The sequence below is a fragment of the Colletes latitarsis genome, unplaced genomic scaffold, assembly GCF_051014445.1.
Source record: "Colletes latitarsis isolate SP2378_abdomen unplaced genomic scaffold, iyColLati1 scaffold0007, whole genome shotgun sequence".
Lineage (NCBI taxonomy): Eukaryota > Metazoa > Arthropoda > Insecta > Hymenoptera > Colletidae > Colletes > Colletes latitarsis.
In genome coordinates, this window is record NW_027488367.1 from 24645105 (window position 1) to 24789283 (window position 144179).

Genomic DNA, 144179 nt, shown 5'->3' on the forward strand with positions numbered 1-144179 from the left:
TCGATCAATATTTTAGAGAATAATTCATGTTAGGTCTAGGTTAGGTCTGGCATTTGCTCTCATCAGGCTCATTCTTTCGCATATTTCTCATACTTGACGGCTAGATCCTGGGCTTTCTCTGGATTGCATCACGTAGTGATGAAGTACAACACTGAAACAATCAATTAAACCTGGTTTCCATCAATATTTTAGAGGACAGCGCATGTTAGGTCCAGGTTAGGCCTGGGATTTGCTCTCATCAGGGTCATACTTTCGCAGTTTTAACATACATGTTGACCTGATCGAGAGTTTTTTCTGCTTTGGATCACGTAGTAAAGTGGTACCACACTGAAACAGTCCATTAAACCTGGTTTGGATCAATATTTTTGAGGATAACGCATGTTAGGTCTAGGTTAGGCCGGGGAATTTCACTCATCAGGCTCATACTTTCGCATATTTCTCATACTTCATGGCTAGATCCTGGGCTGTTTCTGGATTGTATCACATAGTAATGTGGTACCACGCTGAAACAGTCGATTAAACCTGGTTTCGATCAATATTTTAGAGGATAACTCAAGTTAGGTCTAGGTTAGGCCTGGGATTTGCCCTCATCAGGGTCATACTTTCGCGTTTTTCACATACTTGTTGAACTGATCCTGGGCTTTTTCTGGTTTGGATCACGTAGTAATGTGGGACCACATTGAAACAGTCAATTAAACCTGGTTTCGATCAATATTTTAGAGAATAATTCATGTTAGGTCTAGGTTAGGTCTGGGATTTGCTCTCATCAGGCTCATTCTTTCGCATATTTCTCATACTTGATGGCTAGATGCTGGGCTTTTTCTGGATTGCATCACGTAGTAATGAAGTACCACGCTGAAACAGTCGATTAAACCTGGTTTCGATCAATATTTTAGAGGATAACGCAAGTTAAGTCTGGGATAGGTCTGGGATTTGACCTCATCAGACTCATACTTTCGCGTTTTTCACATACTTGTTGAACAGATCCTGGCTTTTTTCTGGATTGGGTCACGTAGTAGTGTGGTACCACACTGAAACAGTAGATTAAACCTGGTTTCGATCAATATTTTTGAAGATAACGCATGTTAGGTCTAGGTTAGGCCGGGGATTTTCACTCATCAGACTCATACTTTCGCATTCTTCACATACTTGTTGAGCGGATCCTGGGTTTTTACCGGTTTGGATCACGTAGTAGTGTGGTACCACACTGACACATTCAATTAAACCTGGTCTTGATAAATATTTTAGAGGATAACGCATGTTAGGTCTGGGTTAGGTCTAGGATTTGCCGTCATCAGGCTCATACTTTCGCATATTTCTCATACTTCATGGCTGGATCCTGGGCTATTTCTGGATTGGATCACGTAGTAATGTGGTACCACACTGAAACAGTCAATTAAACCTGGTTTTGATGAATATTTTAGAGAATAATTCATGTTAGGTCTAGGTTAGGTCAGGGATTTGCTCTCATCAGGCTCATTCTTTCGCATATTTCTCATACTAGATGGCTAGATCCTGGGCTTTTTCTGGATTGCATCACGTAGTAATGAAGTACAACACTGAAACACTCAATTAAACCTGGTTTCGATCAATATTATTGAGGATAACGCACGTTAGGTCTAGGGTGGCCTGGGATTTTCACTCATCAGACTCATACTTTCGCATTCTTCACATATTTGTTGAACGGATCTTGGGTTTTTTCTGGTGTGGATCACGTAGTAATGTGGTACCACACTGAAACAATCAATTAAACCTGATCTTGATAAATATTTTACAGGATAACGCATGTTAGGTCTGTGTTAGGTCTAGGATTTGCCCTCATCAGGCTCATACTTTCGCATATTTCTCATACTTGACGGCTAGATCCTGGGCTTTTTCTGGATTGCATCAGGTAGTAATGAAGTACAACACTGAAACAGTCAACTAAACCTGGTTTCGATCAATATTTTAGAGAATAATTCATGTTAGGTCTAGGTTAGGTCTGGGATTTGCTCTCATCAGGCACATTCTTTCGCATATTTCTCATACTTGACGGCTAGATCCTGGGCTTTCTCTGGATTGCATCACGTAGTGATGAAGTACAACACTGAAACAATCAATTAAACCTGGTTTCCATCAATATTTTAGAGGACAGCGCATGTTAGGTCCAGGTTAGGCCTGGGATCTGCTCTCATCAGGGTCATACTTTCGCAGTTTTAACATACATGTTGACCTGATCGAGAGTTTTTTCTGCTTTGGATCACGTAGTAAAGTGGTACCACACTGAAACAGTCCATTAAACCTGGTTTGGATCAATATTTTTGAGGATAACGCATGTTAGGTCTAGGTTAGGCCGGGGAATTTCACTCATCAGGCTCATACTTTCGCATATTTCTCATACTTCATGGCTAGATCCTGGGCTGTTTCTGGATTGTATCACATAGTAATGTGGTACCACGCTGAAACAGTCGATTAAACCTGGTTTCGATCAATATTTTAGAGGATAACTCAAGTTAGGTCTAGGTTAGGCCTGGGATTTGCCCTCATCAGGGTCATACTTTCGCGTTTTTCACATACTTGTTGAACTGATCCTGGGCTTTTTCTGGTTTGGATCACGTAGTAATGTGGGACCACATTGAAACAGTCAATTAAACCTGGTTTCGATCAATATTTTAGAGAATAATTCATGTTAGGTCTAGGTTAGGTCTGGGATTTGCTCTCATCAGGCTCATTCTTTCGCATATTTCTCATACTTGATGGCTAGATGCTGGGCTTTTTCTGGATTGCATCACGTAGTAATGAAGTACCACGCTGAAACAGTCGATTAAACCTGGTTTCGATCAATATTTTAGAGGATAACGCAAGTTAAGTCTGGGATAGGTCTGGGATTTGACCTCATCAGACTCATACTTTCGCGTTTTTCACATACTTGTTGAACAGATCCTGGCTTTTTTCTGGATTGGGTCACGTAGTAGTGTGGTACCACACTGAAACAGTAGATTAAACCTGGTTTCGATCAATATTTTAGAGGATAACGCAAGTTAGGTCTAGGTTAGGCCTGGGATTTGCCCTCATCAGGGTCATACTTTCACATTTTTAACATACATGTTGACCTGATCGAGGGTTTTTTCTGCTTTGGATCACGTAGTAAAGTGGTACCACACTGAAACAGTCCATTTAACCTGGTTTGGATCAATATTTTAGAGGATAACGCATGTTAGGTCTAGGTTAGCCCTGGGATTTTCACTCATCAGACTCATACTTTCGCAATCCTCACATACTTGTTGAACGGATCCTGGGTTTCTTCTGGTTTCGTTCACGTAGTAATGTGGTACCACACTGAAACATTCAATTAAACCTGATCTTGATAAATATTTGAGAGGATAACGCATGTTAGGTCTGGGATATGTCTGGGATTTGCCCTCATCAGACTCATACTTTCGCACACTACACATACTCGTTGAACAGATCCTGGGTTTTTTCTGGTTTGGATCACGTAGTAATGTGGTACCACACTGAAACAGTCGATTAAACCAGGTTTCGATCAATATTATTGAGGATAACGCACGTTAGGTCTAGGGTGGCCTGGGATTCGCCCTCATCAGACTCATACTTTCGCGTTTTTCACATACTTGTTGAACTGATCCTGGGCTTTTTCTGGTTTGGATCACGTAGTAATGTGGTACCACACTGAAACAGTCAATTAAGCCTGGTTTCGATCAATATTTTAGAGAATAATTCATGTTAGGTTTAGGTTAGGTCTGGGATTTGCTCTCATCAGGCTCATACTTTCGCACACTTCACATACTCGTTTGACAGATCCTGGGTTATTTTCTGGTTTGGATCACGTAGTAATGTGGGACCACATTGAAACAGTCAATTAAACCTGGTTTCGATCAATATTTTAGAGAATAATTCATGTTAGGTCTAGGTTAGGTCTGGGATTTGCTCTCATCAGGCTCATTCTTTCGCATATTTCTCATACTTGATGGCTAGATGCTGGGCTTTTTCTGGATTGCATCACGTAGTAATGAAGTACAACACTGAAACAGTCAATTAAACCTGGTTTCCATCAATATCTTAGAGGACAACGCAAGTTAGGTCTGGGATAGGTCTGGGATTTGCCCTCATCAGGCTCATACTTTCCGCGTTTTTCACATGCTTGTTGAACAGATCCTGGGTTTTTTCTGGTTTGGATCACGTAGTAGTGTGGGACCACACTGAAACAATCAATTAAACCTGGTCTTGATAAATATTTTAGAGGATAACGCATGTTAGGTCTGTGATAGGTCTGGGATTTGCCCTCATCAGACTCATACTTTCGCACACTTCACATACTCGTTGAACAGATCCTGGGTTATTTTCTGGTTTGGATCACGTAGTAGTGTGGTACCACACTGAAACAGTCCATTAAACCTGGTTTGGGTCAATATTTTAGAGCATAACGCATGTTAGGTCTAGGTTAGGTCTGGGATTTTCACTCATCAGACTCATACTTTCGCATTCTTCACATACTTGTTGAACGGATCCTGGGTTTTTCTGGTTTGGATCACGTAGTAATGTGTGTCCACACTGAAACAATCAATTAAACCTGGCCTTGATAAATATTTTAGAGGATAACGCATGTTAGGTTTGGATTAGGTCTAGGATTTGCGCTCATCAGGCTCATACTTTCGCATATCTCTCATACTTCATGGCTAGATCGTGGGTTGTTTCTGGATTGTATCACATAGTAATGTGGTACCACGCTGAAACAGTCGATTAAACCTGGTTTCGATCAATATTTTAGAGGATAACGCAAGTTAAGTCTGGGATAGGTGTGGGATTTGACCTCATCAGACTCATACTTTCGCGTTTTTCACATACTTGTTGAACAGATCCTGGCTTTTTTCTGGATTGGGTCACGTAGTAGTGTGGTACCACACTGAAACAGTAGATTAAACCTGGTTTCGATCAATATTTTTGAAGATAACGCATGTTAGGTCTAGGTTAGGCCGGGGATTTTCACTCATCAGACTCATACTTTCGCATTCTTCACATACTTGTTGAGCGGATCCTGGGTTTTTACCGGTTTGGATCACGTAGTAGTGTGGTACCACACTGACACATTCAATTAAACCTGGTCTTGATAAATATTTTAGAGGATAACGCATGTTAGGTCTGGGTTAGGTCTAGGATTTGCCGTCATCAGGCTCATACTTTCGCATATTTCTCATACTTCATGGCTGGATCCTGGGCTATTTCTGGATTGGATCACGTAGTAATGTGGTACCACACTGAAACAGTCAATTAAACCTGGTTTTGATGAATATTTTAGAGAGTAATTCATGTTAGGTCTAGGTTAGGTCAGGGATTTGCTCTCATCAGGCTCATTCTTTCGCATATTTCTCATACTAGATGGCTAGATCCTGGGCTTTTTCTGGATTGCATCACGTAGTAATGAAGTACAACACTGAAACACTCAATTAAACCTGGTTTCGATCAATATTATTGAGGATAACGCACGTTAGGTCTAGGGTGGCCTGGGATTTTCACTCATCAGACTCATACTTTCGCATTCTTCACATATTTGTTGAACGGATCTTGGGTTTTTTCTGGTGTGGATCACGTAGTAATGTGGTACCACACTGAAACAATCAATTAAACCTGATCTTGATAAATATTTTACAGGATAACGCATGTTAGGTCTGTATTAGGTCTAGGATTTGCCCTCATCAGGCTCATACTTTCGCATATTTCTCATACTTGACGGCTAGATCCTGGGCTTTTTCTGGATTGCATCAGGTAGTAATGAAGTACAACACTGAAACAGTCAACTAAACCTGGTTTCGATCAATATTTTAGAGAATAATTCATGTTAGGTCTAGGTTAGGTCTGGGATTTGCTCTCATCAGGCTCATTCTTTCGCATATTTCTCATACTTGACGGCTACATCCTGGGCTTTCTCTGGATTGCATCACGTAGGGATGAAGTACAACACTGAAACAATCAATTAAACCTGGTTTCCATCAATATTTTAGAGGACAGCGCATGTTAGGTCCAGGTTAGGCCTGGGATTTGCTCTCATCAGGGTCATACTTTCGCAGTTTTAACATACATGTTGACCTGATCGAGAGTTTTTTCTGCTTTGGATCACGTAGTAAAGTGGTACCACACTGAAACAGTCCATTAAACCTGGTTTGGATCAATATTTTTGAGGATAACGCATGTTAGGTCTAGGTTAGGCCGGGGAATTTCACTCATCAGGCTCATACTTTCGCATATTTCTCATACTTCATGGCTAGATCCTGGGCTGTTTCTGGATTGTATCACATAGTACTGTGGTACCACGCTGAAACAGTCGATTAAACCTGGTTTCGATCAATATTTTAGAGGATAACGCAAGTTAGGTCTAGGTTAGGCCTGGGATTTGCCCTCATCAGGGTCATACTTTCGCGTTTTTCACATACTTGTTGAACTGATCCTGGGCTTTTTCTGGTTTGGATCACGTAGTAATGTGGGACCACATTGAAACAGTCAATTAAACCAGGTTTCGATCAATATTTTAGAGAATAATTCATGTTAGGTCTAGGTTAGGTCTGGGATTTGCTCTCATCAGGCTCATTCTTTCGCATATTTCTCATACTTGATGGCTAGATGCTGGGCTTTTTCTGGATTGCATCACGTAGTAATGAAGTACCACGCTGAAACAGTCGATTAAACCTGGTTTCGATCAATATTTTAGAGGATAACGCAAGTTAAGTCTGGCATAGGTCTGGGATTTGACCTCATCAGACTCATACTTTCGCATTCTTCACATATTTGTTGAACGGATCTTGGGTTTTTTCTGGCGTGGATCACGTAGTAATGTGGTACCACACTGAAACAATCAATTAAACCTGATCTTGATAAATATTTTACAGGATAACGCATGTTAGGTCTGTGTTAGGTCTAGGATTTGCCCTCATCAGGCTCATACTTTCGCATATTTCTCATACTTGACGGCTAGATCCTGGGCTTTTTCTGGATTGCATCAGGTAGTAATGAAGTACAACACTGAAACAGTCAACTAAACCTGGTTTCGATCAATATTTTAGAGAATAATTCATGTTAGGTCTAGGTTAGGTCTGGGATTTGCTCTCATCAGGCTCATTCTTTCGCATATTTCTCATACTTGACGGCTAGATCCTGGGCTTTCTCTGGATTGCATCACGTAGTGATGAAGTACAACACTGAAACAATCAATTAAACCTGGTTTCCATCAATATTTTAGAGGACAGCGCATGTTAGGTCCAGGTTAGGCCTGGGATTTGCTCTCATCAGGGTTATACTTTCGCAGTTTTAACATACATGTTGACCTGATCGAGAGTTTTTTCTGCTTTGGATCACGTAGTAAAGTGGTACCACACTGAAACAGTCCATTAAACCTGGTTTGGATCAATATTTTTGAGGATAACGCATGTTAGGTCTAGGTTAGGCCGGGGACTTTCACTCATCAGGCTCATACTTTCGCATATTTCTCATACTTCATGGCTAGATCCAGGGCTGTTTCTGGATTGTATCACATAGTAATGTGGTACCACGCTGAAACAGTCGATAAAACCTGGTTCCGATCAATATTTTAGAGGATAACTCAAGTTAGGTCTAGGTTAGGCCTGGGATTTGTCCTCATCAGGGTCATACTTTCGCGTTTTTCACATACTTGTTGAACTGATCGTGGGCTTTTTCTGGTTTGGATCACGTAGTAATGTGGGACCACATTGAAACAGTCAATTAAACCTGGTTTCGATCAATATTTTAGAGAATAATTCATGTTAGGTCTAGGTTAGGTCTGGGATTTGCTCTCATCAGGCTCATTCTTTCGCATATTTCTCATACTTGATGGCTAGATGCTGGGCTTTTTCTGGATTGCATCACGTAGTAATGAAGTACCACGCTGAAACAGTCGATTAGACCTGGTTTCGATCAATATTTTAGAGGATAACGCAAGTTAAGTCTGGGATAGGTCTGGGATTTGACCTCATCAGACTCATAGTTTCGCATTCTTCACATATTTGTTGAACGGATCTTGGGTTTTTTCTGGTGTGGATCACGTAGTAATGTGGTACCACACTGAAACAATCAATTAAACCTGATCTTGATAAATATTTTAGAGGATAACGCATGTTAGGTCTAGGATTGGTCTGGGATTTGACCTCATCAGACTCACACTTTCGCACACTTCACATACTCGTTGAACAGATCCTGGGTATTTTCTGGTTTGGATCACGTAGTGATGTGGTACCACACTGAAACAGTCGATTAAACCTGGTTGCGATCATTATTTTAGAGGATAACGCATGTTAGTTCTAGGTTAGCCCTGGGATTTTCACTCATCACACTCATACTTTCGCATATTTCTCATACTTCATGGCTAGATCCTGGGCTGTTTCTGGATTATATCACGTAGTAATTTGGTACCACGCTGAAACAGTCAATTAAACCAGGTTTCGATTAATATTTTTGAGGATAACGCATGTTAGGTCTTGGTTAGTTTTGGGATTTTCACTCATCAGACTCATACTTTCGCATTCTTCACATACTTGTTGAACGGATCATGGGTTTTTTCTGGTTTGGATCACGTAGTAATGTGGGACCACACTGAAACAATCAATTAAACCTGGTCTTGATAAATATTTTAGAGGATAACGCATGTTAGGTCTGTGATAGGTCTAGGATTTGCCCTCATCAGCCTCATACTTTCGCATATTTCTCATACTTCATGGCTAGATCCTGGGCTATTTCTGGATTGGATCACGTAGTAATGTGGTACCACACTGAAACAGTCAACTAAACCTGGTCTTGATAAATATTTTAGAGGATAACGCATGTTAGGTCTGGGTAAGGTCTAGGATTTGCCCTCGTCAGGCTCATACTTTCGCATATTTCTCATACTTCATGGCTAGATCCTGGGCAATTTCTGCATTAGATCACGTAGTAATGTGGTACCACTCTGAAACAGTCAATTAAACTTGGTTTCCATCAAGATCTTAAAGGACAACGCAAGTTAGGTCTGGGATAGGTCTTGGATTTGCCCTCATCAGGCTCATACTTTCACGTTTTTCACATACTTGTTGAACGGATCATGGGTTTTTTCTGGTTTGGATCACGTAGTAGTATGGTACCACATTGAAACAGTCAATTAAACCTGGTTTCGATCAATATTTTAGAGAATAATTCATGTTAGGTCTAGGTTAGGTCTGGGATTTGCTCTCATCAGGCTCATTCTTTCGCATATTTCTCATACTTGATGGCTAGATGCTGGGCTTTTTCTGGATTGCATCACGTAGTAATGAAGTACCACACTGAAACAGTCGATTAAACCTGGTTGCGATCATTATTTTAGAGGATAACGCATGTTAGTTCTAGGTTAGCCCTGGGATTTTCACTCATCACACTCATACTTTCGCATATTTCTCATACTTCATGGCTAGATCCAGGGCTGTTTCTGGATTGTATCACATAGTAATGTGGTACCACTCTGAAACAGTCGAATAAACCAGGTTTCGATCAATATTTTTGAGGATAACGCATGTTAGGTCTAGGTTAGGCCTGGGATTTTCACTCATCAGACTCATACTTTCGCATTCTTCACATACCTGTTGAACGGATCCTGGGTTTTTTCTGGTTTGGATCACGTAGTAATGTGGGTCCACACTGAAACAATCAACTAAACCTGGTCTTGATAAATATTTCAGAGGATAACGCATGTTAGGTCTGGGATAGGTCTGGGATTTGCCCTCATCAGACTCATACTTTCGCACACTTCACATACTCGTTGAACAGATCCTCGGTTTTTACTGGTTTGGATCACATAGTAATGTGGTACCACACTGAAACAGTCGATTAAACCAGGTTTCGATCAATATTTTTGAGGATAACGCATGTTAGGTCTAGGTTAGGCCTGGGATTTTCACTCACCAGACTCATTCTTTCGCATTCCTCACATACTTGTTGAACGGATCCTGGGTTTTTTCTGGTTTGTATCACGTAGTAATGTGGTACCACACTGAAACAGTCCATTAAACCTGGTTTGGATCAATATTTAAGAGGATAACGCATGTTAGGTCTAGGTTAGCCCTGGGATTTTCACCCATCAGACTCATACTTTCGCATTCTTCTTATACTTGTTGAACGGATCCTGGGTTTTTTCTGGTGTGTATCACGTAGTAATGTGGTACCACACTGAAACAGTCCATTAAACCTGGTTTCGATCAATATTTTAGAGGATAACGCATGTTAGGTCTGTTATAGGTCTGGGATTTGCCCTCATCAGACTCATACTTTCGCACACTTCACATACTCGTTGAACAGATCCTCGGTTTTTACTGGTTTGGATCACATAGTAATGTGGTACCACACTGAAACAGTCGACTAAACCAGGTTTCGATCAATATTTTTGAGGATAACGCATGTTAGGTCTAGGTTAGGCCTGGGATTTTCACTCATCAGACTCATACTTTCGCATTCCTCACATACTTGTTGAACTGATCCTGGGTTTTTTCTGGTTTGGATCACGTAGTAATGTGGTTCCACACTGAAACAGTCGGTTAAACCTGGTTTCGATCAATATTTTAGAGGATAACGCAAGTTAGGTCTGGGATAGGTCTGGGATATGCCCTCATCAGACTCATACCTACGCACACTTCACATACTCGTTGAACAGATCCTGGGTTATTTTCTGGTTTGGATCACATAGTAGTGTGGTACCACACTGAAACAGTCGATTAAACCAGGTTTCGATCAATATTTTTGAGGATAACGCATGTTAGGTCTAGGTTAGGCCTGGGATTTTCACTCATCAGACTCATACTTTCGCATTCTTCACATACTTGTTGAACGGACCCTGGGTTTTTTCTGGTTTGGATCACGTAGTAATGTGGGTCCACACTGAAACAATCAATTAAACCTGGTCTTGATAAATATTTTAGAGGATAACGCATGTTAGGTCTGGGATAGGTCTGGGATTTGCCCTCATCAGACTCATACCTACGCACACTTCACATACTCGTTGAACAGATCCTGGGTTATTTTCTGGTTTGGATCACATAGTAATGTGGTACCAAACTGAAACAGTCGATTAAACCAGGTTTCGATCAATATTTTTGAGGATAGCGCATGTTAGGTCTAGGTTAGGCCTGGGATTTTCACTCATCAGACTCATACATTCGCATTCCTCACTTACTTGTTGATCGGATCCTGGGTTTTTTCTGGTTTGTATCACGTAGTAATGTGGTACCACACAGAAACAGTCCATTAAACCTGGTTTGGATCAATATTTTAGAGGATAACGCAAGTTAAGTCTGGGATTGGTCTGGGATTTGACCTCATCAGACTCATACTTTCGCACACTTCACATACTCGTTGAACAGATCCTGGGTTATTTTCTGGTTTGGATCACATAGTAATGTGGTACCACACTGAAACAGTCGATTAAACCAGGTTTCGATCAATATTTTTGAGGATAACGCATGTTAGGTCTAGGTTAGGCCTGGGATTTTCACTCATCAGACTCATACTTTCGCATTCTTCACATACTTGTTGAACGGATCCTGGGTTTTTTCTGGTTTGGATCACGTAGTAATGTGGTTCCACACTGAAACAGTCGGTTAAACCTGGTTTCGATCAATATTTTAGAGGATAACGCAAGATTGGTCTGGGATAGGTCTGGGATTTGCCCTCATCAGACTCATACCTACGCACACTTCACATACTCGTTGAACAGATCCTGGGTTATTTTCTGGTTTGGATCACATAGTAATGTGGTACCACACTGAAACAGTCGATTAAACCAGGTTTCGATCAATATTTTCCAGGATAACGCATGTTAGGTCTAGGTTAGGCCTGGGATTTTCACCCATCAGACTCATACTTTCGCATTCATCACATACTCGTTGAACAGATCCTGGGTTATTTTCTGGTTTGGATCACATAGTAATGTGGTACCAAACTGAAACAGTCGATTAAACCAGGTTTCGATCAATATTTTAGAGGAAAACGCATGTTAGGTCTAGGTTAGCCCTGGGATTTTCACTCATCAGACTCATACTTTCGCATTCTTCTTATACTTGTTGAACTGATCCTGGGTTTTTTCTGGGTTGGATCACGTAGTAATGTGGTACCACACTGAAACAGTCGATTAAACCTGGTTTCGATCAATATTTTAGAGGATAACGCAAGTTAAGTCTGGGATTGGTCTGGGATTTGACCTCATCAGACTCATACTTTCGCACACTTCACATACTCGTTGAACAGATCCTGGGTTATTTTCTGGTTTGGATCACATAGTAATGTGGTACCACACTGAAACAGTCGATTAAACCAGGTTTCGATCAATATTTTTGAGGATAACGCATGTTAGGTCTGGGATAGGTCTGGGATTTGCCCTCATCAGACTCATACCTACGCACACTTCACATACTCGTTGAACAGATCCTGGGTTATTTTCTGGTTTGGATCACATAGTAATGTGGTACCACACTGAAACAGTCGATTAAACCAGGTTTCGATCAATATTTTCCAGGATAACGCATGCTAGGTCTAGGTTAGGCCTGGGATTTTCACTCATCAGACTCATACATTCGCATTCCTCACATACTTGTTAAACGGATCCTGGGTTTTTACTGGTTTGGATCACGTAGTAATGTGGTACCACACTGAAACAGTCGATTAAACCTGGTTTCGATCAATATTTTAGAGAATAATTCATGTTAGGTCCAGGTTAGGTCTGGGATTTGCTCTCATCAGGCTCATTCTTTCGCATATTTCCCATACTTGATGGCTAGATCCTGGGCTGTTTCTGGATTGTATGACGTAGTAATGTGGTACCACGCTGAAACAGCGAATTAAACCTGGTTTCGATCAATATTTTAGAGGATAACGCAAGTTAGGTCTAGGTTAGGCCTGGGATTTGCCCTCATCAGGGTCATACTTTCGCAGTTTTAACATACATGTTGACCTGATCGAGGGTTTTTTCTGCTTTGGATCACGTAGTAAAGTGGTACCACACTGAAACATTCAATTAAACCTGGTCTTGATAAATATTTTAGAGGATAACGCAAGTTAGGTTTGGGTTAGGTCTAGGATTTGCCCTCATCAGGCTCACAGTTTCGCGTTTTTCACATACTTGTCGAACAGATCCTGGGTTTTTTGTGGTTTGGATCACGTAGTAATGTGGTACCACACTGAAACAGTCGATTAAACCTGGTTTCGATCAATATTTTAGAGGATAACGCAAGTTAAGTCAGGGATTGGTCTGGGATTTGACCTCATCAGACTCATACATTCGCACACTTCGCATACTCGTTGAACAGATCCTGGGTTATTTTCTGGTTTGGATCACATAGTAATGTGGCACCACACTGAAACAGTCGATTAAACCAGGTTTCGATCAATATTTTTGAGGAAAACGCATGTTAGATCTAGGTTAGGCCTGGGATTTTCACTCATCAGACTCATACTTTCGCATTCTTCACATACTTGTTGAACAGATCCTGGGTTATTTTCTGGTTTGGATCACATAGTAATGTGGTACCACACTGAAACAGTCGATTAAACCAGGTTTCGATCAATATTTTTCAGGATAACGCATGTTAGGTCTAGGTTAGGCCTGGGATTTTCACCCATCAGACTCATACTTTCGCACACTTCACATACTCGTTGAACAGATCCTGGGTTATTTTCTGGTTTGGATCACGTAGTATTGTGGGTCCACACTGAAACAATCAATTAAACCTGGTCTTGATAAATATTTTAGAGGATAACGCATGTTAGGTCTGGGATAGGTATGGGATTTGCCCTCATCAGACTCATACTTTCGCACACTTCACATACTCGTTCAACAGATCCCGGGTTATTTTCTGGTTTGGATCACATAGTAATGTGGTACCACACTGAAACAGTCGATTAAACCAGGTTTCGATCAATATTTTTGAGGATAACGCATGTTAGGTCTAGGTCAGGCCTGGGATTTTCACTCATCAGACTCATACTTTCGCACACTTCACATACTTGTTGAACAGATCCTGGGTTTTTTCTGGTTTGGATCCCGTAGTAGTGTGGTACCACACTGAAACAGTCCATTAAACCTGGTTTCGCTCAATATTTTAGAGGATAACGCACGTTAGGTCTAGGTCAGGCCTGATTTTGTCACTCATCAGACTCATACTTTCGCATTCTTCACATACTTGTTGAACGGATCCTGGGTTTTTTCTGGTTTGGATCACGTAGTAATGTGGGTCCACACTGAAACAATCAACTAAACCTGGTCTTGATAAATATTTCAGAGGATAACGCATGTTAGGTCTGGGATAGGTCTGGGATTTGCCCTCATCAGACTCATACTTTCGCACACTTCACATACTCGTTGAACAGATCCTCGGTTTTTACTGGTTTGGATCACATAGTAATGTGGTACCACACTGAAACAGTCGATTAAACCAGGTTTCGATCAATATTTTTGAGGATCACGCATGTTAGGTCTAGGTTAGGCCTGGGATTTTCACTCACCAGACTCATACTGTCGCATTCCTCACATACTTGTTGAACGGATCCTGGGTTTTTTCTGGTTTGTATCAGGTAGTAATGTGGTACCACACTGAAACAGTCCATTAAACCTGGTTTGGATCAATATTTTAGAGGATAACGCATGTTAGGTCTAGGTTAGCCCTGGGATTTTCACCCATCAGACTCATACTTTCGCATTCTTCTTATACTTGTTGAACGGATCCTGGGTTTTTTCTGGTTTGTATCACGTAGTAATGTGGTACCACACTGAAACAGTCCATTAAACCTGGTTTCGATCAATATTTTAGAGGATAACGCATGTTAGGTCTGTTATAGGTCTGGGATTTGCCCTCATCAGACTCATACTTTCGCACACTTCACATACTCGTTGAACAGATCCTCGGTTTTTTACTGGTTTGGATCACATAGTAATGTGGTACGACACTGAAACAGTCGACTAAACCAGGTTTCGATCAATATTTTTGAGGATAACGCATGTTAGGTCTAGGTTAGGCCTGGGATTTTCACTCATCAGACTCATACTTTCGCATTCCTCACATACTTGTTGAACTGATCCTGGGTTTTTTCTGGTTTGGATCACGTAGTAATGTGGTTCCACACTGAAACAGTCGGTTAAACCAGGTTTCGATCAATATTTTTGAGGATAACGCATGTTAGGTCTAGGTTAGGCCTGGGATTTTCACTCATCAGACTCATACTTTCGCATTCTTCACATACTTGTTGAACGGACCCTGGGTTTTTTCTGGTTTGGATCACGTAGTAATGTGGGTCCACACTGAAGCAATCAATTAAACCTGGTCTTGATAAATATTTTAGAGGATAACGCATGTTAGGTCTGGGATAGGTCTGGGATTTGCCCTCATCAGACTCATACCTACGCACACTTCACATACTCGTTGAACAGATCCTGGGTTATTTTCTGGTTTGGATCACATAGTAATGTGGTACCAAACTGAAACAGTCGATTAAACCAGGTTTCGATCAATATTTTTGAGGATAGCGCATGTTAGGTCTAGGTTAGGCCTGGGATTTTCACTCATCAGACTCATACATTCGCATTCCTCACTTACTTGTTGATCGGATCCTGGGTTTTTTCTGGTTTGTATCACGTAGTAATGTGGTACCACACAGAAACAGTCCATTAAACCTGGTTTGGATCAATATTTTAGAGGATAACGCATGTTAGGTCTAGGTTAGCCCTGGGATTTTCACTCATCAGACTCATACTTTCGCATTCTTCTTATACTTGTTGAACTGATCCTGGGTTTTTTCTGGTTTGGATCACGTAGTAATGTGGTACCACACTGAAACAGTCGATTAAACCTGGTTTCGATCAATATCTTAGAGGATAACGCAAGTTAAGTCTGGGATTGGTCTGGGATTTGACCTCATCAGACTCATACTTTCGCACACTTCACATACTCGTTGAACAGATCCTGGGTTATTTTCTGGTTTGGATCACATAGTAATGTGGTACCACACTGAAACAGTCGATTAAACCAGGTTTCGATCAATATTTTTGAGGATAACGCATGTTAGGTCTAGGTTAGGCCTGGGATTTTCACTCATCAGACTCATACTTTCGCATTCTTCACATACTTGTTGAACGGATCCTGGGTTTTTTCTGGTTTGGATCACGTAGTAATGTGGGTCCACACTGAAACAATCAATTAAACCTGGTCTTGATAAATATTTTAGAGGATAACGCATGTTAGGTCTGTTATAGGTCTGGGATTTGCCCTCATCAGACTCATACTTTCGCACACTTCACATACTCGTTGAACAGATCCTGGGTTATTTTCTGTTTTGGATCACATAGTAATGTGGTACCACACTGAAACAGTCGATTAAACCAGGTTTCGATCAATATTTTTCAGGATAACGCATGTTAGGTCTAGGTTAGGCCTGGGATTTTCACTCATCAGACTCATACTTTCGCATTCTTCACATACTTGTAGAACGGATCCTGGGTTTTTACTGGTTTGGATCACGTAGTAATGTGGTACCACACTGAAACATTCAATTAAACCTGGTTTCGATCAATATTTTAGAGGATAACGCAAGTTAGGTCTGGGATAGGTCCGGGATTTGCCCTCATCAGGCTCATACTTTCGCGTTTTTCACATACTTGTCGAACAGATCCTGGGTTTTTTCTGGTTTGGGTCACGTAGTAGTGTGATACTACACTGAAACAGTCGACTAAACCAGGCTTCGATCAATATTTATGAGGATAACGCATGTTAGGTCTAGGTTAGGCCTGGGATTTTCACTCATCAGACTCATACTTTCGCATTCTTCACATACTTGTTGAACGGATCCTGGGTTTTTTCTGGTTTGGATCACGTAGTAATGTGGTTCCACACTGAAACAGTCGGTTAAACCTGGTTTCGATCAATATTTTCCAGGATAACGCATGTTAGGTCTAGGTTAGGCCTGGGATTTTCACCCATCAGACTCATACTTTCGCATTCTTCACATACTCGTTGAACAGATCCTGCGTTATTTTCTGGTTTGGATCACATAGTAATGTGGTACCAAACTGAAACAGTCGATTAAACCAGGTTTCGATCAATATTTTAGAGGATAACGCATGTTAGGTCTAGGTTAGCCCTGGGATTTTCACTCATCAGACTCATACTTTCGCATTCTTCTTATACTTGTTGAACTGATCCTGGGTTTTTTCTGGTTTGGATCACGTAGTAATGTGGTACCACACTGAAACAGTCGATTAAACCTGGTTTCGATCAATATTTTAGAGGATAACGCAAGTTAAGTCTGGGATTGGTCTGGGATTTGACCTCATCAGACTCATACTTTCGCACACTTCACATACTCGTTGAACAGATCCTGGGTTATTTTCTGGTTTGGATCACATAGTAATGTGGTACCACACTGAAACAGTCGATTAAACCAGGTTTCGATCAATATTTTTGAGGATAACGCATGTTAGGTCTGGGATAGGTCTGGGATTTGCCCTCATCAGACTCATACCTACGCACACTTCACATACTCGTTGAACAGATCCTGGGTTATTTTCTGGTTTGGATCACATAGTAATGTGGTACCACACTGAAACAGTCGATTAAACCAGGTTTCGATCAATATTTTCCAGGATAACGCATGCTGGGTCTAGGTTAGGCCTGGGATTTTCACTCATCAGACTCATACATTCGCATTCCTCACATACTTGTTAAACGGATCCTGGGTTTTTACTGGTTTGGATCACGTAGTAATGTGGTACCACACTGAAACAGTCGATTAAACCTGGTTTCGATCAATATTTTAGAGAATAATTCATGTTAGGTCCAGGTTAGGTCTGGGATTTGCTCTCATCAGGCTCATTCTTTCGCATATTTCCCATACTTGATGGCTAGATCCTGGGCTGTTTCTGGATTGTATGACGTAGTAATGTGGTACCACGCTGAAACAGCGAATTAAACCTCGTTTCGATCAATATTTTAGAGGATAACGCAAGTTAGGTCTAGGTTAGGCCTGGGATTTGCCCTCATCAGGGTCATACTTTCGCAGTTTTAACATACATGTTGACCTGATCGAGGGTTTTTTCTGCTTTGGATCACGTAGTAAAGTGGTACCACACTGAAACATTCAATTAAACCTGGTCTTGATAAATATTTTAGAGGATAACGCATGTTAGGTTTGGGTTAGGTCTAGGATTTGCCCTCATCAGGCTCACAGTTTCGCGTTTTTCACATACTTGTCGAACAGATCCTGGGTTTTTTGTGGTTTGGATCACGTAGTAATGTGGTACCACACTGAAACAGTCGATTAAACCTGGTTTCGATCAATATTTTAGAGGATAACGCAAGTTAAGTCAGGGATTGGTCTGGGATTTGACCTCATCAGACTCATACATTCGCACACTTCACATACTCGTTGAACAGATCCTGGGTTATTTTCTGGTTTGGATCACATAGTAATGTGGCACCACACTGAAACAGTCGATTAAACCAGGTTTCGATCAATATTTTTGAGGAAAACGCATGTTAGATCTAGGTTAGGCCTGGGATTTTCACTCATCAGACTCATACTTTCGCATTCTTCACATACTTGTTGAACAGATCCTGGGTTATTTTCTGGTTTGGATCACATAGTAATGTGGTACCACACTGAAACAGTCGATTAAACCAGGTTTCGATCAATATTTTTCAGGATAACGCATGTTAGGTCTAGGTTAGGCCTGGGATTTTCACCCATCAGACTCATACTTTCGCACACTTCACATACTCGTTGAACAGATCCTGGGTTATTTTCTGGTTTGGATCACGTAGTATTGTGGGTCCACACTGAAACAATCAATTAAACCTGGTCTTGATAAATATTTTAGAGGATAACGCATGTTAGGTCTGGGATAGGTATGGGATTTGCCCTCATCAGACTCATACTTTCGCACACTTCACATACTCGTTCAACAGATCCCGGGTTATTTTCTGGTTTGGATCACATAGTAATGTGGTACCACACTGAAACAGTCGATTAAACCAGGTTTCGATCAATATTTTTGAGGATAACGCATGTTAGGTCTAGGTCAGGCCTGGGATTTTCACTCATCAGACTCATACTTTCGCACACTTCACATACTTGTTGAACAGATCCTGGGTTATTTTCTGGTTTGGATCACATAGTAATGTGGTACCACACTAAAACAGTCGATTAAACCAGGTTTCGATCAATATTTTTCAGGATAACGCATGTTAGGTCTAGGTTAGGCCTGGGATTTTCACCCATCAGACTCATACTTTCGCACACTTCACATACTCGTTGAACAGATCCTGGGTTATTTTCTGGTTTGGATCACATAGTAATGTGGTACCACACTGAAACAGTCGATTAAACCAGGTTTCGATCAATATTTTTGAGGAAAACGCATGATAGATCTAGGTTAGGCCTGGGATTTTCACTCATCAGACTCATACTTTCGCATTCTTCACATACTTGTTAAACTGAAACTGGGTTTTTTTCTGGTTTGGATCACGTAGTAATGTGGTTCCACACTGAAACAGTCGGTTAAACCTGGTTTCGATCAATATTTTAGTGGATAACGCAAGTTAGGTCTGGGATTGGTCTGGGATTTGACCTCATCAGACTCATACTTTCGCACACTTCACATACTCGTTGAACAGATCCTGGGTTATTTTCTGGTTTGGATCACATAGTAATGTGGCACCACACTGAAACAGTCGATTAAACCAGGTTTCGATCAATATTTTTGAGGATAACGCATGTTAGGTCTAGGTTAGGCCTGGGATTTTCACACATCAGACTCATACTTTCGCATTCTTCACATACTTGTTGAACGGATCCTGTGTTTTGTCTGGCTTGTATCACGTAGTAATGTGGTACCACACTGAAACAGTCCATTAAACCTGGTTTGGATCAATATTTTAGAGGATAACGCATGTTAGGTCTAGGTTAGCCCTGGGATTTTCAATCATCAGACTCATACTTTCGCATTCTTCTTATACTTGTAGAACTGATCCTGGGTTTTTTCTGGTTTGGATCACGTAGTAATGTGGTACCACACTGAAACAGTCGATTAAACCTGGTTTCGATCAATATTTTAGAGGATAACGCAAGTTAAGTCTGGGATTGGTATGGGATTTGACCTCATCAGACTCATACTTTCGCACACTTCACATACTCGTTGAACAGATCCTGGGTTATTTTCTGGTTTGGATCACATAGTAATGTGGTACCACACTGAAACAGTCGATTAAACCAGGTTTCGATCAATATTTTCCAGGATAACGCATGTTAGGTCTAGGTTAGGCCTGGGATTTTCACCCATCAGACTCATACTTTCGCATTCTTCACATACTCGTTGAACAGATCCTGGGTTATTTTCTGGTTTGGATCACATAGTAATGTGGTACCAAACTGAAACAGTCGATTAAACCAGGTTTCGATCAATATTTTAGAGGATAACGCATGTTAGGTCTAGGTTAGCCCTGGGATTTTCACTCATCAGACTCATACTTTCGCATTCTTCTTATACTTGTTGAACTGATCCTGGGTTTTTTCTGGTTTGGATCACGTAGTAATGTGGTACCACACTGAAACAGTCGATTAAACCTGGTTTCGATCAATATTTTAGAGGATAACGCAAGTTAAGTCTGGGATTGGTCTGGGATTTGACCTCATCAGACTCATACTTTCGCACACTTCACATACTCGTTGAACAGATCCTGGGTTATTTTCTGGTTTGGATCACATAGTAATGTGGTACCACACTGAAACAGTCGATTAAACCAGGTTTCGATCAATATTTTTGAGGATAACGCATGTTAGGTCTGGGATAGGTCTGGGATTTGCCCTCATCAGACTCATACCTACGCACACTTCACATACTCGTTGAACAGATCCTGGGTTATTTTCTGGTTTGGATCACATAGTAATGTGGTACCACACTGAAACAGTCGATTAAACCAGGTTTCGATCAATATTTTCCAGGATAACGCATGCTGGGTCTAGGTTAGGCCTGGGATTTTCACTCATCAGACTCATACATTCGCATTCCTCACATACTTGTTAAACGGATCCTGGGTTTTTACTGGTTTGGATCACGTAGTAATGTGGTACCACACTGAAACAGTCGATTAAACCTGGTTTCGATCAATATTTTAGAGGATAACGCAAGTTAGGTCTAGGTTAGGCCTGGGATTTGCCCTCATCAGGGTCATACTTTCGCAGTTTTAACATACATGTTGACCTGATCGAGGGTTTTTTCTGCTTTGGATCACGTAGTAAAGTGGTACCACACTGAAACATTCAATTAAACCTGGTCTTGATAAATATTTTAGAGGATAACGCATGTTAGGTTTGGGTTAGGTCTAGGATTTGCCCTCATCAGGCTCACAGTTTCGCGTTTTTCACATACTTGTCGAACAGATCCTGGGTTTTTTGTGGTTTGGATCACGTAGTAATGTGGTACCACACTGAAACAGTCGATTAAACCAGGTTTCGATCAATATTTTTGAGGAAAACACATGTTAGATCTAGGTTAGGCCTGGGATTTTCACTCATCAGACTCATACTTTCGCATTCTTCACATACTTGTTGAACAGATCCTGTGTTATTTTCTGGTTTGGATCACATAGTAATGTGGTACCACACTGAAACAGTCGATTAAACCAGGTTTCGATCAATATTTTTCAGGATAACGCATGTTAGGTCTAGGTTAGGCCTGGGATTTTCACCCATCAGACTCATACTTTCGCACACTTCACATACTCGTTGAACAGATCCTGGGTTATTTTCTGGTTTGGATCACGTAGTATTGTGGGTCCACACTGAAACAATCAATTAAACCTGGTCTTGATAAATATTTTAGAGGATAACGCATGTTAGGTCTGGGATAGGTATGGGATTTGCCCTCATCAGACTCATACTTTCGCACACTTCACATACTCGTTCAACAGATCCCGGGTTATTTTCCGGTTTGGATCACATAGTAATGTGGTACCACACTGAAACAGTCGATTAAACCAGGTTTCGATCAATATTTTTGAGGATAACGCATGTTAGGTCTAGGTCAGGCCTGGGATTTTCACTCATCAGACTCATACTTTCGCACACTTCACATACTTGTTGAACAGATCCTGGGTTATTTTCTGGTTTGGATCACATAGTAATGTGGTACCACACTGAAACAGTCGATTAAACCAGGTTTCGATCAATATTTTTCAGGATAACGCATGTTAGGTCTAGGTTAGGCCTGGGATTTTCACCCATCAGACTCATACTTTCGCACACTTCACATACTCGTTGAACAGATCCTGGGTTATTTTCTGGGTTGGATCACATAGTAATGTGGTACCACACTGAAACAGTCGATTAAACCAGGTTTCGATCAATATTTTTGAGGAAAACGCATGTTAGATCTAGGTTAGGCCTGGGATTTTCACTCATCAGACTCATACTTTCGCATTCTTCACATACTTGCTAAACTGAAACTGGGTTTTTTTCTGGTTTGGATCACGTAGTAATGTGGTTCCACACTGAAACAGTCGGTTAAACCTGGTTTCGATCAATATTTTAGTGGATAACGCAAGTTAGGTCTGGGATTGGTCTGGGATTTGACCTCATCAGACTCATACTTTCGCACACTTCACATACTCGTTGAACAGATCCTGGGTTATTTTCTGGTTTGGATCACATAGTAATGTGGCACCACACTGAAACAGTCGATTAAACCAGGTTTCGATCAATATTTTTGAGGATAACGCATGTTAGGTCTAGGTTAGGCCTGGGATTTTCACACATCAGACTCATACTTTCGCATTCTTCACATACTTGTTGAACGGATCCTGTGTTTTGTCTGGCTTGTATCACGTAGTAATGTGGTACCACACTGAAACAGTCCATTAAACCTGGTTTGGATCAATATTTTAGAGGATAACGCATGTTAGGTCTAGGTTAGCCCTGGGATTTTCAATCATCAGACTCATACTTTCGCATTCTTCTTATACTTGTAGAACTGATCCTGGGTTTTTTCTGGTTTGGATCACGTAGTAATGTGGTACCACACTGAAACAGTCGATTAAACCTGGTTTCGATCAATATTTTAGAGGATAACGCAAGTTAAGTCTGGGATTGGTCTGGGATTTGACCTCATCAGACTCATACTTTCGCACACTTCACATACTCGTTGAACAGATCCTGGGTTATTTTCTGGTTTGGATCACATAGTAACGTGGCACCACACTGAAACAGTCGATTAAACCACGCTTCGATCAATATTTTTGAGGATAACGCATGTTAGGTCTAGGTTAGGCCTGGGATTTTCACACATCAGACTCATACTTTCGCATTCTTCACATACTTGTTGAGCGGATCCTGGTTTTTTTCTGGTTTGGATCACGTAGTAATGTGGGACCACACTGAATCAGTCAATTAAACCTGGTTTCGACCAATATTTTAGAGAATAATTCATGTTAGCTCTAGGTTAGGTCTGGGATTTTCTCTCATCAGGCTCATTCTTTCGCATATTTCTCATACTTGATGGCTAGATCCTGGGCTTTTTCTGGATAGGATCACGTAGTAATGAAGTACAACACTGAAACAGTCAATTAAACCTGGTTTCCATCAATATTTTAGAGGACAGCGCATGTTAGGTCTAGGTTAGGCCTGGGATTTGCCCTGATCAGGGTCATACTTTCGCAGTTTTAACATACATGTTGACCTGATCGAGGGTTTTTTCTGCTTTGGATCACGTAGTAAAGTGGTACCACACTGAAACAGTCCATTAAACCTAGTTTGGATCAATTGTTTAGAGGATAACGCATGTTAGGTCTAGGTTAGCCCTGAGATTTTCACTCATCAGACTCATACTTTCGCATTCTTCTCATACTTGTTGAACAGATCCTGGGTTTTTTCTGGTTTGTATCACGTAGAAGTGTGGTACCACACTGAAACAGTCCATTAAACCTGGTTTGGATCAATTGTTTAGAGGATAACGCATGTTAGGTCTAGGTTAGCCCTGGGATTTTCACTCATCAGACTCATACTTTCGCATTCTTCTCATACATGTTGAACTGATCTTGGGGTTTTTCTGGTTTGGATCACGTAGTAATGTGGTACCACACTGAAACAGTCGATTAAACCTGGTTTCGATCAATATCTTAGAGGATAACGCAAGTTAAGTCTGGGATTGGTCTGGGATTTGACCTCATCAGACTCATACTTTCGCACACTTCACATACTCGTTGAACAGTTCCTGGGTTATTTTCTGGTTTGGATCACATAGTAATGTGGTACCACACTGAAACAGTCGATTAAACCAGGTTTCGATCAATATTTTTGAGGATAACGCATGTTAGGTCTAGGTTAGGCCTGGGATTTTCACTCATCAGACTCATACTTTCGCATTCTTCACATACTTGTTGAACGGATCCTGGGTTTTTTCTGGTTTGGATCAGGTAGTAATGTGGTACCACACTGAAACAGTCGATTAAACCTGGTTATGATCAATATTTTAGAGGATAACGCATAGTTAGGTTTGGGATAGGTCTGGGATTTGACCTCATCAGACTCATACTTTCGCACACTTCACATACTCGTTGAACAGATCCTGGGTTATTTTCTGGTTTGGATCACATAGTAATGTGGTACCACACTGAAACAGTCGATTAAACCTGGTTTCGATCAATATTTTAGAGAATAATTCATGTTAGGTCTAGGTTAGGTCTGGGATTTGCTCTCATCAGGCTCGTTCTTTCGCATATTTCTCATACTTGATGGCTAGATCCTGGGCTTTTTCTGGATTGCGTCACGTAGTAATGAAGTACAACACTGAAACAGTCAAGTATACCTGGTTTCCATCAATATCTTAGAGGACAACGCAAGTTAGGTCTGGGATAGGTCAGGGATTTGACCTCATCAGACTCATACTTTCGCACACTTCACATACTCGTTGAAAAGATCCTGGGTTATTTTCTGGTTTGGATCACATAGTAATGTGGTACCACACTGAAACAGTCGATTAAACCTGGTTTCGATCAATATTTTAGAGAATAATTCATGTTAGGTCTAGGTTAGGTCTGGGATTTGCTCTCATCAGGCTCATTCTTTCGCATATTTCTCATACTTGATGGCTAGATCCTGGGCTGTTTCTGGACTGTATGACGTAGTAATGTGGGTCCACACTGAAACAATCAATTAAACCTGGTCTTGATAAATATTTTAGAGGATAACGCATGTTAGGTCTGGGATAGGTCTGGGATTTGCCCTCATCAGACTCATACTTTCGCACACTTCACATACTCGTTGAACAGATCCTGGGTTACTTTCTGGTTTGGATCACATAGTAATGTGGTACCACACTGAAACAGTCGATTAAACCAGGTTTCGATCAATATTTTTGAGGATAACGCATGTTAGGTCTAGGTTAGGCCTGGGATTCTCACTCATCAGACTCATACTTTCGCATTCTTCACATACTTGTTGAACGGATCCTGGGTTTTTTCTGGTTTGCATCAGGTAGTAATGTGGTACCACACTGAAACAGTCGATTAAAACTGGTTATGATCAATATTTTAGAGGATAACGCATAGTTAGGTTTGGGATAGGTCTGGGATTTGACCTCATCAGACTCATACTTTCGCACACTTCACATACTCGTTGAACAGATCCTGGGTTATTTTCTGGTTTGGATCACATAGTAATGTGGTACCACACTGAAGCAGTCGATTAAACCTGGTTTCGATCAATATTTTAGAGAATAATTCATGTTAGGTCTAGGTTAGGTCTGGGATTTGCTCTCATCAGGCTCGTTCTTTCGCATATTTCTCATACTTGATGGCTAGATCCTGGGCTTTTTCTGGATTGCGTCACGTAGTAATGAAGTACAACACTGAAACAGTCAATTAAACCAGGTTTCCATCAATATCTTAGAGGACAACGCAAGTTAGGTCTGGGATAGGTCTGGGATTTGACCTCATCAGACTCATACTTTCGCACACTTCACATACTCGTTGAACAGATCCCGGGTTATTTTCTGGTTTGGATCACATAGTAATGTGGTACCACACTGAAACAGTCAATTAAACCTGGTTTCGATCAATATTTTAGAGAATAATTCATGTTAGGTCTAGGTTAGGTCTGGGATTTGCTCTCATCAGGCTCATTCTTTCGCATATTTCTCATACTTGATGGCTAGATCCTGGGCTGTTTCTGGATTGTATGACGTAGTAATGTGGGTCCACACGAAACAATCAATTAAACCTGGTCTTGATAAATATTTTAGAGGATAACGCATGTTAGGTCTGGGATAGGTCTGGGATTTGCCCTCATCAGACTCATACTTTCGCACACTTCACATACTCGTTGAACGGATCCTGGGTTACTTTCTGGTTTGGATCAGGTAGTAATGTGGTACCACACTGAAGCAGTCGATTAAACCTGGTTTCGATCAATATTTTAGAGAATAATTCATGTTAGGTCTAGGTTAGGTCTGGGATTTGCTCTCATCAGGCTCGTTCTTTCGCATATTTCTCATACTTGATGGCTAGATCCTGGGCTTTTTCTGGTTTGGATCACATAGTAATGTGGTACCACACTGAAACAGTCGATTAAACCAGGTTTCGATCAATATTTTTGAGGACAACGCATGTTAGGTCTAGGTTAGGCCTGGGATTTTCACTCATCAGACTCATACTTTCGCATTCTTCACATACTTGTTGAACTGATACTGGGTTTTTTTCTGGTTTGGATCACGTAGTAATGTGGTTCCACACTGAAACAGTCGGTTAAACCTGGTTTCGATCAATATTTTAGAGAATAATTCATGTTAGGTCTAGGTTAGGTCTGGGATTTGCTCTCATCAGGCTCATTCTTTCGCATATTTCTCATACTTGATGGCTAGATCCTGGGCTGTTTCTGGATTGTATGACGTAGTAATGTGGGTCCACACGAAACAATCAATTAAACCTGGTCTTGATAAATATTTTAGAGGATAACGCATGTTAGGTCTGGGATAGGTCTGGGATTTGCCCTCATCAGACTCATACTTTCGCACACTTCACATACTCGTTGAACGGATCCTGGGTTACTTTCTGGTTTGGATCAGGTAGTAATGTGGTACCACACTGAAGCAGTCGATTAAACCTGGTTTCGATCAATATTTTAGAGAATAATTCATGTTAGGTCTAGGTTAGGTCTGGGATTTGCTCTCATCAGGCTCGTTCTTTCGCATATTTCTCATACTTGATGGCTAGATCCTGGGCTTTTTCTGGTTTGGATCACATAGTAATGTGGTACCACACTGAAACAGTCGATTAAACCAGGTTTCGATCAATATTTTTGAGGACAACGCATGTTAGGTCTAGGTTAGGCCTGGGATTTTCACTCATCAGACTCATACTTTCGCATTCTTCACATACTTGTTGAACTGATACTGGGTTTTTTTCTGGTTTGGATCACGTAGTAATGTGGTTCCACACTGAAACAGTCGGTTAAACCTGGTTTCGATCAATATTTTAGTGGATAACGCAAGTTAGGTCTGGGATTGGTCTGAGATTTGACCTCATCAGACTCATACTTTCGCACACTTCACATACTCGTTGAACAGATCCTGGGTTATTTTCTGGTTTGGATCACATAGTAATGTGGCACCACACTGAAACAGTCGATTAAACCACGTTTCGATCAATATCTTTGAGGATAACGCATGTTAGGTCTAGGTTAGGCCTGGGATTTTCACACATCAGACTCATACTTTCGCATTCTTCACATACTTGTTGAACGGATCCTGTGTTTTGTCTGGCTTGTATCACGTATTAGTGTGGTACCACACTGAAACAGTCCATTAAACCTGGTTTGGATGAATATTTTAGAGGATAACGCATGTAAGGTCTAGGTTAGCCCTGGGATTTCCACTCATCAGACTCATACTTTCGCATTCTTCTCATACTTGTTGAACTGATCCTGGGTTTTTTCTGGTTTGGATCACGTAGTAATGTGGTACCACACTGAAACAGACGATTAAACCTGGTTTCGATCAATATCTTAGAGGATAACGCAAGTTAAGTCTGGGATTGGTCTGGGATTTGACCTCATCAGACTCATACTTTCGCACACTTCACATACTCGTTGAACAGATCCTGGGTTATTTTCTGGTTTGGATCACATAGTAATGTGGCACCACACTGAAACAGTCGATTAAACCACGTTTCGATCAATATTTTTGAGGATAACGCATGTTAGGTCTAGGTTAGGCCTGGGATTTTCACACATCAGACTCATACTTTCGCATTCTTCACATACTTGTTGAACGGATCCTGGGTTTTTTCTGGTTTGGATCACGTAGTAATGTGGGACCACACTGAATCAGTCAATTAAACCTGGTTTCGACCAATATTTTAGAGAATAATTCATGTTAGCTCTAGGTTAGGTCTGGAATTTTCTCTCATCAGGCTCATTCTTTCGCATATTTCTCATACTTGATGGCTAGATCCTGGGCTTTTTCTGGATTGGATCACGTAGTAATGAAGTACAACACTGAAACAGTCAATTAAACCTGGTTTCCATCAATATTTTAGAGGACAGCGCATGTTAGGTCTAGGTTAGGCCTGGGATTTGCACTGATCAGGGTCATACTTTCGCAGTTTTAACATACATGTTGACCTGATCGAGGGTTTTTTCTGCTTTGGATCACGTAGTAAAGTGGTACCACACTGAAACAGTCCATTAAACCTAGTTTGGATCAATTGTTTAGAGGATAACGCATGTTAGGTCTAGGTTAGCCCTGAGATTTTCACTCATCAGACTCATACTTTCGCATTCTTCTCATACTTGTTGAACAGATCCTGGGTTTTTTCTGGTGTGTATCACGTAGAAGTGTGGTACCACACTGAAACAGTCCATTAAACCTGGTTTGGATCAATTGTTTAGAGGATAACGCATGTTAGGTCTAGGTTAGCCCTGGGATTTTCACTCATCAGACTCATACTTTCGCATTCTTCTCATACATGTTGAACTGATCTTGGGGTTTTTCTGGTTTGGATCACGTAGTAATGTGGTACCACACTGAAACAGTCGATTAAACCTGGTTTCGATCAATATTTTTGAGGATAACGCAAGTTAAGTCTGGGATTGGTCTGGGATTTGACCTCATCAGACTCATACTTTCGCACACTTCACATACTCGTTGAACAGTTCCTGGGTTATTTTCTGGTTTGGATCACATAGTAATGTGGTACCACACTGAAACAGTCGATTAAACCAGGTTTCGATCAATATTTTTGAGGATAACGCATGTTAGGTCTAGGTTAGGCCTGGGATTTTCACTCATCAGACTCATACTTTCGCATTCTTCACGTACTTGTAGAACGGATCCTGGGTTTTTTCTGGTTAGGATCACGTAGTAATGTGGGACCACACTGAAACAGTCAATTAAACCTGGTCTTGATAAATATTTTAGAGGATAACGCATGTTAGGTCTGGGTCAGCTCTAGAATTTGCCCTCATCATGCTCATACTTTCGCATCTTTCTCATACATCATGGCTAGATCCTGGGCTATTTCTGCATTGTATCACGTAGTAATGTGGTACCACGCTGAAACAGTCGATTAAACCTGGTTTCGATCAATATTTTAGAGGATAACGCAAGTTAAGTCTGGGATTGGTCTGGGATTTGACCTCATCAGACTCATACTTTCGCACACTTCACATACTTGTTGAACAGATCCTGGGTTTTTTCTGGTTTGTATCACGTAGTAGTGTGGTACCACACTGAAACAGTCCATTAAACCTGGTTTGGATGAATATTTTAGAGGATAACGCATGTAAGGTCTAGGTTAGCCCTGGGATTTCCACTCATCAGACTCATACTTTCGCATTCTTCTCATACTTGTTGAACTGATCCTGGGTTTTTTCTGGTTTGGATCACGTAGTAATGTGGTACCACACTGAAACAGACGATTAAACCTGGTTTCGATCAATATCTTAGAGGATAACGCAAGTTAAGTCTGGGATTGGTCTGGGATTTGACCTCATCAGACTCATACTTTCGCACACTTCACATACTCGTTGAACAGATCCTGGGTTATTTTCTGGTTTGGATCACATAGTAATGTGGTACCACACTGAAACAGTCGAGTAAACCAGGTTTCGATCTATATTTTAGAGGATAACGCATGTTAGGTCTAGGTTAGGCCTGGGATTTGACCTCATCAGACTCATACTTTCGCATTCTTCACATACATGTTGAACGGATCCTGGGTTTTTTCTGGTTTGGATCACGTAGTAATGTGGGACCACACTGAAACAGTCAATTAAACATGGTTTCGATCAATATTTTAGAGGATATCGCAAGTTAGGTCTGGGATAGGTCTGGGATTTTCACTCATCAGACTCATACTTTCGCATTCTTCACATACTTGTTGAACGGATCCTGTGTTTTTTCTGGATTGAATCACGTAGTAATGTGGTAGCACACTGAAACATTCAATGAAACCTGGTCTGGATAAATATTTTAGAGGATAACGCAAGTTAGGTCTGGGATAGGTCTGGGATTAGCCCTCATCAGACTCATACTTTCGCTTTCTTCATACTTGTTGAACGGATCCTGGCCTTTTTCTGGATTGCATCACGTAGTAATGTAGTACCATACTGAAACAGTCAATGAAACCTGGTTTCCATCAATATTTTAGAGGACAACGCAAGTTAGGTCTAGGTAAGGCCTGAGATTTTCACTGATCAGACTCATACATTCGCATTCTTCACATACTTGTTGAACGGATCCTGGCCTTTTTCTGGATTGCATCACGTAGTAATGTAGTACCATACTGAAACAGTCAATGAAACCTGGTTTCCATCAATATTTTAGAGGACAACGCAAGTTAGGTCTAGGTAAGGCCTGAGATTTTCACTGATCAGACTCATACATTCGCATTCTTCACATACTTGTTGAACGGATCCTGGGTTTTTTCTGGTTTGGATCACGTAGTAATGTGGGACCACACTGAAACAATCAATTAAACCCTGTCTTGATAAATATTTTAGAGGATAACGCATGTTAGGTCTGGGATAGGTCTGGGATTAGCCCTCATCAGACTCATACTTTCGCATATTTCTCATACTTCATGGCTAGATCCTGGGCTATTTCTGGATTGGATCACGTAGTAAAGTGGTACCACACTGAAACATTCAATGAAACCTGGTCTGGATATAAATTTTAAAGGATAACGCATGTTAGGTCTGGGATAGGTCTGGGATTAGCCCTCATCAGACTCATACTTTCGCTTTCTTCATACTTGTTGAACGGATCCTGGCCTTTTTCTGGATTGCATCACGTAGTAATGTAGTACCATACTGAAACAGTCAATGAAACCTGGTTTCCATCAATATTTTAGAGGACAACGCAAGTTAGGTCCAGGTAAGGCCTGAGATTTTCACTGATCAGACTCATACATTCGCATTCTTCACATACTCGTTGACGAGATCCTGGGTTTTTTTCTAGTTTGTATCACGTTGTAATGTGGGACCACACTCAAACAATCAATTAAACCTTGTCTTGATAAATATTTTAGAGGATAACGCATGTTAGGTCTGGGATAGGTCTGGGATTAGCCCTCATCAGACTCATACTTTCGCATATTTCTCATACTTCATGGCTAGATCCTGGGCTATTTCTGGATTGGATCACGTAGTAAAGTGGTACCACACTGAAACATTCAATGAAACCTGGTCTGGATATAAATTTTAAAGGATAACGCATGTTAGGTCAAGGTTAGGTCTAAGATTTGCCCTCATCAGGCTCACAGTTTCGCGTTTTTCACATAGTTGTCGAACAGAACCTGGGTTTTATGTGGTTTGGATCACGTAGTAATGTGGTACCACACTGAAACTTCAATTAAACCTGGTCTTGTTAAATATTTTAGAGGATAACGCATGTTAGGTCTGGGATAGGTCTGGGATTAGCCCTCATCAGACTCATACTTCCGCACACTTCACATACTCGTTGACGAGATCCTGGGTTTTTTTCAAGTTTGGATCACGCAGTAATGTGGTACCACACTGAAACAGTCGATTAAACCTGGTTTCGATCAATATTTTTGAGGATAACGCATGTTAGGTCTGGGATAGGTCTGGGATTACCCCTCATCAGACTCATACTTTCGCTTTCTTCATACTTGTTGAACGGATCCTGGCCTTTTTCTGGATTGCATCACGTAGTAATGTAGTACCATACTGAAACAGTCAATGAAACCTGGTTTCCATCAATATTCTAGAGGACAACGCAAGTTAGGTCTAGGTAAGGCCTGAGATTTTCACTGATCAGACCCATACATTCGCATTCTTCACATACTCGTTGACGAGATCCTGGGTTTTTTTCTAGTTTGTATCACGTTGTAATGTGGGACCACACTGAAACAATCAATTAAACCTTGTCTTGATAAATATTTTAGAGGGTAACGCATGTTAGGCTTGGGTTAGGTCTAGGATTTGCACTCAGCAGGCTCATACTTTCGCATATCTCTCATACTTCATGGCTAGATCCTGGGCCGTTTCTGGATTGTATCACGTAGTAATGTGGTACCACGCTGAAACAGTCAATTAAACCTGGTTTCGATCAATATTTTAGAGGATAACGCAAGTTAGGTCTGGGATTGGTCTGGGATTTGACCTCATCAGACTCATACTTTCGCACACTTCACATACTCGTTGAACAGATCCTGGGTTATTTTCTGGTTTGGATCACATAGTAATGTGGTACCACACTGAAACGGTCGATTAAACCAGGTTTCGATCAATATTTAAGAGGATAACGCATGTCAGGTCTAGGTTAGGCCTGGGATTTTCACTCATCAGGCTCATACTTTCGCATTCTTCAGATACTTGTTGAACGGATCCTGGTTTTTTTCTGGTTTGGATCACGTAGTAATGTGGTACCACACTGAAACAGACGATTAAACCTGGTTTCGATCAATATCTTAGAGGATAACGCAAGTTAAGTCTGGGATTGGTCTGGGATTTGACCTCATCAGACTCATACTTTCGCACACTTCACATACTCGTTGAACAGATCCTGGGTTATTTTCTGGTTTGGATCACATAGTAATGTGGTACCACACTGAAACGGTCGATTAAACCAGGTTTCGATCAATATTTAAGAGGATAACGCATGTCAGGTCTAGGTTAGGCCTGGGATTTTCACTCATCAGGCTCATACTTTCGCATTCTTCAGATACTTGTTGAACGGATCCTGGGTTTTTTCTGGTTTGGATCACGTAGTAATGTGGGGCCACACTGAAGCAGTCAATTAAACCTGGTTTCCATCAATATTTTAGAGGACAACGCAAGTTAGGTCTGGGATAGGTCTGGGATTTGCCCTCATCAGGCTCATACTTTCGCGTTTTTCACATACTTGTTGAACAGATCCTGGGTTTTTTCTGGTTTGGATCCCGTAGTAGTGTGGTACCACAATAAAACAGTCAATTAAACCTGGTTTCGATCAATATTTTAGAGGATATCGCAAGTTAGGTCTGGGATAGGCCTGAGATTTGCACTGATCAGACTCATACATTCGCATTTTTCACATACTTGTTGAACGGATCCTGGGTTTTTTCTGGTTTGGATCACGTAGTAATGTGGGACCACACTGAAACAATCAATTAAACCTTGTCTTGATTAATATTTTAGAGGATAACGCATGTTAGGTCTGGGATAGGTCTGGGATTAGCCCTCATCAGACTCATACTTTCGCATATTTCTCATACTTCATGGCTAGATCCTGGGCTATTTCTGGATTGGATCACGTAGTAAAGTGGTACCACACTGAAACATTCAATGAAACCTGGTCTGGATATAAATTTTAAAGGATAACGCATGTTAGGTCAAGGTTAGGTCTAAGATTTGCCCTCATCAGGCTCACAGTTTCGCGTTTTTCACATAGTTGTCGAACAGATCCTGGGTTTTTTGTGGTTTGGATCACGTAGTAATGTGGTACCACACTGAAACATTCAATTAAACCTGGACTTGATAAATATTTTAGGGGATAACGCATGTTAGGTCTGGGATAGGTCTGGGATTAGCCCTCATCAGACTCATACTTTCGCTTTCTTCATACTTGTTGAACGGATCCTGGCCTTTTTCTGGATTGCATCACGTAGTAATGTAGTACCATACTGAAACAGTCAATGAAACCTGGTTTCCATCAATATTTTAGAGGACAACGCAAGTTAGGTCTAGGTAAGGCCTGAGATTTTCACTGATCAGACTCATACATTCGCATTCTTCACATACTTGTTGAACGGATCCTGCGTTTTTTCTGGTTTGGATCACGTAGTAATGTGGGACCACACTGAAACAATCAATTAAACCTTGTCTTGATAAATATTTTAGAGGATAACGCATGTTAGGTCTGGGATAGGTCTGGGATTAGCCCTCATCAGACTCATACTTTCGCATATATCTCATACTTCATGGCTAGATCCTGGGCTATTTCTGGATTGGATCACGTAGTAAAGTGGTACCACACTGAAACATTCAATGAAACCTGGTCTGGATATAAATTTTAAAGGATAACGCATGTTAGGTCAAGGTTAGGTCTAAGATTTGCCCTCATCAGGCTCACAGTTTCGCGTTTTTCACATAGTTGTCGAACAGAACCTGGGTTTTATGTGGTTTGGATCACGTAGTAATGTGGTACCACACTGAAACTTCAATTAAACCTGGTCTTGTTAAATATTTTAGAGGATAACGCATGTTAGGTCTGGGATAGGTCTGGGATTAGCCCTCATCAGACTCATACTTCCGCACACTTCACATACTCGTTGACGAGATCCTGGGTTTTTTTCAAGTTTGGATCACGCAGTAATGTGGTACCACACTGAAACAGTCGATTAAACCTGGTTTCGATCAATATTTTTGAGGATAACGCATGTTAGGTCTGGGATAGGTCTGGGATTAGCCCTCATCAGACTCATACTTTCGCTTTCTTCATACTTGTTGAACGGATCCTGGCCTTTTTCTGGATTGCATCATGTAGTAATGTAGTACCATACTGAAACAGTCAATGAAACCTGGTTTCCATCAATATTCTAGAGGACAACGCAAGTTAGGTCTAGGTAAGGCCTGAGATTTTCACTGATCAGACCCATACATTCGCATTCTTCACATACTCGTTGACGAGATCCTGGGTTTTTTTCTAGTTTGTATCACGTTGTAATGTGGGACCACACTGAAACAATCAATTAAACCTTGTCTTGATAAATATTTTAGAGGGTAACGCATGTTAGGCTTGGGTTAGGTCTAGGATTTGCACTCAGCAGGCTCATACTTTCGCATATCTCTCATACTTCATGGCTAGATCCTGGCCGTTTCTGGATTGTATCACGTAGTAATGTGGTACCACGCTGAAACAGTCAATTAAACCTGGTTTCGATCAATATTTTAGAGGATAACGCAAGTTAGGTCTGGCATAGGTCTGGGATTCGCCCTCATCAGGCTCATACTTTCGCGTTTTTCACATACTTGTTGAACAGATCCTGGGTTTTTGCTGGTTTGTATCACGTAGTAGTGTGGTACCACACTGAAACAGTCCATTAAACCTGGTTTGGATCAATATTTTAGAGGATAACGCATGTTAGGGCTAGGTTAGCCCTGGGATTTTCACTCATTAGACTCATACTTTCGCATTCTTCTCATACTTGTTGAACTGATCCTGGGTTTTTTCTGGTTTGGATCACGTAGTAATGTGGTACCACACTGAAACAGTCGATTAAACCTGGTTTCGATCAATATTTTAGAGGATAACGCATGTTAGGTCTAGGTCAGGCCTGGGATTTTCACTCATCAGACTCATACTTTCGCATTCTTCACATACTTGTTGAACGGATCCTGGGTTTTTTCTGGTTTGGATCACGTTGTAATGTGGGACCACACTGAAACAATCAATTAAACCTAGTCTTGATAAATATTTTAGAGGATAACGCATGTTAGGCTTAGGTTAGGTCTAGGATTTGCACTCAGCAGGCTCATACTTTCGCATATCTCTCATACTTCATGGCTAGATCCTGGGCTGTTTCTGGATTGTATCACGTAGTAATGTGGTACCACGCTGAAACAGTCAATTAAACCTGGTTTCGATCAATATTTTAGAGGATAACGCAAGTTAGGTCTGGCATAGGTCTGGGATTCGCCCTCATCAGGCTCATACTTTCGCGTTTTTCACATACTTGTTGAACAGATCCTGGGTTTTTTCTGGTTTGTATCACGTAGTAGTGTGGTACCACACTGAAACAGTCCATTAAACCTGGTTTGGATCAATATTTTAGAGGATAACGCATGTTAGGGCTAGGTTAGCCCTGGGATTTTCACTCATTAGACTCATACTTTCGCATTCTTCACGTACTTGTTGAACGGATCCTGGGTTTTTTCTGGTTTGGATCACGTTGTAATGTGGGACCACACTGAAACAATCAATTAAACCTAGTCTTGATAAATATTTTAGAGGATAACGCATGTTAGGCTTAGGTTAGGTCTAGGATTTGCACTCAGCAGGCTCATACTTTCGCATATCTCTCATACTTCATGGCTAGATCCTGGGCTGTTTCTGGATTGTATCACGTAGTAATGTGGTACCACGCTGAAACAGTCAATTAAACCTGGTTTCGATCAATATTTTAGAGGATAACGCAAGTTAGGTCTGGCATAGGTCTGGGATTCGCCCTCATCAGGCTCATACTTTCGCGTTTTTCACATACTTGTTGAACAGATCCTGGGTTTTTTCTGGTTCGTATCACGTATTAGTGTGGTACCACACTGAAACAGTCCATTAAACCTGGTTTGGATCAATATTTTAGAGGATAACGCATGTAAGGTCTAGGTTAGCCCTGGGATTTCCACTCATCAGACTCATACTTTCGCATTCTTCTCATACTTGTTGAACTGATCCTGGGTTTTTTCTGGTTTGGATCACGTAGTAATGTGGTACCACACTGAAACAGACGATTAAACCTGGTTTCGATCAATATCTTAGAGGATAACGCAAGTTAAGTCTGGGATTGGTCTGGGATTTGACCTCATCAGACTCATACTTTCGCACACTTCACATACTCGTTGAACAGATCCTGGGTTATTTTCTGGTTTGGATCACATAGTAATGTGGTACCACACTGAAACGGTCGATTAAACCAGGTTTCGATCAATATTTAAGAGGATAACGCATGTCAGGTCTAGGTTAGGCCTGGGATTTTCACTCATCAGGCTCATACTTTCGCATTCTTCAGATACTTGTTGAACGGATCCTGGGTTTTTTCTGGTTTGGATCACGTAGTAATGTGGGGCCACACTGAAGCAGTCAATTAAACCTGGTTTCCATCAATATTTTAGAGGACAACGCAAGTTAGGTCTGGGATAGGTCTGGGATTTGCCCTCATCAGGCTCATACTTTCGCGTTTTTCACATACTTGTTGAACAGATCCTGGGTTTTTTCTGGTTTGGATCCCGTAGTAGTGTGGTACCACAATAAAACAGTCAATTAAACCTGGTTTCGATCAATATTTTAGAGGATATCGCAAGTTAGGTCTGGGATAGGCCTGAGATTTGCACTGATCAGACTCATACATTCGCATTTTTCACATACTTGTTGAACGGATCCTGGGTTTTTTCTGGTTTGGATCACGTAGTAATGTGGGACCACACTGAAACAATCAATTAAACCTTGTCTTGATTAATATTTTAGAGGATAACGCATGTTAGGTCTGGGATAGGTCTGGGATTAGCCCTCATCAGACTCATACTTTCGCATATTTCTCATACTTCATGGCTAGATCCTGGGCTATTTCTGGATTGGATCACGTAGTAAAGTGGTACCACACTGAAACATTCAATGAAACCTGGTCTGGATATAAATTTTAAAGGATAACGCATGTTAGGTCAAGGTTAGGTCTAAGATTTGCCCTCATCAGGCTCACAGTTTCGCGTTTTTCACATAGTTGTCGAACAGAACCTGGGTTTTTTGTGGTTTGGATCACGTAGTAATGTGGTACCACACTGAAACATTCAATTAAACCTGGTCTTGTTAAATATTTTAGAGGATAACGCATGTTAGGTCTGGGATAGGTCTGGGATTAGCCCTCATCAGACTCATACTTTCGCTTTCTTCATACTTGTTGAACGGATCCTGGCCTTTTTCTGTATTGCATCACGTAGTAATGTAGTACCATACTGAAACAGTCAATGAAACCTGGTTTCCATCAATATTATAGAGGACAACGCAAGTTAGGTCTAGGTAAGGCCTGAGATTTTCACTGATCAGACTCATACATTCGCATTCTTCACATACTCGTTGACGAGATCCTGGGTTTTTTTCTAGATTGTATCACGTTGTAATGTGGAACCACACTGAAACAATCAATTAAACCTTGTCTTGATAAATATTTTAGAGGGTAACGCATGTTAGGCTTGGGTTAGGTCTAGGATTTGCACTCAGCAGGCTCATACTTTCGCATATCTCTCATACTTCATGGCTAGATCCTGGGCCGTTTCTGGATTGTATCACGTAGTAATGTGGTACCACGCTGAAACAGTCAATTAAACCTGGTTTCGATCAATATTTTAGAGGATAACGCAAGTTAGGTCTGGCATAGGTCTGGGATTCGCCCTCATCAGGCTCATACTTTCGCGTTTTTCACATACTTGTTGAACAGATCCTGGGTTTTTTCTGGTTTGTATCACGTAGTAGTGTGGTACCACACTGAAACAGTCCATTAAACCTGGTTTGGATCAATATTTTAGAGGATAACGCATGTTAGGGCTAGGTTAGCCCTGGGATTTTCACTCATTAGACTCATACTTTCGCATTCTTCTCATACTTGTTGAACTGATCCTGGGTTTTTTCTGGTTTGGATCTCGTAGTAATGTGGTACCACACTGAAACAGTCGATTAAACCTGGTTTCGATCAATATTTTAGAGGATAACGCATGTTAGGTCTAGGTCAGGCCTGGGATTTTCACTCATCAGACTCATACTTTCGCATTCTTCACATACTTGTTGACCGGATCCTGGGTTTTTTCTGGTTTGGATCACGTTGTAATGTGGGACCACACTGAAACAATCAATTAAACCTAGTCTTGATAAATATTTTAGAGGATAACGCATGTTAGGCTTAGGTTAGGTCTAGGATTTGCACTCAGCAGGCTCATACTTTCGCATATCTCTCATACTTCATGGCTAGATCCTGGGCTGTTTCTGGATTGTATCACGTAGTAATGTGGTACCACGCTGAAACAGTCAATTAAACCTGGTTTCGATCAATATTTTAGAGGATAACGCAAGTTAGGTCTGGCATAGGTCTGGGATTCGCCCTCATCAGGCTCATACTTTCGCGTTTTTCACATACTCGTTGAACAGATCCTGGGTTTTTTCTGGTTTGTATCACGTAGTAGTGTGGTACCACACTGAAACAGTCCATTAAACCTGGTTTGGATCAATATTTTAGAGGATAACGCATGTTAGGGCTAGGTTAGCCCTGGGATTTTCACTCATTAGACTCATACTTTCGCATTCTTCTCATACTTGTTGAACTGATCCTGGGTTTTTTCTGGTTTGGATCACGTAGTAATCTGGTACCACACTGAAACAGTCGATTAAACCTGGTTTCGATCAATATTTTAGAGGATAACGCATGTTAGGTCTAGGTCAGGCCTGGGATTTTCACTCATCAGACTCATACTTTCGCATTCTTCACATACTTGTTGAACGGATCCTGGGTTTTTTCTGGTTTGGATCACGTTGTAATGTGGGACCACACTGAAACAATCAATTAAACCTAGTCTTGATAAATATTTTAGAGGATAACGCATGTTAGGCTTAGGTTAGGTCTAGGATTTGCACTCAGCAGGCTCATACTTTCGCATATCTCTCATACTTCATGGCTAGATCCTGGGCTGTTTCTGGATTGTATCACGTAGTAATGTGGTACCACGCTGAAACAGTCAATTAAACCTGGTTTCGATCAATATCTTAGAGGATAACGCAAGTTAAGTCTGGGATTGGTCTGGGATTTGACCTCATCAGACTCATACTTTCGCACACTTCACATACTCGTTGAACAGATCCTGGGTTATTTTCTGGTTTGGATCACATAGTAATGTGGTACCACACTGAAACAGTCGATTAAACCAGGTTTCGATCAATATTTAAGAGGATAACGCATGTTAGGTCTAGGTTAGGCCTGGGATTTTCACTCATCAGACTCATACTTTCGCATTCTTCAGATACTTGTTGAACGGATCCTGGGTTTTTTCTGGTTTGGATCACGTAGTAATGTGGGGCCACACTGAAGCAGTCAATTAAACCTTGTCTTGATAAATATTTTAGAGGATAACGCATGTTAGGTCTGGGATAGGTCTGGGATTAGCCCTCATCAGACTCATACTTTCGCATATTTCTCATACTTCATGGCTAGATCCTGGGCTATTTCTGGATTGGATCACGTATTAAAGTGGTACCACACTGAAACATTCAATGAAACCTGGTCTGGATATAAATTTTAAAGGATAACGCATGTTAGGTCAAGGTTAGGTCTAAGATTTGCCCTCATCAGGCTCACAGTTTCGCGTTTTTCACATAGTTGTCGAACAGAACCTGGGTTTTTTGTGGTTTGGATCACGTAGTAATGTGGTACCACACTGAAACATTCAATTAAACCTGGTCTTGTTAAATATTTTAGAGGATAACGCATGTTAGGTCTGGGATAGGTCTGGGATTAGCCCTCATCAGACTCATACTTTCGCTTTCTTCATACTTGTTGAACGGATCCTGGCCTTTTTCTGTATTGCATCACGTAGTAATGTAGTACCATACTGAAACAGTCAATGAAACCTGGTTTCCATCAATATTTTAGAGGACAACGCAAGTTAGGTCTAGGTAAGGCCTGAGATTTTCACTGATCAGACTCATACATTCGCATTCTTCACATACTCGTTGACGAGATCCTGGGTTTTTTTCTAGATTGTATCACGTTGTAATGTGGGACCACACTGAAACAATCAATTAAACCTTGTCTTGATAAATATTTTAGAGGGTAACGCATGTTAGGCTTGGGTTAGGTCTAGGATTTGCACTCAGCAGGCTCATACTTTCGCATATCTCTCATACTTCATGGCTAGATCCTGGGCCGTTCCTGGATTGTATCACGTAGTAATGTGGTACCACGCTGAAACAGTCAATTAAACCTGGTTTCGATCAATATTTTAGAGGATAACGCAAGTTAGGTCTGGCATAGGTCTGGGATTCGCCCTCATCAGGCTCATACTTTCGCGTTTTTCACATACTTGTTGAACAGATCCTGGGTTTTTTCTGGTTTGTATCACGTAGTAGTGTGGTACCACACTGAAACAGTCCATTAAACCTGGTTTGGATCGATATTTTAGAGGATAACGCATGTTAGGGCTAGGTTAGCCCTGGGATTTTCACTCATTAGACTCATACTTTCGCATTCTTCTCATACTTGTTGAACTGATCCTGGGTTTTTTCTGGTTTGGATCACGTAGTAATGTGGTACCACACTGAAACAGTCGATTAAACCTGGTTTCGATCAATATTTTAGAGGATAACGCATGTTAGGTCTAGGTCAGGCCTGAGATTTTCACTCATCAGACTCATACTTTCGCATTCTTCACATACTTGTTGAACGGATCCTGGGTTTTTTCTGGTTTGGATCACGTTGTAATGTGGGACCACACTGAAACAATCAATTAAACCTAGTCTTGATAAATATTTTAGAGGATAACGCAAGTTAAGTCTGGGATTGGTCTGGGATTTGACCTCATCAGACTCATACTTTCGCACACTTCACATACTCGTTGAACAGATCCTGGGTTATTTTCTGGTTTGGATCACATAGTAATGTGGTACCACACTGAAACAGTCGATTAAACCAGGTTTCGATCAATATTTAAGAGGATAACGCATGTTAGGTCTAGGTTAGGCCTGGGATTTTCACTCATCAGACTCATACTTTCGCATTCTTCAGATACTTGTTGAACGGATCCTGGGTTTTTTCTGGTTTGGATCACGTAGTAATGTGGGGCCACACTGAAGCAGTCAATTAAACCTGGTTTCCATCAATATTTTAGAGGACAACGCAAGTTAGGTCTGGGATAGGTCTGGGATTTGCCCTCATCAGGCTCATACTTTCGCGTTTTTCACATACTTGTTGAACAGATCCTGGGTTTTTTCTGGTTTGGATTCCGTAGTAGTGTGGTACCACAATAAAACAGTCAATTAAACCTGGTTTCGATCAATATTTTAGAGGATGTCGCAAGTTAGGTCTGGGATAGGCCTGAGATTTTCACTGATCAGACTCATACATTCGCATTCTTCACATACTTGTTGAACGGATCCTGGGTTTTTTCTGGTTTGGATCACGTAGTAATGTGGGACCGCACTGAAACAATCAATTAAACCTTGTCTTGATAAATATTTTAGAGGATAACGCATGTTAGGTCTGGGATAGGTCTGGGATTAGCCCTCATCAAACTCATACTTTCGCATATTTCTCATACTTCATGGCTAGATCCTGGGCTATTTCTGGATTGGATCACGTAGTAAAGTGGTACCACACTGAAACATTCAATGAAACCTGGTCTGGATATAAATTTTAAAGGATAACGCATGTTAGGTCAAGGTTAGGTCTAAGATTTGCCCTCATCAGGCTCACAGTTTCGCGTTTTTCACATAGTTGTCGAACAGAACCTGGGTTTTTTGTGGTTTGGATCACGTATTAATGTGGTACCACACTGAAACATTCAATTAAACCTGGTCTTGTTAAATATTTTAGAGGATAACGCATGTTAGGTCTGGGATAGGTCTTGGATTAGCCCTCATCAGACTCATACTTTCCCTTTCTTCATACTTGTTGAACGGATCCTGGCCTTTTTCTGGATTGCATCACGTAGTAATGTAGTACCATACTGAAACAGTCAATGAAACCTGGTTTCCATCAATATTTTAGAGGACAACGCAAGTTAGGTCTAGGTAAGGCCTGAGATTTTCACTGATCAGACTCATACATTCGCATTCTTCACATACTCGTTGACGAGATCCTGGGTTTTTTTCTAGTTTGTATCACGTTGTAATGTGGGACCACACTGAAACAATCAATTAAACCTTGTCTTGATAAATATTTTAGAGGGTAACGCATGTTAGGCTTGGGTTAGGTCTAGGATTTGCACTCAGCAGGCTCATACTTTCGCATATCTCTCATACTTCACGGCTAGATCCTGGGCCGTTTCTGGATTGTATCACGTAGTAATGTGGTACCACGCTGAAACAGTCAATTAAACCTGGTTTCGATCAATATTTTAGAGGATAACGCAAGTTAGGTCTGGCATAGGTCTGGGATTCGCCCTCATCAGGCTCATACTTTCGCGTTTTTCACATACTTGTTGAACAGATCCTGGGTTTTTTCTGGTTTGTATCACGTAGTAGTGTGGTACCACACTGAAACAGTCCATTAAACCTGGTTTGGATCAATATTTTAGAGGATAACGCATGTTAGGGCTAGGTTAGCCCTGGGATTTTCACTCATTAGACTCATACTTTCGCATTCTTCTCATACTTGTTGAACAGATCCTGGGTTTTTTCTGGTTCGGATCACGTAGTAATGTGGTACCACACTGAAACAGTCGATTAAACCTGGTTTCGATCAATATTTTAAAGGATAACGCATGTTAGGTCTAGGTCAGGCCTGGGATTTTCACTCATCAGACTCATACTTTCGCATTCTTCACATACTTGTTGAACGGATCCTGGGTTTTTTCTGGTTTGGATCACGTTGTAATGTGGGACCACACTGAAACAATCAATTAAACCTAGTCTTGATAAATATTTTAGAGGATAACGCATGTTAGGCTTGGGTTAGGTCTAGGATTTGCACTCAGCAGGCTCATACTTTCGCACACTTCACATACTCGTTGACAAGATCCTGGGTTTTTTTCTGGTTTGGATCACGTAGTAATGTGGTACCACACTGAAACAGTCGATTAAACCTGGTTTCGATCAATATTTTAGAGGACAACGCAAGTTAGGTCTAGGTTAGGCCTGGGATTAGCCCTCATCAGACTCATACTTTCGCACACTTCACATACTCGTTGACAAGATCCTGGGTTTTTTTCTGGTTTGGATCACGTAGTAATGTGGTACCACACTGAAACTGTCGATTAAACCTGGTATCGAACACTATTTTAGAAGACAATGCAAGTTAGGTCTGGGATAGGTCTGGGATTTGCCCTCATCAGGGTCATACTTTCGCAGTTTTAACATACATGTTGACGTGATCGAGGGTTTTTTCTGCTTTGGATCACGTAGTAAAGTGGTACCACATTGAAACAGTCCATTAAACCTTGTTTGGATCAATATTTTTGAGGATAACGCATGTTAGGTCTATGTTAGGCCTGGGATTTTCACTCATCAGACTCATACTTTCGCACACTTCACATACTCGTTGACAAGATCCTGGGTTTTTTTCTGGTTTGGATCACGTAGTAATGTGGTACCACACTGAAACAGTCGATTAAACCTGGTTTCGATCAATATTTTAGAGGACAACGCAAGTTAGGTCTAGGTTAGGCCTGGGATTAGCCCTCATCAGACTCATACTTTCGCAGTTTTAACATGCATGTTGACCTGATCGAGGGTTTTTTCTACTTTGGATCACGTAGTAAAGTGGTACCACACTAAAACAGTCAATTAAACCTGGTTTCGATCAATATTTTAGAGGATAACGAAAGTTATGTCTAGTTTAGGCCTGGGATTTGCCCTCATCAGACCCATACTTTCGCATACTTCACATACTTGTTGAACGGATCCTGGGTTTTTTTCTGGTTTGGATCACGTAGTAATGTGGTACCACACTGAAACAGTCGATTAAACCTGGTTTCGATCAATATTTTTGAGGATAACGCATGTTAGGTCTAGGTTAGGCCGAGGATTTTCACTTATCAGTCTCATACTTTCGCATTCTGCACATACTTGTTGAACGGATCCTGGGTTTTTACTGGTTTGGATCACGTAGTAATGTGGTACCACACTGAAACAATCCATTAAACCCGGTTTCGATCAATATTTTAGAGAATAATTCATGTTAGGTGTAGGTTAGGTCTGGGATTTGCTCTCATCAGGCTCATTCTTTCGCATATTTCTCATACTTGATGTCTAGATCCTGGGCTTTTTCTGGATTGTATCACGTAGTAATGAAGTACAACACTGAAACAGTCAATTAAACCTGGTTTCCATCAATATTTTAGAGGATAACGCATGTTAGGTTTGGGTTAGGTCTAGGATTTGCCCTCATCAGGCTCATACTTTCGCATATTTCTCATACTTCATGGCTAGATCCTGGGCTTTTTCTGGATTGTATCACGTAGTAATGTGGTACCACGCTGAAACAGTCAATTAAACCTGGTTTCGATCAATATTTTAGAGGATAACGCAAGTTAGGTCTGGGATCTAGGCTGGGAGGGTGGTCCTGAGGGGACCCTCCTCCCGCCAGGCGGCGCCGGGTCGGACCGGTTGGGGGTAGGAGTGCCTCCCCCTACCGGTCCGACGCAAGGGGAGGCACCCTCGGCGGTCTGGTGCGGCCATGAACGCCCGGCCGCCGAGGGGTGGAAACGGGGTCGCGGGCGGTTGCGAGTTGGGGCTCGCAGCCGCCACTAAACGCGGCCCCGGGACGGATAGCGGCGGGATGGAGTGGCCCCGTCCCGCCGCTATGAGGCAGTGTGTCTACTGGGGGGACCGATTGTCTACTGGGGGGGCCGATTGTCCCCCCGGGGGATGGGCGCGAAAGCGCGGGCACGGGGAGGATACCGGAAGAATGCTTCGAGCGATTCCCGGTATCCTCCCAAAGCGTGCCGAAGGGTCGCCGTGGGGTTTTTAGTGGGTAGGTCCGGCGCCTGTCGTTGTACGGGCGCGGGGAATCCCACACACCCCTCCCACCTCTCCCCAAGGAGGTGGGAGGGAGTCTTTCGAAGATTTTCCCCACGACAAAAAAAAAAAAAAAAAAAAAAAAAAAAGAGTTAGGTCTGGGATAGGTCTGGGATTCGCCCTCATCAGGCTCATACTTTCGCATATTTCTCATACTTGATGGCTAGATCCTGGGTTTCTTCCGGTTTGGGTCACGTAGTAGTGTGGTACCACACTGAAACAGTCGATTAAACCTGGTTTCGAACAATATTTTTTAGGATAACGCATGTTAGGTCTAGGTTAGGCCGGGGATTTTCACTCATCAGACTCATACTTTCGCATTCTTCTCATACTTGTTGAACGGATCCTGGGTTTTTACTGGTTTGGATCACGTAGTAATGTGGTACCACACTGAAACATTCAATTAAACCTGGTCTTGATAAATATTTTAGAGGATAACGCATGTTAGGTCTGGGATAGGTCTGGGATTTGCACTCATCAGACTCATACTTTCGCACGCCTCACATACTCGTTGAACAGATCCTGGGTTATTTTCTGGTTTGGATCACATAGTAATGTGGTACCACACTGAAACATTCAATTAAACCTGGTCTTGATAAATATTTTAGAGGATAACGCATGTTAGGTCTGGGATAGGTCTGGGATTTGCCCTCATCAGACTCATACTTTCGCAGTTTTAACATACATGTTGACCTGATCGAGGGTTTTTTCTGCTTTGGATTAAGCTGTAAAGTGGTACCACACTGAAACAGTCCATTAAACCTGGTTTGGATCAATATTTTTGAGGATAACGCATGTTAGGTCTAGGTTAGCCCTGGGATTTTCACTCATCAGGCTCATACTTTCGCATTCTTCACATACTTGTTGAACGGATCCTGGGTTTTTTCTGGTTTGGATCACGTAGTAATGTGGGACCACACTGAAACAATCAATTAAACCTGGTGTTGATAAATATTTTAGAGGACAACGTATGTTAGGTCTGGGTTAGGTCTAGGATTTGCCCTCATCAGGCTCATACTTTCGCATATTTCTCATACTTCATGGCTAGATCCTGGGCTATTTCTGGATTGGATCACGTAGTAATGTGGTACTACACTGAAACAGTCAATTAAACCTGGTTTCGATCAATATTATTGAGGATAACGCATGTTAGGTCTAGGTCAGGTCTAGGATTTGCCCTCATCAGGCTCATACTTTCTCATATTTCTCATACTTCATGGCTGGATCCTGGGCTATTTCTGGATTGGATCACGTAGTAATGTGGTACCACACTGAAACAGTCAATTAAACCTGGTTTCGAATAATATTTTAGAGAATAATTCATGTTAGGTCTGGGTTAGGTCTGGGATTTGCTCTCATCAGGCTCATTCTTTCGCATATTTCTCATACTTGATGGCTAGATCCTGGGCTTTTTCTGGATTGCATCACGTAGTAATGAAGTACAACACTGAAACAGTCAATTAAACCTGGTTTCCATCAATATTTTAGAGGACAACGCAAGTTAGGTCTAGGTTAGGCCTGGGATTTGCCCTCATCAGGATCATACTTTTGCAGTTTTAACATACATGTTCACCTGATCGAGGGTTTTTTCTGCTTTGGATCACGTAGTAAAGTGGTACCACACTGAAACTGTCCATTAATCCTGGTTTGCATCAATATTTTAGAGGATAACGCATGTTAGGTATAGGTTAGGCCGAGGATTTTCACTCATCAGTCTCATACTTTCGCATTCTGCACATACTTGTTGAACGGATCCTGGGTTTTTACTGGTTTGGATCACGTAGTAATGTGGTACCACACTGAAACAATCCATTAAACCCGGTTTCGATCAATATTTTAGAGAATATTTCATGTTAGGTGTAGGTTAGGTCTGGGATTTGCTCTCATCAGGCTCATTCTTTCGCATATTTCTCATACTTGATGTCTAGATCCTGGGCTTTTTCTGGATTGTATCACGTAGTAATGAAGTACAACACTGAAACAGTCAATTAAACCTGGTTTCCATCAATATTTTAGAGGATAACGCATGTTAGGTTTGGGTTAGGTCTAGGATTTGCCCTCATCAGGCTCATACTTTCGCATATTTCTCATACTTCATGGCTAGATCCTGGGCTTTTTCTGGATTGTATCACGTAGTAATGTGGTACCACGCTGAAACAGTCAATTAAACCTGGTTTCGATCAATATTTTAGAGGATAACGCAAGTTAGGTCTGGGATCTAGGCTGGGAGGGTGGTCCTGAGGGGACCCTCCTCCCGCCAGGCGGCGCCGGGTCGGACCGGTTGGGGGTAGGAGTGCCTCCCCCTACCGGTCCGACGCAAGGGGAGGCACCCTCGGCGGTCTGGTGCGGCCATGAACGCCCGGCCGCCGAGGGGTGGAAACGGGGTCGCGGGCGGTTGCGAGTTGGGGCTCGCAGCCGCCACTAAACGCGGCCCCGGGACGGATAGCGGCGGGATGGAGTGGCCCCGTCCCGCCGCTATGAGGCAGTGTGTCTACTGGGGGGACCGATTGTCTACTGGGGGGGCCGATTGTCCCCCCGGGGGATGGGCGCGAAAGCGCGGGCACGGGGAGGATACCGGAAGAATGCTTCGAGCGATTCCCGGTATCCTCCCAAAGCGTGCCGAAGGGTCGCCGTGGGGTTTTTAGTGGGTAGGTCCGGCGCCTGTCGTTGTACGGGCGCGGGGAATCCCACACACCCCTCCCACCTCTCCCCAAGGAGGTGGGAGGGAGTCTTTCGAAGATTTTCCCCACGACAAAAAAAAAAAAAAAAAAAAAAAAAAAGAGTTAGGTCTGGGATAGGTCTGGGATTCGCCCTCATCAGGCTCATACTTTCGCATATTTCTCATACTTGATGGCTAGATCCTGGGTTTCTTCCGGTTTGGGTCACGTAGTAGTGTGGTACCACACTGAAACAGTCGATTAAACCTGGTTTCGAACAATATTTTTTAGGATAACGCATGTTAGGTCTAGGTTAGGCCGGGGATTTTCACTCATCAGACTCATACTTTCGCATTCTTCTCATACTTGTTGAACGGATCCTGGGTTTTTACTGGTTTGGATCACGTAGTAATGTGGTACCACACTGAAACATTCAATTAAACCTGGTCTTGATAAATATTTTAGAGGATAACGCATGTTAGGTCTGGGATAGGTCTGGGATTTGCACTCATCAGACTCATACTTTCGCACGCCTCACATACTCGTTGAACAGATCCTGGGTTATTTTCTGGTTTGGATCACATAGTAATGTGGTACCACACTGAAACATTCAATTAAACCTGGTCTTGATAAATATTTTAGAGGATAACGCATGTTAGGTCTGGGATAGGTCTGGGATTTGCCCTCATCAGACTCATACTTTCGCAGTTTTAACATACATGTTGACCTGATCGAGGGTTTTTTCTGCTTTGGATTAAGCTGTAAAGTGGTACCACACTGAAACAGTCCATTAAACCTGGTTTGGATCAATATTTTTGAGGATAACGCATGTTAGGTCTAGGTTAGCCCTGGGATTTTCACTCATCAGGCTCATACTTTCGCATTCTTCACATACTTGTTGAACGGATCCTGGGTTTTTTCTGGTTTGGATCACGTAGTAATGTGGGACCACACTGAAACAATCAATTAAACCTGGTGTTGATAAATATTTTAGAGGACAACGTATGTTAGGTCTGGGTTAGGTCTAGGATTTGCCCTCATCAGGCTCATACTTTCGCATATTTCTCATACTTCATGGCTAGATCCTGGGCTATTTCTGGATTGGATCACGTAGTAATGTGGTACTACACTGAAACAGTCAATTAAACCTGGTTTCGATCAATATTATTGAGGATAACGCATGTTAGGTCTAGGTCAGGTCTAGGATTTGCCCTCATCAGGCTCATACTTTCTCATATTTCTCATACTTCATGGCTGGATCCTGGGCTATTTCTGGATTGGATCACGTAGTAATGTGGTACCTCACTGAAACAGTCAATTAAACCTGGTTTCGAATAATATTTTAGAGAATAATTCATGTTAGGTCTGGGTTAGGTCTGGGATTTGCTCTCATCAGGCTCATTCTTTCGCATATTTCTCATACTTGATGGCTAGATCCTGGGCTTTTTCTGGATTGCATCACGTAGTAATGAAGTACAACACTGAAACAGTCAATTAAACCTGGTTTCCATCAATATTTTAGAGGACAACGCAAGTTAGGTCTAGGTTAGGCCTGGGATTTGCCCTCATCAGGATCATACTTTTGCAGTTTTAACATACATGTTCACCTGATCGAGGGTTTTTTCTGCTTTGGATCACGTAGTAAAGTGGTACCACACTGAAACTGTCCATTAATCCTTGTTTGCATCAATATTTTAGAGGATAACGCATGTTAGGTATAGGTTAGCCCCGAGATTTTCACCCATCAGACTCATACTTTCGCATTCTTCACATGCTTGTTGAACGGATCCTGGGTTTTTTCTGGTTTGGATCACGTAGTAATGTGGGACCACACTGAAACAATCAATTTAACCTGGTCTTGATAAATATTTTAGAGGACAACGTATGTTAGGTCTGGGTTAGGTCTAGGATTTGCCCTCATCAGGCTCATACTTTCGCATATTTCTCATACTTCATGGCTAGATCCTGGGTTTCTTCCGGTTTGGGTCACGTAGTAGTGTGGTACCACACTGAAACAGTCGATTAAACCTGGTTTCGAACAATATTTTTTAGGATAACGCATGTTAGGTCTAGGTTAGGCCGGGGATTTTCACTCATCAGACTCATACTTTCGCACGCCTCACATACTCGTTGAACAGATCCTGGGTTTTTACTGGTTTGGATCACGTAGTAATGTGGTACCACACTGAAACATTCAATTAAACCTGGTCTTGATAAATATTTTAGAGGATAACGCATGTTAGGTCTGGGATAGGTCTGGGATTTGCACTCATCAGACTCATACTTTCGCACGCCTCACATACTCGTTGAACAGATCCTGGGTTATTTTCTGGTTTGGATCACATAGTAATGTGGTACCACACTGAAACATTCAATTAAACCTGGTCTTGATAAATATTTTAGAGGATAACGCATGTTAGGTCTGGGATAGGTCTGGGATTTGCCCTCATCAGACTCATACTTTCGCAGTTTTAACATACATGTTGACCTGATCGAGGGTTTTTTCTGCTTTGGATTACGCTGTAAAGTGGTACCACACTGAAACAGTCCATTAAACCTGGTTTGGATCAATATTTTTGAGGATAACGCATGTTAGGTCTAGGTTAGCCCTGGGATTTTCACTCATCAGGCTCATACTTTCGCATTCTTCACATACTTGTTGAACGGATCCTGGGTTTCTTCTGGTTTGGATCACGTAGTAATGTGGGACCACACTGAAACAATCAATTAAACCTGGTCTTGATAAATATTTTAGAGGACAACGTATGTTAGGTCTGGGTTAGGTCTAGGATTTGCCCTCATCAGGCTCATACTTTCGCATATTTCTCATACTTCATGGCTAGATCCTGGGCTATTTCTGGATTGGATCACGAAGTAATGTGGTACTACACTGAAACAGTCAATTAAACCTGGGTTCGCTCAATATTTTAGAAGATAACGCATGTTAGGCCTAGGTTAGGCCTGGGATTTGCCTTATCAGGGTCATACTTTCGCAGTTTTAACATGCATGTTGACCTGATCGAGTGTTTTTTCTGCTTTGGATCACGTAGTAAAGTGGTACCACAACTAAAACAGTCAATTAAACCTGGTTTCGATCACTATTTTAGAGGATAACGCAAGTTAGGTCTGGGATAGGTCTGGGATTAGCCCTCATCAGACTCATACTTTCGCATATTTCTCATACTTGATGACTAGATCCTGGGCTTTTTCTGGATTGCATCACGTAGTAATGAAGTACAACACTGAAACAGTCAATTAAACCTGGTTTCCATGAATATTTTAGAGGACAACGCATGTTAGGTCTAGGTAAGGCCTGAGATTTTCACTGATCAGACTCATACTTTCGCATTCTTCACATACTCGTTGACGAGATCCTGGGTTTTTTTCTAGTTTGTATCACGTTGTAATGTGGGACCACACTGAAACAATCAATTAAACCTTGTCTTGATGAATATTTTAGAGGGTAACGCATGTTAGGCTTGGGTTAGGTCTAGGATTTGCACTCAGCAGGCTCATACTTTCGCATATCTCTCATACTTCACGGCTAGATCCTGGGCCGTTTCTGGATTGTATCACGTAGTAATGTGGTACCACGCTGAAACAGTCAATTAAACCTGGTTTCGATCAATATTTTAGAGGATAACGCAAGTTAGGTCTGGCATAGGTCTGGGATTCGCCCTCATCAGGCTCATACTTTCGCGTTTTTCACATACTTGTTGAACAGATCCTGGGTTTTTTCTGGTTTGTATCACGTAGTAGTGTGGTACCACACTGAAACAGTCCATTAAACCTGGTTTGGATCAATATTTTAGAGGATAACGCATGTTAGGACTAGGTTAGCCCTGGGATTTTCACTCATTAGACTCATACTTTCGCATTCTTCTCATACTTGTTGAACAGATCCTGGGTTTTTTCTGGTTCGGATCACGTAGTAATGTGGTACCACACTGAAACAGTCGATTAAACCTGGTTTCGATCAATATTTTAAAGGATAACGCATGTTAGGTCTAGGTCAGGCCTGGGATTTTCACTCATCAGACTCATACTTTCGCATTCTTCACATACTTGTTGAACGGATCCTGGGTTGTTTCTGGTTTGGATCACGTTGTAATGTGGGACCACACTGAAACAATCAATTAAACCTAGTCTTGATAAATATTTTAGAGGATAACGCATGTTAGGCTTGGGTTAGGTCTAGGATTTGCACTCAGCAGGCTCATACTTTCGCACACTTCACATACTCGTTGACAAGATCCTGGGTTTTTTTCTGGTTTGGATCACGTAGTAATGTGGTACCACACTGAAACAGTCGATTAAACCTGGTTTCGATCAATATTTTAGAGGACAACGCAAGTTAGGTCTAGGTTAGGCCTGGGATTAGCCCTCATCAGACTCATACTTTCGCACACTTCACATACTCGTTGACAAGATCCTGGGTTTTTTTCTGGTTTGGATCACGTAGTAATGTGGTACCACACTGAAACTGTCGATTAAACCTGGTATCGAACACTATTTTAGAAGACAATGCAAGTTAGGTCTGGGATAGGTCTGGGATTTGCCCTCATCAGGGTCATACTTTCGCAGTTTTAACATACATGTTGACGTGATCGAGGGTTTTTTCTGCTTTGGATCACGTAGTGAAGTGGTACCACATTGAAACAGTCCATTAAACTTTGTTTGGATCAATATTTTTGAGGATAACGCATGTTAGGTCTATGTTAGGCCTGGGATTTTCACTCATCAGACTCATACTTTCGCACACTTCACATACTCGTTGACAAGATCCTGGGTTTTTTTCTGGTTTGGATCACGTAGTAATGTGGTACCACACTGAAACAGTCGATTAAACCTGGTTTCGATCAATATTTTAGAGGACAACGCAAGTTAGGTCTAGGTTAGGCCTGGGATTAGCCCTCATCAGACTCATACTTTCGCAGTTTTAACATGCATGTTGACCTGATCGAGGGTTTTTTCTACTTTGGATCACGTAGTAAAGTGGTACCACACTAAAACAGTCAATTAAACCTGGTTTCGATCAATATTTTAGAGGATAACGAAAGTTATGTCTAGTTTAGGCCTGGGATTTGCCCTCATCAGACCCATACTTTCGCATACTTCACATACTTGTTGAACGGATCCTGGGTTTTTTCTGGTTTGGATCACGTAGTAATGTGGGACCACACTGAAACAATCAATTTAACCTGGTCTTGATAAATATTTTAGAGGACAACGTATGTTAGGTCTGGGTTAGGTCTAGGATTTGCCCTCATCAGGCTCATACTTTCGCATATTTCTCATACTTCATGGCTAGATCCTGGGTTTCTTCCGGTTTGGGTCACGTAGTAGTGTGGTACCACACTGAAACAGTCGATTAAACCTGGTTTCGAACAATATTTTTTAGGATAACGCATGTTAGGTCTAGGTTAGGCCGGGGATTTTCACTCATCAGACTCATACTTTCGCACGCCTCACATACTCGTTGAACAGATCCTGGGTTTTTACTGGTTTGGATCACGTAGTAATGTGGTACCACACTGAAACATTCAATTAAACCTGGTCTTGATAAATATTTTAGAGGATAACGCATGTTAGGTCTGGGATAGGTCTGGGATTTGCCCTCATCAGACTCATACTTTCGCAGTTTTAACATACATGTTGACCTGATCGAGGGTTTTTTCTGCTTTGGATTACGCTGTAAAGTGGTACCACACTGAAACAGTCCATTAAACCTGGTTTGGATCAATATTTTTGAGGATAACGCATGTTAGGTCTAGGTTAGCCCTGGGATTTTCACTCATCAGGCTCATACTTTCGCATTCTTCACATACTTGTTGAACGGATCCTGGGTTTCTTCTGGTTTGGATCACGTAGTAATGTGGGACCACACTGAAACAATCAATTAAACCTGGTCTTGATAAATATTTTAGAGGACAACGTATGTTAGGTCTGGGTTAGGTCTAGGATTTGCCCTCATCAGGCTCATACTTTCGCATATTTCTCATACTTCATGGCTAGATCCTGGGCTATTTCTGGATTGGATCACGTAGTAATGTGGTACTACACTGAAACAGTCAATTAAACCTGGGTTCGCTCAATATTTTAGAAGATAACGCATGTTAGGCCTAGGTTAGGCCTGGGATTTGCCTTATCAGGGTCATACTTTCGCAGTTTTAACATGCATGTTGACCTGATCGAGTGTTTTTTCTGCTTTGGATCACGTAGTAAAGTGGTACCACAACTAAAACAGTCAATTAAACCTGGTTTCGATCACTGTTTTAGAGGATAACGCAAGTTAGGTCTGGGATAGGTCTGGGATTAGCCCTCATCAGACTCATACTTTCGCATATTTCTCATACTTGATGACTAGATCCTGGGCTTTTTCTGGATTGCATCACGTAGTAATGAAGTACAACACTGAAACAGTCAATTAAACCTGGTTTCCATGAATATTTTAGAGGACAACGCATGTTAGGTCTAGGTTAGGCCTGGGATTTGCCCTCATCAGGGTCATACTTTCACAGTTTTAACATACATGTTGACGTGATCGAGGGTTTTTCCTGCTTTGGATCACGTAGTAAAGTGGTACCACATTGAAACAGTCCATTAAACCTTGTTTGGATCAATATTTTTGAGGATAACGCATGTTAGGTCTATGTTAGGCCTGGGATTTTCACTCATCAGGCTCATACTTTCGCATTCTTCACATACTTGTTGAACGGATCCTGGGTTTCTTCTGGTTTGGATCACGTAGTAATGTGGGACCACACTGAAACAATCAATTAAACCTGGTCTTGATAAATATTTTAGAGGACAACGTATGTTAGGTCTGGGTTAGGTCTAGGATTTGCCCTCATCAGGCTCATACTTTCGCATATTTCTCATACTTCATGGCTAGATCCTGGGCTATTTCTGGATTGGATCACGTAGTAATGTGGTACTACACTGAAACAGTCAATTAAACCTGGGTTCGCTCAATATTTTAGAAGATAACGTATGTTAGGCCTAGGTTAGGCCTGGGATTTGCCTTATCAGGGTCATACTTTCGCAGTTTTAACATGCATGTTGACCTGATCGAGTGTTTTTTCTGCTTTGGATCACGTAGTAAAGTGGTACCACAACTAAAACAGTCAATTAAACCTGGTTTCGATCACTATTTTAGAGGATAACGCAAGTTAGGTCTGGGATAGGTCTGGGATTAGCCCTCATCAGACTCATACTTTCGCATATTTCTCATACTTGATGACTAGATCCTGGGCTTTTTCTGGATTGCATCACGTAGTAATGAAGTACAACACTGAAACAGTCAATTAAACCTGGTTTCCATGAATATTTTAGAGGACAACGCATGTTAGGTCTAGGTAAGGCCTGAGATTTTCACTGATCAGACTCATACATTCGCATTCTTCACATACTCGTTGACGAGATCCTGGGTTTTTTTCTAGTTTGTATCACGTTGTAATGTGGGACCACACTGAAACAATCAATTAAACCTTGTCTTGATGAATATTTTAGAGGGTAACGCATGTTAGGCTTGGGTTAGGTCTAGGATTTGCACTCAGCAGGCTCATACTTTCGCATATCTCTCATACTTCACGGCTAGATCCTGGGCCGTTTCTGGATTGTATCACGTAGTAATGTGGTACCACGCTGAAACAGTCAATTAAACCTGGTTTCGATCAATATTTTAGAGGATAACGCAAGTTAGGTCTGGCATAGGTCTGGGATTCGCCCTCATCAGGCTCATACTTTCGCGTTTTTCACATACTTGTTGAACAGATCCTGGGTTTTTTCTGGTTTGTATCACGTAGTAGTGTGGTACCACACTGAAACAGTCCATTAAACCTGGTTTGGATCAATATTTTAGAGGATAACGCATGTTAGGACTAGGTTAGCCCTGGGATTTTCACTCATTAGACTCATACTTTCGCATTCTTCTCATACTTGTTGAACAGATCCTGGGTTTTTTCTGGTTCGGATCACGTAGTAATGTGGTACCACACTGAAACAGTCGATTAAACCTGGTTTCGATCAATATTTTAAAGGATAACGCATGTTAGGTCTAGGTCAGGCCTGGGATTTTCACTCATCAGACTCATACTTTCGCATTCTTCACATACTTGTTGAACGGATCCTGGGTTTTTTCTGGTTTGGATCACGTTGTAATGTGGGACCACACTGAAACAATCAATTAAACCTAGTCTTGATAAATATTTTAGAGGATAACGCATGTTAGGCTTGGGTTAGGTCTAGGATTTGCACTCAGCAGGCTCATACTTTCGCACACTTCACATACTCGTTGACAAGATCCTGGGTTTTTTTCTGGTTTGGATCACGTAGTAATGTGGTACCACACTGAAACAGTCGATTAAACCTGGTTTCGATCAATATTTTAGAGGACAACGCAAGTTAGGTCTAGGTTAGGCCTGGGATTAGCCCTCATCAGACTCATACTTTCGCACACTTCACATACTCGTTGACAAGATCCTGGGTTTTTTTCTGGTTTGGATCACGTAGTAATGTGGTACCACACTGAAACTGTCGATTAAACCTGGTATCGAACACTATTTTAGAAGACAATGCAAGTTAGGTCTGGGATAGGTCTGGGATTTGCCCTCATCAGGGTCATACTTTCGCAGTTTTAACATACATGTTGACGTGATCGAGGGTTTTTTCTGCTTTGGATCACGTAGTGAAGTGGTACCACATTGAAACAGTCCATTAAACTTTGTTTGGATCAATATTTTTGAGGATAACGCATGTTAGGTCTATGTTAGGCCTGGGATTTTCACTCATCAGACTCATACTTTCGCACACTTCACATACTCGTTGACAAGATCCTGGGTTTTTTTCTGGTTTGGATCACGTAGTAATGTGGTACCACACTGAAACAGTCGATTAAACCTGGTTTCGATCAATATTTTAGAGGACAACGCAAGTTAGGTCTAGGTTAGGCCTGGGATTAGCCCTCATCAGACTCATACTTTCGCAGTTTTAACATGCATGTTGACCTGATCGAGGGTTTTTTCTACTTTGGATCACGTAGTAAAGTGGTACCACACTAAAACAGTCAATTAAACCTGGTTTCGATCAATATTTTAGAGGATAACGAAAGTTATGTCTAGTTTAGGCCTGGGATTTGCCCTCATCAGACCCATACTTTCGCATACTTCACATACTTGTTGAACGGATCCTGGGTTTTTTCTGGTTTGGATCACGTAGTAATGTGGGACCACACTGAAACAATCAATTTAACCTGGTCTTGATAAATATTTTAGAGGACAACGTATGTTAGGTCTGGGTTAGGTCTAGGATTTGCCCTCATCAGGCTCATACTTTCGCATATTTCTCATACTTCATGGCTAGATCCTGGGTTTCTTCCGGTTTGGGTCACGTAGTAGTGTGGTACCACACTGAAACAGTCGATTAAACCTGGTTTCGAACAATATTTTTTAGGATAACGCATGTTAGGTCTAGGTTAGGCCGGGGATTTTCACTCATCAGACTCATACTTTCGCACGCCTCACATACTCGTTGAACAGATCCTGGGTTTTTACTGGTTTGGATCACGTAGTAATGTGGTACCACACTGAAACATTCAATTAAACCTGGTCTTGATAAATATTTTAGAGGATAACGCATGTTAGGTCTGGGATAGGTCTGGGATTTGCACTCATCAGACTCATACTTTCGCACGCCTCACATACTCGTTGAACAGATCCTGGGTTATTTTCTGGTTTGGATCACATAGTAATGTGGTACCACACTGAAACATTCAATTAAACCTGGTCTTGATAAATATTTTAGAGGATAACGCATGTTAGGTCTGGGATAGGTCTGGGATTTGCCCTCATCAGACTCATACTTTCGCAGTTTTAACATACATGTTGACCTGATCGAGGGCTTTTTCTGCTTTGGATTACGCTGTAAAGTGGTACCACACTGAAACAGTCCATTAAACCTGGTTTGGATCAATATTTTTGAGGATAACGCATGTTAGGTCTAGGTTAGCCCTGGGATTTTCACTCATCAGGCTCATACTTTCGCATTCTTCACATACTTGTTGAACGGATCCTGGGTTTCTTCTGGTTTGGATCACGTAGTAATGTGGGACCACACTGAAACAATCAATTAAACCTGGTCTTGATAAATATTTTAGAGGACAACGTATGTTAGGTCTGGGTTAGGTCTAGGATTTGCCCTCATCAGGCTCATACTTTCGCATATTTCTCATACTTCATGGCTAGATCCTGGGCTATTTCTGGATTGGATCACGTAGTAATGTGGTACTACACTGAAACAGTCAATTAAACCTGGGTTCGCTCAATATTTTAGAAGATAACGCATGTTAGGCCTAGGTTAGGCCTGGGATTTGCCTTATCAGGGTCATACTTTCGCAGTTTTAACATGCATGTTGACCTGATCGAGTGTTTTTTCTGCTTTGGATCACGTAGTAAAGTGGTACCACAACTAAAACAGTCAATTAAACCTGGTTTCGATCACTGTTTTAGAGGATAACGCAAGTTAGGTCTGGGATAGGTCTGGGATTAGCCCTCATCAGACTCATACTTTCGCATATTTCTCATACTTGATGACTAGATCCTGGGCTTTTTCTGGATTGCATCACGTAGTAATGAAGTACAACACTGAAACAGTCAATTAAACCTGGTTTCCATGAATATTTTAGAGGACAACGCATGTTAGGTCTAGGTTAGGCCTGGGATTTGCCCTCATCAGGGTCATACTTTCACAGTTTTAACATACATGTTGACGTGATCGAGGGTTTTTTCTGCTTTGGATCACGTAGTAAAGTGGTACCACATTGAAACAGTCCATTAAACCTTGTTTGGATCAATATTTTTGAGGATAACGCATGTTAGGTCTATGTTAGGCCTGGGATTTTCACTCATCAGGCTCATACTTTCGCATTCTTCACATACTTGTTGAACGGATCCTGGGTTTCTTCTGGTTTGGATCACGTAGTAATGTGGGACCACACTGAAACAATCAATTAAACCTGGTCTTGATAAATATTTTAGAGGACAACGTATGTTAGGTCTGGGTTAGGTCTAGGATTTGCCCTCATCAGGCTCATACTTTCGCATATTTCTCATACTTCATGGCTAGATCCTGGGCTATTTCTGGATTGGATCACGTAGTAATGTGGTACTACACTGAAACAGTCAATTAAACCTGGGTTCGCTCAATATTTTAGAAGATAACGCATGTTAGGCCTAGGTTAGGCCTGGGATTTGCCTTATCAGGGTCATACTTTCGCAGTTTTAACATGCATGTTGACCTGATCGAGTGTTTTTTCTGCTTTGGATCACGTAGTAAAGTGGTACCACAACTAAAACAGTCAATTAAACCTGGTTTCGATCACTATTTTAGAGGATAACGCAAGTTAGGTCTGGGATAGGTCTGGGATTAGCCCTCATCAGACTCATACTTTCGCATATTTCTCATACTTGATGACTAGATCCTGGGCTTTTTCTGGATTGCATCACGTAGTAATGAAGTACAACACTGAAACAGTCAATTAAACCTGGTTTCCATGAATATTTTAGAGGACAACGCATGTTAGGTCTAGGTTAGGCCTGGGATTTGCCCTCATCAGGGTCATACTTTCGCAGTTTTAACATACATGTTGACGTGATCGAGGGTTTTTTCTGCTTTGGATCACGTAGTAAAGTGGTACCACATTGAAACAGTCCATTAAACCTTGGTTGGATCAATATTTTTGAGGATAACGCATGTTAGGTCTATGTTAGGCCTGGGATTTTCACTCATCAGACTCATACTTTCGCACACTTCACATACTCGTTGACAAGATCCTGGGTTTTTTTCTGGTTTGGATCACGTAGTAATGTGGTACCACACTGAAACTGTCGATTAAACCTGGTATCGAACACTATTTTAGAAGACAATGCAAGTTAGGTCTGGGATAGGTCTGGGATTTGCCCTCATCAGGCTCAAACTTTCGCATTTTTCACATACTTGTTGAACTGATCCTGGTTTTTTCTGGTTTGGATCACGTAGTAGTGTGGTACCACACTGAAACATTCAATTAAACCTGGTCTTGATAAATATTTTAGAGGATAACGCATGTTAGGTTTGGGTTAGGTCTTGGATTTGCCCTCATCAGGCTCATACTTTCGCATATCTCTCATACTTCATGGCTAGACCCTGGGCTGTTTCTGGATTGTATCACGTAGTAATGTGGTACCACGCTGAAACAGTCAATTAAACCTGATTTCGATCAATATTTTAGAGGATAACGCAAGTTAGGTCTGGGATAGGTCTGGGATTCGCCCTCATCAGGCTCATACTTTCGCATATTTCTCATACTTGATGGCTAGATCCTGGGTTTCTTCCGGTTTGTGTCACGTAGTAGTGTGGTACCACACTGAAACAGTCGATTAAACCTGGTTTCGAACAATATTTTTTAGGATAACGCATGTTAGGTCTAGGTTAGGCCGGGGATTTTCACTCATCAGACTCATACTTTCGCATTCTTCTCATACTTGTTGAACGGATCCTGGGTTTTTACTGGTTTGGATCACGTAGTAATGTGGTACCACACTGAAACATTCAATTAAACCTGGTCTTGATAAATATTTTAGAGGATAACGCATGTTAGGTCTGGGATAGGTCTGGGATTTGCACGCATCAGACTCATACTTTCGCACGCCTCACATACTCGTTGAACAGATCCTGGGTTATTTTCTGGTTTGGATCACATAGTAATGTGGTACCACACTGAAACAGTCGATTAAACCAGGTTTCGATCAATATTTTTGAGGATAACGCATGTCAGGTCTAGGTTAGGCCTGGGATTTTCACTCATCAGACTCATACTTTCGCATTCTTCACATACTTGTTGAACGGATCCTGGGTTTTTTCTGGTTTGGATCACGTAGTAATGTGGGACCACACTGAAACAATCAATTAAACCTGGTCTTGATAAATATTTTAGAGGATAACGCATGTTAGGTCTGGGTTTGGTCTAGGATTTGCCATCGTCAGGCTCATACTTTCGCATATTTCTCATACTTCATGGCTAGATCCTGGGCTAATTCTGGATTGGATCACGTAGTAATGTGGTACCACACTGAAACAGTCGATTAAACCAGGTTTCTATCAATATTTTTGAGGATAACGCAAGTTAGGTCTGGGATAGGTCTGGGATTTGCCCTCATCAGGCTCATACTTTCGCGTTTTTCACATACTTGTTGAACAGATCCTGGGTTTTTTCCTGTTTGGGTCACGTAGTAGTGTGGTACCACACTGAAACAGTCGATTAAACCTGGTTTCGATCAATATTTTTGAGGATAACGCATGTTAGGTCTAGGTTAGGTCTGGGATTCTCACTCATCAGGCTCATACTTTCGCATTTTTCTCATACATCATGGCTAGATCCTGGGCTATTTCTGGATTGTATCACGTGGTAATGTGGTACCACACTGAAACAGTCAATTAAACCTGGTTTCGCTCAATATTTTAGAAGATAACGCATGTTAGGCCTAGGTTAGGCCTGGGATTTGCCCTCATCAGGGTCATACTTTCGCAGTTTTAACATGCATGTTGACCTGATCGAGTGTTTTTTCTGCTTTGGATCACGTAGTAAAGTGGTACCACAACTAAAACAGTCAATTAAACCTGGTTTCGATCACTATTTTAGAGGATAACGCAAGTTAGGTCTGGGTTAGGTCTAGGATTTGCCCCCATCAGGCTTATACTTTCGCATATTTCTCATACTTCATGGCTGGATCCTGGGCTATTTCTGGATTGGGTCACGTAGTAATGTGGTACCACACTGAAACAGTCAATTAAGCCTGGTTTTGATCAATATTTTAGAGAATAATTCATGTTAGGTCCAGGTTAGGTCTGGGATTTGCTCTCGTCGGGCTCATTCTTTCGCATATTTCTCATACTTGATGGCTAGATCCTGGGCTTTTTCTGGATTGCATCACGTAGTAATGAAGTGCAACACTGAAACAGTCAATTAAGCCTGGTTTCCATCAATATTTTAGAGGACAACGCATGTTAGGTCTAGGTTAGCCCAGGGATTTGCCCTCATCAGACACATACTTTCGCATTCTTCACATACTTGTTGAACGGATCTTGGGTTTTTTCTGGTGTGGATCACGTAGTAATGTGGCACCATACTGATACAATCAATTAAACCTGGTCTTGATAAATATTTTTGAGGATAACGCAAGTTAGGTCTGGGATAGGTCTGGGATTCGCCCTCATCAGGCTCATACTTTCGCGTTTTTCACATACTTGTTGAACGGATCCTGGGCTTTTTCTGGATTGCATCACGTAGTAATGAAGTACAACACTGAAACAGTCAATTAAACCTGGTCTTGATAAATATTTTAGAGGATAACGCATGTTAGGTTTGGGTTAGGTCTAGGATTTGCCCTCATCAGGCTCATGCTTTCGCATATTTCTCATACTTCATGGCTAGATCCTGGGCAGTTTCTGGATTGTATCACGTAGTAATGTGGTACCACGCTGAAACAGTCAATTAAACATGGTCTGGATAAATATTTTAGAGGATAACGCATCTTAGGTCTGTGTTAGGTCTAAGATTTGCCCTCCTCAGGCTCACAGTTTCGCGTTTTTCGCATACTTGTTGAACAGATCCTGGGCTTTTTCTGGATTGCATCACGTAGTATTGTGGTACCACACTGAAACAGTCGATTAAACCAAGTTTCGATCAATATTTTTGAGGATAACGCATGTTAGGTCTAGGTTAAGCCTGGGATTTTCACTCTTCAGACTCATACTTTCGCATTCTTCACATACTTGTTGAACGGATCTTGGGTTTTTTCTGGTGTGGATCACGTAGTAATGTGGCACCATACTGATACAATCAATTAAACCTGGTCTTGATAAATATTTTAGAGGCTAACGCATGTTAGGTCTGGGTTAGGTCTGGGATTTGCTCTCATCAGGCTCATTCTTTCGCATATTTCTCATACTTGATGGCTAGATCCTGGGCTTTTTCTGGATTGCATCACGTAGTAATGAAGTACAACACTGAAACAGTCAATTAAACCTGGTTTCGATAAATATTTTAGAGAACAATTCATGTTAGGTCTAGGTTAGGCCTGGGATTTGCCCTCATCAGGGTCATACTTTCGCAGTTCTAACATACATGTTGACCTGATCGGGGTTTTTTCTGCTTTGGATCACGTAGTAAAGTGGTACCACACTGAAACAGTCCACTAAACCTGGTTTGGATCAATATTTTAGAGGATAATGCATGTTAGGTCTGGGATAGGTCTGGGATTTGCCCTCATCAGACTCATACTTTCGCACACTTCACATACTCGTTGAACAGATCCTGGGATTTTTCTGGTATGGATCACGTAGTAATGTGGTACCATACTGAAACATTCAGTTAAACCTGGTCTTGATAAATATTTTTGAGGATAACGCATGTTAGGTCTGGGTTAGGTCTAGGATTTGCCCTCATCACGCTCATACTTTCGCATATTTCTCATACTTCATGGCTAGATCCTTGGATATTTCTGGATTGGATCACGTAGTAATGAGGTACCACACTGAAACAGCCCACTAAACCTGGTTCCGATCAATATTTTAGAGGATAACGAAAGTTATGTCTAGGTCAGGCCTGGGATTTGCTCTCATCAGACTCATGCTTTCGCATTTTTCACATACTTGTGGAACAAATCCTGGGTTTTTTCTGGTATGGATCACGTAGTAATGTGGTACCACAATGAAACATTCAGTTAAACCTGGTCTTGATAAATATTTTTGAGGATAACGCATGTTAGGTCTGGGTTAGGTCTAGGATTTGCCCTCATCAGGATCATATTTACGCATATTTCTTATACTTCATGGATAGATCCTGGGCTATTTTCTGGTTCGGATCACATAGTAATGTGGTACCACACTGAAACAGTCGATTAAAACAGGTTTCGATCAATATTCACGAGGATAACGCATGTTAGGTCTAGGTAAGGCCTGGGATTTTCACCCATCAGACACATTCTTTCGCATTCTTCACATACCTGTTGAACGGATCCTGGGTTTTTTCTGGTTTGGATCACGTAGTAATGTGGGACTACACTGAAGCAATCAATTAAACCTGGTCTTGATAAATATTTTTGAGGATAACGCATGTTAGGTCTGGGTTAGGTCTAGGATTTGCCCTCATCACGCTCATACTTTCGCATATTTCTCATACTTCATGGCTAGATCCTGGGCTATTTCTGGATTGGATCACGTAGTAATGTGGTACCACACTGAAGCAGCCCACTAAACCTGGTTCCGATCAATATTTTAGAGGATAACGAAAGTTATGTCTAGGTTAGGCCTGGGATTCGCCCTCATCAGGCTCATACTTTCGCACACTTCACAGACTCGTTTAACAGATCCTGGGTTTTTTCTGGTTTGGTTCACGTAGTAATGTGGTACCACACTGAAACATTCAATTAAACATTGTCTTGATCAATATTTCAGAGGATAACGCATGTTAGGTTTGGGTTAGGTCTAGGATTTGCCCACATCAGGCTCATACTTTCGCATTTTTGACATACTTGTTGAACAGATCCTGGCTTTCTCTGGTTTGGATCGCGCAGTAATGTGGTACCACACTGAAACAGCCCACTAAACCTGGTCTTGATAAATATTATTGAGGATAACGCATGTTAGGTCTGGGTTAGGTCTAGGATTTGCCCTCATCAGGCTCATACTTTCGCATATTTCTCATACTTCATGGCTAGATCCTGGGCTATTTCTGGATTGGCTCACGTAGTAATGTGGTACCACACTGAAACAGTCGATTAAACCAGGTTTCGATCAATATTCTTGAGGATAACGCATGTTAGGTCTAGGTTAGGCCTGGGATTTGCCCACATCAGGGTCATACTTTCGCATTTTTCACATACTTGTTGATCAGATCCTGGGTTTTTTCTGATTTGGATCGGGCAGTAATGTGGTACCACACTGAAACAGCCCACTAAACCTGGTTTCGATCAATATTTTAGAGGATAACGAAAGTTATGTCTAGGTTACGCCTGGGATTTGCTCCCATCAAACTCGTGCTTTCGCATTTTTCACATACTTGTGGAACAGATCCTGGGTTTTTTCTGGTATGGATCACGTAGTAATGTGGTACCACACTGAAACATTCAGTTAAACCTGGTCTTGATAAATATTTTTGAGGATAACGCATGTTAGGTCTGGGTTAGGTCTAGGATTTGCCCTCATCAGGCTCATTCTTTCGCATATTTCTAATACTTCAAGGATAGATCCTGGGCTATTTTCTGGTTTGGATCACATAGTAATGTGGTACCACACTGAAACAGTCGATTAAACCAGGTTTCGATCAATATTCTTGAGGATAACGCATGTTAGGTCTAGGTAAGGCCTGGGATTTTCACTCATCAGACTCATTCTTTCGCATTCTTCACATACCTGTTGAACGGATCCTGGGTTTTTTCTGGTTTGGATCACGTAGTAATGTGGGACCACACTGAAACAATCAATTAAACCTGGTCTTGATAAATTTTTTTGGAGGATAACGCATGTTAGGTCTGGGTTAGGTCTAGGATTTGCTCTCGTCAGGCTCATACTTTCGCATATTTCTCAAACTTGATGGCTAGATCCTGGGCTTTTTCTGGATTGTATCACGTAGTAATGTGGTACCACGCTGAAACAGTCAATTAAACCTTGTTTCGATCGATATTTTAGAGGATAACGCAAGTTAGGTCTGGGATAGGTCTGGGATTTGCCCTCATCAGACTCATGCTTTCGCATTTTTCACATACTTGTTGAACAGATCCTGGGTTTTTTCTGGTATGGATCACGTAGAAATGTGGTACCACGCTGAAACAGTCGATTAAACCTGGTTTCGATCAATATTTTAGAGGATAACGCAAGTTAAGTCTGGGATAGGTCTGTGATTTGCCCTCATCAGACTCATACTTTCGCATTTTTCACATACTTGTTGAACAGATCCTGGGTTTTTTCTGGTTTGGATCACGTAGTAGTGTGGTACCACACTGAAACAGTCTATTAAACCTGGTTTTGGTCAATATTTTAGAGAATAATTCATGTTAGGTCTAGGTTAGGTCTGCGATTTGCTCCCATCAGTCTCATTCTTTCGCATATTTCTCATACTTGATGGCTAGATCCTGGGCTTTTTCTGGATTGCATCACGTAGCAATGAAGTACAACACTGAAACAGTCAATTAAACCAGGTTTCGATCAATATTTTAGAGAATAATTCATGTTAGGTCTAGGTTAGGTCTGGGATTTGCTCCCATCAGGCTCATTCTTTCGCATATTTGTCATACTTGATGGCTAGATCCTGGGCTTTTTCTGGATTGAATCACGTAGTAATGAAGTACAACACTGAAACAGTCAATTAAACCTAGTTTCCATCAATATCTTAGAGGACAACGCAAGTTAGGTCTGGGATAGGTCTGGGATTAGCCCACATCAGGCTCATACTTTCGCGTTTTTCACATACTTGTTGAACAGATCCTGGGTTTTTTCTGGTTTGGATCACGTAGTAGACGGTACCACACTGAAACAGTCCATTAATCCTGGTTTGGATCTATATTTTAGAGGATAACGCATGTTATGTCTAGGTTAGGTCTCGGATTTGCCCTCATCAGACTCATACTTTCGCGTTTTTCACATACTTGTTGAACAGATCCTGGCTTTTTTCTGGATTGGGTCACGTAGTAGTGTGGTACCACACTGAAACAGTAGATTAAACCTGGTTTCGATCAATATTTTTGAGGATAACGCATGTTAGGTCTAGGTTAGGCCGGGGATTTTCAGTCATCAGACTCATACTTTCGCATTCTTCACATACTTTTTGAGCGGATCCTGGGTTTTTACCGGTTTGGATCACGTAGTAGTGTGGTACCACACTGAAACAATCAATTAAACCTGATCTTGATAAATATTTTACAGGATAACGCATGTTAGGTCTGGGTTAGGTCTAGGATTTGCCCTCATCAGGCTCATACTTTCGCATATTTCTCATACTTGACGGCTAGATCCTGGGCTTTTTCTGGATTGCATCAGGTAGTAATGAAGTTCAACACTGAAACAGTCAATTAAACCTGGTTTCGATCAATATTTTAGAGAATAATTCATGTTAGGTCTAGGTTAGGTCTTGGATTTGCTCTCATCAGGCTCATTCTTTCGCATATTTCTCATACTTGACGGCTAGATCCTGGGCTTTCTCTGGATTGCATCACGTAGTGATGAAGTACAACACTGAAACAATCAATTAAACCTGGCTTCCATCAATATTTTAGAGGACAGCGCATGTTAGGTCCAGGTTAGGCCTGGGATTTGCTCTCATCAGGGTCATACTTTCGCAGTTTTAACATACATGTTGACCTGATCGAGAGTTTTTTCTGCTTTGGATCACGTAGTAAAGTGGTACCACACTGAAACAGTCCATTAAACCTGGTTTGGATCAATATTTTTGAGGATAACGCATGTTAGGTCTAGGTTAGGCCGGGGAATTTCACTCATCAGGCTAATACTTTCGCATATTTCTCATACTTCATGGCTAGATCCTGGGCTGTTTCTGGATTGTATCACATAGTAATGTGGTACCACGCTGAAACAGTCGATTAAACCTGGTTTCGATCAATATTTTAGAGGATAACGCATGTTAGGTCTAGGTTAGGCCTGGGATTTGCCCTCATCAGGGTCATACTTTCGCATTCTTCACATACTTGTTGAACGGATCCTGGGTTTTTTCTGGTTTCGTTAACGTAGTAATGTGGTACCACACTGAAACATTCAATTAAACCTGATCTTGATAAATATTTGAGAGGATAACGCATGTTAGGTTTGGGTTAAGTCCTGGATTTGCCCTCATCAGTCTCATACTTTCGCATATTTCTCATACTTCATGGCTAGATCCTGGGCTGTTTCCGGATTGTATCACGTAGTAATTTGGTACCACGCTGAAACAGTCAATTAAACCTGGTTTCGATCAATATTTTGCAGGATAACGCAAGTTAGGTCTGGCATAGGTCTGGGATTCGCCCTCATCAGACTCATACTTTCGCGTTTTTCACATACTTGTTGAACTGATCCTGGGCTTTTTCTGGTTTGGATCACGTAGTAATGTGGTACCACACTGAAACAGTCAATTAAGCCTGGTTTCGATCAATATTTTAGAGAATAATTCATGTTAGGTATAGGTTAGGTCTGGGATTTGCTCTCATCAGGCTCATACTTTCGCACACTTCACATACTCGTTTGACAGATCCTGGGTTATTTTCTGGTTTGGATCACGTAGTAATGTGGGACCACATTGAAACAGTCAATTAAACCTGGTTTCGATCAATATTTTAGAGAATAATTCATGTTAGGTCTAGGTTAGGCCTGGGATTTGCTCTCATCCGGGTCATACTTTCGCAGTTTTAACATACATGTTGACCTGACCGAGAGTTTTTTCTGCTTTGGATCACGAAGTAAAGTGGTACCACACTGAAACAGTCCATTAAACCTGGTTTGGATCAATATTTTTGAGGATAACGCATGTTAGGTCTAGGTTAGGCCGGGGAATTTCACTCATCAGGCTCATACTTTCGCATATTTCTCATACTTCATGGCTAGATCCTGGGCTGTTTCTGGATTGTATCACATAGTAATGTGGTACCACGCTGAAACAGTCGATTAAACCTGGTTTCGATCAATATTTTAGAGGATAACGCATGTTAGGTCTAGGTTAGGCCTGGGATTTGCCCTCATCAGGGTCATACTTTCGCAGTTTTAACATACATGTTGACCTGATCGAGGGTTTTTTCTGCTTTGGATCACGTAGTAAAGTGGTACCACACTGAAACAGTCCATTTAACCTGGTTTGGATCAATATTTTAGAGGATAACGCATGTTAGGTCTAGGTTAGCCCTGGGATTTTCACTCATCAGACTCATACTTTCGCACACTTCACATACTCGTTTGACAGATCCTGGGTTATTTTCTGGTTTGGATCACGTAGTAATGTGGGACCACATTGAAACAGTCAATTAAACCTGGTTTCGATCAATATTTTAGAGAATAATTCATGTTAGGTCTAGGTTCGGTCTGGGATTTGCTCTCATCAGGCTCATTCTTTCGCATATTTCTCATACTTGATGGCTAGATGCTGGGCTTTTTCTGGATTGCATCACGTAGTAATGAAGTACAACACTGAAACAGTCAATTAAACCTGGTTTCCATCAATATCTTAGAGGACAACGCAAGTTAGGTCTGGGATAGGTCTGGGATTTGCCCTCATCAGGCTCCTCCTTTCGCATATTTCTCATACTTCATGGCTGGATCCTGGGCTATTTCTGGATTGGATCACATGTTAATGTGGTACCACACTGAAACAGTCAATTAAACCTGGTTTTGATCAATATTTTAGAGAATAATTCATGTTAGGTCTAGGTTCGGTCAGGGATTTGCTCTCATCAGGCACATTCTTTCGCATATTTCTCATACTTGATGGCTAGATCCTGGGCATTTTCTGGATTGCTTCACGTAGTAATGAAGCACAACACTGAAACAGTCAATTAAACCTGGTTTCCATCAATATTTTAGAGGACAACGCATGTCAGGTCTAGGTTAGGTCTGGGATTTGCTCTCATAAGGGTCATACTGTCGCAGTTTTAACTTACTTGTTGAACGGATCCTGGGTTTTTTCTGGTTTGGTTCACGTAGTAATGTGGTACCACACTGAAACATTCAATTAAACCTGGTCTTGATTAATATTTTAGAGGATAACGCATGTTAGGTTTGGGTTAGGTCTAGGATTTGCGCTCACCAGGCTCATACTTTCGCATATCTCTCATACTTCATGGCTAGATCGTGGGTTGTTTCTGGATTGGGTCACGTAGTAGTGTGGTACCACACTGAAACAGTAGATTAAACCTGGTTTCGATCAATATTTTTGAAGATAACGCATGTTAGGTCTAGGTTAGGCCGGGGATTTTCACTCATCAGACTCATACTTTCGCATTCTTCACATACTTGTTGAGCGGATCCTGGGTTTTTACCGGTTTGGATAACGTAGTAGTGTGGTACCACACTGACACATTCAATTAAACCTGGTCTTGATAAATATTTTAGAGGATAACGCATGTTAGGTCTGGGTTAGGTCTAGGATTTGCCGTCATCAGGCTCATACTTTCGCATATTTCTCATACTTCATGGCTGGATCCTGGGCTATTTCTGGATTGGATCACGTAGTAATGTGGTACCACACTGAAACAGTCAATTAAACCTGGTTTTGATGAATATTTTAGAGAATAATTCATGTTAGGTCTAGGTTAGGTCAGGGATTTGCTCTCATCAGGCTCATTCTTTCGCATATTTCTCATACTAGATGGCTAGATCCTGGGCTTTTTCTGGATTGCATCAGGTAGTAATGAAGTACAACACTGAAACAGTCAACTAAACCTGGTTTCGATCAATATTTTAGAGAATAATTCATGTTAGGTCTAGGTTAGGTCTGGGATTTGCTCTCATCAGGCTCATTCTTTCGCATATTTCTCATACTTGACGGCTAGATCCTGGGCTTTCTCTGGATTGCATCACGTAGTGATGAAGTACAACACTGAAACAATCAATTAAACCTGGTTTCCATCAATATTTTAGAGGACAGCGCATGTTAGGTCCAGGTTAGGCCCGGGATTTGCTCTCATCAGGGTCATACTTTCGCAGTTTTAACATACATGTTGACCTGATCGAGAGTTTTTTCTGCTTTGGATCACGTAGTAAAGTGGTACCACACTGAAACAGTCCATTAAACCTGGTTTGGATCAATATTTTTGAGGATAACGCATGTTAGGTCTAGGTTAGGCCGGGGAATTTCACTCATCAGGCTCATACTTTCGCATATTTCTCATACTTCATGGCTAGATCCTGGGCTGTTTCTGGATTGTATTACATAGTAATGTGGTACCACGCTGAAACAGTCGATTAAACCTGGTTTCGATCAATATTTTAGAGGATAACGCAAGTTAGGTCTAGGTTAGGCCTGGGATTTGCCCTCATCAGGGTCATACTTTCACAGTTTTAACATACATGTTGACCTGATCGAGGGTTTTTTCTGCTTTGGATCACGTAGTAAAGTGGTACCACACTGAAACAGTCCATTTAACCTGGTTTGGATCAATATTTTAGAGGATAACGCATGTTAGGTCTAGGTTAGCCCTGGGATTTTCACTCATCAGACTCATACTTTCGCATTCCTCACATACTTGTTGAACGGATCCTGGGTTTCTTCTGGTTTCGTTCACGTAGTAATGTGGTACCACACTGAAACATTCAATTAAACCTGATCTTGATAAATATTTGAGAGGATAACGCATGTTAGGTCTGGGATATGTCTGGGATTTGCCCTCATCAGACTCATACTTTCGCACACTACACATACTCGTTGAACAGATCCTGGGTTTTTTCTGGTTTGGATCACGTAGTAATGTGGTACCACACTGAAACAGTCGATTAAACCAGGTTTCGATCAATATTATTGAGGATAACGCACGTTAGGTCTAGGGTGGCCTGGGATTCGCCCTCATCAGACTCATACTTTCGCGTTTTTCACATACTTGTTGAACTGATCCTGGGCTTTTTCTGGTTTGGATCACGTAGTAATGTGGTACCACACTGAAACAGTCAATTAAGCCTGGTTTCGATCAATATTTTAGAGAATAATTCATGTTAGGTTTAGGTTAGGTCTGGGATTTGCTCTCATCAGGCTCATACTTTCGCACACTTCACATACTCGTTTGACAGATCCTGGGTTATTTTCTGGTTTGGATCACGTAGTAATGTGGGACCACATTGAAACAGTCAATTAAACCTGATTTCGATCAATATTTTAGAGAATAATTCATGTTAGGTCTAGGTTAGGTCTGGGATTTGCTCTCATCAGGCTCATTCTTTCGCATATTTCTCATACTTGATGGCTAGATGCTGGGCTTTTTCTGGATTGCATCACGTAGTAATGAAGTACAACACTGAAACAGTCAATTAAACCTGGTTTCCATCAATATCTTAGAGGACAACGCAAGTTAGGTCTGGGATAGGTCTGGGATTTGCCCTCATCAGGCTCATACTTTCCGCGTTTTTCACATGCTTGTTGAACAGATCCTGGGTTTTTTCTGGTTTGGATCACGTAGTAGTGTGGGACCACACTGAAACAATCAATTAAACCTGGTCTTGATAAATATTTTAGAGGATAACGCATTTTAGGTCTGTGATAGGTCTGGGATTTGCCCTCATCAGATTCATACTTTCGCACACTTCACATACTCGTTGAACAGATCCTGGGTTATTTTCTGGTTTGGATCACGTAGTAGTGTGGTACCACACTGAAACAGTCCATTAAACCTGGTTTGGGTCAATATTTTAGAGCATAACGCATGTTAGGTCTAGGTTAGGTCTGGGATTTTCACTCATCAGACTCATACTTTCGCATTCTTCACATACTTGTTGAACGGATCCTGGGTTTTTCTGGTTTGGATCACGTAGTAATGTGTGTCCACACTGAAACAATCAATTAAACCTGGCCTTGATAAATATTTTAGAGGATAACGCATGTTAGGTTTGGATTAGGTCTGGGATTTGCGCTCATCAGGCTCATACTTTCGCATATCTCTCATACTTCATGGCTAGATCGTGGGTTGTTTCTGGATTGTATCACATAGTAATGTGGTACCACGCTGAAGCAGTCGATTAAACCTGGTTTCGATCAATATTTTAGAGGATAACGCAAGTTAAGTCTGGGATAGGTGTGGGATTTGACCTCATCAGACTCATACTTTCGCGTTTTTCACATACTTGTTGAACAGATCCTGGCTTTTTTCTGGATTGGGTCACGTAGTAGTGTGGTACCACACTGAAACAGTAGATTAAACCTGGTTTCGATCAATATTTTTGAAGATAACGCATGTTAGGTCTAGGTTAGGCCGGGGATTTTCACTCATCAGACTCATACTTTCGCATTCTTCACATACTTGTTGAGCGGATCCTGGGTTTTTACCGGTTTGGATCACGTAGTAGTGTGGTACCACACTGACACATTCAATTAAACCTGGTCTTGATAAATATTTTAGAGGATAACGCATGTTAGGTCTGGGTTAGGTCTAGGATTTGCCGTCATCAGGCTCATACTTTCGCATATTTCTCATACTTCATGGCTGGATCCTGGGCTATTTCTGGATTGGATCACGTAGTAATGTGGTACCACACTGAAACAGTCAATTAAACCTGGTTTTGATGAATATTTTAGAGAATAATTCATGTTAGGTCTAGGTTAGGTCAGGGATTTGCTCTCATCAGGCTCATTCTTTCGCATATTTCTCATACTAGATGGCTAGATCCTGGGCTTTTTCTGGATTGCATCACGTAGTAATGAAGTACAACACTGAAACACTCAATTAAACCTGGTTTCGATCAATATTATTGAGGATAACGCACGTTAGGTCTAGGGTGGCCTGGGATTTTCACTCATCAGACTCATACTTTCGCATTCTTCACATATTTGTTGAACGGATCTTGGGTTTTTTCTGGTGTGGATCACGTAGTAATGTGGTACCACACTGAAACAATCAATTAAACCTGATCTTGATAAATATTTTACAGGATAACGCATGTTAGGTCTGTGTTAGGTCTAGGATTTGCCCTCATCAGGCTCATACTTTCGCATATTTCTCATACTTGACGGCTAGATCCTGGGCTTTTTCTGGATTGCATCAGGTAGTAATGAAGTACAATACTGAAACAGTCAACTAAACCTGGTTTCGATCAATATTTTAGAGAATAATTCATGTTAGGTCTAGGTTAGGTCTGGGATTTGCTCTCATCAGGCTCATTCTTTCGCATATTTCTCATACTTGACGGCTAGATCCTGGGCTTTCTCTGGATTGCATCACGTAGTGATGAAGTACAACACTGAAACAATCAATTAAACCTGGTTTCCATCAATATTTTAGAGGACAGCGCATGTTAGGTCCAGGTTAGGCCTGGGATTTGCTCTCATCAGGGTCATACTTTCGCAGTTTTAACATACATGTTGACCTGATCGAGAGTTTTTTCTGCTTTGGATCACGTAGTAAAGTGGTACCACACTGAAACAGTCCATTAAACCTGGTTTGGATCAATATTTTTGAGGATAACGCATGTTAGGTCTAGGTTAGGCCGGGGAATTTCACTCATCAGGCTCATACTTTCGCATATTTCTCATACTTCATGGCTAGATCCTGGGCTGTTTCTGGATTGTATCACACAGTAATGTGGTACCACGCTGAAACAGTCGATTAAACCTGGTTTCGATCAATATTTTAGAGGATAACGCAAGTTAGGTCTAGGTTAGGCCTGGGATTTGCCCTCATCAGGGTCATACTTTCGCGTTTTTCACATACTTGTTGAACTGATCCTGGGCTTTTTCTGGTTTGGATCACGTAGTAATGTGGGACCACATTGAAACAGTCAATTAAACCTGGTTTCGATCAATATTTTAGAGAATAATTCATGTTAGGTCTAGGTTAGGTCTGGGATTTGCTCTCATCAGGCTCATTCTTTCGCATATTTCTCATACTTGATGGCTAGATGCTGGGCTTTTTCTGGATTGCATCACGTAGTAATGAAGTACCACGCTGAAACAGTCGATTAAACCTGGTTTCGATCAATATTTTAGAGGATAACGCAAGTTAAGTCTGGGATAGGTCTGGGATTTGACCTCATCAGACTCATACTTTCGCGTTTTTCACATACTTGTTGAACAGATCCTGGCTTTTTTCTGGATTGGGTCACGTAGTAGTGTGGTACCACACTGAAACAGTAGATTAAACCTGGTTTCGATCAATATTTTTGAAGATAACGCATGTTAGGTCTAGGTTAGGCCGGGGATTTTCACTCATCAGACTCATACTTTCGCATTCTTCACATACTTGTTGAGCGGATCCTGGGTTTTTACCGGTTTGGATCACGTAGTAGTGTGGTACCACACTGACACATTCAATTAAACCTGGTCTTGATAAATATTTTAGAGGATAACGCATGTTAGGTCTGGGTTAGGTCTAGGATTTGCCGTCATCAGGCTCATACTTTCGCATATTTCTCATACTTCATGGCTGGATCCTGGGCTATTTCTGGATTGGATCACGTAGTAATGTGGTACCACACTGAAACAGTCAATTAAACCTGGTTTTGATGAATATTTTAGAGAATAATTCATGTTAGGTCTAGGTTAGGTCAGGGATTTGCTCTCATCAGGCTCATTCTTTCGCATATTTCTCATACTAGATGGCTAGATCCTGGGCTTTTTCTGGATTGCATCACGTAGTAATGAAGTACAACACTGAAACACTCAATTAAACCTGGTTTCGATCAATATTATTGAGGATAACGCACGTTAGGTCTAGGGTGGCCTGGGATTTTCACTCATCAGACTCATACTTTCGCATTCTTCACATATTTGTTGAACGGATCTTGGGTTTTTTCTGGTGTGGATCACGTAGTAATGTGGTACCACACTGAAACAATCAATTAAACCTGATCTTGATAAATATTTTACAGGATAACGCATGTTAGGTCTGTGTTAGGTCTAGGATTTGCCCTCATCAGGCTCATACTTTCGCATATTTCTCATACTTGACGGCTAGATCCTGGGCTTTTTCTGGATTGCATCAGGTAGTAATGAAGTACAACACTGAAACAGTCAACTAAACCTGGTTTCGATCAATATTTTAGAGAATAATTCATGTTAGGTCTAGGTTAGGTCTGGCATTTGCTCTCATCAGGCTCATTCTTTCGCATATTTCTCATACTTGACGGCTAGATCCTGGGCTTTCTCTGGATTGCATCACGTAGTGATGAAGTACAACACTGAAACAATCAATTAAACCTGGTTTCCATCAATATTTTAGAGGACAGCGCATGTTAGGTCCAGGTTAGGCCTGGGATTTGCTCTCATCAGGGTCATACTTTCGCAGTTTTAACATACATGTTGACCTGATCGAGAGTTTTTTCTGCTTTGGATCACGTAGTAAAGTGGTACCACACTGAAACAGTCCATTAAACCTGGTTTGGATCAATATTTTTGAGGATAACGCATGTTAGGTCTAGGTTAGGCCGGGGAATTTCACTCATCAGGCTCATACTTTCGCATATTTCTCATACTTCATGGCTAGATCCTGGGCTGTTTCTGGATTGTATCACATAGTAATGTGGTACCACGCTGAAACAGTCGATTAAACCTGGTTTCGATCAATATTTTAGAGGATAACTCAAGTTAGGTCTAGGTTAGGCCTGGGATTTGCCCTCATCAGGGTCATACTTTCGCGTTTTTCACATACTTGTTGAACTGATCCTGGGCTTTTTCTGGTTTGGATCACGTAGTAATGTGGGACCACATTGAAACAGTCAATTAAACCTGGTTTCGATCAATATTTTAGAGAATAATTCATGTTAGGTCTAGGTTAGGTCTGGGATTTGCTCTCATCAGGCTCATTCTTTCGCATATTTCTCATACTTGATGGCTAGATGCTGGGCTTTTTCTGGATTGCATCACGTAGTAATGAAGTACCACGCTGAAACAGTCGATTAAACCTGGTTTCGATCAATATTTTAGAGGATAACGCAAGTTAAGTCTGGGATAGGTCTGGGATTTGACCTCATCAGACTCATACTTTCGCGTTTTTCACATACTTGTTGAACAGATCCTGGCTTTTTTCTGGATTGGGTCACGTAGTAGTGTGGTACCACACTGAAACAGTAGATTAAACCTGGTTTCGATCAATATTTTTGAAGATAACGCATGTTAGGTCTAGGTTAGGCCGGGGATTTTCACTCATCAGACTCATACTTTCGCATTCTTCACATACTTGTTGAGCGGATCCTGGGTTTTTACCGGTTTGGATCACGTAGTAGTGTGGTACCACACTGACACATTCAATTAAACCTGGTCTTGATAAATATTTTAGAGGATAACGCATGTTAGGTCTGGGTTAGGTCTAGGATTTGCCGTCATCAGGCTCATACTTTCGCATATTTCTCATACTTCATGGCTGGATCCTGGGCTATTTCTGGATTGGATCACGTAGTAATGTGGTACCACACTGAAACAGTCAATTAAACCTGGTTTTGATGAATATTTTAGAGAATAATTCATGTTAGGTCTAGGTTAGGTCAGGGATTTGCTCTCATCAGGCTCATTCTTTCGCATATTTCTCATACTAGATGGCTAGATCCTGGGCTTTTTCTGGATTGCATCACGTAGTAATGAAGTACAACACTGAAACACTCAATTAAACCTGGTTTCGATCAATATTATTGAGGATAACGCACGTTAGGTCTAGGGTGGCCTGGGATTTTCACTCATCAGACTCATACTTTCGCATTCTTCACATATTTGTTGAACGGATCTTGGGTTTTTTCTGGTGTGGATCACGTAGTAATGTGGTACCACACTGAAACAATCAATTAAACCTGATCTTGATAAATATTTTACAGGATAACGCATGTTAGGTCTGTGTTAGGTCTAGGATTTGCCCTCATCAGGCTCATACTTTCGCATATTTCTCATACTTGACGGCTAGATCCTGGGCTTTTTCTGGATTGCATCAGGTAGTAATGAAGTACAACACTGAAACAGTCAACTAAACCTGGTTTCGATCAATATTTTAGAGAATAATTCATGTTAGGTCTAGGTTAGGTCTGGGATTTGCTCTCATCAGGCTCATTCTTTCGCATATTTCTCATACTTGACGGCTAGATCCTGGGCTTTCTCTGGATTGCATCACGTAGTGATGAAGTACAACACTGAAACAATCAATTAAACCTGGTTTCCATCAATATTTTAGAGGACAGCGCATGTTAGGTCCAGGTTAGGCCTGGGATCTGCTCTCATCAGGGTCATACTTTCGCAGTTTTAACATACATGTTGACCTGATCGAGAGTTTTTTCTGCTTTGGATCACGTAGTAAAGTGGTACCACACTGAAACAGTCCATTAAACCTGGTTTGGATCAATATTTTTGAGGATAACGCATGTTAGGTCTAGGTTAGGCCGGGGAATTTCACTCATCAGGCTCATACTTTCGCATATTTCTCATACTTCATGGCTAGATCCTGGGCTGTTTCTGGATTGTATCACATAGTAATGTGGTACCACGCTGAAACAGTCGATTAAACCTGGTTTCGATCAATATTTTAGAGGATAACTCAAGTTAGGTCTAGGTTAGGCCTGGGATTTGCCCTCATCAGGGTCATACTTTCGCGTTTTTCACATACTTGTTGAACTGATCCTGGGCTTTTTCTGGTTTGGATCACGTAGTAATGTGGGACCACATTGAAACAGTCAATTAAACCTGGTTTCGATCAATATTTTAGAGAATAATTCATGTTAGGTCTAGGTTAGGTCTGGGATTTGCTCTCATCAGGCTCATTCTTTCGCATATTTCTCATACTTGATGGCTAGATGCTGGGCTTTTTCTGGATTGCATCACGTAGTAATGAAGTACCACGCTGAAACAGTCGATTAAACCTGGTTTCGATCAATATTTTAGAGGATAACGCAAGTTAAGTCTGGGATAGGTCTGGGATTTGACCTCATCAGACTCATACTTTCGCGTTTTTCACATACTTGTTGAACAGATCCTGGCTTTTTTCTGGATTGGGTCACGTAGTAGTGTGGTACCACACTGAAACAGTAGATTAAACCTGGTTTCGATCAATATTTTTGAAGATAACGCATGTTAGGTCTAGGTTAGGCCGGGGATTTTGACTCATCAGACTCATACTTTCGCATTCTTCACATACTTGTTGAGCGGATCCTGGGTTTTTACCGGTTTGGATCACGTAGTAGTGTGGTACCACACTGACACATTCAATTAAACCTGGTCTTGATAAATATTTTAGAGGATAACGCATGTTAGGTCTGGGTTAGGTCTAGGATTTGCCGTCATCAGGCTCATACTTTCGCATATTTCTCATACTTCATGGCTGGATCCTGGGCTATTTCTGGATTGGATCACGTAGTAATGTGGTACCACACTGAAACAGTCAATTAAACCTGGTTTTGATGAATATTTTAGAGAATAATTCATGTTAGGTCTAGGTTAGGTCAGGGATTTGCTCTCATCAGGCTCATTCTTTCGCATATTTCTCATACTAGATGGCTAGATCCTGGGCTTTTTCTGGATTGCATCACGTAGTAATGAAGTACAACACTGAAACACTCAATTAAACCTGGTTTCGATCAATATTATTGAGGATAACGCACGTTAGGTCTAGGGTGGCCTGGGATTTTCACTCATCAGACTCATACTTTCGCATTCTTCACATATTTGTTGAACGGATCTTGGGTTTTTTCTGGTGTGGATCACGTAGTAATGTGGTACCACACTGAAACAATCAATTAAACCTGATCTTGATAAATATTTTACAGGATAACGCATGTTAGGTCTGTGTTAGGTCTAGGATTTGCCCTCATCAGGCTCATACTTTCGCATATTTCTCATACTTGACGGCTAGATCCTGGGCTTTTTCTGGATTGCATCAGGTAGTAATGAAGTACAACACTGAAACAGTCAACTAAACCTGGTTTCGATCAATATTTTAGAGAATAATTCATGTTAGGTCTAGGTTAGCTCTGGGATTTGCTCTCATCAGGCTCATTCTTTCGCATATTTCTCATACTTGACGGCTAGATCCTGGGCTTTCTCTGGATTGCATCACGTAGTGATGAAGTACAACACTGAAACAATCAATTAAACCTGGTTTCCATCAATATTTTAGAGGACAGCGCATGTTAGGTCCAGGTTAGGCCCGGGATTTGCTCTCATCAGGGTCATACTTTCGCAGTTTTAACATACATGTTGACCTGATCGAGAGTTTTTTCTGCTTTGGATCACGTAGTAAAGTGGTACCACACTGAAACAGTCCATTAAACCTGGTTTGGATCAATATTTTTGAGGATAACGCATGTTAGGTCTAGGTTAGGCCGGGGAATTTCACTCATCAGGCTCATACTTTCGCATATTTCTCATACTTCATGGCTAGATCCTGGGCTGTTTCTGGATTGTATCACATAGTAATGTGGTACCACGCTGAAACAGTCGATTAAACCTGGTTTCGATCAATATTTTAGAGGATAACGCAAGTTAGGTCTAGGTTAGGCCTGGGATTTGCCCTCATCAGGGTCATACTTTCACAGTTTTAACATACATGTTGACCTGATCGAGGGTTTTTTCTGCTTTGGATCACGTAGTAAAGTGGTACCACACTGAAACAGTCCATTTAACCTGGTTTGGATCAATATTTTAGAGGATAACGCATGTTAGGTCTAGGTTAGCCCTGGGATTTTCACTCATCAGACTCATACTTTCGCAATCCTCACATACTTGTTGAACGGATCCTGGGTTTCTTCTGGTTTCGTTCACGTAGTAATGTGGTACCACACTGAAACATTCAATTAAACCTGATCTTGATAAATATTTGAGAGGATAACGCATGTTAGGTCTGGGATATGTCTGGGATTTGCCCTCATCAGACTCATACTTTCGCACACTACACATACTCGTTGAACAGATCCTGGGTTTTTTCTGGTTTGGATCACGTAGTAATGTGGTACCACACTGAAACAGTCGATTAAACCAGGTTTCGATCAATATTATTGAGGATAACGCACGTTAGGTCTAGGGTGGCCTGGGATTCGCCCTCATCAGACTCATACTTTCGCGTTTTTCACATACTTGTTGAACTGATCCTGGGCTTTTTCTGGTTTGGATCACGTAGTAATGTGGTACCACACTGAAACAGTCAATTAAGCCTGGTTTCGATCAATATTTTAGAGAATAATTCATGTTAGGTTTAGGTTAGGTCTGGGATTTGCTCTCATCAGGCTCATACTTTCGCACACTTCACATACTCGTTTGACAGATCCTGGGTTATTTTCTGGTTTGGATCACGTAGTAATGTGGGACCACATTGAAACAGTCAATTAAACCTGGTTTCGATCAATATTTTAGAGAATAATTCATGTTAGGTCTAGGTTAGGTCTGGGATTTGCTCTCATCAGGCTCATTCTTTCGCATATTTCTCATACTTGATGGCTAGATGCTGGGCTTTTTCTGGATTGCATCACGTAGTAATGAAGTACAACACTGAAACAGTCAATTAAACCTGGTTTCCATCAATATCTTAGAGGACAACGCAAGTTAGGTCTGGGATAGGTCTGGGATTTGCCCTCATCAGGCTCATACTTTCCGCGTTTTTCACATGCTTGTTGAACAGATCCTGGGTTTTTTCTGGTTTGGATCACGTAGTAGTGTGGGACCACACTGAAACAATCAATTAAACCTGGTCTTGATAAATATTTTAGAGGATAACGCATGTTAGGTCTGTGATAGGTCTGGGATTTGCCCTCATCAGACTCATACTTTCGCACACTTCACATACTCGTTGAACAGATCCTGGGTTATTTTCTGGTTTGGATCACGTAGTAGTGTGGTACCACACTGAAACAGTCCATTAAACCTGGTTTGGGTCAATATTTTAGAGCATAACGCATGTTAGGTCTAGGTTAGGTCTGGGATTTTCACTCATCAGACTCATACTTTCGCATTCTTCACATACTTGTTGAACGGATCCTGGGTTTTTCTGGTTTGGATCACGTAGTAATGTGTGTCCACACTGAAACAATCAATTAAACCTGGCCTTGATAAATATTTTAGAGGATAACGCATGTTAGGTTTGGATTAGGTCTAGGATTTGCGCTCATCAGGCTCATACTTTCGCATATCTCTCATACTTCATGGCTAGATCGTGGGTTGTTTCTGGATTGTATCACATAGTAATGTGGTACCACGCTGAAACAGTCGATTAAACCTGGTTTCGATCAATATTTTAGAGGATAACGCAAGTTAAGTCTGGGATAGGTGTGGGATTTGACCTCATCAGACTCATACTTTCGCGTTTTTCACATACTTGTTGAACAGATCCTGGCTTTTTTCTGGATTGGGTCACGTAGTAGTGTGGTACCACACTGAAACAGTAGATTAAACCTGGTTTCGATCAATATTTTTGAAGATAACGCATGTTAGGTCTAGGTTAGGCCGGGGATTTTCACTCATCAGACTCATACTTTCGCATTCTTCACATACTTGTTGAGCGGATCCTGGGTTTTTACCGGTTTGGATCACGTAGTAGTGTGGTACCACACTGACACATTCAATTAAACCTGGTCTTGATAAATATTTTAGAGGATAACGCATGTTAGGTCTGGGTTAGGTCTAGGATTTGCCGTCATCAGGCTCATACTTTCGCATATTTCTCATACTTCATGGCTGGATCCTGGGCTATTTCTGGATTGGATCACGTAGTAATGTGGTACCACACTGAAACAGTCAATTAAACCTGGTTTTGATGAATATTTTAGAGAATAATTCATGTTAGGTCTAGGTTAGGTCAGGGATTTGCTCTCATCAGGCTCATTCTTTCGCATATTTCTCATACTAGATGGCTAGATCCTGGGCTTTTTCTGGATTGCATCACGTAGTAATGAAGTACAACACTGAAACACTCAATTAAACCTGGTTTCGATCAATATTATTGAGGATAACGCACGTTAGGTCTAGGGTGGCCTGGGATTTTCACTCATCAGACTCATACTTTCGCATTCTTCACATATTTGTTGAACGGATCTTGGGTTTTTTCTGGTGTGGATCACGTAGTAATGTGGTACCACACTGAAACAATCAATTAAACCTGATCTTGATAAATATTTTACAGGATAACGCATGTTAGGTCTGTATTAGGTCTAGGATTTGCCCTCATCAGGCTCATACTTTCGCATATTTCTCATACTTGACGGCTAGATCCTGGGCTTTTTCTGGATTGCATCAGGTAGTAATGAAGTACAACACTGAAACAGTCAACTAAACCTGGTTTCGATCAATATTTTAGAGAATAATTCATGTTAGGTCTAGGTTAGGTCTGGGATTTGCTCTCATCAGGCTCATTCTTTCGCATATTTCTCATACTTGACGGCTACATCCTGGGCTTTCTCTGGATTGCATCACGTAGGGATGAAGTACAACACTGAAACAATCAATTAAACCTGGTTTCCATCAATATTTTAGAGGACAGCGCATGTTAGGTCCAGGTTAGGCCTGGGATTTGCTCTCATCAGGGTCATACTTTCGCAGTTTTAACATACATGTTGACCTGATCGAGAGTTTTTTCTGCTTTGGATCACGTAGTAAAGTGGTACCACACTGAAACAGTCCATTAAACCTGGTTTGGATCAATATTTTTGAGGATAACGCATGTTAGGTCTAGGTTAGGCCGGGGAATTTCACTCATCAGGCTCATACTTTCGCATATTTCTCATACTTCATGGCTAGATCCTGGGCTGTTTCTGGATTGTATCACATAGTACTGTGGTACCACGCTGAAACAGTCGATTAAACCTGGTTTCGATCAATATTTTAGAGGATAACGCAAGTTAGGTCTAGGTTAGGCCTGGGATTTGCCCTCATCAGGGTCATACTTTCGCGTTTTTCACATACTTGTTGAACTGATCCTGGGCTTTTTCTGGTTTGGATCACGTAGTAATGTGGGACCACATTGAAACAGTCAATTAAACCAGGTTTCGATCAATATTTTAGAGAATAATTCATGTTAGGTCTAGGTTAGGTCTGGGATTTGCTCTCATCAGGCTCATTCTTTCGCATATTTCTCATACTTGATGGCTAGATGCTGGGCTTTTTCTGGATTGCATCACGTAGTAATGAAGTACCACGCTGAAACAGTCGATTAAACCTGGTTTCGATCAATATTTTAGAGGATAACGCAAGTTAAGTCTGGCATAGGTCTGGGATTTGACCTCATCAGACTCATACTTTCGCATTCTTCACATATTTGTTGAACGGATCTTGGGTTTTTTCTGGCGTGGATCACGTAGTAATGTGGTACCACACTGAAACAATCAATTAAACCTGATCTTGATAAATATTTTACAGGATAACGCATGTTAGGTCTGTGTTAGGTCTAGGATTTGCCCTCATCAGGCTCATACTTTCGCATATTTCTCATACTTGACGGCTAGATCCTGGGCTTTTTCTGGATTGCATCAGGTAGTAATGAAGTACAACACTGAAACAGTCAACTAAACCTGGTTTCGATCAATATTTTAGAGAATAATTCATGTTAGGTCTAGGTTAGGTCTGGGATTTGCTCTCATCAGGCTCATTCTTTCGCATATTTCTCATACTTGACGGCTAGATCCTGGGCTTTCTCTGGATTGCATCACGTAGTGATGAAGTACAACACTGAAACAATCAATTAAACCTGGTTTCCATCAATATTTTAGAGGACAGCGCATGTTAGGTCCAGGTTAGGCCTGGGATTTGCTCTCATCAGGGTTATACTTTCGCAGTTTTAACATACATGTTGACCTGATCGAGAGTTTTTTCTGCTTTGGATCACGTAGTAAAGTGGTACCACACTGAAACAGTCCATTAAACCTGGTTTGGATCAATATTTTTGAGGATAACGCATGTTAGGTCTAGGTTAGGCCGGGGACTTTCACTCATCAGGCTCATACTTTCGCATATTTCTCATACTTCATGGCTAGATCCAGGGCTGTTTCTGGATTGTATCACATAGTAATGTGGTACCACGCTGAAACAGTCGATTAAACCTGGTTCCGATCAATATTTTAGAGGATAACTCAAGTTAGGTCTAGGTTAGGCCTGGGATTTGCCCTCATCAGGGTCATACTTTCGCGTTTTTCACATACTTGTTGAACTGATCGTGGGCTTTTTCTGGTTTGGATCACGTAGTAATGTGGGACCACATTGAAACAGTCAATTAAACCTGGTTTCGATCAATATTTTAGAGAATAATTCATGTTAGGTCTAGGTTAGGTCTGGGATTTGCTCTCATCAGGCTCATTCTTTCGCATATTTCTCATACTTGATGGCTAGATGCTGGGCTTTTTCTGGATTGCATCACGTAGTAATGAAGTACCACGCTGAAACAGTCGATTAGACCTGGTTTCGATCAATATTTTAGAGGATAACGCAAGTTAAGTCTGGGATAGGTCTGGGATTTGACCTCATCAGACTCATAGTTTCGCATTCTTCACATATTTGTTGAACGGATCTTGGGTTTTTTCTGGTGTGGATCACGTAGTAATGTGGTACCACACTGAAACAATCAATTAAACCTGATCTTGATAAATATTTTAGAGGATAACGCATGTTAGGTCTGGGATTGGTCTGGGATTTGACCTCATCAGACTCACACTTTCGCACACTTCACATACTCGTTGAACAGATCCTGGGTATTTTCTGGTTTGGATCACGTAGTGATGTGGTACCACACTGAAACAGTCGATTAAACCTGGTTGCGATCATTATTTTAGAGGATAACGCATGTTAGTTCTAGGTTAGCCCTGGGATTTTCACTCATCACACTCATACTTTCGCATATTTCTCATACTTCATGGCTAGATCCTGGGCTGTTTCTGGATTATATCACGTAGTAATTTGGTACCACGCTGAAACAGTCAATTAAACCAGGTTTCGATTAATATTTTTGAGGATAACGCATGTTAGGTCTTGGTTAGTTTTGGGATTTTCACTCATCAGACTCATACTTTCGCATTCTTCACATACTTGTTGAACGGATCATGGGTTTTTTCTGGTTTGGATCACGTAGTAATGTGGGACCACACTGAAACAATCAATTAAACCTGGTCTTGATAAATATTTTAGAGGATAACGCATGTTAGGTCTGTGATAGGTCTAGGATTTGCCCTCATCAGCCTCATACTTTCGCATATTTCTCATACTTCATGGCTAGATCCTGGGCTATTTCTGGATTGGATCACGTAGTAATGTGGTACCACACTGAAACAGTCAACTAAACCTGGTCTTGATAAATATTTTAGAGGATAACGCATGTTAGGTCTGGGTAAGGTCTAGGATTTGCCCTCGTCAGGCTCATACTTTCGCATATTTCTCATACTTCATGGCTAGATCCTGGGCAATTTCTGCATTAGATCACGTAGTAATGTGGTACCACTCTGAAACAGTCAATTAAACTTGGTTTCCATCAAGATCTTAAAGGACAACGCAAGTTAGGTCTGGGATAGGTCTTGGATTTGCCCTCATCAGGCTCATACTTTCACGTTTTTCACATACTTGTTGAACGGATCATGGGTTTTTTCTGGTTTGGATCACGTAGTAGTATGGTACCACACTGAAACAGTCCATTGAACCTGGTTTGGATCAATATTTTAGAGGATAACGCAAGTTAAGTCTGGGATTGGTCTGGGATTTGACCTCATCAGACTCACACTTTCGCACACTTCACATACTCGTTGAACAGATCCTGGGTATTTTCTGGTTTGGATCACGTAGTGATGTGTTACCACACTGAAACAGTCGATTAAACCTGGTTGCGATCAATATTTTAGAGGATAACGCATGTTAGTTCTAGGTTAGCCCTGGGATTTTCACTCATCACACTCATACTTTCGCATATTTCTCATACTTCATGGCTAGATCCTGGGCTGTTTCTGGATTATATCACGTAGTAATTTGGTACCACGCTGAAACAGTCAATTAAACCAGGTTTCGATCAATATTTTTGAGGATAACGTATGTTAGGTCTTGGTTAGTTTTGGGATTTTCACTCATCAGACTCATACTTTCGCATTCTTCACATACTTGTTGAACGGATCATGGGTTTTTTCTGGTTTGGATCACGTAGTAATGTGGGACCACACTGAAACAATCAATTAAACCTGGTCTTGATAAATATTTTAGAGGATAACGCATGTTAGGTCTGGGATAGGTCTAGGATTTGCCCTCATCAGGCTCATACTTTCGCATATTTCTCATACTTCATGGCTAGATCCTGGGCTATTTCTGGATTGGATCACGTAGTAATGTGGTACCACACTGAAACAGTCAACTAAACCTGGTCTTGATAAATATTTTAGAGGATAACGCATGTTAGGTCTGGGTAAGGTCTAGGATTTGCCCTCGTCAGGCTCATACTTTCGCATATTTCTCATACTTCATGGCTAGATCCTGGGCTATTTCTGGATTAGATCACGTAGTAATGTGGTACCACACTGAAACAGCCAATTAAACTTGGTTTCCATCAATATCTTAAAGGACAACGCAAGTTAGGTCTGGGATAGGTCTTGGATTTGCCCTCATCAGGCTCATACTTTCGCGTTTTTCACATACTTTTTGAACAGGTCCTGGGTTTTTTCTGGTTTGGATCACGTAGTAATGTGGTACCACGCTGAAACAGTCAATTAAACCTGGTTTCAATCAATATTTTAGAGGATAACGCATGTTAGGCCTCGGTTAGGTCTGGAATTTGCTCTCATCAGGCTCATTCTTTCGCATATTTCTCATACTTGATGGCTAGATCCTGGGCTTTTTCTGGATTGCAGCACGTAGTAATGAAGTACAACACTGAAACAGTCAATTAAACCTGGTTTCCATCAATATCTTAGAGGACAACGCAAGTTAGGTCCGGGATAGTTCTGGGATTTGCCCTCATCAGGCTCATACTTTCGCGTTTTTCACATACTTGTTGAACAGATCCTGGGTTTTTTCTGGTTTGTATCACGTAGTAGTATGGTACCACACTGAAAGAGTCCATTAAACCTGGTTTGGATCAATATTTTAGAGGATAACGCAAGTTAGGTCTGGGATAGGTCTGGGATTTGACCCCATCAGACTCATACTTTCGCACACTTCACATACTCGTTGAACAGATCCTGGGTTATTTTCTGGTTTGGATAACATAGTAATGTGGTACCACACTGAAACAGTCGATTAAACCTGGTCTTGATAAATATTTTAGAGGATAACGCATGTTAGGTCTGGGTTAAGTCTAGGATTTGCCCTCATCAGGTTCATACTTTCGCATATTTCTCATACTTCATGGCTAGATCCTGGGCTTTTTCTGGATTGCATCACGTAGTAATGTGGTACCACGCTGAAACAGTCAATTAAACCTGGTTTCAATCAATATTTTAGAGGATAACGCATGTTAGGCCTCGGCTAGGTCTGGGATTTTCACTCATCAGACTCATACTTTCGCATTCTTCACATACTTGTTGAACTGATCCCGGGTTTTTTCTGGTTTGGATCACGTAGTAATGTGGGACCACACTGAAACAGTTCATTAAACCTGGTTTCGCTCAATATTTTAGAGGATAACGCAAGTTAAGTCTGGGATTGGTTTGGGATTTGACCTCATCAGACTCATAATTTCGCACACTTCACATACTCGTTGAACAGATCCTGGGTTATTTTCTGATTTGGATCACATAGTAATGTGGTACCACACTGAAACAGTCGATTAAACCAGGTTTCGATCAATATTTTTGAGGATAACGCATGTTAGGTCTAGGTTAGGCCTGGGATTTTCACTCATCAGACTCATACTTTCGCATTCTTCACATACTTGTTGAACGGATCCCGGGTTTTTTCTGGTTTGGATCACGTAGTAATGTGGGACCACACTGAAACAGTCAATTAAACTTAGTTTCGATCAATATTTTAGAGAATAATTCATGTTAGGTCTAGGTTAGGTCTGGGATTTGCTCTCATCAGGCTCATACTTTCGCACACTTCACATACTCGTTTGACAGATCCTGGGTTATTTTCTGGTTTGGATCACGTAGTAATGTGGGACCACACTGAAACAGTCAATTAAACCTGGTTTCGATCAATATTTTAGAGAATAATTCATGTTATGTCTAGGTTAGGTCTGGGATTTGCTCTCATCAGGCTCATTCTTTCGCATATTTCTCATACTTGATGGCTAGATGCTGGGCTTTTTCTGGATTGCATCACGTAGTAATGAAGTACAACACTGAAACAGTAAATTAAACCTGGTTTCCATCATTATCTTAGAGGACAACGCAAGTTAGGTCTGGGATGTCGCGGGCGGCCGCCTCGGCGTGGCGGATGACCTAGGCTTGGAGGGGGGTCCTGAGGGGACCCTCCTCCCGCCAGGCGGCGCCGGGTCGGACCGGTTGGGGGTAGGAGTGCCTCCCCCTACCGGTCCGACGCAAGGGGAGGCACCCTCGGCGGTCTGGTGCGGCCATGAACGCCCGGCCGCCGAGGGGTGGAAACGGGGTCGCGGGCGGTTGCGAGTTGGGGCTCGCAGCCGCCACTAAACGCGGCCCCGGGACGGATAGCGGCGGGATGGAGTGGCCCCGTCCCACCGCTATGAGGCAGTGTGTCTACTGGGGGGACCGATTGTCCCCCCCGGGGATGGGCGCGAAAGCGCGGGCACGGGGAGGATACCGGAAGAATGCTTCGAGCGATTCCCGGTATCCTCCCAAAGCGTGCCGAAGGGTCACCGTGGGGTTTTTAGTGGGTAGGTCCCGCGCCTGTCGTTGTACGGGCGCGGGGAATCCCACACACCCCTCCACCTCTCCCCAAGGAGGTGGGAGGGAGTCTTTCGAAGATTTTCCCCACGACAAAAAAAAAAAAAAAAAAAAAAAAAAAAAAAAAAAAGTTAGGTCTGGGATAGGTCTGGGATTTGCCCTCATCAGGCTCATACTTTCCGCGTTTTTCACATACTTGTTGAACAGATCCTGGGTTTTTTCTGGTTTGGATCACGTAGTAGTGTGGGACCACACTGAAACAATCAATTAAACCTGATCATGATAAATATTTTAGAGGATAACGCATGTTAGGTCTGGGATAGGTCTGGGATTTGCCCTCATCAGACTTATACTTTCGCACAGATCACATACTCGTTGAACAGATCCTGGGTTATTTTCTGGTTTGGATCACATAGTAATGTGGTACCACACTGAAACAGTCGATTAAACCTGGTTGCGATCAATATTTTAGAGGATAACGCATGTTAGGTCTAGGTTAGCCCTGGGATTTTCACTCATCAGACTCATACTTTCGCATTCTTCACATACTTGTTGAACGGATCCCGGGTTTTTTCTGGTTTGGATCACGTAGTAATGTGGGACCACACTGAAACAGTCAATTAAACTTAGTTTCGATCAATATTTTAGTGAATAATTCATGTTAGGTCTAGGTTAGGTCTGGGATTTGCTCTCATCAGGCTCATACTTTCGCACACTTCACATACTCGTTTGACAGATCCTGGGTTATTTTCTGGTTTGCATCACGTAGTAATGTGGGACCACACTGAAACAGTCAATTAAACCTGGTTTCGATCAATATTTTAGAGAATAATTCATGTTATGTCTAGGTTAGGTCTGGGATTTGCTCTCATCAGGCTCATTCTTTCGCATATTTCTCATACTTGATGGCTAGATGCTGGGCTTTTTCTGGATTGCATCACGTAGTAATGAAGTACAACACTGAAACAGTCAATTAAACCTGGTTTCCATCATTATCTTAGAGGACAACGCAAGTTAGGTCTGGGATAGGTCTGGGATTTGCCCTCATCAGACTCATACTTTCGCGTTTTTCACATACTTGTTGAACAGATCCTGGGTTTTTTCTGATTTGGATCACGTAGTAATGTGGTACCACGCTGAAACAGTCAATTAAACCTGGTTTCGATCAATATTTTAGAGGATACCGCAAGTTAGGTCTGGGATAGGGCTGGGATTCGCCCTAATCAGGTTCATACTTTCGCGTTTTTCACATACTTGTTGAACTGATCCTGGGTTTTTTCTGGTTTGGATCACGTAGTAATGTGGTACCACACTGAAACAATCTATTAAACCTGGTCTTGATAAATATTTTAGAAGATAACGCATGTTAGGTCTGGGTTAGGTCTGGGATTTGCCCTCATCAGGCTCATACTTTCGCATATTTCTCATACTTCATGGCTAGATCCTGGGCTGTTTCTGGATTGTATCACGTAGTAATGTGGTACCACGCTGAAACAGTCAACTAAACCTGGTTTCGATCAATATTTTGGAGGATAACGCATCTTAGGTCTGGGTTAGGTCTAAGATTTGCCCTCATCAGGCTCAGAGTTTCGCGTTTTTCACATACTTGTTGAACAGAACCTGGGTTGCTTCTGGTTTGTATCACGAAGTAGTGTGGTACCCCACTGGAACAGTCCATTAAACCTGGTTTCGCTCAATATTTTAGAGGATAACGCATGTTAGGTCTAGGTTAAGTCTGGGATTTGCTCTCATCAGGCTCATTCTTTCGCATATTTCTCATACTTGATGGCTAGATCCTGGGCTTTTTCTGGATTGCATCACGTAGTAATGTAGTACCACACTGAAACAGTTTATGAAACCTGGTTTTCATCAATATTTTAGAGGACAACGCAAGTTAGGTTTAGGTAAGGCCTGAGATTTTCACACATCAGACTCATACTTCCGCATTCTTCACATACTTGTTGAACAGATCCTGGGTTTTTTCTGGTTTGGATCACGTAGTAATGAGGTACCACACTGAAACATTCAATTAAACCTGGTCTTGATAAATATTTTAGAGAATAACGCATGTTAGGTCTGGGTTAGGTCTAGGATTTGCCCTCATCAGGCTCATACTTTCGCATATTTCTCATACTTTATGGCTAGATCCTGGGCTATTTCTGGATTGGATCACGTACTAAAGCGGTACCACACTGAAACATTCAATGAAACCTGGTCTGGATAAATATTTTAGAGGATAACGCATATTAGGTCAAGGTTAGGTCTAAGATATGCCCTCATCAGGCTCAGAGTTTCGCGTTTTTCACATACTTGTTGAACAGAACCTGGGTTGCTTCTGGTTTGGATCACGTAGTAATGTGGTACCACACTGAAACATTCAATTAAACCTGGTCTTGATAAATATTTTTGAGGATAACGCATGTTAGGTCTGGGATAGGTCTGTGATTTGCCCTCATCAGGCTCATACTTTCCCAGTTTTAACATGCATGTTGACCTGATCGAGGGTTTTTTCTGCTTTGGATCACGTAGTAAAGTGGTACCACAATAAAACAGTCAATTAAACCTGGTTTCGATCAATATTTTAGAGGATATCGCAAGTTAGGTCTGGGATAGGTCTGGGATTTGCCCTCATCAGACTCATACTTTCGCACACTTGACATAATCGTTGATCAGATGCTGGGTTTTTTTCTGGTTTGGATCAGGTAGTAATGTGGTACCACACTGAAACAGTCGATTAAACCTGGTTTCGATCAATATTATTGAGGATAACGCATGTTAGGTCTAGGTTAGGCCTGGGATTTTCACTCATCAGTCTCATACTTTCGCATTCTTCACATACTTGTTGAACGGATCCTGGGTTTTTTCTGGTTTGGATCACGTAGTAATGTGGTACCACACTGAAACAGTCGATTAAACCAGGTTTCGATCAATATTTTTGAGGATAACGCAAGTTAGGTCTGGGATAGGTCTGGGATTTGCCCTCATCGGACTCATACTTTCGCACACTTGACATACTCGTTGATCAGATCCTGGGTTTTTTCTGGTTTGGATCACGTAGTAATGTGGTACCACACTGAAACAGTCGATTAAACCAGGTTTCGATCAATATTTTTGAGGATAACGCATGTTAGGTCTGGGTTAGGTCTAGGATTTGCTCTCGTCAGGCTCATACTTCCGCATGTTTCTCATACTTCAAGGCTAGATCCTGGGCTATTTCTGGATTGGACCACGTAGTAATGTGGTACCACACTGAAACAGTCAATTGAACCTGGTCTCCATCAATATCTTAGAGGACAACGCAAGTTAGGTCTGGGATAGGTCTTGGATTTGCCCTCATCAGGCTCATACTTTCGCATATTTCTCATACTTCATGGCTAGATCCTGGGCTTTTTCTGGATTGCATCACGTAGTAATGTGGTACCACTCTGAGACAGTCAACTAAACCTGGTTTCGATCAATATTTTGGAGGATAACGCATCTTAGGTCTGGGTTAGGTCTAAGATTTGCCCTCATCAGGCTCAGAGTTTCGCGTTTTTCACATACTTGTTGAACAGAACCTGGGTTGCTTCTGGTTTGGATCACGTAGTAATGTGGTACCACACTGAAACAGTCGATTAAACCAGGTTTCGATCAATATTTTTGAGGATAACGCATGTTAGGTCTGGGTTAGGTCTAGGATTTGCACTCATCAGGCTCATACTTTCGCATATTTCTCATACTTCATGGCTAGATCCTGGGCTTTTTCTGGATTGCATCACGTAGTAATGAAGTACAACACTGAAACAGTCAATTGAACCTGGTCTCCATCAATATCTTAGAGGACAACGCAAGTTAGGTCTGGGATAGGTCTTGGATTTGCCCTCATCAGGCTCATACTTTCGCATATTTCTCATACTTCATGGCTAGATCCTGGGCTTTTTCTGGATTGCATCACGTAGTAATGTGGTACCACTCTGAGACAGTCGATTAAACCAGGTTTCGATCAATATTTTAGAGGATAACGCATGTTAGGTCTGGGTTAGGTCTACGATTTGCCCTCATCAGGCTCATACTTTCGCATATTTCTCATACTTCATGGCTAGATCCTGGGCTGTTTCTGGATTGTATCACGTAGTAAAGTGGTACCACACTGAAACAGTCAATTAAACCTGGTTTCCATCAATATCTTAGAGGACAACGCAAGTTAGGTCTGGGATAGGTCTGGGATTTGCCCTCATCAGACTCATACTTTCGCGTTTTTCACATACTTGTTGAACAGATCCTGGGTTTTTTCTGATTTGGATCACGTAGTAATGTGGTACCACGCTGAAACAGTCAATTAAACCTGGTTTCGATCAATATTTTAGAGGATACCGCAAGTTAGGTCTGGGATAGGGCTGGGATTCGCCCTAATCAGGTTCATACTTTCGTGTTTTTCACATACTTGTTGAACTGATCCTGGGTTTTTTCTGGTTTGGATCACGTAGTAATGTGGTACCACACTGAAACAATCAATTAAACCTGGTCTTGATAAATATTTTAGAAGATAACGCATGTTAGGTCTGGGTTAGGTCTGGGATTTGCCCTCATCAGGCTCATACTTTCGCATATTTCTCATACTTCATGGCTAGATCCTGGGCTGTTTCTGGATTGTATCACGTAGTAATGTGGTACCACGCTGAAACAGTCAACTAAACCTGGTTTCGATCAATATTTTGGAGGATAACGCATCTTAGGTCTGGGTTAGGTCTAAGATTTGCCCTCATCAGGCTCAGAGTTTCGCGTTTTTCACATACTTGTTGAACAGAACCTGGGTTGCTTCTGGTTTGTATCACGAAGTAGTGTGGTACCCCACTGGAACAGTCCATTAAACCTGGTTTCGCTCAATATTTTAGAGGATAACGCATGTTAGGTCTAGGCTAAGTCTGGGATTTGCTCTCATCAGGCTCATTCTTTCGCATATTTCTCATACTTGATGGCTAGATCCTGGGCTTTTTCTGGATTGCATCACGTAGTAATGTAGTACCACACTGAAACAGTTTATGAAACCTGGTTTTCATCAATATTTTAGAGGACAACGCAAGTTAGGTTTAGGTAAGGCCTGAGATTTTCACACATCAGACTCATACTTCCGCATTCTTCACATACTTGTTGAACAGATCCTGGGTTTTTTCTGGTTTGGATCACGTAGTAATGAGGTACCACACTGAAACATTCAATTGAACCTGGTCTTGATAAATATTTTAGAGAATAACGCATGTTAGGTCTGGGTTAGGTCTAGGATTTGCCCTCATCAGGCTCATACTTTCGCATATTTCTCATACTTTATGGCTAGATCGTGGGCTATTTCTGGATTGGATCACGTACTAAAGCGGTACCACACTGAAACATTCAATGAAACCTGGTCTGGATAAATATTTTAGAGGATAACGCATATTAGGTCAAGGTTAGGTCTAAGATTTGCCCTCATCAGGCTCAGAGTTTCGCGTTTTTCACATACTTGTTGAACAGAACCTGGGTTGCTTCTGGTTTGGATCACGTAGTAATGTGGTACCACACTGAAACATTCAATTAAACCTGGTCTTGATAAATATTTTTGAGGATAACGCATGTTAGGTCTGGGATAGGTCTGTGATTTGCCCTCATCAGGCTCATACTTTCCCAGTTTTAACATGCATGTTGACCTGATCGAGGGTTTTTTCTGCTTTGGATCACGTAGTAAAGTGGTACCACAATAAAACAGTCAATTAAACCTGGTTTCGATCAATATTTTAGAGGATATCGCAAGTTAGGTCTGGGATAGGTCTGGGATTTGCCCTCATCAGACTCATACTTTCGCACACTTGACATAATCGTTGATCAGATGCTGGGTTTTTTTCTGGTTTGGATCAGGTAGTAATGTGGTACCACACTGAAACAGTCGATTAAACCTGGTTTCGATCAATATTATTGAGGATAACGCATGTTAGGTCTAGGTTAGGCCTGGGATTTTCACTCATCAGTCTCATACTTTCGCATTCTTCACATACTTGTTGAACGGATCCTGGGTTTTTTCTGGTTTGGATCACGTAGTAATGTGGTACCACACTGAAACAGTCGATTAAACCAGGTTTCGATCAATATTTTTGAGGATAACGCAAGTTAGGTCTGGGATAGGTCTGGGATTTGCCCTCATCGGACTCATACTTTCGCACACTTGACATACTCGTTGATCAGATCCTGGGTTTTTTCTGGTTTGGATCACGTAGTAATGTGGTACCACACTGAAACAGTCGATTAAACCAGGTTTCGATCAATATTTTAGAGGATAACGCATGTTAGGTCTGGGTTAGGTCTACGATTTGCCCTCATCAGGCTCATACTTCCGCATGTTTCTCATACTTCAAGGCTAGATCCTGGGCTATTTCTGGATTGGACCACGTAGTAATGTGGTACCACACTGAAACAGTCAATGAAACCTGGTTTCGATCAATATTTTAGAGGATAACGCAAGTTAGGTCTGGGATAGGTCTGGGATTCGCCCTAATCAGGCTCATACTTTCGCGTGTTTCACATACTTGTTGAACGGATCCTGGGTTTTTTCTGGTTTGGATCACGTAGTAGAGTGGTACCACAATAAAACAGTCGATTAAACCTGGTTTCGATCAATATATTAGAGGATAACGCAAGTTAGGTCTGGGATAGGTCTGGGATTTGATCTCATCAGACTCATACTTTCGCACCCTTCACATACTCGTTGAGCAGATCCTGGGTTATTTTCTGGTTTGGATCACATAGTAATGTGGTACCACACTGAAACAGTCGATTAAACCAGGTGTCGACCAATATTTTTGAGTATAACGCGTGTTAGGTCTGATCTCATCAGACTCATACTTTCGCACCCTTCACATACTCGTTGAGCAGATCCTGGGTTATTTTCTGGTTTGGATCACATAGTAATGTGGTACCACACTGAAACAGTCGATTAAACCAGGTGTCGATCAATATTTTTGAGTATAACGCGTGTTAGGTCTAGGTTAGGCCTGGGATTTTCACTCATCAGACTGATACTTTCGCATTCTTCACATACTTGTTGAACGGATCCTGGGTTTTTTCTGGTTTGGATCACGTAGTAGAGTGGTACCACAATAAAACAGTCAATTAAACCTGGTTTCGATCAATATTTTAAAGGATATCGCAAGTTAGGTCTGGGATAGGTCTGGTATTTGCCCTCATCGGACTCATACTTTCGCACACTTGACATACTCGTTGATCAGATCCTGGGTTTTTTCTGGTTTGGATCACGTAGTAATGTGGTACCACACTGAAACAGTCGATTAAACCAGGTTTCGATCAATATTTTTGAGGATAACGCATGTTAGGTCTGGGTTAGGTCTAGGATTTGCTCTCGTCAGGCTCATACTTCCGCATGTTTCTCATACTTCAAGGCTAGATCCTGGGCTATTTCTGGATTGGACCACGTAGTAATGTGGTACCACACTGAAACAGTCAATGAAACCTGGTTTCGATCAATATTTTAGAGGATAACGCAAGTTAGGTCTGGGATAGGTCTGGGATTCGCCCTAATCAGGCTCATACTTTCGCGTGTTTCACATACTTGTTGTACTGATCCTGGGTTTTTTCTGGTTTGGATCACGTAGTAATGTGGTACCACACTGAAACAGTCGATTAAACCTGGTTTCGATCAATATATTAGAGGATAACGCAAGTTAGGTCTGGGATAGGTCTGGGATTTGATCTCATCAGACTCATACTTTCGCACCCTTCACATACTCGTTGAACAGATCCTGGGTTATTTTCTGGTTTGGATCACATAGTAATGTGGTACCACACTGAAACAGTCGATTAAACCAGGTGTCGATCAATATTTTTGAGGATAACGCATGTTAGGTCTAGGTTAGGCCTGGGATTTTCACTCATCAGACTGATACTTTCGCATTCTTCACATACTTGTTGAACGGATCCTGGGTTTTTTCTGGTTTGGATCACGTAGTAGAGTGGTACCACAATAAAACAGTCAATTAAACCTGGTTTCGATCAATATTTTAGAGGATATCGCAAGTTAGGTCTGGGATAGGTCTGGGATTTGCCCTCATCGGACTCATGCTTTCGCACACTTGACATACTCGTTGATCAGATCCTGGGTTTTTTTCTGGTTTGGATCACGTAGTAATGTGGTACCACACTGAAACAGTCGATTAAACCTGGTTTCGATCAATATTATTGAGGATAACGCATGTTAGGTCTAGGTTAGGCCTGAGATTTTCACTCATCAGACTCATACTTTCGCATTCTTCACACACTTGATGAACGGATCCTGGGTTTTTTCAGGTTTGGATCACGTAGTAATGTGGGACCACACTGAAACAGTCAATGAAACCTGGTTTCGATCAATATTTTAGAGAATAATTCATGTTAGGTCTAGGTTAGGTCTGGGATTTACTCCCATCAGGCTCATTCTTTCGCATATTACTCATACTTGATGGCTAGATCCTGGGCTCTTTCTGGATTGGATCACGTAGTAATGTGGGACCACACTGAAACAGTCAATTAAACCTGGTTTCCATCAATATCTTAGAGAACAACGCAAGTTAGGTCTGGCATAGGTCTGGGATTCGCCCTCATCAGGCTCATACTTTGGCCTTTTTCACATACTTGTTGAACAGATCCTGGGTTTTTTCTGGTTTGTATCACGTAGTAGTGTGGTACCACACTGAAACAGTCAATTAAACCTGGTTTCCATCAATATTTTATAGGATAACGCAAGTTAGGTCTGGCATTGGTCTGGGATTCCCCCTCATCAGGCTCATACTTTCGCGTTTTTCACATACATGTTGAACAGATCCTTGGTTTTTTCTGGTTTGTATCACGTAGTAGTGTGGTACCACACTGAAACAGTCCATTAAACCTGGTTTGGATCAATATTTTAGAGGATAACGCATGTTAGGTCTAGGTTAGCCCTGGGATTTTCACTCATCGGACTCATACTTTCGCATTCTTCTCATACTTGTTGAACTGGTCCTGGGGTTTTTTTCTGGATTGCATCACGTAGTAATGTGGTACCACACTGAAACAGTCGATTAAACCTCGTTTCGATCAATATTTTAGAGGATAACGCAAGTTAAGTCTGGGATTGGTCTGGGATTTGACCTCATCAGACTCATACTTTCGCACACTTCACATACTTGTTGAACAGATCCTGGGTTTTTTCTGGTATGGATCCCGTACCAGTGTGCTACCACACTGAAACAGTCCATTAAACCTGGTTTCGATCAATATTTTAGAGAATAATTCATGTTAGGTCTAGGTTAGGTCTGGGATTTGCTCTCATCAGGCACATTCTTTCGCATATTTCTCATACTTCATGGCTAGATCCTGGGCTTTTTCTGGATTGCATCACGTTGTAATGTGGGACCACACTGAAGCAATCAATTAAACCTGGTCTTGATAAATATTTTAGAGGATAACGCATGTTAGGTTTGGGTTAGTTCTAGGATTTGCCCTCAGCAGGCTCATACTTTCGCATATCTCTCATACTTCATGGCTAGATCCTGGGCTGTTTCTGGATTGTATCTCGTAGTAATGTGGTTCCACGCTGAAACAGTCAATTAAACCTGGTTTCGATCAATATTTTAGAGAATAATTCATATTAGGTCTAGGTTAGGTCTGGGATTTGCTCTCATCAGGCTCGTTCTTTCGCATATTTCTCATACTTGATGGCTGGATCCTGGGCTTTTTCTGGATTGCATCACGGCGTAATGAAGTACATCACTGAAACAGTCAATTAAACCTGGTTTCCATCAATATCTTAGAGGACAACGCAAGTTAGGTCTGGGATAGGTCTGGGATTTGCCCTCATCAGGCTCATACTTTCGCGTTTTTCACATACTTGTTGAACAGATCCTGGGTTTTTTCTGGTTTGGATCACGTAGTAGCGTGGTACCACACTGAAACAGTCCATCAAACCTGGTTTGGATCAACATTTTAGAGGATAACGCATGTTAGGTCTAGGTTAGGTCTGGGATTTTCACTCATCAGACTCATACTTTCGCATTCTTCACATACTTGTTGAACGGATCCTGGGTTTTTTCTGGTTTGGATCACGTAGTAGAGTGGTACCACAATAAAACAGTCGATTAAACCTGGTTTCGATCAATATATTAGAGGATAACGCAAGTTAGGTCTGGGATAGGTCTGGGATTTGATCTCATCAGACTCATACTTTCGCACCCTTCACATACTCGTTGAGCAGATCCTGGGTTATTTTCTGGTTTGGATCACATAGTAATGTGGTACCACACTGAAACAGTCGATTAAACCAGGTGTCGATCAATATTTTTGAGTATAACGCGTGTTAGGTCTGATCTCATCAGACTCATACTTTCGCACCCTTCACATACTCGTTGAGCAGATCCTGGGTTATTTTCTGGTTTGGATCACATAGTAATGTGGTACCACACTGAAACAGTCGATTAAACCAGGTGTCGATCAATATTTTTGAGTATAACGCGTGTTAGGTCTAGGTTAGGCCTGGGATTTTCACTCATCAGACTGATACTTTCGCATTCTTCACATACTTGTTGAACGGATCCTGGGTTTTTTCTGGTTTGGATCACGTAGTAGAGTGGTACCACAATAAAACAGTCAATTAAACCTGGTTTCGATCAATATTTTAAAGGATATCGCAAGTTAGGTCTGGGATAGGTCTGGGATTTGCCCTCATCGGACTCATACTTTCGCACACTTGACATACTCGTTGATCAGATCCTGGGTTTTTTCTGGTTTGGATCACGTAGTAATGTGGTACCACACTGAAACAGTCGATTAAACCAGGTTTCGATCAATATTTTTGAGGATAACGCATGTTAGGTCTGGGTTAGGTCTAGGATTTGCTCTCGTCAGGCTCATACTTCCGCATGTTTCTCATACTTCAAGGCTAGATCCTGGGCTATTTCTGGATTGGACCACGTAGTAATGTGGTACCACACTGAAACAGTCAATGAAACCTGGTTTCGATCAATATTTTAGAGGATAACGCAAGTTAGGTCTGGGATAGGTCTGGGATTCGCCCTAATCAGGCTCATACTTTCGCGTGTTTCACATACTTGTTGTACTGATCCTGGGTTTTTTCTGGTTTGGATCACGTAGTAATGTGGTACCACAATAAAACAGTCAATTAAACCTGGTTTCGATCAATATTTTAGAGGATATCGCAAGTTAGGTCTGGGATAGGTCTGGGATTTGCCCTCATCGGACTCATGCTTTCGCACACTTGACATACTCGTTGATCAGATCCTGGGTTTTTTTCTGGTTTGGATCACGTAGTAATGTGGTACCACACTGAAACAGTCGATTAAACCTGGTTTCGATCAATATTATTGAGGATAACGCATGTTAGGTCTAGGTTAGGCCTGAGATTTTCACTCATCAGACTCATACTTTCGCATTCTTCACACACTTGATGAACGGATCCTGGGTTTTTTCAGGTTTGGATCACGTAGTAATGTGGGACCACACTGAAACAGTCAATGAAACCTGGTTTCGATCAATATTTTAGAGAATAATTCATGTTAGGTCTAGGTTAGGTCTGGGATTTACTCCCATCAGGCTCATTCTTTCGCATATTACTCATACTTGATGGCTAGATCCTGGGCTCTTTCTGGATTGGATCACGTAGTAATCTGGGACCACACTGAAACAGTCAATTAAACCTGGTTTCCATCAATATCTTAGAGAACAACGCAAGTTAGGTCTGGCATAGGTCTGGGATTCGCCCTCATCAGGCTCATACTTTGGCCTTTTTCACATACTTGTTGAACAGACCCTGGGTTTTTTCTGGTTTGTATCACGTAGTAGTGTGGTACCACACTGAAACAGTCAATTAAACCTGGTTTCCATCAATATTTTATAGGATAACGCAAGTTAGGTCTGGCATTGGTCTGGGATTCCCCCTCATCAGGCTCATACTTTCGCGTTTTTCACATACATGTTGAACAGATCCTCGGTTTTTTCTGGTTTGTATCACGTAGTAGTGTGGTACCACACTGAAACAGTCCATTAAACCTGGTTTGGATCAATATTTTAGAGGATAACGCATGTTAGGTCTAGGTTAGCCCTGGGATTTTCACTCATCGGACTCATACTTTCGCATTCTTCTCATACTTGTTGAACTGGTCCTGGGGTTTTTTTCTGGATTGCATCACGTAGTAATGTGGTACCACACTGAAACAGTCGATTAAACCTCGTTTCGATCAATATTTTAGAGGATAACGCAAGTTAAGTCTGGGATTGGTCTGGGATTTGACCTCATCAGACTCATACTTTCGCACACTTCACATACTTGTTGAACAGATCCTGGGTTTTTTCTGGTATGGATCCCGTACCAGTGTGCTACCACACTGAAACAGTCCATTAAACCTGGTTTCGATCAATATTTTAGAGAATAATTCATGTTAGGTCTAGGTTAGGTCTGGGATTTGCTCTCATCAGGCACATTCTTTCGCATATTTCTCATACTTCATGGCTAGATCCTGGGCTTTTTCTGGATTGCATCACGTTGTAATGTGGGTCCACACTGAAGCAATCAATTAAACCTGGTCTTGATAAATATTTTAGAGGATAACGCATGTTAGGTTTGGGTTACTTCTAGGATTTGCCCTCAGCAGGCTCATACTTTCGCATATCTCTCATACTTCATGGCTAGATCCTGGGCTGTTTCTGGATTGTATCTCGTAGTAATGTGGTTCCACGCTGAAACAGTCAATTAAACCTGGTTTCGATCAATATTTTAGAGAATAATTCATATTAGGTCTAGGTTAGGTCTGGGATTTGCTCTCATCAGGCTCGTTCTTTCGCATATTTCTCATACTTGATGGCTGGATCCTGGGCTTTTTCTGGATTGCATCACGGCGTAATGAAGTACATCACTGAAACAGTCAATTAAACCTGGTTTCCATCAATATCTTAGAGGACAACGCAAGTTAGGTCTGGGATAGGTCTGGGATTTGCCCTCATCAGGCTCATACTTTCGCGTTTTTCACATACTTGTTGAACAGATCCTGGGTTTTTTCTGGTTTGGATCACGTAGTAGCGTGGTACCACACTGAAACAGTCCATCAAACCTGGTTTGGATCAACATTTTAGAGGATAACGCATGTTAGGTCTAGGTTAGGTCTGGGATTTTCACTCATCAGACTCATACTTTCGCATTCTTCACATACTTGTTGAGCGGATCCTGGGTTTTTTCTGGTTTGGTTCACGTAGTAATGTGGTACCACACTGAAACAGTCGATTAAACCTGGTTTCGATCAATATTTTAGAGAATAATTCATGTTAGGTCTAGGTTAGGTCTGGGATTTGCTCTCATCAGGCACATTCTTTCGCATATTTCTCATACTTGATGGCTAGATCCTGGGCTGTTTCTGGATTGTATGACATAGTAATGTGGCACCACGCTGAAACAGTGAATTAAACCTGGTTTCGATCAATATTTTAGAGGATAACGCGAGTTAGGTCTAGGTTAGGCCTGGGATTTGCCCTCATCAGGGTCATACTTTCGCAGTTTTATCATACATGTTGACCTGATCGAGGGTTTTTTCTGCTTTGGATCACGTAGTAAAGTGGTACCACACTGAAACATTCCATTAAACCTGGTCTTGACAAATATTTTAGAGGATAACGGATGTTAGGTTTGGGTTAGGTCTAGGATTTGCCCTCATCAGGCTCATACTTTCGCATATTTCTCGTACTTCATGGCAAGATCCTGGGCTGTTTCTGGATTGTATCACGTAGTAATGTGGTACCACGCTGAAACAGTCAATTAAACCTGGTTTCGATCAATATTTTAGAGGATAACGCAAGTTGGGTCTGGCATAGGTCTGGGATTCGCCCTCATCAGACTCATACTTTCGCATTCCTCTCATACTTGTTGAACTGATCCTGGGTTTTTTCTGGTTTGGATCACGTAGTAATGTGGTACCACACTGAAACAGTCGATTAAACCTGGTTTCGATCAATATTTTAGAGGATAACGCAAGTTAAGTCTGGCATAGGTCTGGGATTCGCCCTCATCAGGCTCATACTTTCGCGTTTTTCACATACTTGTTGAACAGATCCTGGGTTTTTTCTGGTTTGCATCACGTAGTAGTGTGGTACCACACTGAAACAGTCCATTAACCCTGGTTTGGATCAATATTTTAGAGGATAACACATGTTAGGTCTCGGTTAGCCCTGGGATTTTCACTCATCAGACTCATACTTTCGCATTCCTCTCATACTTGTTGAACTGATCCTGGGTTTTTTCTGGTTTGGATCACGTAGTAATGTGGTACCACACTGAAACAGTCGATTAAACCTGGTTTCGATCAATATTTTAGAGGATAACGCAAGTTAAGTCTGGGATTGGTCTGGGATTTGACCTCATCAGACTCATACTTTCGGATTCTTCACATACTTGTTGAACGGATCCTGGGTTTTTTCTGGTTTGGATCACGTTGTAATGTGGGTCCACACTGAAACAATCAATTAAACCTGGTTTCGACCAATATTTTAGAGAATAATTCATGTTAGGTCTAGGTTAGGTCTGGGATTTGCTCTCATCAGGCTCATACTTTCGCACACTTCACATACTTGTTGAACAGATCCTGCGTTTTTTCTGGTATGGATCCCGTAGTAGTGTGCTACCACACTGAAACAGTCCATTAAACCTGGTTTCGCTCAATATTTTAGAGGATAACGCATGTTAGGTCAAGGTTAGGTCTAAGATTTGCCCTCATCAGGCTCACAGTTTCGCGTTTTTCACATACTTGTTGAACAGATCCTGGGTTTTTTCTGGTTTGGCTCACGAAGTAGTGTGGTACCACACTGAAACAATCAATTAAACCTGGTCTTGATAAATATTTTAGAGGATAACGCATGTTAGGTCTAGGTCAGGTCGGGGATTTGCTCTCATCAGGCTCATTCTGTCGCATATTTCTCATACATGTTGAACAGATCCTGGGCTTTTTCTGGATTGCATCACGTAGTAATGAAGTACAACACTGAAACAGTCAATTAAACCTGGTTTCCATCAATATCTTAGAGGACAACGCATGTTAGGTCTGGGGTAGGTCTGGGATTTGCCCTCATCAGGCTCATACTTTCGCGTTTTTCACATACTTGTTGAACAGATCCTGGGTTTTTCTGGTTTGGATCACGTAGTACTGTGGTACCACACTGAAACGGTCCGTTAAACCTGGTTTGGATCAATATTTTAGAGGATAACGCATGTTAGGTCTAGGTTAGGTCTGGGATTTTCACTCATCAGACTCATACTTTCGCATTCTTCACATACTTGTTGAGCGGATCCTGGGTTTTTTCTGGATTGGTTCACGTAGTAATGTGGTACCACACTGAAACAGTCGATTAAACCTTGTTTCGATCAATATTTTAGAGGACAACGCAAGTTAGGTCTAGGTAAGGCCTGAGATTTTCACTGATCAGACTCATACTTTCGCATTCTTCACATACTTGTTGAACGGATCCTGGGTTTTTTCTGGTTTGGAACACGTAGTAATGTGGTAACACACTGAAACATTCAATTAAACCTGGTTTTGATAAATATTTTAGAGAATAACGCATGTTAGGTCTGGGTTAGGTCTAGGATTTGCCCTCATCAGGCTCATACTTTCTCATATTTCTCATACTTCATGGCTGGATCCTGGGCTATTTCTGGATTGGATCACGTAGTAATGTGGTACCACACTGAAACAGTCAATTAAACCTGGTTTCGATTAATATTTTAGAGAATAATTCATGTTAGGTCTGGGTTACGTCTGGGATTTGCTCTCATCAGGCTCATTCTTTCGCATATTTCTCATACTTGATGGCTAGATCCTGGGCTTTTTCTGGTTTGGTTCACGTAGTAATGTGGTACCACACTGAAACATTCAATAAAACCTGGTCTTGATAAATATTTTAGAGGATAACGCATGTTACGTCTGGGTCAGGTCTAGAATTTGCCCACATCATGCTCATACTTTCGCATCTTTCTCATACATCATGGCTAGATCCTGGGCTATTTCTGGATTGTATCACGTAGTAATGTGGTACCACGCTGAAACAGTCAATTAAACCTGGTTTCGATCAATATTTTTGAGGATAACGCAAGTTAGGTCTGGGATAGGTCTGGGATTCGCCCTCATCAGGCTCATACTTTCGCATATTTCTCATACTTCATGGCTAGATCCTGGGCTACTTCTGGATTGGATCACGTAGTAAAGTGGTGCCACACTGAAACATTCAATGAAACCTGGTCTGGATAAATATTTTAGAGGTTAACGCATGTTAGGTCAAGGTTAGGTCTAAGATTTGCCCTCATCAGGCTCACAGTTTCGCGTTTTTCACATACTTGTTGAACAGACCCTGGGTTGTTTTTGGTTTGGATCACGTAGTAATGTGGTACCACACTGAAACGGTCAATTAAACCTGGTTTCGATCAATATTTTAGAGGATAACGCAAGTTAGGTCTGGGTTAGGTCTGGGATTAGCCCACACCAGACTCATACTTTCGCAAACTTCACATACTCGTTGACGAGATCCTGTGTTTTTTTCTGGTTTGGATCACGTAGTAATGTGGTACCACACCGAAACAGTCGATTAAACCTGGTTTCGATCAATATTTTTGAGGATAACGCATGTTAGGTCTGGGATAGGTCTGGGATTTGCCCTCATCAGGCTCATACTTTCCCAGTTGTAACATGCATGTTGACCTGATCGAGGGTTTTTTCTGCTTTGGATCACGTAGTAAGGTGGTACCACAATAAAACAGTCAATTAAACCTGGTTTCGATCAATATTTTAGAGGATATCGCAAGTTAGGTCTGGGTTAGGTCTGGGATTAGCCCTCATCAGACTCATACTTTCGTTATCTTCACATACTCGTTTCACAGATCCTGGGTTTTTTTCTGGTTTGGATCACGTAGTAATGTAGTACCACACTGAAGCAGTCAATTAAGCCTGGTTTCCATCAATATTTTAGAGGACAACGCAAGTTAGGTCTGGGATAGATCTGGGATTAGCCCTCATCAGACTCATACTTTCGTTTTCTTCACATACTCGTTTCACAGATCCTGGGTTATTTTCTGGTTTGGATCACATAGTAATGTGGTACCACACTGAAACATTCAATGAAACCTGGTCTGGATAAATATTTTAGAGGATAACGCAAGTTAGGTCTGGGATAGGTCTGGGATTAGCCCTCATCAGACTCATACTTTCGCACACTTCACATACTCGTTGAACAGATCCTGGGTTTTTTTCTGGTTTGGATCACGTAGTAATGTGGTAACACACTGAAACAGTCGATTAAACCAGGTTTCGATCAATATTATTGAGGATAACGCATGTTAGGTCTAGGTCAGGTCTAGGATTTGCCCTCATCAGGCTCATACTTTCTCATATTTCTCATACTTCATGGCTGGATCCTGGGCTATTTCTGGATTGGATCACGTAGTAATGTGGTACCACACTGAAACAGTCAATTAAACCTGGTTTCGATTAATATTTTAGAGAATAATTCATGTTAGGTCTGGGTTACGTCTGGGATTTGCTCTCATCAGGCTCATTCTTTCGCATATTTCTCATACTTGATGGCTAGATCCTGGGCTTTTTCTGGTTTGGTTCACGTAGTAATGTGGTACCACACTGAAACATTCAATAAAACCTGGTCTTGATAAATATTTTAGAGGATAACGCATGTTACGTCTGGGTCAGGTCTAGAATTTGCCCACATCATGCTCATACTTTCGCATCTTTCTCATACATCATGGCTAGATCCTGGGCTATTTCTGGATTGTATCACGTAGTAATGTGGTACCACGCTGAAACAGTCAATTAAACCTGGTTTCGATCAATATTTTTGAGGATAACGCAAGTTAGGTCTGGGATAGGTCTAGGATTCGCCCTCATCAGGCTCATACTTTCGCAGTTTTAACATACATGTTGACCTGATCGAGGGTTTTTTCTGCTTTGGATCACGTAGTAAAGTGGTACCACACTGAAGCAGTCCATTAAACCTGGTTTGGGTCAATATTTTAGAGGATAACGCATGTTAGGTCTAGGTTAGCCCTGGGATTTTCACTCATCAGACTCATACTTTCGCATTCTTCACATACTTGTTGAACGGATCCTGGGTTTTTTCTGGTTTGGTTCACGTAGTAATGTGTTACCACACTGAAACGTTCAATTAAACCTGGTCTTGATAAATATTTTAGAGGATAACGCATGTTAGGTCTGGGTTAGGTCTAGGATTTGCCCTCATCAGACTCATACTTTCTCACACTTGACATACTCGTTGATCAGATCCTGGGTTTTTTTCTGGTTTGGATCACGTAGTAATGTAGTACCACACTGAAACATTCAATGAAACCTGGTCTGGATAATTATTTTAGAGGATAACGCAAGTTATGTCTGGGATAGGTCTGGGATTAGCCCTCATCAGACTCATACTTTCGCACACTTCACATACTCGTTGACGAGATCCTGTGTTTTTTTCTGGTTTGGATCACGTAGTAATGTGGTACCACACCGAAAGAGTCGATTAAACCTGGTTTCGATCAATATTTTTGAGGATAACGCATGTTAGGTCTGGGATAGGTCTGGGATTTGCCCTCATCAGGCTCATACTTTCCCAGTTGTAACATGCATGTTGACCTGATCGAGGGTTTTTTCTGCTTTGGATCACGTAGTAAGGTGGTACCACAATAAAACAGTCAATTAAACCTGGTTTCGATCAATATTTTAGAGGATATCGCAAGTTAGGTCTGGGTTAGGTCTGGGATTAGCCCTCATCAGACTCATACTTTCGTTTTCTTCACATACTCGTTTCACAGATCCTGGGTTTTTTTCTGGTTTGGATCACGTAGTAATGTAGTACCACACTGAAGCAGTCAATTAAGCCTGGTTTCCATCAATATTTTAGAGGACAACGCAAGTTAGGTCTGGGATAGGTCTGGGATTAGCCCTCATCAGACTCATACTTTCGTTTTCTTCACATACTCGTTTCACAGATCCTGGGTTATTTTCTGGTTTGGATCACATAGTAATGTGGTACCACACTGAAACATTCAATGAAACCTGGTCTGGATAAATATTTTAGAGGATAACGCAAGTTAGGTCTGGGATAGGTCTGGGATTAGCCCTCATCAGACTCATACTTTCGCACACTTCACATACTCGTTGAACAGATCCTGGGTTTTTTTCTGGTTTGGATCACGTAGTAATGTGGTAACACACTGAAACAGTCGATTAAACCAGGTTTCGATCAATATTATTGAGGATAACGCATGTTAGGTCTAGGTCAGGTCTAGGATTTGCCCTCATCAGGCTCATACTTTCTCATATTTCTCATACTTCATGGCTGGATCCTGGGCTATTTCTGGATTGGATCACGTAGTAATGTGGTACCACACTGAAACAGTCAATTAAACCTGGTTTCGATTAATATTTTAGAGAATAATTCATGTTAGGTCTGGGTTACGTCTGGGATTTGCTCTCATCAGGCTCATTCTTTCGCATATTTCTCATACTTGATGGCTAGATCCTGGGCTTTTTCTGGTTTGGTTCACGTAGTAATGTGGTACCACACTGAAACATTCAATAAAACCTGGTCTTGATAAATATTTTAGAGGATAACGCATGTTACGTCTGGGTCAGGTCTAGAATTTGCCCACATCATGCTCATACTTTCGCATCTTTCTCATACATCATGGCTAGATCCTGGGCTATTTCTGGATTGTATCACGTAGTAATGTGGTACCACGCTGAAACAGTCAATTAAACCTGGTTTCGATCAACATTTTTGAGGATAACGCAAGTTAGGTCTGGGATAGGTCTGGGATTCGCCCTCATCAGGCTCATACTTTCGCAGTTTTAACATACATGTTGACCTGATCGAGGGTTTTTTCTGCTTTGGATCACGTAGTAAAGTGGTACCACACTGAAGCAGTCCATTAAACCTGGTTTGGGTCAATATTTTAGAGGATAACGCATGTTAGGTCTAGGTTAGCCCTGGGATTTTCACTCATCAGACTCATACTTTCGCATTCTTCACATACTTGTTGAACGGATCCTGGGTTTTTTCTGGTTTGGTTCACGTAGTAATGTGTTACCACACTGAAACGTTCAATTAAACCTGGTCTTGATAAATATTTTAGAGGATAACGCATGTTAGGTCTGGGTTAGGTCTAGGATTTGCCCTCATCAGACTCATACTTTCGCACACTTGACATACTCGTTGATCAGATCCTGGGTTTTTTTCTGGTTTGGATCACGTAGTAATGTAGTACCACACTGAAGCAGTCAATTAAACCTGGTCTCCATCAATATTTTAGAGGACAACGCAAGTTAGGTCTGGGATAGGTCTGGGATTAGCCCTCATCAGACTCATACTTTCGTTTTCTTCACATACTCGTTTCACAGATCCTGGGTTATTTTCTGGTTTGGATCACATAGTAATGTGGTACCACACTGAAACATTCAATGAAACCTGGTCTGGATAATTATTTTAGAGGATAACGCAAGTTAGGTCTGGGATAGGTCTGGGATTAGCCCTCATCAGACTCATACTTTCGCACACTTCACATACTCGTTGAACAGATCCTGGGTTTTTTTCTGGTTTGGATCACGTAGTAATGTGGTAACACACTGAAACAGTCGATTAAACCTGGTTTCGATCAATATTATTGAGGATAACGCATGTTAGGTCTAGGTCAGGTCTAGGATTTGCCCTCATCAGGCTCATACTTTCTCATATTTCTCATACTTCATGGCTAGATCCTGGGCTCTTTCTGGATTGGATCACGTATTAATGTTGTACCACACTGAAACAGTCCAGTAAACCTGGTTTCGATCAATATTTTTGAGGATAACACATGTTAGGTCTAGGTTAGGTCTGGGATTTGCTCTCATCAGGCTCATCCTTACGCATATTTCTCATACTTGATGGCTAGATCCTGAGCTTTTTCTGGATTGGATCAGGTAGTAATGTAGAACCACACTGAAACAGTCAATTAACTCTGGTTTCGATCACTATTTTAGAGGATAATGCATGTTAGGTCTAGGTTAGGCCTGGGATTTGCGCTCATCAGGCTCATACTTTCGCATATTTCTCATAATTCATGGCTAGATCCTGGGCTATTTCTGGATTGCATCACGTAGTAATGTGGTACCACACTGAAACAGTCAATTAAACCTGGTTTCCATCAATATTTTAGAGGACAACGCAACTTAGGTCTGGGATAGGTCTGGGATTTGCCCTCATCCGGGACATACTTTCGCATTTTTCACATACATGTTGAACAGATCCTGGGTTTTTTCTGGATTGGATCGCGCAGTAATGTGGTACCACACTGAGACAGTCCACTAAACCTGGTTTCGATCAATATTTATGAGGCCAGCGCATGTTAGGTCTAGGTTAGCCCTGGGATTTTTACTCATCAGACTCATACTTTCGCATTCTTCACATACTTGCTGAACAGATCCTGGGTTTTTTCTGGTTTGGGTCACGTAGTAATGTGGTACCACACTGAAACAGTCGATTAAACCTGGTTTCGATCAATATTTTAGAGGATAACGCAGGTTAGGTCTGGGATAGGTCTGGGAATTGCCCTCATCAGACTCACACTTTCGCACACTTCACATACTCGTTGAACAGATCCCGGGTTATTTTCTGGTTCGGATCACGTAGTAATGTGGTACCACACTGAAACAGTCAATTAACTCTGGTTTCGATCACTATTTTAGAGGATAATGCATGTTAGGTCTAGGTTAGGCCTGGGATTTGCGCTCATCAGGCTCATACTTTCGCATATTTCTCATAATTCATGGCTAGATCCTGGGCTATTTCTGGATTGCATCACGTAGTAATGTGGTACCACACTGAAACAGTCAATTAAACCTGGTTTCCATCAATATTTTAGAGGACAACGCAACTTAGGTCTGCGATAGGTCTGGGATTTTCACTCATCAGACTCATACTTTCGCATTTTTCACATACTTGCTGAACAGATCCTGGGTTTTTTCTGGTTTGGGTCACGTAGTAATGTGGTACCACACTGAAACAGTCCATTAAACCTGGGTTCGATCAATATTTTATAGAATAATTCATGTTAGGTCTAGATTTGGTCTGGCATTTGCTCTCATCAGGCTCATTCTTTCGCATATTTCTCATACTTGGTGGCTTGATCCTGGGCTTTTTCTGGATTGCATCACGTAGTAATGTAGTACCACACTGAAATAGTCAATTAAACCTGGTTTCCATCAATATTTTAGAGGACAACGCAACTTAGGTCTGGGATAGGTCTGGGATTTGCCCTCATCCGGGACATACTTTCGCATTTTTCACATACATGTTGAACAGATCCTGGGCTTTTTCTGGATTGCATCACGTAGTAATGTAGTACCACACTGAAATAGTCAATTAAACCTGGTTTCCATCAATATTTTAGAGGACAACGCAACTTAGGTCTGGGATAGGTCTGGGATTTGCCCTCATCCGGGACATACTTTTGCATTTTTCACATACATGTTGAACAGATCCTGGGTTTTTTCTGGATTGGATCGCGCAGTAATGTGGTACCACACTGAGACAGTCCACTAAACCTGGTTTCGATCAATATTTAAGAGGCCAGCGCATGTTAGGTCTAGGTTAGCCCTGGGATTTTCACTCATCAGACTCATACTTTCGCATTCTTCACATACTTGTTGAACTGATCCTGGGTTTTTTCTGGTTTGGTTCACGTAGTAATGTGTTACCACACTGAAACGTTCAATTAAACCTGGTTTTGATAAATATTTTAGAGGATAACGCATGTTAGGTCTGGGTTAGGTCTAGGATTTGCCCCCATCAGGCTCATACTTTCGCATATTTCTCATACTTCATGGCTAGATCCTGGGCTATTTCTGGATTGTATCACGTAGTAATGTGGTACCACACTGAAACAGTCGATTAACCTTGGTTTCGATCAATATTTTGAGAGGATAACGCAAGTTAGGTCTGCGATAGGTTTGGGATTTTCACTCATCAGACTCATACTTTCGCATTTTTCACATACTTGCTGAACAGATCCTGGGTTTTTTCTGGTTTGGATCACGCAGTAGTGTGGTACCACACTGAAACAGTCCACTCAACCTGGTTTCGATCAATATTTTAGAGGATAACGCATGTTATGTCTAGGTGAGACCTGGGATTAGCCCTCATCAGACTCATACTTTCGCATACTTCACATACTTGTTGAACAGATACTGGGTTTTTTTCTCGTTTGGATCACGTAGTAATGTGGCACCACACTGAAACAGTCGATTAAACCTGGTTTCGATCGATATCATTGAGGATAACGCATGTTAGGTCTAGGTTAGGCCTGGCATTTTCACTCACCAGACTCATACTTTCGCATTCTTCAAACACTCGTTGAACGGATCTTGGGTTCTTTCTGGTTTGGATCACGTAGTAATGTGGTACCACACTGAAACAGTCGATTAAACCTGGTTTCGATCAATATTTTAGAGGATAACGCAGGTTAGGTCTGGGATAGGTCTGGGAATTGCCCTCATCAGACTCACACTTTCGCACACTTCACATACTCGTTGAACAGATCCCGGGTTATTTTCTGGTTCGGATCACGTAGTAATGTGGTACCACACTGAAACAGTCCATTAAACCTGGTTTCGATCAATATCTTTGAGGATAACGCATGTTAGGTCTGGGTTAGGTCTAGGATTTGCCCTCATCAGACTCATACTTTCGCATATTTCTCATACTTCATGGCTAGATCCTGGGCTATATCTGGATTGCATCACGTAGTAATGTAGTACCACACTGATACAGTCAATTAAACCTGGTTTCCATCAATATTTTAGAGGATAACGCATGTTATGTGTAGGTTAGGCCTGGGATTTGCCCTCATCAGGCTCATACTTTCGCATATTTCTAATACTTCATGGCTAGATCCTGGGCTCTTTCTGGATTGGATCACGTATTAATGTTGTACCACACTGAAACAGTCCATTAAACCTGGTTTCGATCAATATTTTTGAGGATAACACATGTTAGGTCTAGGTTAGGTCTGGGATTTGCTCTCATCAGGCTCATTCTTTCGCATATTTCTCATACTTGATGGCTAGATCCTGAGCTTTTTCTGGATTGGATCACTTAGTAATGTAGAACCACACTGAAACAGTAAATTAACTCTGGTTACGATCACTATTTTAGAGGATAACGCATGTTAGGTCTGGGATAGGTCTGGGATTTTCACTCATCAGACTCATATTTTCGCATTCTTCTCATACTTGTTGAACGGATCCTGTGTTCTTTCTGGTTTGGATCACGTAGTAATGTGGTACCACACTGAAACATTCAATTAAACCTGGTCTTGATAAATATTTTAGACGATAACGCATGCTAGGTCTAGGTTAGGCCTGGGATTTGCCCTCATCAGACTCATACTTTCGCACACTTCACATACTCCTTGACAAGATCCTAGGTTTTTTTCTGGTTTGGATCACGTAGTAATGTGGTACCACACTGAAACAGTCCATTAAACCTGGTTTCGATGAATATTTTAGATGATAACGCATGTTAGGTCTGGGATAGGTCTAGAATTTGCCCTCATCAGGCTCATACTTTCGCATATTTTTCATACTTGATGGCTAGATCTTGGGCTTTTTCTAGATTGGATCACGTAGTAATGTAGTACCACACTGATACAGTCGATTAACCCTGGTTTCGATCAATATTTTAGAGAATAATTCATGTTAGGTCCAGGTTATTTCTGGGATTTGCTCTCATCAGGCTCGTACTTTCGCATATTTCTCATACTTGATGGGCAGATTCTGGGCTTTTTCTGGTTTGGATCACGTAGTAATGTGGTACCACACGGAAACAGTCCATTAAACCTGGTTTCGATCGATATTTTAGAAGATAACGCATGTTAGGTCTAGGATAGGCCTGGGATTTGCCCTCATCAGACACATAATATCGCATTCTTTACGTACTTGTTGAACAGCTCCTGGGTTTTTTTCTGGTTTGGATCACGTAGTAGTGTGGTACCGCACCGAAACAGTCAATTAAACCAGGTTTCGATCAATATTTTAGAGGATAACGCAAGTTAGGTCTGGGACAGGTCTGGGATTTGCCCTCATCAGACTCATACTTTCGCACACTTCTCATACTCGTTGACAAGATCCTGGGTTTTTTTCTGGTTTGGATCACGTAGTAATGTTGTACCACACTGAAACAGTCGATTAAACCTGGTTTCGATCAATATTTTAGATGATAACGCAAGTTAGGTCTGGGATAAGTCTGGGATTCGCCCTCATCAGGCTCAAACTTTCGCGTTTTTCACATACTTGTTGATCAGATCCTCGGTTTTTTCTGTTTTGGATCACGTAGTAATGTGGTACCACACTGAAACAGTCCATTAAACCTGGTTTCGATGAATATTTTAGAGGATAACGCATGTTAGGTCTGGGATAGGTCTAGGATTTGCCCTCATCAGGCTCATACTTTCGCATATTTTTCATACTTCATGGCTAGATCCTGGGCTTTTTCTGGTTTGGATCACGTAGTAATGTGGTACCACACGGAAACAGTCCATTAAACCTGGTTTCGATCGATATTTTGGAAGATAACGCATGTTAGGTCTAGGATAGGCCTGGGATTTGCCCTCATCAGACACATAATTTCGCAATCTTTACGTACTTGTTGAACAGCTCCTGGGTTTTTTTCTGGTTTGGATCACGTAGTAATGTGGTACCACACTGAAACTGTTGATTAAACCTGGTTTCGATCAATATTTTTGAGGATAACGCATGTTAGGTCTAGGTTAGGCCGGGGATTTGCCCTCATCAGGGTCATACTTTCGCAGTTTTAACATACATGTTGACCTGATCGACGGTTTTTTCTGCTTTGGATCACGTAGTAAAGTGGTACCACACTGAAACAGTCCATTAAACCTGGTTTCGATCAATATTTTGGAGGATAACGCAATTTAGGTCTGGGATAGATCTGGGATTCGCCCTCATCAGGCTCATACTTTCGCGTTTTTCACATACTTCTTGAACAGATCCTGGGTTCTTTCTGGTTTGGAACACATAGTAATGTGGTACCACACTGAAACAGTCCATTAAACCTGGTTTCGATCAATATTTTAGAGGATAATGCATGTTAGGTCTAGGTTAGGCCTGGGATTTGCCCTCATCAGGGTCATACTTTCGCGTTTTTCACATACTTGTTGAACAGATACTGGGTTTTTTTTTGGTTTGGATCACGTAGTAATGTGGTACCACACTGAAACTGTTGATTAACCCTGGTTTCGAATAATATTTTAGAGGATAACGCAAGTTAGGTCTAGGTTAGGCCTGGGATTTGACCTCATCAGACTCATACTTTCGCACACTTCACATACTCGTTGAACAGATCCTGGGTTTTTTCTGGTTTGGAACACATAGTAATGTGGTACCACACTGAAACAGTCCATTAAACCTGGTCTTGATAAATATTTTAGAGGATAACACATGTTAGGTCTAGGTTAGGCCTGGGATTTGACCTCATCAGACTCATACTTTCGCACACTTCACATACTCGTTGAACAGATCCTGGGTTTTTTGTAGTTTGGATCACGTAGTAATGTGGTACCATACTGAAACAGTCCATTAAACCTGGTCTTGATAAATATTTTAGAGGATAACGCATGTTACGCCAGGGTAAGGTCTAGGATTTGCCCTCATCAGGCTCATACTTTCGCATATTTCTAATACTTCATAGCTAGATCCTGGGCTATTTCAGGATTGCATCACGTAGTAATGTAGTACCTCACTGAAACAGTCGATTAACCCTGGTTTCGATCAATATCTTAGAGGATAACACATGTTAGGTCTAGGTTAGGCCTGGGATTTGACCTCATCAGACTCATACTTTCGCACACTTCACATACTCGTTGAACAGATCCTGGGTTTTTTGTAGTTTGGATCACGTAGTAATGTGGTACCACACTGAAACAGTCCATTAAACCTGGTTTCGATCAATATTTTTGAGGATAACGCATGTTAGGTCTGTGTTAGGTCTAGGATTTGCCCTCGTCAGGATCATACTTTCGCATTTTTCACATACTTGTGGAACAGATCCTGGGTTTTTCTGGTTTGGATCACGTAGTAGTGTGGTACCACACTGAAACAGTCCATTAAACCTGGTTTCGCTCAATATTTTGGAGGATAACGCATGTTAGGTCTTGGTTAGGTCTGGGATTTGCTCTCATCAGGCTCATTCTTTCGCATATTTCTCATACTTGATGGCTAGATCATGGGCTTTTTCTGGATTGCATCACGTAGTAATGTAGTACCACACTGAAACAGTCAATGAAACCTGGTTTCCATCAATATTTTAGAGGACAACGCAAGTTAGGTCTAGGTAAGGCCTGAGATTTTCACTGATCAGACTCATACTTTCGCATTCTTCACATACTTGATGAACGGATCCTGGGTTATTTCTGGTTTGGTTCACGTAGTAATGTGGTACCACACTGAAACATTCAATAAAACCTGGTCTTGATAAATATTTTAGAGGATAACGCATGTTAGGTCTGGGACAGGTCTAGAATTTGCCCACATCATGCTCATACTTTCGCATCTTTCTCATACATCATGGCTAGATCCTGGGCTATTTCTGGATTGTAGCACGTAGTAATGTGGTACCACGCTGAAACAGTCCATTAAACCTGGTTTCGATCAATATTTTTGAGGATAACGCATGTTAGGTCTGGGATTGGTCTGGGATTTGCCCTCATGCGGGACATACTTTCGCATTTTTCCATACATGTTGAACAGATCCTGGGTTTTTTCTGGTTTGGATCGCGCAGTAATGTGGTACCACACTGAAACAGTCCACTGAACCTGGTTTCGATCAATATTTTAGAGGATAACGAAAGTTGTGTCTAGGTTAGGCCTGGGATTTGGACTCATCAGGGTCATACTTTCGCAGTTTTAACATACATGTTGACCTAATCCAGGGTTTTTTCTGCTTTGGATCACGTAGTAATGTGGTACCACACTAAAACAGTCAATTCAACCTGGTTTCGATCAATATTTTAGAGGATAACGCAAGTTATGTCTGGGATAGGTCTGGGATTTGCCCTCATCAGGCTCATACTTTCGCGTTTTTCACATACTTGTTGAACGGGTATTGGGATTTTTCTGGTGTGGATCACGTAGTAATGTGGTACCGCACTGAAACAATCAATTAAACCAGGTCTTGATAAATATTTTAGAGGATAACGCATGTTAGGTCTGGGTTAGGTCTAGGATATGCCCTCATCAGGCTCATACTTTCGCATATTTCTCATTCTTCATGGCTGGATCCTGGGCTATTTCTGGATTGCATCACGTAGTAATGTGGTACCACACTGAAACAGTCAATTTAACCTGGTTTCGATCAATATTTTAGAGAATAATTCATGTTCGGTCTAGGTTAGGTCTGCGATTTGCTATCATCTGGCTCATTCTTTCGCATATTTCTCATACTTGATGGCTAGAGCCTGGGCTTTATCTGGATTGCATCACGTAGTAATGAAGTACAACACTGAAACAGTCAATTAAACCTGGTTTCCATCAATATTTTAGAGAATAACGCATGTCATGTCTAGGTGAGACCTGGGATTAGCCCTCATCAGACTCATACTTTCGCATACTTCACATACTTGTTGAACAGATACTGGGTTTTTTTCTCGTTTGGATCACGTAGTAATGTGGCACCACACTGAAACAGTCGATTAAACCTGGTTTCGATCGATATCTTTGAGGATAACGCATGTTAGGTCTAGGTTAGGCCTGGGATTTTCACTCACCAGACTCATACTTTCGCATTCTTCACATACTCGTTGAACGGATCTTGGGTTCTTTCTGGTTTGGATCACGTAGTAATGTGGTACCACACTGAACAGTCGATTAAACCTGGTTTCGATCAATATTTTAGAGGATAACGCAGGTTAGGTCTGGGATAGGTCTGGGAATTGCCCTCATCAGACTCACACTTTCGCACACTTCACATACTCGTTGAACAGATCCCGGGTTATTTTCTGGTTCGGATCACGTAGTAATGTGGTACCACACTGAAACAGTCCATTAAACCTGGTTTCGATCAATATCTTTGAGGATAACGCATGTTAGGTCTGGGTTAGGTCTAGGATTTGCCCTCATCAGGCTCATACTTTCGCATATTTCTCATACTTCATGGCTAGATCCTGGGCTATTTCTGGATTGCATCACGTAGTAATGTAGTACCACACTGATACAGTCAATTAAACCTGGTTTCCATCAATATTTTAGAGGATAACGCATGTTATGTGTAGGTTAGGCCTGGGATTTGCCCTCATCAGGCTCATACTTTCGCATATTTCTAATACTTCATGGCTAGATCCTGGGCTCTTTCTGGATTGGATCACGTATTAATGTTGTACCACACTGAAACAGTCCATTAAACCTGGTTTCGATCAATATTTTTGAGGATAACACATGTTAGGTCTAGGTTAGGTCTGGGATTTGCTCTCATCAGGCTCATTCTTTCGCATATTTCTCATACTTGATGGCTAGATCCTGAGCTTTTTCTGGATTGGATCACTTAGTAATGTAGAACCACACTGAAACAGTAAATTAACTCTGGTTTCGATCACTATTTTAGAGGATAACGCATGTTAGGTCTGGGATAGGTCTGGGATTTTCACTCATCAGACTCATACTTTCGCATTCTTCTCATACTTGTTGAAGGGATCCTGTGTTCTTTCAGGTTTGGATCACGTAGTAATGTGGTACCACACTGAAACATTCAATTAAACCTGGTCTTGATAAATATTTTAGACGATAACGCATGCTAGGTCTAGGTTAGGTCTGGGTTATGCCCTCGTCAGGGTCATACTTTCGCAGTTTTAACATACATGTTGACCTCATCGAGGGTTTTGTCTGCTTTGGATCACGTAGTAAAGTGGTGCCACACTAAAACTGTCAATTAAACCTGGTTTCTATCAATATTTTAGGGGATAACGCAAGTTATGACTGGGATAGGTCTGTGGATTTGCCCTCATCAGGCTCATACTGTCGCATTTTTCACATTCGAGTTGAACAGATCCTGGGTTTTTTCTGGCTTGGATCACCTAGTAATGTGGGACCACACTGAGACAGTCCATTAAACCTGGTTTCGATCAATATTTTAGAGAATAATTCATGTTAGGTCCAGGTTATTTCTGGGATTTGCTCTCATCAGGCTCGTACTTTCGCACACTTCACATACTCCTTAACAAGATCCTGGGTTTTTTTCTGGTTTGGATCACGTAGTAATGTGGTACCACACTGAAACAGTCCATTAAACCTGGTTTCGATGAATATTTTAGATGATAACGCATGTTAGGTCTGGGATAGGTCTAGAATTTGCCCTCATCCGGCTCATACTTTCGCATATTTTTCATACTTGATGGCTAGATCCTGGGCTTTTTCTAGATTGGATCACGTAGTAATGTAGTACCACACTGATACAGTCGATTAACCCTGGTTTCGATCGATATTTTAGAAGATAACGCATGTTAGGTCTAGGATAGGCCTGGGATTTGCCCTCATCAGACACATAATTTCGCATTCTTTACGTACTTGTTGAACAGCTCCTGGCGTTTTTTCTGGTTTGGATCACGTAGTAGTGTGGTACCGCACCGAAACAGTCAATTAAACCAGGTTTCGATCAATATTTTAGAGGATAACGCAAGTTAGGTCTGGGACAGGTATGGGATTTGCCCTCATCAGACTCATACTTTCGCACACTTGTCATACTCGTTGACAAGATCCTGGGTTTTTTTCTGGTTTGGATCACGTAGTAATGTTGTACCACACTGAAACAGTCGATTAAAAGTGGTTTCGATCAATATTTTAGATGATAACGCAAGTTAGGTCTGGGATAAGTCTGGGATTCGCCCTCATCAGCCTCATACTTTCGCGTTTTTCACATACTTGTTGAACAGATCCTCGGTTTTTTCTGGTTTGGATCACGTAGTAATGTGGTACGACACTGAAACAGTCCATTAAACCTGGTTTCGATGAATATTTTAGAGGTTAACGCATGTTAGGTCTGGGATAGGTCTAGGATTTGCCCTCATCAGGCTCATACTTTCGCATATTTTTCATACTTCATGGCTAGATCCTGGGCTTTTTCTGGTTTGGATCACGTAGTAATGTGGTACCACACGGAAACAGTCCATTAATCCTGGTTCCATCGATATTTTAGAAGATAACGCATGTTAGGTCTAGGATAGGCCTGGGATTTGCCCTCATCAGACACATAATTTCGCATTCTTTACGTACTTGTTGAACAGCTACTGGGTTTTTTTCTGGTTTGGATCTCGTAGTAATGTGGTACCACACTGAAACTGTTGATTAAACCTGGTCTCGATCAATATTTTTGAGGATAACGCATGTTAGGTCTAGGTTAGGCCTGGGATTTGCCCTCATCAGGGTCATACTTTCGCAGTTTTAACATACATGTTGACCTGATCGACGGTTTTTTCTGCTTTGGATCGCGTAGTAAAGTGGTACCACACTGAAACAGTCCATTAAACCTGGTTTCGATCAATATTTTGGAGGATAACGCAATTTAGGTCTGGGATAGGTCTGGGATTCGCCCTCATCAGACTCATACTTTCGCACACTTCACATACTCGTTGAACAGATCCTGGGTTTTTTCTGGTTTGGAACACATAGTAATGTGGTACCACACTGAAACAGTCCATTAAACCTGGTCTTGATAAATATTTTAGAGGATAACGCATGTTACGTCAGGGTAAGGTCTAGGATTTGCCCTCATCAGGCTCATACTTTGGCATATTTCTAATACTTCATGGCTAGATCCTGGGCTATTTCTGGATTGGATCACGTAGTAATGTAGTACCTCACTGATCAGACGATTAACCCTGGTTTCGATCAATATTTTAGAGGATAACACATGTTAGGTCTAGGTTAGGCCTGGGATTTGACCTCATCAGACTCATACTTTCGCACACTTCACATACTCGTTGAACAGATCCTGGGTTTTTTCTGGTTTGGAACACATAGTAATGTGGTACCACACTGAAACAGTCCATTAAACCTGGATTCGATCAATATTTTAGAGGATAATGCATGTTAGGTCTAGGTTAGGCCTGGGATTTGCCCTCATCAGGGTCATACTTTCGCGTTTTTCACATACTTGTTGAACAGATACTGGGTTTTTTTTTGGTTTGGATCACGTAGTAATGTGGTACCACACTGAAACAGTCGATTAACCCTGGTTTCGAACAATATTTTAGAGGATAACGCAAGTTAGGTCTCGGTTAGGCCTGGGATTTAACCTCATCAGACTCATACTTTCGCACACTTCACATACTCGTTGAACAGATCCTGGGTTTTTTCTGGTTTGGAACACATAGTAATGTGGTACCACACTGAAACAGTCCATTAAACCTGGTTTCGATCAATATTTTTGAGGATAACGCATGTTAGGTCTGGGTTAGGTCTAGGATTTGCCCTCGTCAGGATCATACTTTCGCATTTTTCACATACTTGTTGAACAGATCCTGGGTTCTTTCTGGTTTGGATCACGTAGTGGTGTGGTACCACACTGAAACAGTCCATTAAGCCTGGTTTGGATCAATATTTTAGAGGATAACGCATGTTAGGTCTAGGTTAGGTCTGGGATTTTCACTCATCAGACTCATACTTTCGCATTCTTCGCATACTTGTTGAGCGGATCCTGGGTTTTTTCTGGTTTGGTTCACGTAGTAATGTGGTACCACACTGAAACAGTCGATTAAACCTGGTTTCGAACAATATTTTAGAGGATAACGCAAGTTAGGTCTGGGATAGGTCTGGGATTTGACCACATCAGACTCATACTTTCGCACACTTCACATACTCGTTGAACAGATCCTGGGTTATTTTCTGGTTTGGATCACATAGTAATGTGGTACCACACTGAAACAGTCGATTAAACCAGGTTTCGATCAATATTTTAGAGGATAACGCATGTTAGGTCTAGGTTAGGCCTGGGATTTTCACTCATCAGACTCATACTTTCGCATTCTTCGCATACTTGTTGAACGGATCCTGGGTTTTTTCTGGTTTGGATCACGAAGTAGTGTGGTACCACACTGAAACTGTCCATTAAACCTGGTTTCGCTCAATATTTTAGAGGATAACGCATGTTAGGTCTAGGTTAGGTCTGGGATTTGCTCTCATCAGGCTCATTCTTTCGCATATTTCTCATACTTGATGGCTAGATCATGGGCTTTTTCTGGATTGCATCACGTAGTAATGTAGTACCACACTGAAACAGTCAATAAAACCTGGTTTCCATCAATATTTTAGAGGACAACGCAAGTTAGGTCTAGGTAAGGCCTGAGATTTTCACTGATCAGACTCATACTTTCGCATTCTTCACATACTTGTTGAACGGATCCTGGGTGTTTTCTGCTTTTGATCACGTAGTAAATAGGTACCACACTGAAACATTCAATAAAACCTGGTCTTGATAAATATTTTAGAGGATAACGCATGTTAGGTCTGGGTCAGGTCTAGAATTTGCCCACATCATGCTCATACTTTCGCATCTTTCTCATACATCATGGCTAGATCCTGGGCTATTTCTGGATTGTAGCTCGTAGTAATGTGGTACCACGCTGAAACAGTCCATTAAACCTGGTTTCGATCAATATTTTTGAGGATAACGCATGTTAGGTCTGGGATAGGTCTGGGATTTGCCCTCATGCGGGACATACTTTCGCATTTTTCCATACATGTTGAACAGATCCTGGGTTTTTTCTGGATTGGATCGCGCAGTAATGTGGTACCACACTGAAACAGTCCACTAAACCTGGTTTCGATCAATATTTTAGAGGATAACGAAAGTTATGTCTAGGTTAGGCCTGGGATTTGGACTCATCAGGGTCATAATTTCGCAGTTTTAACATACATGTTGACCTAATCCAGGGTTTTTTCTGCTTTGGATCACGTAGTAATGTGGTACCACACTAAAACAGTCAATTCAACCTGGTTTCGATCAATATTTTAGGGGATAACGCAAGTTATGTCTGGGATAGGTCTGGGATTTGCCCTCATCAGGCTCATACTTTCGCGTTTTTCACATACTTGTTGAACGGGTCTTGGGTTTTTTCTGGTGTGGATCACGTAGTAATGTGGTACCGCACTGAAACAATCAATTAAACCTGGTCTTGATAAATATTTTAGAGGATAACGCATGTTAGGTCTGGGTTAGGTCTAGGATATGCCCTCATCAGGCTCATACTTTCGCATATTTCTCATACTTCATGGCTGGATCCTGGGCTATTTCTGGATTGGATCACGTAGTAATGTGGTACCACACTGAAACAGTCAATTTAACCTGGTTTCGATCAATATTTTAGAGAATAATTCATGTTCGGTCTAGGTTAGGTCTGCGATTTGCTCTCATCAGGCTCATTCTTTCGCATATTTCTCATACTTGATGGCTAGATCCTGGGCTTTATCTGGATTGCATCACGTAGTAATGAAGTACAACACTGAAACAGTCAATTAAACCTGGTTTCCATCAATATTTTAGAGGACAGCGCATGTTAGGTCTAGGTTAGGCCTGGGATTTGCCCTCATCAGGGTCATACTTTCGCAGTTTTAACATACATGTTGACCTGATCGAGGGTTTTTTCTGCTTTGGATCACGTAGTAAGGTGGTACGCTGAAACAGTCAATTAAACCTGGTTTCGATCAATATTTTTCAGGATAACGCATGTTAGGTCTAGGTTAGGCCTGGGATTTTCACTCACCAGACTCATACTTTCGCATTCTTCACATACTCGTTGAACGGATCCTGGGTTTTTACTGGTTTGGATCACGTAGTAATGTGGTACCACACTGAAACATTCAATTAAACCTGGTTTCCGTCAATATTTTAGAGGACAACGCCAGTTAGGTCTGGGTTAGGCCTGGGATTTGCCCTCATCAGACTCATATTTTCGCATACTTCGCATACTTGTTGAACAGATCCTGGGTTTTGTTCCGGTTTGGATCATGTAGTAGTGTGGTACCACACTGAAACAGTCGATTAAACATGTTTTCGATCACTATCATAGAGGATAACGCATATTAGGTCTAGGATAGGCCTGGGATTTGCCCTCATCAGACACATAATTTCGCATTCTTTACGTACTTGTTGAACAGCTACTGGGTTTTTTTCTGGTTTGGATCACGTAGTAATGTGGTACCACACTGAAACTGTTGATTAAACCTGGTTTCGATCAATATTTTTAAGGATAACGCATGTTAGGTCTAGGTTAGGCCTGGGATTTGCCCTCATCAGGGTCATACTTTCGCAGTTTTAACATACATGTTGACCTGATCGAGGGTTTTTTCTGCTTTGGATCACGTAGTAAAGTGGTACGCTGAAACAGTCAATTAAACCTGGTTTCGATCAATATTTTTCAGGATAACGCATGTTAGGTCTAGGTTACGCCTGGGATTTTCACTCACCAGACTCATACTTTCGCACACTTCACATACTCGTTGAACAGATCCTGGGTTTTTTCTGGTTTGGAACACATAGTAATGTGGTACCACACTGAAACAGTCCATTAAACCTGGTCTTGATAAATATTTTAGAGGATAACGCATGTTACGTCAGGGTAAGGTCTAGGATTTGCCCTCATCAGGCTCATACTTTCGCATATTTCTAATACTTCATGGCTAGATCCTGGGCTATTTCTGGATTGCATCACGTAGTAATGTAGTACCTCACTGAAACAGTCGATTAACCCTGGTTTCGATCAATATTTTAGAGGATAACACATGTTAGGTCTAGGTTAGGCCTGGGATTTGACCTCATCAGACTCATACTTTCGCACACTTCACATACTCGTTGAACAGATCCTGGGTTTTTTCTGGTTTGGAACACATAGTAATGTGGTACCACACTGAAACAGTCCATTAAACCTGGATTCGATCAATATTTTAGAGGATAATGCATGTTAGGTCTCGGTTAGGCCTGGGATTTAACCTCATCAGACTCATACTTTCGCACACTTCACATACTCGTTGAACAGATCCTGGGTTTTTTCTGGTTTGGAACACATAGTAATGTGGTACCACACTGAAACAGTCCATTAAACCTGGTCTTGATAAATATTTTAGAGGATAACGCATGTTACGTCAGGGTAAGGTCTAGGATTTGCCCTCATCAGGCTCATACTTTCGCATATTTCTAATACTTCATGGCTAGATCCTGGGCTTTTTCTGGATTGCATCACGTAGTAATGTAGTACCTCACTGAAACAGTCGATTAAACCAGGTTTCGATCAATATTTTTGAGGATAACGCATGTTAGGTCTGGGTTAGGTCTAGGATTTGCCCTCGTCAGGATCATACTTTCGCATTTTTCACATACTTGTTGAACAGATCCTGGGTTCTTTCTGGTTTGGATCACGTAGTGGTGTGGTACCACACTGAAACAGTCCATTAAACCTGGTTTGGATCAATATTTTAGAGGATAACGCATGTTAGGTCTAGGTTAGGTCTGGGATTTTCACTCATCAGACTCATACTTTCGCATTCTTCGCATACTAGTTGAGCGGATCCTGGGTTTTTTCTGGTTTGGTTCACGTAGTAATGTGGTACCACACTGAAACAGTCGATTAAACCTGGTTTCGAACAATATTTTAGAGGATAACGCAAGTTAGGTCTGGGATAGGTCTGGGATTTGACCACATCAGACTCATACTTTCGCACACTTCACATACTCGTTGAACAGATCCTGGGTTATTTTCTGGTTTGGATCACATAGTAATGTGGTACCACACTGAAACAGTCGATTAAACCAGGTTTCGATCAATATTTTAGAGGATAACGCATGTTAGGTCTAGGTTAGGCCTGGGATTTTCACTCATCAGACTCATACTTTCGCATTCGTCGCATACTTGTTGAACGGATCCTGGGTTTTTTCTGGTTTGGATCACGAAGTAGTGTGGTACCACACTGAAACTGTCCATTAAACCTGGTTTCGCTCAATATTTTAGAGGATAACGCATGTTAGGTCTAGGTTAGGTCTGGGATTTGCTCTCATCAGGCTCATTCTTTCGCATATTTCTCATACTTGATGGCTAGATCATGGGCTTTTTCTGGATTGCATCACGTAGTAATGTAGTACCACACTGAAACAGTCAATAAAACCTGGTTTCCATCAATATTTTAGAGGACAACGCAAGTTAGGTCTAGGTAAGGCCTGAGATTTTCACTGATCAGACTCATACTTTCGCATTCTTCACATACTTGTTGAACGGATCCTGGGTGTTTTCTGCTTTTGATCACGTAGTAAATAGGTACCACACTGAAACATTCAATAAAACCTGGTCTTGATAAATATTTTAGAGGATAACGCATGTTAGGTCTGGGTCAGGTCTAGAATTTGCCCACATCATGCTCATACTTTCGCATCTTTCTCATACATCATGGCTAGATCCTGGGCTATTTCTGGATTGTAGCTCGTAGTAATGTGGTACCACGCTGAAACAGTCCATTAAACCTGGTTTCGATCAATATTTTTGAGGATAACGCATGTTAGGTCTGGGATAGGTCTGGGATTTGCCCTCATGCGGGACATACTTTCGCATTTTTCCATACATGTTGAACAGATCCTGGGTTTTTTCTGGATTGGATCGCGCAGTAATGTGGTACCACACTGAAACAGTCCACTAAACCTGGTTTCGATCAATATTTTAGAGGATAACGAAAGTTATGTCTAGGTTAGGCCTGGGATTTGGACTCATCAGGGTCATACTTTCGCAGTTTTAACATACATGTTGACCTAATCCAGGGTTTTTTCTGCTTTGGATCACGTAGTAATGTGGTACCACACTAAAACAGTCAATTCAACCTGGTTTCGATCAATATTTTAGGGGATAACGCAAGTTATGTCTGGGATAGGTCTGGGATTTGCCCTCATCAGGCTCATACTTTCGCGTTTTTCACATACTTGTTGAACGGGTCTTGGGTTTTTTCTGGTGTGGATCACGTAGTAATGTGGTACCGCACTGAAACAATCAATTAAACCTGGTCTTGATAAATATTTTAGAGGATAACGCATGTTAGGTCTGGGTTAGGTCTAGGATATGCCCTCATCAGGCTCATACTTTCGCATATTTCTCATACTTCATGGCTGGATCCTGGGCTATTTCTGGATTGGATCACGTAGTAATGTGGTACCACACTGAAACAGTCAATTTAACCTGGTTTCGATCAATATTTTAGAGAATAATTCATGTTCGGTCTAGGTTAGGTCTGCGATTTGCTCTCATCAGGCTCATTCTTTCGCATATTTCTCATACTTGATGGCTAGATCCTGGGCTTTATCTGGATTGCATCACGTAGTAATGAAGTACAACACTGAAACAGTCAATTAAACCTGGTTTCCATCAATATTTTAGAGGACAGCGCATGTTAGGTCTAGGTTAGGCCTGGGATTTGCCCTCATCAGGGTCATACTTTCGCAGTTTTAACATACATGTTGACCTGATCGAGGGTTTTTTCTGCTTTGGATCACGTAGTAAGGTGGTACGCTGAAACAGTCAATTAAACCTGGTTTCGATCAATATTTTTCAGGATAACGCATGTTAGGTCTAGGTTAGGCCTGGGATTTTCACTCACCAGACTCATACTTTCGCATTCTTCACATACTCGTTGAACGGATCCTGGGTTTTTACTGGTTTGGATCACGTAGTAATGTGGTACCACACTGAAACATTCAATTAAACCTGGTTTCCGTCAATATTTTAGAGGACAACGCCAGTTAGGTCTGGGTTAGGCCTGGGATTTGCCCTCATCAGACTCATATTTTCGCATACTTCGCATACTTGTTGAACAGATCCTGGGTTTTGTTCCGGTTTGGATCATGTAGTAGTGTGGTACCACACTGAAACAGTCGATTAAACATGTTTTCGATCACTATCATAGAGGATAACGCATATTAGGTCTAGGATAGGCCTGGGATTTGCCCTCATCAGACACATAATTTCGCATTCTTTACGTACTTGTTGAACAGCTACTGGGTTTTTTTCTGGTTTGGATCACGTAGTAATGTGGTACCACACTGAAACTGTTGATTAAACCTGGTTTCGATCAATATTTTTAAGGATAACGCATGTTAGGTCTAGGTTAGGCCTGGGATTTGCCCTCATCAGGGTCATACTTTCGCAGTTTTAACATACATGTTGACCTGATCGAGGGTTTTTTCTGCTTTGGATCACGTAGTAAAGTGGTACGCTGAAACAGTCAATTAAACCTGGTTTCGATCAATATTTTTCAGGATAACGCATGTTAGGTCTAGGTTACGCCTGGGATTTTCACTCACCAGACTCATACTTTCGCACACTTCACATACTCGTTGAACAGATCCTGGGTTTTTTCTGGTTTGGAACACATAGTAATGTGGTACCACACTGAAACAGTCCATTAAACCTGGTCTTGATAAATATTTTAGAGGATAACGCATGTTACGTCAGGGTAAGGTCTAGGATTTGCCCTCATCAGGCTCATACTTTCGCATATTTCTAATACTTCATGGCTAGATCCTGGGCTATTTCTGGATTGCATCACGTAGTAATGTAGTACCTCACTGAAACAGTCGATTAACCCTGGTTTCGATCAATATTTTAGAGGATAACACATGTTAGGTCTAGGTTAGGCCTGGGATTTGACCTCATCAGACTCATACTTTCGCACACTTCACATACTCGTTGAACAGATCCTGGGTTTTTTCTGGTTTGGAACACATAGTAATGTGGTACCACACTGAAACAGTCCATTAAACCTGGATTCGATCAATATTTTAGAGGATAATGCATGTTAGGTCTCGGTTAGGCCTGGGATTTAACCTCATCAGACTCATACTTTCGCACACTTCACATACTCGTTGAACAGATCCTGGGTTTTTTCTGGTTTGGAACACATAGTAATGTGGTACCACACTGAAACAGTCCATTAAACCTGGTCTTGATAAATATTTTAGAGGATAACGCATGTTACGTCAGGGTAAGGTCTAGGATTTGCCCTCATCAGGCTCATACTTTCGCATATTTCTAATACTTCATGGCTAGATCCTGGGCTTTTTCTGGATTGCATCACGTAGTAATGTAGTACCTCACTGAAACAGTCGATTAAACCAGGTTTCGATCAATATTTTTGAGGATAACGCATGTTAGGTCTGGGTTAGGTCTAGGATTTGCCCTCGTCAGGATCATACTTTCGCATTTTTCACATACTTGTTGAACAGATCCTGGGTTCTTTCTGGTTTGGATCACGTAGTGGTGTGGTACCACACTGAAACAGTCCATTAAACCTGGTTTGGATCAATATTTTAGAGGATAACGCATGTTAGGTCTAGGTTAGGTCTGGGATTTTCACTCATCAGACTCATACTTTCGCATTCTTCGCATACTAGTTGAGCGGATCCTGGGTTTTTTCTGGTTTGGTTCACGTAGTAATGTGGTACCACACTGAAACAGTCGATTAAACCTGGTTTCGAACAATATTTTAGAGGATAACGCAAGTTAGGTCTGGGATAGGTCTGGGATTTGACCACATCAGACTCATACTTTCGCACACTTCACATACTCGTTGAACAGATCCTGGGTTATTTTCTGGTTTGGATCACATAGTAATGTGGTACCACACTGAAACAGTCGATTAAACCAGGTTTCGATCAATATTTTAGAGGATAACGCATGTTAGGTCTAGGTTAGGCCTGGGATTTTCACTCATCAGACTCATACTTTCGCATTCGTCGCATACTTGTTGAACGGATCCTGGGTTTTTTCTGGTTTGGATCACGAAGTAGTGTGGTACCACACTGAAACTGTCCATTAAACCTGGTTTCGCTCAATATTTTAGAGGATAACGCATGTTAGGTCTAGGTTAGGTCTGGGATTTGCTCTCATCAGGCTCATTCTTTCGCATATTTCTCATACTTGATGGCTAGATCATGGGCTTTTTCTGGATTGCATCACGTAGTAATGTAGTACCACACTGAAACAGTCAATAAAACCTGGTTTCCATCAATATTTTAGAGGACAACGCAAGTTAGGTCTAGGTAAGGCCTGAGATTTTCACTGATCAGACTCATACTTTCGCATTCTTCACATACTTGTTGAACGGATCCTGGGTGTTTTCTGCTTTTGATCACGTAGTAAATAGGTACCACACTGAAACATTCAATAAAACCTGGTCTTGATAAATATTTTAGAGGATAACGCATGTTAGGTCTGGGTCAGGTCTAGAATTTGCCCACATCATGCTCATACTTTCGCATCTTTCTCATACATCATGGCTAGATCCTGGGCTATTTCTGGATTGTAGCTCGTAGTAATGTGGTACCACGCTGAAACAGTCCATTAAACCTGGTTTCGATCAATATTTTTGAGGATAACGCATGTTAGGTCTGGGATAGGTCTGGGATTTGCCCTCATGCGGGACATACTTTCGCATTTTTCCATACATGTTGAACAGATCCTGGGTTTTTTCTGGATTGGATCGCGCAGTAATGTGGTACCACACTGAAACAGTCCACTAAACCTGGTTTCGATCAATATTTTAGAGGATAACGAAAGTTATGTCTAGGTTAGGCCTGGGATTTGGACTCATCAGGGTCATACTTTCGCAGTTTTAACATACATGTTGACCTAATCCAGGGTTTTTTCTGCTTTGGATCACGTAGTAATGTGGTACCACACTAAAACAGTCAATTCAACCTGGTTTCGATCAATATTTTAGGGGATAACGCAAGTTATGTCTGGGATAGGTCTGGGATTTGCCCTCATCAGGCTCATACTTTCGCGTTTTTCACATACTTGTTGAACGGGTCTTGGGTTTTTTCTGGTGTGGATCACGTAGTAATGTGGTACCGCACTGAAACAATCAATTAAACCTGGTCTTGATAAATATTTTAGAGGATAACGCATGTTAGGTCTGGGTTAGGTCTAGGATATGCCCTCATCAGGCTCATACTTTCGCATATTTCTCATACTTCATGGCTGGATCCTGGGCTATTTCTGGATTGGATCACGTAGTAATGTGGTACCACACTGAAACAGTCAATTTAACCTGGTTTCGATCAATATTTTAGAGAATAATTCATGTTCGGTCTAGGTTAGGTCTGCGATTTGCTCTCATCAGGCTCATTCTTTCGCATATTTCTCATACTTGATGGCTAGATCCTGGGCTTTATCTGGATTGCATCACGTAGTAATGAAGTACAACACTGAAACAGTCAATTAAACCTGGTTTCCATCAATATTTTAGAGGACAGCGCATGTTAGGTCTAGGTTAGGCCTGGGATTTGCCCTCATCAGGGTCATACTTTCGCAGTTTTAACATACATGTTGACCTGATCGAGGGTTTTTTCTGCTTTGGATCACGTAGTAAGGTGGTACGCTGAAACAGTCAATTAAACCTGGTTTCGATCAATATTTTTCAGGATAACGCATGTTAGGTCTAGGTTAGGCCTGGGATTTTCACTCACCAGACTCATACTTTCGCATTCTTCACATACTCGTTGAACGGATCCTGGGTTTTTACTGGTTTGGATCACGTAGTAATGTGGTACCACACTGAAACATTCAATTAAACCTGGTTTCCGTCAATATTTTAGAGGACAACGCCAGTTAGGTCTGGGTTAGGCCTGGGATTTGCCCTCATCAGACTCATATTTTCGCATACTTCGCATACTTGTTGAACAGATCCTGGGTTTTGTTCCGGTTTGGATCATGTAGTAGTGTGGTACCACACTGAAACAGTCGATTAAACATGTTTTCGATCACTGTCATAGAGGATAACGCATATTAGGTCTAGGATAGGCCTGGGATTTGCCCTCATCAGACACATAATTTCGCATTCTTTACGTACTTGTTGAACAGCTACTGGGTTTTTTTCTGGTTTGGATCACGTAGTAATGTAGTACCACACTGAAACTGTTGATTAAACCTGGTTTCGATCAATATTTTTAAGGATAACGCATGTTAGGTCTAGGTTAGGCCTGGGATTTGCCCTCATCAGGGTCATACTTTCGCAGTTTTAACATACATGTTGACCTGATCGAGGGTTTTTTCTGCTTTGGATCACGTAGTAAAGTGGTACGCTGAAACAGTCAATTAAACCTGGTTTCGATCAATATTTTTCAGGATAACGCATGTTAGGTCTAGGTTAGGCCTGGGATTTTCACTCACCAGACTCATACTTTCGCACACTTCACATACTCGTTGAACAGATCCTGGGTTTTTTCTGGTTTGGAACACATAGTAATGTGGTACCACACTGAAACAGTCCATTAAACCTGGTCTTGATAAATATTTTAGAGGATAACGCATGTTACGTCAGGGTAAGGTCTAGGATTTGCCCTCATCAGGCTCATACTTTCGCATATTTCTAATACTTCATGGCTAGATCCTGGGCTATTTCTGGATTGCATCACGTAGTAATGTAGTACCTCACTGAAACAATCGATTAACCCTGGTTTCGATCAATATTTTAGAGGATAACACATGTTAGGTCTAGGTTAGGCCTGGGATTTGACCTCATCAGACTCATACTTTCGCACACTTCACATACTCGTTGAACAGATCCTGGGTTTTTTCTGGTTTGGAACACATAGTAATGTGGTACCACACTGAAACAGTCCATTAAACCTGGATTCGATCAATATTTTAGAGGATAATGCATGTTAGGTCTAAGTTAGGCCTGGGATTTGCCCTCATCAGGGTCATACTTTCGCGTTTTTCACATACTTGTTGAACAGATACTGGGTTTTTTTTTGGTTTGGATCACGTAGTAATGTGGTACCACACTGAAACAGTCGATTAACCCTGGTTTCGAACAATATTTTAGAGGATAACGCAAGTTAGGTCTCGGTTAGGCCTGGGATTTAACCTTATCAGACTCATACTTTCGCACACTTCACATACTCGTTGAACAGATCCTGGGTTCTTTCTGGTTTGGATCACGTAGTGGTGTGGTACCACACTGAAACAGTCCATTAAACCTGGTTTGGATCAATATTTTAGAGGATAACGCATGTTAGGTCTAGGTTAGGTCTGGGATTTTCACTCATCAGACTCATACTTTCGCATTCTTCGCATACTTGTTGAGCGGATCCTGGGTTTTTTCTGGTTTGGTTCACGTAGTAATGTGGTACCACACTGAAACAGTCGATTAAACCTGGTTTCGAACAATATTTTAGAGGATAACGCAAGTTAGGTCTGGGATAGGTCTGGGATTTGACCACATCAGACTCATACTTTCGCACACTTCACATACTCGTTGAACAGATCCTGGGTTTTTTCTGGTTTGGAACACATAGTAATGTGGTACCACACTGAAACAGTCCATTAAACCTGGTCTTGATAAATATTTTAGAGGATAACGCATGTTACGTCAGGGTAAGGTCTAGGATTTGCCCTCATCAGGCTCATACTTTCGCATATTTCTAATACTTCATGGCTAGATCCTGGGCTTTTTCTGGATTGCATCACGTAGTAATGTAGTACCTCACTGAAACAGTCGATTAACCCTGGTTTCGATCAATATTTTAGAGGATAACACATGTTAGGTCTAGGTTAGGCCTGGGATTTGACCTCATCAGACTCATACTTTCGCACACTTCACATACTCGTTGAACAGATCCTGGGTTTTTTCTGGTTTGGAACACATAGTAATGTGGTACCACACTGAAACAGTCCATTAAACCTGTTTTCGATCAATATTTTTGAGGATAACGCATGTTAGGTCTGGGTTAGGTCTAGGATTTGCCCTCGTCAGGATCATACTTTCGCATTTTTCACATACTTGTTGAACAGATCCTGGGTTCTTTCTGGTTTGGATCACGTAGTGGTGTGGTACCACACTGAAACAGTCCATTAAACCTGGTTTGGATCAATATTTTAGAGGATAACGCATGTTAGGTCTAGGTTAGGTCTGGGATTTTCACTCATCAGACTCATACTTTCGCATTCTTCGCATACTTGTTGAGCGGATCCTGGGTTTTTTCTGGTTTGGTTCACGTAGTAATGTGGTACCACACTGAAACAGTCGATTAAACCTGGTTTCGAACAATATTTTAGAGGATAACGCAAGTTAGGTCTGGGATAGGTCTGGGATTTGACCACATCAGACTCATACTTTCGCACACTTCACATACTCGTTGAACAGATCCTGGGTTATTTTCTGGTTTGGATCACATAGTAATGTGGTACCACACTGAAACAGTCGATTAAACCAGGTTTCGATCAATATTTTAGAGGATAACGCATGTTAGGTCTAGGTTAGGCCTGGGATTTTCACTCATCAGACTCATACTTTCGCATTCTTCGCATACTTGTTGAACGGATCCTGGGTTTTTTCTGGTTTGGATCACGAAGTAGTGTGGTACCACACTGAAACTGTCCATTAAACCTGGTTTCGCTCAATATTTTAGAGGATAACGCATGTTAGGTCTAGGTTAGGTCTGGGATTTGCCCTCATCAGGCTCATACTTTCGCATATTTCTCATACTTCATGGCTGGATCCTGGGCTATTTCTGGATTGGATCACGTAGTAATGTGGTACCACACTGAAACAGTCAATTTAACCTGGTTTCGATCAATATTTTAGAGAATAATTCATGTTCGGTCTAGGTTAGGTCTGCGATTTGCTCTCATCAGGCTCATTCTTTCGCATATTTCTCATACTTGATGGCTAGATCCTGGGCTTTATCTGGATTGCATCACGTAGTAATGAAGTACAACACTGAAACAGTCAATTAAACCTGGTTTCCATCAATATTTTAGAGGACAGCGCATGTTAGGTCTAGGTTAGGCCTGGGATTTGCCCTCATCAGGGTCATACTTTCGCAGTTTTAACATACATGTTGACCTGATCGAGGGTTTTTTCTGCTTTGGATCACGTAGTAAGGTGGTACGCTGAAACAGTCAATTAAACCTGGTTTCGATCAATATTTTTCAGGATAACGCATGTTAGGTCTAGGTTAGGCCTGGGATTTTCACTCACCAGACTCATACTTTCGCATTCTTCACATACTCGTTGAACGGATCCTGGGTTTTTACTGGTTTGGATCACGTAGTAATGTGGTACCACACTGAAACATTCAATTAAACCTGGTTTCCGTCAATATTTTAGAGGACAACGCCAGTTAGGTCTGGGTTAGGCCTGGGATTTGCCCTCATCAGACTCATATTTTCGCATACTTCGCATACTTGTTGAACAGATCCTGGGTTTTGTTCCGGTTTGGATCATGTAGTAGTGTGGTACCACACTGAAACAGTCGATTAAACATGGTTTCGATCACTATCATAGAGGATAATGCATATTAGGTCTAGGATAGGCCTGGGATTTGCCCTCATCAGACACATAATTTCGCATTCTTTACGTACTTGTTGAACAGCTACTGGGTTTTTTTCTGGTTTGGATCACGTAGTAATGTGGTACCACACTGAAACTGTTGATTAAACCTGGTTTCGATCAATATTTTTAAGGATAACGCATGTTAGGTCTAGGTTAGGCCTGGGATTTGCCCTCATCAGGGTCATACTTTCGCAGTTTTAACATACATGTTGACCTGATCGAGGGTTTTTTCTGCTTTGGATCACGTAGTAAAGTGGTACGCTGAAACAGTCAATTAAACCTGGTTTCGATCAATATTTTTCAGGATAACGCATGTTAGGTCTAGGTTAGGCCTGGGATTTTCACTCACCAGACTCATACTTTCGCACACTTCACATACTCGTTGAACAGATCCTGGGTTTTTTCTGGTTTGGAACACATAGTAATGTGGTACCACACTGAAACAGTCCATTAAACCTGGTCTTGATAAATATTTTAGAGGATAACGCATGTTACGTCAGGGTAAGGTCTAGGATTTGCCCTCATCAGGCTCATACTTTCGCATATTTCTAATACTTCATGGCTAGATCCTGGGCTATTTCTGGATTGCATCACGTAGTAATGTAGTACCTCACTGAAACAGTCGATTAACCCTGGTTTCGATCAATATTTTAGAGGATAACACATGTTAGGTCTAGGTTAGGCCTGGGATTTGACCTCATCAGACTCATACTTTCGCACACTTCACATACTCGTTGAACAGATCCTGGGTTTTTTCTGGTTTGGAACACATAGTAATGTGGTACCACACTGAAACAGTCCATTAAACCTGGTTTCGATCAATATTTTAGAGGATAATGCATGTTAGGTCTAGGTTAGGCCTGGGATTTGCCCTCATCAGGGTCATACTTTCGCGCTTTTCACATACTTGTTGAACAGATACTGGGTTTTTTTTTGGTTTGGATCACGTAGTAATGTGGTACCACACTGAAACAGTCGATTAACCCTGGTTTCAAACAATATTTTAGAGGAGAACGCAAGTTAGGTCTAGGTTAGGCCTGGGATTTGACCTCATCAGACTCATACTTTCGCACACTTCACATACTCGTTGAACAGATCCTGGGTTTTTTCTGGTTTGGAACACATAGTAACGTGGTACCACACTGAAACAGTCCATTAAACCTGGTCTTGATAAATATTTTAGAGGATAACGCATGTTACGTCAGGGTAAGGTCTAGGATTTGCCCTCATCAGGCTCATACTTTCGCATATTTCTAATACTTCATGGCTAGATCCTGGGCTATTTCTGGATTGCATCACGTAGTAATGTAGTACCTCACTGAAACAGTCGATTAACCCTGGTTTCGATCAATATTTTAGAGGATAACACATGTTAGGTCTAGGTTAGGCCTGGGATTTGACCTCATCAGACTCATACTTTCGCACACTTCACATACTCGTTGAACAGATCCTGGGTTTTTTGTAGTTTGGATAACGTAGTAATGTGGTACCACACTGAAACAGTCCGTTAAACCTGGTTTCGATCAATATTTTTGAGGATAACACATGTTAGGTCTAGGTTAGGCCTGGGATTTGACCTCATCAGACTCATACTTTCGCACACTTCACATACTCGTTGAACAGATCCTGGGTTTTTTCTGGTTTGGAACACATAGTAATGTGGTACCACACTGAAACAGTCCATTAAACCTGTTTTCGATCAATATTTTTGAGGATAACGCATGTTAGGTCTGGGTTAGGTCTAGGATTTGCCCTCGTCAGGATCATACTTTCGCATTTTTCACATACTTGTTGAACAGATCCTGGGTTCTTTCTGGTTTGGATCACGTAGTGGTGTGGTACCACACTGAAACAGTCCATTAAACCTGGTTTGGATCAATATTTTAGAGGATAACGCATGTTAGGTCTAGGTTAGGTCTGGGATTTTCACTCATCAGACTCATACTTTCGCATTCTTCGCATACTTGTTGAGCGGATCCTGGGTTTTTTCTGGTTTGGTTCACGTAGTAATGTGGTACCACACTGAAACAGTCGATTAAACCTGGTTTCGAACAATATTTTAGAGGATAACGCAAGTTAGGTCTGGGATAGGTCTGGGATTTGACCACATCAGACTCATACTTTCGCACACTTCACATACTCGTTGAACAGATCCTGGGTTATTTTCTGGTTTGGATCACATAGTAATGTGGTACCACACTGAAACAGTCGATTAAACCAGGTTTCGATCAATATTTTAGAGGATAACGCATGTTAGGTCTAGGTTAGGCCTGGGATTTTCACTCATCAGACTCATACTTTCGCATTCTTCGCATACTTGTTGAACGGATCCTGGGTTTTTTCTGGTTTGGATCACGAAGTAGTGTGGTACCACACTGAAACTGTCCATTAAACCTGGTTTCGCTCAATATTTTAGAGGATAACGCATGTTAGGTCTAGGTTAGGTCTGGGATTTGCTCTCATCAGGCTCATTCTTTCGCATATTTCTCATACTTGATGGCTAGATCATGGGCTTTTTCTGGATTGCATCACGTAGTAATGTAGTACCACACTGAAACAGTCAATAAAACCTGGTTTCCATCAATATTTTAGAGGACAACGCAAGTTAGGTCTAGGTAAGGCCTGAGATTTTCACTGATCAGACTCATACTTTCGCATTCTTCACATACTTGTTGAACGGATCCTGGGTGTTTTCTGCTTTTGATCACGTAGTAAATAGGTACCACACTGAAACATTCAATAAAACCTGGTCTTGATAAATATTTTAGAGGATAACGCATGTTAGGTCTGGGTCAGGTCTAGAATTTGCCCACATCATGCTCATACTTTCGCATCTTTCTCATACATCATGGCTAGATCCTGGGCTATTTCTGGATTGCAGCTCGTAGTAATGTGGTACCACGCTGAAACAGTCCATTAAACCTGGTTTCGATCAATATTTTTGAGGATAACGCATGTTAGGTCTGGGATAGGTCTGGGATTTGCCCTCATGCGGGACATACTTTCGCATTTTTCCATACATGTTGAACAGATCCTGGGTTTTTTCTGGATTGGATCGCGCAGTAATGTGGTACCACACTGAAACAGTCCACTAAACCTGGTTTCGATCAATATTTTAGAGGATAACGAAAGTTATGTCTAGGTTAGGCCTGGGATTTGGACTCATCAGGGTCATAATTTCGCAGTTTTAACATACATGTTGACCTAATCCAGGGTTTTTTCTGCTTTGGATCACGTAGTAATGTGGTACCACACTAAAACAGTCAATTCAACCTGGTTTCGATCAATATTTTAGGGGATAACGCAAGTTATGTCTGGGATAGGTCTGGGATTTGCCCTCATCAGGCTCATACTTTCGCGTTTTTCACATACTTGTTGAACGGGTCTTGGGTTTTTTCTGGTGTGGATCACGTAGTAATGTGGTACCGCACTGAAACAATCAATTAAACCTGGTCTTGATAAATATTTTAGAGGATAACGCATGTTAGGTCTGGGTTAGGTCTAGGATATGCCCTCATCAGGCTCATACTTTCGCATATTTCTCATACTTCATGGCTGGATCCTGGGCTATTTCTGGATTGGATCACGTAGTAATGTGGTACCACACTGAAACAGTCAATTTAACCTGGTTTCGATCAATATTTTAGAGAATAATTCATGTTCGGTCTAGGTTAGGTCTGCGATTTGCTCTCATCAGGCTCATTCTTTCGCATATTTCTCATACTTGATGGCTAGATCCTGGGCTTTATCTGGATTGCATCACGTAGTAATGAAGTACAACACTGAAACAGTCAATTAAACCTGGTTTCCATCAATATTTTAGAGGACAGCGCATGTTAGGTCTAGGTTAGGCCTGGGATTTGCCCTCATCAGGGTCATACTTTCGCAGTTTTAACATACATGTTGACCTGATCGAGGGTTTTTTCTGCTTTGGATCACGTAGTAAGGTGGTACGCTGAAACAGTCAATTAAACCTGGTTTCGATCAATATTTTTCAGGATAACGCATGTTAGGTCTAGGTTAGGCCTGGGATTTTCACTCACCAGACTCATACTTTCGCATTCTTCACATACTCGTTGAACGGATCCTGGGTTTTTACTGGTTTGGATCACGTAGTAATGTGGTACCACACTGAAACATTCAATTAAACCTGGTTTCCGTCAATATTTTAGAGGACAACGCCAGTTAGGTCTGGGTTAGGCCTGGGATTTGCCCTCATCAGACACATAATTTCGCATTCTTTACGTACTTGTTGAACAGCTACTGGGTTTTTTTCTGGTTTGGATCACGTAGTAATGTGGTACCACACTGAAACTGTTGATTAAACCTGGTTTCGATCAATATTTTTAAGGATAACGCATGTTAGGTCTAGGTTAGGCCTGGGATTTGCCCTCATCAGGGTCATACTTTCGCAGTTTTAACATACATGTTGACCTGATCGAGGGTTTTTTCTGCTTTGGATCACGTAGTAAAGTGGTACGCTGAAACAGTCAATTAAACCTGGTTTCGATCAATATTTTTCAGGATAACGCATGTTAGGTCTAGGTTAGGCCTGGGATTTGCCCTCATCAGGGTCATACTTTCGCAGTTTTAACATACATGTTGACCTGATCGAGGGTTTTTTCTGCTTTGGATCACGTAGTAAAGTGGTACGCTGAAACAGTCAATTAAACCTGGTTTCGATCAATATTTTTCAGGATAACGCATGTTAGGTCTAGGTTACGCCTGGGATTTTCACTCACCAGACTCATACTTTCGCACACTTCACATACTCGTTGAACAGATCCTGGGTTTTTTCTGGTTTGGAACACATAGTAATGTGGTACCACACTGAAACAGTCCATTAAACCTGGTCTTGATAAATATTTTAGAGGATAACGCATGTTACGTCAGGGTAAGGTCTAGGATTTGCCCTCATCAGGCTCATACTTTCGCATATTTCTAATACTTCATGGCTAGATCCTGGGCTATTTCTGGATTGCATCACGTAGTAATGTAGTACCTCACTGAAACAGTCGATTAACCCTGGTTTCGATCAATATTTTAGAGGATAACACATGTTAGGTCTAGGTTAGGCCTGGGATTTGACCTCATCAGACTCATACTTTCGCACACTTCACATACTCGTTGAACAGATCCTGGGTTTTTTCTGGTTTGGAACACAAAGTAATGTGGTACCACACTGAAACAGTCCATTAAACCTGGATTCGATCAATATTTTACAGGATAATGCATGTTAGGTCTCGGTTAGGCCTGGGATTTAACCTCATCAGACTCATACTTTCGCACACTTCACATACTCGTTGAACAGATCCTGGGTTTTTTCTGGTTTGGAACACATAGTAATGTGGTACCACACTGAAACAGTCCATTAAACCTGGTCTTGATAAATATTTTAGAGGATAACGCATGTTACGTCAGGGTAAGGTCTAGGATTTGCCCTCATCAGGCTCATACTTTCGCATATTTCTAATACTTCATGGCTAGATCCTGGGCTTTTTCTGGATTGCATCACGTAGTAATGTAGTACCTCACTGAAACAGTCGATTAACCCTGGTTTCGATCAATATTTTAGAGGATAACACATGTTAGGTCTAGGTTAGGCCTGGGATTTGACCTCATCAGACTCATACTTTCGCACACTTCACATACTCGTTGAACAGATCCTGGGTTATTTTCTGGTTTGGATCACATAGTAATGTGGTACCACACTGAAACAGTCGATTAAACCAGGTTTCGATCAATATTTTTGAGGATAACGCATGTTAGGTCTGGGTTAGGTCTAGGATTTGCCCTCGTCAGGATCATACTTTCGCATTTTTCACATACTTGTTGAACAGATCCTGGGTTCTTTCTGGTTTGGATCACGTAGTGGTGTGGTACCACACTGAAACAGTCCATTAAACCTGGTTTGGATCAATATTTTAGAGGATAACGCATGTTAGGTCTAGGTTAGGTCTGGGATTTTCACTCATCAGACTCATACTTTCGCATTCTTCGCATACTAGTTGAGCGGATCCTGGGTTTTTTCTGGTTTGGTTCACGTAGTAATGTGGTACCACACTGAAACAGTCGATTAAACCTGGTTTCGAACAATATTTTAGAGGATAACGCAAGTTAGGTCTGGGATAGGTCTGGGATTTGACCACATCAGACTCATACTTTCGCACACTTCACATACTCGTTGAACAGATCCTGGGTTATTTTCTGGTTTGGATCACATAGTAATGTGGTACCACACTGAAACAGTCGATTAAACCAGGTTTCGATCAATATTTTAGAGGATAACGCATGTTAGGTCTAGGTTAGGCCTGGGATTTTCACTCATCAGACTCATACTTTCGCATTCGTCGCATACTTGTTGAACGGATCCTGGGTTTTTTCTGGTTTGGATCACGAAGTAGTGTGGTACCACACTGAAACTGTCCATTAAACCTGGTTTCGCTCAATATTTTAGAGGATAACGCATGTTAGGTCTAGGTTAGGTCTGGGATTTGCTCTCATCAGGCTCATTCTTTCGCATATTTCTCATACTTGATGGCTAGATCATGGGCTTTTTCTGGATTGCATCACGTAGTAATGTAGTACCACACTGAAACAGTCAATAAAACCTGGTTTCCATCAATATTTTAGAGGACAACGCAAGTTAGGTCTAGGTAAGGCCTGAGATTTTCACTGATCAGACTCATACTTTCGCATTCTTCACATACTTGTTGAACGGATCCTGGGTGTTTTCTGCTTTTGATCACGTAGTAAATAGGTACCACACTGAAACATTCAATAAAACCTGGTCTTGATAAATATTTTAGAGGATAACGCATGTTAGGTCTGGGTCAGGTCTAGAATTTGCCCACATCATGCTCATACTTTCGCATCTTTCTCATACATCATGGCTAGATCCTGGGCTATTTCTGGATTGTAGCTCGTAGTAATGTGGTACCACGCTGAAACAGTCCATTAAACCTGGTTTCGATCAATATTTTTGAGGATAACGCATGTTAGGTCTGGGATAGGTCTGGGATTTGCCCTCATGCGGGACATACTTTCGCATTTTTCCATACATGTTGAACAGATCCTGGGTTTTTTCTGGATTGGATCGCGCAGTAATGTGGTACCACACTGAAACAGTCCACTAAACCTGGTTTCGATCAATATTTTAGAGGATAACGAAAGTTATGTCTAGGTTAGGCCTGGGATTTGGACTCATCAGGGTCATAATTTCGCAGTTTTAACATACGTGTTGACCTAATCCAGGGTTTTTTCTGCTTTGGATCACGTAGTAATGTGGTACCACACTAAAACAGTCAATTCAACCTGGTTTCGATCAATATTTTAGGGGATAACGCAAGTTATGTCTGGGATAGGTCTGGGATTTGCCCTCATCAGGCTCATACTTTCGCGTTTTTCACATACTTGTTGAACGGGTCTTGGGTTTTTTCTGGTGTGGATCACGTAGTAATGTGGTACCGCACTGAAACAATCAATTGAACCTGGTCTTGATAAATATTTTAGAGGATAACGCATGTTAGGTCTGGGTTAGGTCTAGGATATGCCCTCATCAGGCTCATACTTTCGCATATTTCTCATACTTCATGGCTGGATCCTGGGCTATTTCTGGATTGGATCACGTAGTAATGTGGTACCACACTGAAACAGTCAATTTAA